The 121,896-nt window shown below is 44.5% G+C and overlaps 3 protein-coding genes and 1 long non-coding RNA gene across 6 annotated transcripts; 2 read left to right on the top strand and 2 right to left on the bottom strand.

Annotated features, from left to right (window-relative positions):
• The first annotated feature begins 3,115 nt into the window (after window positions 1–3,115).
• On the top strand, window positions 3,116–52,044 carry GRHL3 (grainyhead like transcription factor 3). The gene is made up of 16 exons (XM_079987735.1): window positions 3,116–3,280; window positions 20,226–20,412; window positions 21,770–21,831; window positions 23,065–23,401; window positions 25,036–25,115; window positions 25,834–25,987; window positions 26,830–26,941; window positions 27,496–27,590; window positions 29,975–30,133; window positions 34,552–34,630; window positions 37,101–37,234; window positions 38,759–38,796; window positions 39,610–39,698; window positions 40,912–40,997; window positions 42,358–42,422; window positions 51,100–52,044. Exons 1-16 carry the CDS (start codon window positions 3,264–3,266, stop codon window positions 51,212–51,214), a joined length of 1,809 nt encoding a protein of 602 aa, XP_079843861.1. The 5' UTR covers window positions 3,116–3,263; the 3' UTR covers window positions 51,215–52,044.
• Window positions 52,045–53,995: 1,951 nt separating this feature from the next.
• Window positions 53,996–82,924, bottom strand: STPG1 (sperm tail PG-rich repeat containing 1). Its single transcript, XM_079987789.1, has 9 exons — window positions 82,814–82,924; window positions 81,826–81,960; window positions 79,981–80,084; window positions 74,022–74,123; window positions 70,482–70,655; window positions 68,101–68,212; window positions 64,598–64,769; window positions 60,990–61,180; window positions 53,996–54,384 (listed from the first exon to the last, which is right to left on the bottom strand). The coding sequence occupies exons 2-9, from the start codon at window positions 81,899–81,901 to the stop codon at window positions 54,308–54,310; spliced, it is 1,008 nt and encodes a 335-aa protein (XP_079843915.1). The 5' UTR covers window positions 81,902–81,960; window positions 82,814–82,924; the 3' UTR covers window positions 53,996–54,307.
• LOC307222507 lies at window positions 67,863–68,094 on the bottom strand. The gene is made up of 2 exons (XR_013841790.1): window positions 67,950–68,094; window positions 67,863–67,907 (listed from the first exon to the last, which is right to left on the bottom strand). It is a non-coding gene; the product is annotated as an uncharacterized lncRNA (long non-coding RNA).
• Window positions 82,925–84,133: 1,209 nt separating the features above from the next.
• Window positions 84,134–112,456, top strand: NIPAL3 (NIPA like domain containing 3). Of its 3 annotated transcripts, XM_079985190.1 has the most exons (13): window positions 84,134–84,516; window positions 84,881–85,079; window positions 86,918–87,184; window positions 91,562–91,630; window positions 91,746–91,917; window positions 93,012–93,071; window positions 99,491–99,636; window positions 101,091–101,187; window positions 102,533–102,668; window positions 104,270–104,358; window positions 105,100–105,163; window positions 106,226–106,320; window positions 107,746–112,456. In XM_079985190.1, the coding sequence occupies exons 3-13, from the start codon at window positions 87,092–87,094 to the stop codon at window positions 107,943–107,945; spliced, it is 1,221 nt and encodes a 406-aa protein (XP_079841316.1). In that variant the 5' UTR covers window positions 84,134–84,516; window positions 84,881–85,079; window positions 86,918–87,091; the 3' UTR covers window positions 107,946–112,456. The 3 variants fall into 3 exon arrangements, with proteins under 3 accessions (XP_079841316.1, XP_079841315.1, XP_079841317.1); XM_079985189.1 differs by lacking the exon at window positions 84,881–85,079; XM_079985191.1 differs by lacking the exon at window positions 84,881–85,079 and having other exon boundaries at window positions 84,136–84,516; window positions 99,515–99,636.
• Window positions 112,457–121,896: the final 9,440 nt, after the last annotated feature.

The following is a 121,896-nucleotide window of genomic DNA, read 5'->3' as shown; positions in this document are numbered from 1 at the left end:
TTAATTTTTTAGGTGGCACATTTCTGCATATGTGGCACCTCCTGCTTAATATGTGTGTATGACAGGGGGGGATGCCTCTTCTGAGACAATGCTTTTCTAAGATGAGCATTTAAGAAGTAGCAAAGTAAAAACAATTAGCATTTATGCAAAAAAGAGATTGTCTAATTAAACAGCAATTACGAGCCCTCAGGTGGTGCAATGGGTCAGTGAGTCTGGCTGTTAACTGGAAGGTTGGTGGTTTGAGCCCACCCAGGGAGGAGTGTGGGCAGGATCCCTGCATTGCAGGGGATTGGACTAGATGACCCTTGAGATCCCTTCCAACTCTACAGTTCAGTTCTGTGTCTTAAATCTGAGGTTCCCCGCCCTTAATCTACCTGATTAAGGCTGCAAATCTTAACTCGCTTACTGAATTTATTGGGACTTACTGCTGAATAAGTATGTGCATCATAAAGGACTGCATTGCACAGAGAACAGCTCTATTTATATTTTGTTTTGTTTAAAACTTTTGTTGTACCCAACCTTATCTCTACCAAGCCTTCAAGGCAGCTAACAAAGCTAAAACAGAGCCACAAACAATGAAATGACAGCAGCAGCCACAACAACCTTGAAAAAACCAATCCAAACATAAATTTGAATGTGAAGAAACAATATGTAATCAGATAGCTGTAAGGGAAATAATAATATTAATAATAATAACCTGCTAAATGCTCAGGGAAATAAAACAGTTTTGACTTCTTGCCCCACAGATGGAAGATTAGTCACAAAATAAATGTTCCGCAATTTCTGTGCCACCAGAGTGTGCCACAATCCCTGATCGCCGGCCTAATTTCTGCAAGCAAGGAGACCTAGAGGAGGACACCCTACAATGATATTAAGATTCTAGATTCTGGACTATTTTGAGTTGTATATAACAGAAGTGCATAGACTTTTCCACTAAAAAGCACGGCAGATTCATTTCCATTGGGTGTGCCAGGAAACAGGATAAAAGCACAGGGATGATGTCCGGAAGGAAATCTTCTGAAACATTTCCTTTGAACTGGTGACACCAATAACCACATGTGGGTTCAATAACTGGAAAGTGCTGTTACTTAAGAGCAGTGATGTCAAGTCTCTTTTTATTAAGGGGTGTTCAGGCTGTCCCACTGAAAACTCTCTTTGCTTGTAGAAACCTATCACTACCTTGTGCTGATTTGTGGGCCTGAAATGGAAATGGCTTTAGCCTCTTCGGCCAGATTGTCCTAAACGCCACAGCTTGGAGCAGCAGGTTACTCCTGGGAAATGGATGGCTGACCTCTGGGAAAGAAAGCCATCAAAATATAGACTCAATGTACATATGGTGGCAACTCGGACCAGGATAACTTGTCTTGTGTCCTGAAAGGTGGGATCTAAAGAATCGTGAGAAATGAATGATGTGGCATTGCACATGCCCCGAGTCTCTTTTTAACAGCCCTCAGCCATTTCACTTGGTAGTGTATCAGCGCAGCACAGTGCCTGCCAAGGCTAATAAACTCTGCGGTGTGATCATGGACGCTCAAGTCAAAGAACCTGGTTTGAAGAAAGCCATGGAGCATGGCACAGGATTTGCTGCCTACCATCATGTTTACATTAGGAAGAGGAAGGAAGAGGAGGAGGTGGACAACAGCACATATGCTGCAATCCTAGCCCCACTTTCCCAGGAGTAAGCCCCATTTAATTCAGTGGGACTTACTTCTGAGTAGACATGGTGAGGAGTGCAGTTAAAAGACACTTCGTGGGGAGGAAAGAATTGGCACATGCATTGTATGCAGAAGGCTCCAAGTTCAATTCCTGGCATGCCTAAGGTCAGGGGTAGGCAACCTAAGGCCCGGGGGCCGGATGCGGCCCAATTGTCTTCTCAATTCGGCCCGTGGACAGTCTGGGAATCAGTGTGTTTTTACATGAGTAGAATGTGTCCTTTTATTTAAAATGCATCTGTGGGGCATAGGAATTCATTCATATTTTTTTTCAGAATATAGTCTGGCCCGCTACAAGGTCTGAGGGATGCCACCGGCTGAAAAAGGTTGCTGACCCCTGCCTAAGGTGGTCTGGGAAAGATTCCTGGTTGGAAAGTCTGGTGATGTGCTGTTGGGCAGTTTAAACCATAGGGAACTAGATGGATCAATGGTCTGGCTCAGTTGGTGGCATCTTCTGATGTCTCCCCTGAAAGGTGACAATGATAACATCTCAAAGTGATCTGCCTTGATCACTTTGTAAGGCAGCCTCCCCCAACCTGGTGCCTCTCCCTATGTTTTGGACCATGGCTTCCCTCAGCCCCAGCCCCAGCCAGCTGCGAGCTGAGCGTGCATACACAAGAGAGAATTTCATTCTGTGCAGCTTCTCTGAACGAAGTACTTTAAGGGTGGGAAAACTTGACTTTAGTAAACGACAAAAGGCAACAGGCTTTTTGACTCCTTTGGCATCGCCTTTATTTGAAAAATGTATGCATTTGTTTATATATTGTATGTCAGTTTGAAAAGCAACCAACAAGTTTAATAACAACAACAATAACAATAATAATATGTCCACCAGTACAGATTAGTTGACAATGTGCATGAAAAATGGACCAGGATTTATTTATTTTTAGCCATTAACTTTTTAAATTAAGTTATCAAGAAGTGTTGGTACAGATTGACAGATGTAAAGCATTTCACTGAATCACTATAAGAAGACAACAAAACAACATCACACATATTGTCCTACATATTCATGATTTTTTGTTCCTCGCAGAGAAAAGACCCCCCTCCCCTCTCTTCCAAGAGTAACAGGTGGACAGCCTCACCCTTTCACTGTCTAAAAATCCAAAATTCCTGACAATGAACACAAACCCAAAAGATTTCATAAGAGAATCCACACCACTTTTTGGGGGGGGGGGTCTTCCATCGTTTTGCCCTCCAGGAATTTTCCTTATTCTTTTGCCTCCTCACTCATTCCCCCCCCCCGCAATAAAAAGGTAGCTCCTTGTCTTAGCAACTGGCTGCTCGGTTTGCAAAGGGTTAACCCTTGCACCTGCTGAGGTGTACCTGTCTTCTGGCACCTGTCTCCTCCGGCCAATCAGAAGCAAGCCTCGAGAGACCTTACCTGTCAGCAGAATGCCTGCACCACACATAAACCTCTAACTTGAATCCAACTCTTCACTTTCCAGGTGATGTCTCTGTTTAGAAGACGGCATTAGTAGAGGTTAAAAGAGGTGGAAAAATATCTGAAGATCTTACTGTTGGCGAGGGAGTGGAAAACGTTGGGGGAACATGTCTAATGAGATCGAGTAAGTTAATTGCTTTTTATTACTTTGAGCGATCGCGGATTTCAGCGGAGACAGATTTTAAGGCTTCCCACTTGTGCTTATGATTTAAGGTTGCCACTTCTCCAATGAAAGTTCTTTAAGAAAGAGCTGGGGAATTCAGTCTTTCCGCCTTCTTGCCTAGAATTCTCTGATGTCCTCCTTAATAACAGCAAACCTTTAGGCTGTGTGATGCTTTACTGCGCTGTTTATTTATTTCTAAAAAGAAGAAAAGTCGGTATTTTCTGGGTAAAATCCAGCCGAAACTGAACCCTTTTTAAAGAAACTTGTGCGGTGGTGGGTGGCAGCCAAGGGAGTGTGCTTGACTTCCGCTCTGAAGTAAACTGAAAGTATTTAACTTCGGCTGGATCGTGTCCTAACATTCTAAATTCTGGGGGAGAAATCGCAAGTGAAGGAAGTGTCGCCAGTTTCCTTCGTCTCCCTCCCTCCTCGGGATGTTTAGTGTGCGGTTATTTTCCCAAGGAGAGTTCTTATTGGTGTGTGTCCGCTCTAGGATACGGTTTCCCTTTACCGCGATCTTTCAATGAGGTTTTCCCCTGGATGTGTGTAATTTTCGATAGAGTGATTTCATGGACACAGTGGGATGTGGAAAGTGGTTCTGACTTGAGTGTGTCTCTGCGTGTCCGTGCGCGCAAGGACTGTCTGTAGTTCGTTCCCAAATGTTGATGAAAACACACCTTTGGGGAGAACCTTGTGGCACCTTAAAGACTAGCACGTTTATTAGGCAAGAGCACTACATCAAATGCTTATGGAAAATCGCACTGCCAGAAGTCCAGAATGGAGGGCCACTCCTCTAGGATCATGGCCACTCTAGTTGCAATTATGATTTGTTCTTAACGCTATATTTTATATTGATGTAACTCACCTTGTGACCTTCTAGTGAAGGGTGGGTATTTAAAATTAATCATAATAATGTCATCTGAAGTCAAAGGGAGATGTCCTAGCAGACTTGAAGCTTGCTTGCATATGATTCACCCCTAATTACTTCCTTAGCAGAACTGAGTGATGAAAATTAAGACTTTTTAGTTACAGTCAGACCCAGGAAAGTATTATGTGGGAAATTATTGACGTTTTTCATTGGAAAGTTGAAACCTGGAATATCTGCCTCCTGTACACATACATTTGGCATCATGTTTAATTCCCAGATCTGAATTTCATGATTTCATCATTAATGGATGTGGGAAGATGTGCTCTGAAACAGGGGACACCTATTATGTTCAGCAGAATTCAGTATTGTGCTCTTTTTCAGTATTGTGCTCTTTCAGATGAGGAACATCTGGATATTTTCCTTTGCATGGATAGCTGTTAAACCTAAAAATATGAAAAGCTTTCCTATTGGACTAAAGTTTAGTTGAAGGAATGTGAGAGCTTTCAGGTTGTGCAGTGACTCTTAGCTGGCTACTTTCCATTCAGCCTGACAATAGGCCATATGCAAATCACAACTGATTCCTCTCCCAAAAATGTATTGCTTCAGATAGAGTGTAGCCACCTTCAGGGTTCCGAATTCGCAATGCAAACGCATCTCCTTTCAAACACAGACTCACCTGTGGCCACCAGGGGGTGGGGGACTCGAGGCTATGCCTTCAGATTACTATGGCTGTGTACACATTACTGGTTTGAAGTACAGTTTACGGGGGGGGGGGGGTAATGTTCCAGGAATTGCACCTAAAGCCAAAATCGCACCTAGCCAAAACACATTGGGTTCAATGGCAGGTGGAATTGCCAAAGTCTTTTCCCTGGACACCCCTCCCCCTCTATCTGCCCCCTTTTAAAAAAACATTTCTGGCAAGTGTGCAAAGCTGAATGTGCAAAAGTTAAATGTGCGTAAGTTTCGGGCTTACTGTACAGCTAGGTCTTCTCAGTTTAGATCAAAGCTGGGGGTGGGGGGAGGGATTCATCAAAATGGGATATTTCACAATAAACCACAGGATAGATACAGATTGTGACTGATGTGTGTACATTGCTTCCCAAACCAAGAGTTGGCATGTGCTAGATGTGTACACACAGCCTATATCTTGCACCGACCAGTGGCGTAGCGTGGGGGGTGAAGGGGGGGCCGGCCGCACCAGGCGCAACATCTGGGGGTTAGGGGGCGCAAATCCACGGGTTAGGGGGTGCAAATTACTTGCCTTGCCCCGGGTGCTGACAACCCACGCTACGCCACTGGCACCGACTCTCAGTTCACTAGTAAAAACTTATTGTACTGCTCTTCCCTCCTTGGTACGCATATTTTCTTGAGTTAGCTTATTCATTTGTATTTTGAAAGATGAATGGTGTACCTGATTGCCTGTCTGTCTGTACACACAGTTGCCCTTAGGTTAGGGCTGCTAATTTTCTCTCCTAGAATTGCTCTTGTGTCTTTAATAGCAGCTCATTCTAAACAAGTGGAGTTTTTGCTTCAATTGAGATGAAGTCATGGGAACAGCTTGGTTCATTTAATTTTTTGTGAACAGACTACAATTTATGGCATAGAAGCAGGGCCATGGAACAAGCTGGCAACCCCATTTTAAGGCTCCCGTGTGTCTTCTATTTTAAGAAACAGGCCTTACTCTCCTTTTTAATGGGAGTGACTTCCCCACATACCTGTCATTGGAAGCGCATTGTATTTTATGAGGAAGGTCCCAGGTTGAATCTCTGGCATGTAGGCCTAAAGCTAGGATTGAGAGAAAACTCTATATCTAAAATCTTGGGCAGTTGCTGCCAGTCAGTGTAGACAATACTGTTAGATGGACCAATGGTTTGGCTCAGGAAAATATGGCTTCATGTGCTCTCTCTTATTGCCATTTTAATGACTATTTTATACCATTTTATGTGAACCACCTAGATATTTTTTGATAAGTGGTACATAAATAATGCTATATATTTTAAAATGGCTCTAAGTGTTTTGCATGTGTAATTTCAGCAGCCTTACAGAAAATCTACAATTTTGCCTTTGTTACTACAACATTGGGCAAAAAGATTCCTACATCGCAGTGGGTTGGACTAGATGACCCTCAAGATCCCTTCCAACTCTACAATTCTGTGATTCTATAACTCTCCCCATCTGTGCATGCAAGCTTTCCGCACCTTCTCTGGTCATCTGGTCATGACATGAAGTAGGCTGTTGCCTGCTTGCGTTTCTAGTTTGTGCTAGAAATTGATTTGATCCTGATGCTTTGTTGCTGCTAAGTTCCTATAGCTGGAGGCATCTGTTGCATCTGCCTCTATGGTTCTAAGCAGTAGCTAGAGGGAAGTTTATAGATCAAAGGAACTTTAGCTTGCCTTAATTATGGCACCCGGACCAAATGCAAGTTGCCGGCTGTAAAATACTAGCTTGTGTGCAAGCTGTAAAATGTGTGCATGTGCACTCCAGTGGTATCATAATTGTCATCACTGCTCTTGCAGGATAGTCTGTGTACAAGGCACCTTATAAAGCAGGGCTGGTGGCTCTGGGCCCCTCCAGATGTTGCTGGACTACAACTCCCACCATCCCTGAACTACTAGTCATGTTGGCTGGGACTGAGAGGAGGTGGAGTCCAACAGGAGTCTGGAGGGCCACAGGTTCCTGATTCCTCTTCTAAAACAGCCTAACCAAAAGAGGATCCTGTTCTGAAGAACTGCCAATCAAGCCCATGTAACGAGCAGGTGTTTGGACACTTTCCCTTGTGAAGTCTTTGAATGGTAAAAGTTTGAGAGCCTTTCCTAAAATGGGACATAAGAAGAGTGCTGGATCAGGCCAGTGGCCCACCTAGTCCAGCATCCTGTTCTCACAGTGGCCAACCATTTAGTTGTGGTCTTGGCTTTTATATACAGATATACTGAATGGAAATTCAGACCAAAGAGATTGTGTGAGTCAATGTCCCAGCTGTTTCAGCGCTCCCTCAAAATTAATGGCTTTATTACTCCATCCTCCCTTCTCTTTCAAAGGAAGTTACTCACCTCTTTCTTTTGTGATGCTGAATGCTAATAGTTGGGGGGGGGGTTGGGGGGGAGAGGTGCTGTTTAAAGTATTTTCTGCTTTCTCTCCTGTCTTGAGAATTGTGGCTTCATTTGCTTTGATGCTTTCAGCTAAATGGATACAAGTGAGCCTGTCTGCCACCTCTATTCTGTTTGAACTGTGTGGCTTATGCAGGCATGTGATGGGCAAGCTTATTCCGAATGATTGATCAGGAGGATGATCAATGGCCAGACTTTATATGGGTTGGTTTTGACCTGAAGGCGTGGGCAGCAGAACCTTGGGAGAACTGCAGGTGCCTTCAAAGAGCACCTTCTTTGACAAGAGCAGAAGAGACAATGCCCTCGAGGTCAAAATCATTTGGGGATGGGCTCGGTTCAATAACCATTTCCAGAATAGCCAGGAGGGCTTTGAGGAAGGGATGAGCAAAAGTGAGAAATGAACTCCCTTACCAAAATGGCAGTTCAGCCACAGTGTTCATGTAAATTGCTTGTTCAAAACTTTGGCGCCGGGCTTCTGGGAGGTACAAGTAAATATACAGACCTTGAGGAGGAAAGTGGCAAGAACCCCTGCCTCATACTTTGAAGGAAAGAAATATCAAATTGTTTTTATTTGTATTTTCTTAGGAATATTTTGTGTTATGTAACCCACTTGCAAGTTGTTGTTCTTTTAAAATTCAGCCGCTTATAAACCTTGTTAAACAACTAAATAAGATTATTATTTCGGGGGTAGGAGAGACCCAGAATATGGCTTGACATGGTAGCCCCTGTGCTCAGGCAATAGTTTTCATTGCTGTTACCTTCCCACCCTTCCTCTGAAGCAGGGTTGGGGAACCTGTGGCCCTTCAAATGTGGTCGGACTCCAATTCCTATCAGCTCCCATCAACCTGGCCAATGTCCAAAACATATGGGGTGCCACAGGTTTCCTGTTTCCGCTCTAAAGAAATGTAGGAGGCATTCGTGCTTTCCCTCTTCCTCACAACATCCTTTTGAGGTAGGAGGTTAGGCTGAGGTGGTGACTGGCCCAAAGGACACAACGCTAAGCTTCCTGGGGGTGTTAGCATCTGAACCTGGACCTTCATGCACTTCCTAGTCTAGACACTGCAGCATGCAGAAGAAAGATGAATAGTGTTCAGCGTCCTACTGAGACAAGGGACATAATTTGTGGCTCTTAGGTCTGAAATACAGAACTGAAAGAAAACTTGTGGAGACATGTTTTCTTCCTGGATTTCTTTTCACTAAATGAATGGATTTTGGCACGTGCATATTTAGATGAGCCCTTTTTTTGGAAAACCTACCCAATTAAGACACTCTACGTTGACTTGTGTGAAGTGATGGCAGCCTACACCAGAGGGGGTGGGGAGGCTGTGAATAACCTGTGGCCCTCCAGATGTTTCTGGGCTCCCAACTCCCATAACCCCCAGCCCACATAGTGAATAGTCAGGGGTGATCTGGGCATGGAGCAGGAGGAGGTGGGGGTGAGTGGTGGATCTGCCACCTGAGGCAACTGCTTCACCACATGGGCAAGGAGGCCCTCCCTTTCCCATCGCTCCCAGATGCAGTACTTTTCTATGAAGAAAGTTTACACATTCCGCTGTAATCCAGTGTTGAAAAAAATCCAGTAACGTACACGCGTGTGTGAGCTAGCCCATACTTATTAGGAAAACCAGGGCTGGCTCTGGCTGTCTGTTGTGAATAGTGTGAGAGTTCATGAGAATCTAGATTGTGACAGCAATGGCAAAATGTGGCAGGAGATGCCCCAAAGCTCTTTAAAGCTGCATTCCATTCACTGGAAGGAAAAAAAAAATAGGTTGAAAAATAGCACCTTTGCATGTGATCCAACAATGGGCTGCATTTAAAGTGTAGGACCTCCCACAAAGAATCCTGGGAACTGTAGTTCTGTGAGGGGTAAACTACAGTTCCCATGATTCTATGGGGGAAAGTCATGTGCATTAAACGTGTGGTGTGCACATAGCCTCAGACAAAGCTTTTAACAAGCAGGGCCTTGTCAGCAAGCCAGAAGTGCGTCGAGGCAGCAGGCAGCCCTGAAAGAGTTAACCAAGAGCTGCTCCCTCCTGTGGTTTTGTGGTCGAAACCATGATTGCCAGGAGCAAATTTTTGTCATGCAACAAGGCGTGCTATTAAAATGTTGAGTTATGTTTTTGGTGAATGAAAAGGTTAAAGCCCTTCATTAAAGCAGAGAAGGGCTGGTCCCTGCAGAGAGAGAGAGAGAGAGAGAGAGAGTTCTCTGAATTGGGGGGGCGTGTCAGTGCATATGGTGCTAGGCCAGTGAACCCAATAGCCAATGTCCAGTTCCCATAGGGTCACTTGGGCAGCAGCTGGGGTTGGAATTCCTGCAAAGAATACCCACCTCAGCAAATGGACACACTTTTTACCTTCCAGCAGCACACTTTTTACCTTCTCATAAAATAAGGCATGTTCTGCATAATTTAAGGCAGATAACCTGGATACTGCACACCATAACGTTTCAAAGCGCATCATCCTGGGAGTTGTAGTTTGCTAAGGGTGCTGGGAATTGTAGCTCTTGGAGGGGCAAAGTGCAGTTCCCAAGATTCTTTGGGGAGGAATAATGTGCTTTAAGGGACGCAGGTGGCGCTGTGGGTTAAAGCCTCAGCGCCTAGGGCTTGCCGATCGAAAGGTCGGCGGTTCGAATCCCTGCGGCGGGGTGCGCTCCCGCTGCTCGGTCCCAGCGCCTGCCAACCTAGCAGTTCGAAAGCACCTCCGGGTGCAAGTAGATAAATAGGGACCGCTTACCAGCGGGAAGGTAAACGGCATTTCCGTGTGCGGCTCTGGCTCGCCAGAGCAGCGATGTCACGCTGGCCACGTGACCCGGAAGTGTCTCCGGACAGCGCTGGCCCGTGGCCTCTTAAGTGAGATGGGCGCACAACCCCAGAGTCTGTCAAGACTGGCCCGTACGGGCAGGGGTACCTTTACCTTTACCTTTAATGTGCTTTAAATGTTTGGTGTGAACATAGCCAAAGTGTGGAGCAACCACCCCTTGCTTTGCAAAATTAAATCCCATCATGGGGATTCAAACAAAATAAGAGAGTGAGTGGGTAGGTCACAGAAGACCGATACCAGCCCACCCCATCTCTAAATAATCAAATTTTTGCACTGGGGTAACCGAGATACTTTTTCCGATACCAGTGTTTGTGTTTGTGAGGCACCTTGTGCCCCTTAAAAGCTTAATTTTAAGCAAGCCAAGAGCCAAATCTAATAAAAAGCTTTACAATGTTTTACAAGGATCAAGACTTCATCCAAGCCATAGGTGTGGCTTCTGGAAAAAAGCTTCCCCCCCAGTACCAGGGTTGGAGCGCCCTTTTTAAATCCTGAGAATGTTCCCATGCTTTTAACATCTGTATTCAGACTGAAATTCAGAAGCTGTAGCTTTCCTAATTCAGAGTTCAATGCTTGCAAACGTTTTACAGAACTGAAATGAACTTTTCCACAACTTCAAAACGTTGGCTACATTTTTGGATCGAGGACTGACCTTCTCAATTCCAGACATTTTGAAATATACTTGTAAATTCCCCCTCCTTTTCTCTGTTTGTTTTTTTAAATCCCTAAATCTATCAGCATCCAATTTTGAAGCAGGGGAACCCTTGAAGAATAGGATAAAAATTAAAATTTCTTCAACAAATGCATGCTAAACGAATTTGTTCCCCCCATAAAATTAATTTCAGCTGTAACAATAAATTTTGGTCTGTCATGCAGCCTTACCTGTAACTTAGTTCTGGAATATGTGGAAGAGTTGCCTTTGAGTATGCATAGTGCCCCAGAACCCAGACCTAAATATCTGAGATTTGTAATTCAGAGTTTTATCTTTAGGTCTAAAGGTGTGGAGTTCAAAACGGATTGAGATTCTTAAAGGCATTTGTTTAGTCTTCTCTCTATGTGTGTGTGTTAATTAGTGTACAATTGTGTTTGCCTTGATGTTCCACCAGTAAACTATAAAACAACCACAAAAGACAATGAGAAGCAAGTACAAGGCTGGCTTTTAATAACGCTTTTATTAAAAAGAAAAAAATATTTTCCGGAGCTCCATGAAGTGTGATGCCATCACGTCACACAATCTGGTTTTAGAAGTTATTGCATCCCATGGCACTCGCCTAATAAATGTAAACCACCTGTGACTCTCTTGTTGTCACAGTTTGGAAATTGCACCCTTAGTGCAATCTTATAAAGATTTTCTCAGAAGTGTTCAGTGGGCCTTACTGTCCAATAAGTAGGTTTGGGACTTTTGCCTAAAAGCTGTACTGACTTGCAAAGAGTTTGGTGGTAGAAGAAGAAGAGGATGAGTTTAGATTTGATATCCCGCTTTTTTGCTACCCAAAGGAGTCTCAAAGCGGCTAACATTCTCTTTTCCCTTCCTTCCCCACAACAAACACTCTGTGAGGTGAGTGGGGCTGAGAGACTTCAGAGAAGTATGACTAGCCCAAGGTCACCCAGCAGCTGCATGTGGAGGAGCAGGGAATCGAACCTGGTTCACCAGATTACGAGTCCACTGCTCTTAACCACTACACCACACTGGCTCTGGTAGGGTTCTGGACAGTCTTACTGCAGGCTGCAGGGAAAGGAAGCTCTATTTTTGACTGCCCCACCCTGCATAGACCTTCTTGCATGTGATAAATAAGAGCACCAGGGAGAAGTGGTGCTTCTTTCTGAGTCATGTGTCTAGAACAGGTTAGAAGCTATGGCTCTAAACACTAAAGGGGAACCTGCACCTCCACAGATGTTCCTATATTTGCCACGTATGAAATTGCTGTTGGAGAAATGGATTCTGGTTTTGAAGTGTTTTGATCTGGGCCTTAATTTCAGTCTAGACCTGTAAGTCGGTTTCCTCCAAAGAATCCTTGGAACTGTAAGTTGTTAAGGGTGCTGGGAGTTGTAGCTACAGTTCACACGATTCTTTGGGGGAAGCCATGTGCTTGAAATGCACGTTATGGATGTGACCCTAGTTGAGATGGCTCGTTTGCTTAGATGCAGTGCAGCTTAGTGGATTCCACATATAATGTGGCACCTGTGCCCCTTAAATGCTAGCAGGGAGGGGAGCTGAGTGCCTTCCTTTGGAAATTCTGAGAAGCCTGATGAAAACTGGAGATTATCAGACCTTGAGGACTACTAACCCTAGAGTCAACTCAGGAATGGCAGTGAGTGTGTTCATATGCAGAGTGTACACAACCCACCAAAAAAAGAAAACGAAAAAAGGAAGAGGCGGTCATTCTTCTTCAAATCTTTCCTTCTGTCTTTTAGATGTGTGATGTGCATTCAACTTTAGTGTGCTGCCTGAATCCAGAATCATGACTTAAATTCTTTCCTCCTAAATTACAGTCTGCAACAACTGACCCTGATTCTGGGTTCAGACGACCCACTCGCTTTGCCAAGCCTTGGCTTAGTCATCACACGTCACTGAGCTCAAAAGCTCTTCATATGGTGTCAAAGGGCAGAAGAGTACCAGGCAAGCCTCCTTATTGAGAAGAAGGTCCATGAATGGGGTGCCCATCACTGCAAAGGCCCTTCCCTGGTCACCACCCCCTGCCTGTCTTCTGAAGGGCCTCGGGGGACCACGGCCGTGTCTTGGCTTAATAAAACGTGCTGGCATGTGAGCAGAGTGCACACAGCCTGATAACTCCTGGAAGTGAGTGGGTGTGAGTGAGTGGGTAAGCAAACAAGGAAGGAAATGACCTAGTGCTAAAGCCAAATCTGGAACCATGGTTTGTTGCTCCCTCACAGACCATGACCTGTAAGCCAACAACAAACCATGGTTTCAGACTACCTGGTGTTCGTGAATCATTATGGTGAAACGAACTGCAACCTTGAGTTTAGTGGACATGATGCTAGCTGAGCGATCTTCTTCTTAGTGTGTCAGCAAACACAGTATGCCTTATTAATCCAATAGCCTTGACTTACTGTTCTGTGTGAATGCAGCCATTCCTAACCATGCATGTTTGAGTGGGAGCTAATGCTCTTTCCCTCAGATAGATAGATAGATGATAGATAGATATTCTTAAAAGGAGGTGGGCTTTGTTTTTAACCGTAACTTGGATGGCACAGTGCTTTCTTCCCAAGCAGGGAGAAAGGGCCACCTTGTCTGTGTTGCAAAACTGTGGGTTTTCCCACCCTGACCCCACCCGCTTCAATCTCCCCCTTTTAGTCTGACAGCTACACAAAAGAGAACAAGCTTGTAAAAGAAAGAAGAAGAAAGTTTGTTTAACCACACAGAATTGCCCACAGACAGAGAAGTCAAGGATAGCATGACAAATATTGCAAAGTGAGTGGGTGGGGTAGGAGGGTGGGATACTGCTTAGAGAGGATTTGGGGGCATTTAAAAAAGGGTGAGGTGCTATATCGGGGGTCAGGGGTGCAGGGAACCACAACCTGTCGCAGAGTACCTTCACACTTACATCATTCGGCCCCACAACACACAGACGTGGAGAGTTTTGTTATTCATATTTGGAATTAATGCAGAGAGTTTGCAACTCTGGGCCTCTTGGAAGAACTTTTTTTAAGGTGTGTATGTTGGGGGGGGGACTCCTGCACATCTCATTCTGTATTAACCTTTTGCTGAAAGGTAGTACAGTATATAAATATTCTACATAAATATGAATAATGTAACCAGTGGAAGCTTGTACCTGTTGCGAATGTTTGGACTGGGAGGTAGAGCCAGAGTCCCCAGTGGACTGGTGTTAAGTACGGGGGCAAGCAGACAGGGGCTGGTGGGACAGCACCTCCCTCACCCTAGTGGACCAGCCCAGCCCACACTGAATGTAACAATCTAGAGTACAGCTTAGCTGATCAATAAGGTCACATCACCAGGGATGATGGTGGTGGCCTTTGCAGGGCTGGAGGGATATCAGGAGGAAGCTGACTGGGCAAATAGGGAAAGTGAGGAAAAGATGCTCTATCCTGTGTAAGACCATTAAGTCTCGAGTCTAAAGTTATATACAGATTTGCACAGTGAAGTGTTCCTCACCCCGCTGCCTTTCAAGTTGCTTTCTCAGACCAGAGAAGGGCATGTCTCCACCCAATGCACATTACTCGATTTCCTGTGCTGAACTCCTGTTCAATGAAGCTGCCTGCTGGGCCATGGGCATGGGCTGGAATGTACACACCTGAAGCTGAACTGCAGCTGCTGTTCTCAAATTGGATGGAAGCTGGTTTGAGGGAAGGCAGTATTTCCCCAATAAACTACAGGATATCTATGGATTGTGGCAACGCCATGTGTTCTCTGCTTCAAACACCAGTGGTGAGGATGCACCGGAGCTGGAGTAAAAATGGCAATCTGTACACAGCTTAAATTGCTGAACCACATCGCTGCATCTGCAAGGCACTTGCAAACCTACACATGTCTCCTCTGATCCTGTGCGTGTGTCCTGATCCTGTGTCTAACCTTGTGCGCACCTACCCCCAAAAGTTCAACGGTTCTACGCTCCTGAGAATATGTCATAGCTGGGAGCAAATTGCTTATGCACATTAGTTCATGCTGCAACTGTGGGGAGATGCTGAGCATGCATGCATTGCTTTGTCAGCTTAAGATACAGCGGCAGACCTTGGGGAGCCTAATTAAAAAATAAATAAAGGAGAAGGGAAGTCCAGGCAAGGCTTGGAGAGAGCCCATCCCTGGGCTGAATAGCCCTGCTGCTGATTCTCTGCCCTCCCCCTTACTCCTTTTCATGTGAATATTTTGGATTCAGTCTGGCTGAAGGTTCTTGTCTGAACAGGATTAAGCAGAGTTGATGGTGGTGAAACCTGAGTCATCCTAACGTGTGCTCCTTGGAGACAGTGGGGCGGCACTGAAGGGGAGGGAGGGCTGCGTGAGAAAATTTAAAGACAACGAAACTTCCACTTAAAAAAAACGCATGAAAAAAAACCACCTGTTGGTGTTTTTATGCAGTGGGTGAAACTGATGAGCATTAGTGCCATCATGTCCCGTTGGGAGAGGCTGGTGGGGAAGGGGCAGATTTGTTTGCTCAAGAATGGGGGGACATAAGCTTTTGCTCTTAGGCACTTCGGCTTGGATTTCCCTCCTCCTTTCTTCTGATAGCCATACTTAGGGAAAGGGGAAGCAAAATTCTGGAAAGAATAATAGAAGGGGACCCCAAGGGCCACCTAGTCCAACATTACATTTTTGCTGCCATAGTGAAAGCATAAAAGCAAATAGATTTTTTTCTAAACATATTGCTGAGTATGCACATCAACATGCCTGCTGTGGCCCTATAGTCGCCCCAACTTCTCTTCTTTTCTTACAGGCTTCTGCTCTTCTGCTTTTAAACAACAGCTTCACATGCAGATAAACTCTAGTGATCATTGTCACCTCCAAGTTGTAAATAAAACTTTTTGCAGCCAGAGCTGCTCTGGAAGGCATAGGATAATCCAAGGCTGCAACTGCTGCTGCTGTTTTTCCCAGTCACTTGACAGTGCTTAGTGGTCCTTGTTGATTAGACGCTCAGAAATAGTTAGATGATGCTGGCTGATAACCACGGAGATGGTTTTCTGTTGCCTGTGATGACTTGGTTGCTTGAGCCACCTGGGTTTCTTTGGCCTGGGGCTCTTCGAACTTGTTGCCTCCTAGTACTTCCTGTTGTTGCATACTCTACAGCTGTTTGGCAGTTCTAATGGCCAGGCTATATCCATCATGCATAGCGTAGGTGGGGCAGGCGGGCTGTTTTCTCACTAGATCTCTGCCTGTGCAGGGATGGCGTTAACAATCTGGCCCTCCACATGTTGCTGGACCAGTTCCCATCAGTCCCAGACAGCATGGCCAGTAGTCAGAGATGAGGGGAACTTAAATCCATCCAAGGTCTGGCAAGCCAGAGCTTCTCTGCTCCTGATTCTGGCTGAACCACTGGCATTCCCACCCCCACCGCCAACCCTAGCAAGTTGGTTGTCAGGCTTTATGAAAGGCCATAGGGCCTTTGCCAGCAAGATAATGAACTGATAAGCTAAGCAAGCAGTGAGAGTATCCCTATTCCAAGAAGGCCACATTAGGCCTTAGTGATTCCTGAGGGCCACTGTGGCTGTAATCATTCCAACTGGCTCTCTTTTCCCCCATGAGGTAAATTCATTGCATTGTATCCAAGTAAGTTCCACTCAGAATAAACCTGCTGAAATTTATGGACCTACATTGGACCACATCGGCACTTATACAGTTAAAGCAGCATAACAGCACTTTAAAAAGTCATGGCTTCCCCCAAAGAATCCTGGTTGTCGCTTGTGAATGGTGCTGAGAGCACACCCTCCAACATTTCTCCAATGAAAATAGGGACATCCCATTCTATACTGATAATTTTACTATTTATACGCCACACATCTTCCTGGGTTGCCCCAGCCATTCTGGGCAGCTTCCAACATATATTAAAACATAATAAAACATTAAACATTTTTTAAAAACCTTCCCTATATAGGATTGCCTTCAGACGGCTCGGGGGTCAGATAACTCCATACCCTCCAACATTTCTCCAGTGAAAATAGGAGACATCCTAAGGACATTCTGGGATCAAATCAGAAACTGGGATGGCTTCTCTATATCAGGGACATCCCTGGAAAATGGGGACACCTGTGAGAGTTGTTATGGGATTCCTGTTCCCTTTACAGAGCCACAATTTTCAGAGTTCTTTAGAAAGAGGGATTGATTGTTAAGCCACTTTGACAATTGTGGCTCTTTGAGGGGGATACAAGGTTTCTTCACAATCCTCAGTCCCCTTAACAAACTACAGTTCCCAGGATTCTTTGGGGGAAGCCTTGACTATTTAAAGTGGTGTGATACTGCTTTAAATATAAAGCACAAATGGGGTCTTAGTCATGTACATTGATTTCAAAGGATCTACTCTAAGTAGGGCTAATATTGGAGACAACTCATAGAAAAGAGAAGGAAGGAATTGGATGAGCTCCTTGGAGGGGAAATATGCCTTGAACTAGCGGGAAAATAAATCTCCCCACGTATAGAAGCTCTTTCCTTTGCAGACGTAGCCCAGATCTTAGGGTTTTGCAAACTCTCACAAAAAGGTGGCTCCTGGGCTGGTGGGTGACTCATCCCAGCCAGTGGCATCAAACTAGACTTGCCTTAAAATGCCCGTCCACTGTTCAAGACTGTTATTAGCCAGTAAGTAATAGTTGCTGTTTGATTCTGGGACTGTGGAGTCAACAATGATCTGAGAAAAACTTCTGCCCCTGAGGCGATGGTGCCTCTGAAAAGTGCGCTAGTGCCCAAGGGTGGGGCTTAGCAAGGGTTTATTTGGCTCTGTCCCCTCTGGCAACGGAGCTCTTTATTTGTTCTGATTGTCCTCTTCCCCATTAGCTCCTCTGAAAAGAAAAGCTCCAAGGAGGAGGTTCTCTTCCCCATGTTTATCAGGGGCAGGAGGTGAGGTAAATGTGAGAGCCTCAAGATCTATGGCTATGTAGAGGTTTGAATCTGGGTCTCCCAAACCCAACACTCTATTCACTACTAGACCCTTTAAAGTAGTGGCTTTCCCCAAAGAACACGGGGAATTGTAGTTTGCTAAGGGTGCTGGGAGTTGTTAGGAGACCTCTATTTCCTGCCATTGCTGCCTGACACACTGCACCTCTCTCCTACACAGATACTACAAGGGGTCCTCCTTTACATTTGGGCTGCTTACGCGCTCCCAAAAACACATTCCATAACTTACTTTTTGGGAGCGCTAGAGGCTTAAAAAAAGAAAGAAAGACATCTCAGAGTCCGGGGAACCTGCTGGAGGCACCAGTAAAAGTCTTCATGGGCCCCATGGCACCAGCCACAGGAAGTGAGATGGCAACCCCTGACTATACATCTAGCTACAACATTATTGGGCAGGTGTGCATACACCCCATTGCTGGGACTGCCGACTTCTATCTTCAAATGGACACGCTGCAGAATAATTGGAATGAGCATTTATTTTCAGAATAAAACCAGTTTGTTAGGGGCAAAAAAAATGCAATAGATCTAGACTGTGTGTGGACTATGTGTGTGTGGGGGGGGAACAAGTACTCAAGCTTCCATTGATTCCAGAATAAAATGTGTGTTCACAGCTTTGATGCTGGGTTTCTCCTCACACTTGGTTAGCCCTTCATCAGCTGTTCCACAGGGAACTGAATTTCATTTGTATGTTAAAACATTTCTGTGCAGTCTTTCTGTTCGCAAAGAGACAGCTAGCGCATTTCATCTTCTTGGACAGATTTCAAAGTCTAAGCATGATTGTTGTTCAGAGATGTGTGTTTACTTAATCCCTTCTGATTTTGGAGTTGCCTTGGTCCCATCCCATGCCTTTGGGGTGGGATGTAAATCCCAGAAACCGAAATATCAGCAGAACATTTAGGCAACTAAAGTCAAAAGGGTAACAAGCCCAGATGTGTTGGGTTACTCTGTTCTCATGAATCCCCCTCCCCCGTCCCTGTATTTCATAATATTCCTGAGGAGCTGTTCCAGGGTTTTGTTCATAGTTAATATGATTAATCCTGAAAACGTCATGCTGCGCAATCTATGTAATCATAACTCCAATGCAAATATAGAGGATGCAAATAAGCCTGAGAGGGAGAGAGATTGTCAGAGCTGAGCCATAGGTTATTGAGTGGGAACCAGAAACTAGGGGACAGGACCAGAGGACAAGCCAAGCGTCAACCAAAACCTACCATTGCCCAAGTAAAATCTCAGCCTGAACAGGAAGGGTTGGAGCAGGCGTGGGAAACCTTTCTTAGCCTGAGGGCCACATTCCTTTCTGAGCAACCATCCCAAGGGCCACATATCAGTGGTGGGTGGAGCCAGAGGCAAAGTGGGTGGAGCAACAAATGTAAATGTGATCTTGGTACAGTAGGCTGCTGTTTCCCATCCACACCATACACTTAAAACACATTATTTCCTTCCATAAATCCCGGGAACTGAGCTACAATTCCCAGCACCCATAACAAACTAGAGTTGCCACAATTCTTTGTGGGGTGGGGGGAGCCAGGTGCTTTAAATGGGTGGTGCAGATGCACAGAGAGACAGATCTGGGATGAAAACCCAGTGGAACACTGACTTTTATAATTTTCTATTTTAAAAAAATAATTACACTGTACCCTCCCACACTGTTTGCTTTTCTTTTTAAAAACACTCTCAATTCACAAAATAATCCTCAAAGGGCATAATCTACTGGGACGTTGCCATGACTGGCTTCCAATTGTTTCTGGGCAAATTCAAGGTTTTGGTTTTAGCCTATCCAACCCTATATAGAGTCCAGGATGCCAGAAAGATAGCTTGCTCTCATATGAACTGGTCCACCATTAACCTCTGGGTACCCTAGTCTTTAACGGTTAAGTGGACAGCAACTGGAGAAAGGGCATTACCATCAAGAAGTCCCCAACTGTGAAATATTCTCTGTCAAGAACCTTTGCTTCATTAGCTTCCATGCTGTCAGATTTCTTCCTTGATTTCCCCTGGTTTTTAGTGAACGATATAGTATTGCTGGTCTTGTTGCTGCTCCTCCTGTCGCAGATGGTTTTATTGTTGGCCTACTCTTTTTTTAATTATTGTTATTGTTCTGTTTTGTTTCAAATTGCTTACATTTTTTGTTGTTGTGAAAGATAGGGCAGAAACATGCTAATTGATTCAGGGCTTGGCTCCGGAGCTAGGGCTGGACTCTATGAAAAATATGAAGTAGGAGTAATCATGGGTTTACCTGTTTATAGTAAAAAAACAAGGAACCCGCCCTTCCGTCCAATTTAAACTCAATTAGGGCAGCTCAGAATTATAAAATAAAACGATGACAACACAACAAATTACCATAATCTTTGGCTGGGAAGAAAGACCAAAAACAGGGATAAGAAGTTTCCTCCTTTCACTGATACAATCAGGTTTTTGTCTCTCACCCCCAGCACGTGCAAATGTTTTGCAAAAGGAGAGGAAAATATGAAATTGCACCCTTTTTTAGCTTCCCCAGGAAACATGCTAGAAATAAACCATCTGCTTTGTCTTCCCACCCAGTTTTAGGTCTGTGCGCTTTCTGAAGAATGACGGGGTGGGCTTTCAGAAATACCCCTACGCGAATGAAGACGAGGCATGGAAGAGCTACCTGGAGAACCCTCTGACAGCAGCTACCAAGGCTATGATGAGGGTTAATGGAGATGACGACAGCGTGGCTGCCCTGAGTCTCCTCTATGACTATTACATGGTATGAAAAGCGGCCAGCGTGACTCAAGGCCCCGAAAATGACATTTCCTGCTTTCTTCCCCCACCCACACCTAACCATGTGATGGCTGGGGCTGGTATAGAATCATAGAATTGCAGAACTGGAAGGGAACCCTGAGGATCATCTAGTCCAACCCCTTGCAATGCAGAAATATGCCGCTTTCCCATATGGGGATCGAGCCTGCAACATTGCCGTTGTCAGAACCACACTCTAAGCTACTGAGCTATCCCCATTAGCAGTTGAAGTACAAAACATCTGAAAGGCACCAGCTTGGAGGAAGGCTGGTTTATTGTGCCCCTTTAAGTTCTTCACAGGGAAAAGGCCAGTAAACATGACCAGGTTCCTTCAGGTTGAGTATTCTTGTGATAACTTTGTGGTCCTTACCACGCCCCACCAAGCAGTAACAAAATCACTCTGTTTGGGTCACAGCCACACTATACCTGTAAAGCACATGGCTTAGATCATAGAATTTAGTCCATCTAGTCCAGCCCTCGGCAATGCAGGAATCTCAGGGAAAGCATCCATGACAGATGGCCATCCAACCTCTGCTTAAAAACCTCCAAGGAAGGAGACTCTACCACCTCTCGTGGGAGTCTGTTCCGCTGCCAAACAGCTCTTACTATCAAAGTTTTTCCGAACATTTATAAAAATCTTGGAACTGCAATGTGTTTAGGGTGCCAGAAGTTTTAATTCTGTGAGGGGTAAACTTTTCCTTGCAGAACTACGGCACCACTTTTGTTCCCAGGACAACAGGAAAAGCTCATAGGACCACACTTGGGGTGAAAAGCTGTGCAAAAGTTGCTTAAATAAATGCAAAATTGCAATTCCCAGGGTTCCCTGAGAAGAGGGGATGACTGTTAAAACAGTGTTGATAGGGTCTCTCAGATGCCTGAGTCTCACAGAAGGAAGGAATCCCATTCCACACTTCTGTGTCCACACAGAATAAGCAGACATCTTGTCTGATCATACAGATTTGCTCTGCAACAGAATCACTAATAATCACGTGTTGGCAACACATTTGTTGTTCATTGAGAAAGGATGCTTTTCCTGGCATGGATGTGAGAGGCAGGAGATTATTATTATTATTATTATTATTATTATTATTATTATTTTAATTAATTCATTTAAGAACTGCTTTCTATGAAGCATCTCAGAGCAATTTCACAATATAAAGATATATAAAACAGTCGCCCTGGACCATGGGGGAGGGGACGTACTGACACTAAGGAAATGGGGAAATTAAAGCATAGTTAACCTATTTTGACAGTAACTAACCCAGAAGCGTCTCTCTCCCTACCTGTTATTCAGGGAACATTTCTGGTTTTTGTTAACTTGACAGGTTCCAAAGGAGAAGAGGATCCTTCCATCTGGGACAACGGGGCGCAACGAACTTGGGAAGAGGTGAGAGAGAATCCTGCCCTGGGAGACCTCCAGAGTTTGCAAGTGCAGGGAGTCAGCTTGGCTCGTGACTATCTTTCAGTACTGGCCCAGCAAAGGGTTAAAAACATTAAAAATGGGGGGAGGGGCAAGAGATCCAGAGCCCAAGTTACTATACCTTTAAAGCACACCCCCTCATTTCAAGAATCCTGGGAACTGTAGTTTGCCCTCACCGAGCTATAATTCCCAGCAATCTTAACAAATATAGTTCCCAGAATTCTTTGGGGTGCTTTAAAATGTATGGTTGCATGCACGAAGCCAAAGACTCAGCCTCCGCATGCCTCTGCTACCCACCCAAAGTCCCTCTGAATGTTTTTGAAATGGTATACTGCTTCTGGAAGACATCAAGGCCCTGACTTTGGCATGTCTTAAGGGGGAGTGAATTCCATAGCTGGGGGACAGGAACTAAGAATGCCTCTCTGGACAGCCTTCAAAGATCTGATCGTGGTGCATAGATGTTGTGATTCAAGAGACTGTTCCTGGTTGATCTTACAGGTCTGTGGTAGGTCAGTGTTGAAGGTGGCCATGGGTATTCTGAACCCAGGCTGCCAGCAGCACTTTTAAATGGAGCTGGCGCAGCAGACCCTGGAGCACTGGTTCAAGAAGTGTGGGGCTCCAGAATATGGTTCGGTAGGACCCCCTCCCTCTTCTCAAATCCCCTTTATTCTAGCCTGAGGGGGGGATTGAACTTCACCCATGTCCCCCATGGCAGAGGTAGCAAAGGACAGAGAGAACTAGGAGAGAGAGGCTCACCGTGGCCTTTTTCTGCACTGAACATGAAGGTGATAAGCCTGCTTTTGTTTCAACTGCTTCCAAATCGAGCAATGTACTCCCTTTCATCCTCCTTGGCTTCCGTGCTTTTCAGATAACCCTCCCTGAAATAAGTTAACAGTCGGTTGGCACCTTCCAGTTTAGTCCCTCAATTCCTGGACTCTGTGTACCCCTGAGCTATATGTTTTTACATGCCTATTTCTGAACTGTTGCAGCGGGGTCGTCGTGAAGCGTGGGCACTGCCCAGTCCCACAAGGGCTGGGTGGGGAGCGGTTAGATTTAACTCTTTTCCTTGCTTGGGAATGATGAACTTCCCTTGCCCAAATAGCTGCCTGTGTTCTTTCCTTGTGCCTCAGGGGCAGATGAGTGACCAAATGGTCTTGCATTGCTAAGTATTCTTTTGTCTGGCTCCTCCTCCGCCTCTAGGCACTGCCACGGGATGGAGTACGAACCCGAGATTTCCTCCTTTGAAAACTCCACTCACATCATGAAGCTCCTGGCCGAAAATGTTTCCATGAACCAAGAGTATCTCGATGTGCCCAAGAAGAATGGCTTAGGGATGGAGGGCATCCCCTCTCCTCACAAGCTGCCTGCCTTGCCCCCAGGCACCAGCAAGCTGGAAGCCAGTCCTGAGAACTATATGCTAACCTCGGGGGATGTGTATGACAACAGCTCGCTCAATTCCCTCTTTGACGCGATTCACGTGGCTCCGCCACAACAGAGGTGGCAACCGGACAGCACATTCAAAGAAGACCCTCAGGAGGTCAGTACTGTGCCCAGACATCTGGGCTTTCCAAAACGTTTCTAGAACAAAACTCTGTGGTTCTGCCCATCTCTGGGCAGGATGTGACATGTATGGTATAAATGGGAGCAGCACAAATTGCACTAATTAAGCGAGCAGAGGGAGTGTCCCTTATGTGCCAAGTTAGCCGTCATTGAGATTCAACAGGATGAAGTGACTTGTTTTGTTGGAAGCGCTTCTTAACATTCCCTCCATCAGCCCTTCTGCTTCCTGAAATAATCTTCTCTGCCTGTACGCAGGCTAGCCATGTTGTCGGTTTTCTGTAGCTTATTGCCGAATTTCCACCTCCCTCCCTGCTGCTACATCAGGGCTGACCAATCCACTGGACATATGCAAAGCAAATGGTAGATGAAAGGAGAAGAGGAAGACTTAAGCCATGTACATTCCCAACAACCACTGTCTCTCCCGTTGTCTCCATCTGCCACTAATGAACACTACAGTCACAACTACACCATACATTTAATGCAATATTATACCACTTTAATAGTCATGGCTCCCCGCCTCAAAGAATCCTGGGAGCTATAGTTTGTCAAAGGGTGCTGAGAGTTGTGAGGAGACTCCTCGCATAACTATAATTCCCAGCACCCTTAAGCTTCAGATTCTTCATGGAAGCCATAATTCCTAAAGTGGTAAAAGAGTGCTTTAAATGTACCACAAATATATTGACAATATTGTTGAAAAGTTGGCTAAGGGTGGGTGAAAAGGGATCTGCCATTTAAAGTTGTAGAGTTGAAAGAGTGTCTTTCAAGGGGTGCTTCTGCGGAGCAGTGTATGTGTGCGCGTGCGAATGAAGCCACTTGCTATGTCCCCTTTCACACACGTCAGCTCCTATGGCTCAGATGTTTTGCTTCACATCTAAAGTAGGAAGAGGAAGTGCATTGTAGCTTCCTGTTAATGCCTTACCTGATCAGGAAGTGGTTTGGGATGAGGTTCATAATGCATTCATTTGGCAAAGCATCAACCTTCCCGGAGGTGAGAAATGAGGGATCCGAGAAGGCTATGGGTCATTCTAGGTACAGTACCTATAACCCCTGACTGTTGGCTCTTCTGGCTGGGACCGATGTGAGCTATAGTCCAAAATATCTGGGAGGCACCAGGCTGGGGAAGGCTCTGCTTTATATAATGATCCTTCTCCACTTCCATCAAACCCCTAGAATTTCCTTGCAAGGCTAGTTGAAAAAAATACCACCGAAGAGCTGGATTCTTGAATTCCCTCTCTCCTATTCAGGGCCTGATCCTGTGGCCTTTAGTAGGCTCAGTGGATTAGGAGTAGGGGATGGATTCCAGCAGGGCATGCTAACTTGTTTATTATTATAATTATTTATTAGCCCTGCTTTTTGACAGCAGCCTGGCACAGTTCAGCAGCAGATGAAGCTTTTTCCTAGGACTTTTAGAAAACCTCCACCTGCTAAATTATTACACGTGGATAAAAATGTTGGTGAGGCATACGCCAGTTTTTTAAAAATTCAGAAAAAATGTTTTGCCTTGTTTCCAAATGGACCTGGATGGGCTTTTGAGGTGTTTTTATTTCCTTGGGTGAACTGGAATACAAAAGAATCTATATACAGCTGTCCTGATTTTGTCTCTCCCTGCAGTCATTGATCTTCAATGATATCCTGAAGTCCCAGACAGATGCACCATGTTCAGAGAGTTATTCCGCCAATGATGCCAAGAGGTAACAGCAAAGGCTTTCTCAAATAATATGATCAAAATGTGTTTCGCTGAAGAAATGTTCCTAGTAAATCAAGGTGGAAGTTTAATGAGAGGGTTGTTCTGTCTCATACACACACCTGTTGGGCACTGTCGCTGGTGAGAAGGGAGAATAACTTTGCTTGCTTAATCTGCGTGTTCCATTTTATTTTATTTTATTTTTAAAACGGACCCCCTCCAGTCATCTGCTTTATATATAACAGGACAAACACATGAATAAATACATAGGACTATCCTGCCAGACACCTAGTTTGGCCTTCAGATACTTCTGTCAATTCACCATTCGGGTGAATAAGGCACTGTCCCACCTGCCTACCTTTTTATTTGCACCCTGTCCAGGGACTCATAGAATCATAGAGTTGTAGAGTTGGAAGGGACTTCTGAGGGTCATCTAGTCCAACCCCCTGTGTCTTCCTCCTCCTCAGTCTCAGTGTTGCCCTTGCAAAACTCACCAGGGAGGAAGATGGGGCGGAAAAGAGAATTAGTTGGCTCACCCTGCCATGGCCCCTGGCTCCACTTCCTGTTGGCCTCTCTGCCTTCTGCCCTTACCAGTTCCAATGGTCCCCAGCCCCCACTGGCTTCTTTGTGTGTGTTTTGGTGTGTCTTGCAGAGTAAAATAGTATAAGTGGTTTATTTAATCTCTGCCTTCTTCTTCTCCCTCTTTTTTAATTGCTCCATTTAAGTGACTTTGAATATATGTTGGGATCCCCTAAAGCTATTCACATCAAATCGGGTGACTCACCCATGGCCTACCTCAACAAAGGACAGTTCTACCCAGTCACGCTGCGGACAGCGGCAGAAGCGAAATGTTTACACTTGTCCTCTAATAAAGTGAAGGTAAGTGATGTGCCAAGGAAAGTTCCCAGCAATATATGATGTGGAACAGCTGAAACATTGGTTATGTTCCCTGAACAGGGGACATTGGTTATGTTCCCTGAACAGGGCTCTTAAGGCAGCCCTGTTCAGGGAAGTTTTTAATCTGTGATATTTTAGTGTATTTTTGGTTTTTATGGAAGCCGCCCAGAGTGGCTGGGGAGACCCAGCCAGATGGGCGGGGTACAAATAATAAATTATTATTATTATTATTATTATTGAGGTGGTTCCCCCCCAGTTTTCTAAAGCCAGAGATATTACAGCCAATCGCTATGGAGGTTTCAGAAATTATAGCATATGCTTTAAATCAGAGGTCAGGGAAGTGCTGAGGGCTGCATTACCCAAGTGGAACTCACTAAACCCCGCACAAGAATGTGAATAATATTGATGCACAGATGAACTGCAAACCTTTCCTGACAGTTATTCAAAACCTCAAACGTCAAAATGCAGTTGCATCCTGACAATTGCAATAATGCAGTTGCAAAATGCATGGGTGCCGTTTCCATATTTCCAAGGTACACCGAGCTTTCTCTTTGCTTGGACATTTTGCTTTGGTTTTTCCTGCTATAGGTCCTGAAAAGGAAAGGAGTGGCAGTTGCATACATTACACAACAGCAAAGTCCCTTTCCCTATCAGCTGCTCCCCACTGTGTGGGAGGGGATGCATACCAGCCCATGGGCTGGAACTCCTGTACTAAAGTGTTTCCCCAAGCTGGATTTGATTTTGCAAATGAATACAAAAGTTAATACTATATATACTATTATATATTGAACAGTGATCCAATTGGCTTTTCCCCTTTCTCCCAGAGTGTTGTGATGGTGGTTTTTGACAATGAAAAAATTCCAGTGGAGCAGCTCAAGTTCTGGAAGCACTGGCATTCACGTCAACCTACAGCTAAACAGAGAGTCATCGATGTCGGTAAGGAATAGAGATGCTTTCAGATTTCTTGTCTAGGAGGGAAAGGAAACAGATACAGTGAAAAAAACCCTCCCTCTTTTATTTCCAAGTGAATGCAGTCCTTATTAGCACTTAGGGTATTAAATTGAACTGGTCACTGCTCTGATTTATAAGAATAAGAATTTATTATTTCTACCCCACCCAGTGTTTACAGGGTTTTCATCATAAAGATTCCTAGGATAAAGGGGTGGCCTTGTGTGTGTACATAGAAAATCATGAATAGCTTTCAGCTACCCAGTTTTAATACCAGACTTCTGCATCCCTTGAAAGCTCTGGAAAGTTGCATGAGACACAGGGGTCTGCCACCAGAAGGAAAAATCAGCAATTATCTTCCTGGCCCTGGCCTCCACCTATAGATCTGGATCTTCACTTAGAATCCAGAAGGAGTTTAGGAGTGGTTTCCGGTAGCCTTGAAGGGTGGGGCATATCACACGTCTTTAAGAGTATGGTTGTTACTTAATTCAAAAGTTATAATTGGGCAATTGAAGAGTAACTGCATGTTTCATGCCTTCCAGCTGACTGTAAAGAGAATTTCAATACTGTGCAGCATATTGAGGAGGTGGCTTACAACGCCTTGTCCTTCGTCTGGAACATTGCTGAAGAAGCAAAGGTATGATCAGGCCTGTGCAAATCACATGGTCCCCCCTGTACCGCAAACCTACCTCCATTTCATACCTGTAGTTTAGCCACATCTGGAGGGCCACATGTTCCCCATTCCTGCTTTGGCATTCCAACATTAAACTGTGCTTCGAACTCACAGTCACTTTTCATCAGCGCCCTTTCAGCTAGGTTTGCTAACTCCTCTGCACACATGGAGACTTCAGTTTGTACCCTTGTGTCTTTTATGGTTTGTTCTGCTATCAACTCCAGTCAAACAGGCATTGCAGGGTTTGAAGTGCTACGGAAACCTGTGAACAGACACTGAGTTGAGACAGGTCTGCACACAATAAGCAGGGGTGCCTCTGTTGTGCTACCTTCAGCTCTCTTTCGCGGGGGGACGACACTCTATTTGTCTTCAAAGGTGAAACTGGGGGCCCCTCCAGACTAGTGTTTTATTGCTGGTATCATCTGCAGCGTGTTCTGCCTTGACACAACAGTAGTGCATCAGTGGTGGATTTGTCCAGCTTCGCTTTGTTATGTGTTGCTTCCCCAAGGGGCTGTAACACTACAAAAGTGGGACAAAAATGAACCAGAACATTCATGGTATGAAAAGTTGCAGGATTTCAGCAATAAACTACAGGACATGCGCTGATCAGAAACAAAGCAGTATGTCCGCCCCAAATCTTTTGCATGTGCAAATAATACTGAAAGCCCGATTGGATATAACCACCGCAATATCAACATGAGCACAAACCATTATGAACCCACAATAAAAGGGATGTCTGGAGGGATTTGGCTTGTCTAAAGCTTTCATAAGAGTTCCTGCCCGAACTGAGATTTAAACCAGTCACATGTCCTGCTATGTTCGTAGTTCTTTTAAGCACTACACCAGCAGCTGACACTAAACTGTTAGCTGGGCTATAGGGGGGAAGTTTCCTGCCACAACTCTGAGACTATAAACTGTCATTTATTAGCCTGCAGATTAATAAGGCTCTGCAAGTTGTACTTTCCCATAAACCCAGACCAGATATTCAAGGTAGCTTTATGTTGCAATAGGGAATAAGGCCTCAACATACCCACAACAGACATGAACCGTGGTCTGTTGGTGCAAGCCAATCTTGGGTTTGCAATCCCAGGAAAACAGCAAAACCAGGAAGTGGACTCTGTTTAGCTTGGTAGGTCACAGGTAGTGCTGGCTTGCAACAGAGTTATCATGCGCAGGACAGATTGTGCAAGAAAAAGGCTAGATGAATTTGCAGAGTGTACTCTACTCCAAAGTAAGTTCCACTGAGTTAAATGTGGCTTACTCCCAAGTAAGTGGGCATAGAATTGCAGTCATAGGATATCCTGAATTTAATAGGGCTTCTGAGTAGACATGCATAGTAATCCTGCTGTTTAGTGACTCTGAAACCTGATCAGTTGGTAGGTTTTTTTGCTCTGAAATTTCATTGGGTCACCTTTCTTTTTAGCCTAAAGGTAGCCATGGTCTTAAAAAAAACAAAAACCTAAAAACTGAGAGGTTATAAGCCATCTTCAAAGCATCTTCTTCTGCTTCACTTTCCCTCCATGGAAATATTCCAAGCATGTGATAGTCATCTGGGGCACTTAGGTTAGATGTAACTTACCAGAAACCTTGTTCCCCTTTCTGCCCAGGGGGTTGTTGAAGGCTGAGGCTTCAGAGACATAAAATACATAGGAGTTGCTGTTGAAGGCCTTTTCCTGCATCTGCCACCTGTCTCTGAATCTACCAGCCTCTAAATAATGGAGCCAGGCTCATTATTTTCTATTTGCAAGGTTTAAGGTAAAGGTAAAGGTACCCCTGCCCATACGGGCCAGTCTTGACAGACTCTGGGGTTGTGCGCCCATCTCACTTAAGAGGCCAGGGGCCAGCGCTGTCCGGAGACACTTCCGGGTCACGTGGCCAGCGTGACATCGCTGCTCTGGCGTGCCAGAGTCGCACACGGAAACGCCGTTTACCTTCCCGCTGGTAAGCGGTCCCTATTTATCTACTTGCACCCGGAGGTGCTTTCGAACTGCTAGGTTGGCAGGTGCTGGGACCGAGCAGCGGGAGCGCACCCCGCCGCAGGGATTCGAACCGCCGACCTTTCGATCGGCAAGTCCTAGGCGCTGAGGCTTTAACCCACAGCGCCACCTGCGTCCCTATTTGCAAGGTTTAGCTGTGCTTAAATTTGGACCAGAAAATCGTCAGCAGCGGCACCCCAGGGTTGCATCCTACCATCCCTACTTGGAGATGGGCAGGGGTTGAATCAGGTGCCTTCTGCATGCAAAGCAGATGTCCAACCATTGAGCTACAAACTTCTTGGATTTTGCTGTATCTTTCAGAGCAGTGCTTTGACTGCCACTGCATCCTGACTCTGTCCATTCTTCCTGCAGGTGTTTATCGGCGTGAACTGCTTGAGCACAGATTTCTCCTCCCAGAAAGGCGTCAAGGGAGTCCCTTTGAACCTCCAGATAGACACTTATGACTACAGTACTGGGACGAACCGGCTTATTCACCGAGCTGTCTGCCAGATCAAAATATTCTGTGATAAGGTAGAGTGAAGCCTTTGGGAAAGAGGTCATGATGCGAAGGACTTCCAAAAGACGTGTGTCTGAGTGATGAGAATAAGGGGTCAGAGAGTCAATGAGGTGTGGTGGTAAGAGCATTAAACTAGGGCAGGCATCCCCAAACTCAGCCCTCCAGATATTTTGGGACTACAATTCCCATCATCCCTGACCACTGGTCCTGTTAACCAGGGATGATGGGAGTTGTAGTCCCAAAAAATTTCTGGAGGGCCAAGTTTGGGGATGCCTGAACTAGGGCTTGGGAGACCCAGGTTCAAATTTCCTCACACTGGATAGCCTTGGGCCAGTCACTTTCTCTCAGAGCTTTTGTGAGGCTCAAACAGGAAGGAGATAGCCTTGTATGTCATCTTGTACTCCCTGTGATTGAGGCAGGATATAAATGTAAGCAGTGCTTTTTTCTGGGAGGACGCAGGGGTACCCCTAAACATTTTGTGAATCCAAGTTTGGCCTCATTGAGGGGCAGTATTTCAATAAGAGTAGGAAAATGAGAGTACCCTTAAACCTTTTTTTAGAAAAAAAAAGCACTGAATGTAAGAAAGAAAGAAATAAGCTTCTTAAACAAAGACATGGCCTTTTAAGAGCAGCTTTGCAAGAGCTGAACTGCTAGCTGAAGAACTTGGCTCTGATGAAAGCTTTTAAACGTGAATAACGTAAACTGTGCAAGAGTTCACCTGTAAATCGGTCAAGACTGGAATTCACTGGTGAGCCTCCAGTTTTTAAATGCTAGGAGGCAGCATATAATAAAAATGTTCTAGGAGCTTAATCTGATTCACTACTAGCCCAGAGGTGACATTCCACGTTCTGGATCCTTTCACTGAGGGCCAAACTAGATGTGAGGTTAGTCGTGTGGGTGCAATTGGGACGAAGGCTTACAAAAGAAGAAGTTAATATCGCCTGCAGGGAGGCCAAGCCGCAGGACTGCAGAAGGTGGGGAGACTCTCGACACTTACTGTGCTGCTGTGATTCTGGCAATAATAACTCTTCTGAAGCTGCTACATCACAAGGGAAGCCTCCATTCTGCGAACATTCTTTTAAATGTGCATGTTAATTGCATGCACACACATATGTGCTACACATGTTCATACTGTTAACATCACATCTAGACTGGCCGTCAGACCAGTTCAGCTAGATTCTTTCCTCACTAGTTGAACTTTCCAAAATTTGAAGTGAGAAATATGTGCAGGCCTGCATTCTGCATTTTTGGCCCCAGTTATAGGCTGGGACCCAAACAAGTACTTTGGGTTTCTCAAAGGCTTTTTTATTTTTTTGAACAGCAATTTGACATACACAATCCTGACCTCTTCCAAAAGTCCTTTCATTTAAAAAAATGGCTTGCCATGTGGGATGAAGGGACTGTTGCTTGAGAACTACGACCCCAAAGACTCCCTGGGAACACATATCTGCTTGTGGAATTACAGCATCTCCTATAATTTTACCTTCCCCTGTTTGAAACGGCTTCATGGATTACAATCTTCTTTCTCTTTGGAGATAATGGTTCACAATGTCTCTCTCCAAACTCCAAAATGCCTGTTAATTGCCGTCACAAAATAATGCCACATCTAGTTTGCCCCTAAGATAAATGCTTCCATTTAAATGGCAAGCTTGTATTTTAAATGGAAAGAGTGCTCTGCCTCTGCTCTTGCTTATGCAGGCTGCCATGCACATATATTACACACACATATTCCAGCATTGCTCTCCCCCCTGCCCAGCTCAGGGTAACTGAGAAATGGAACCAAGGATGCCCAGAGAAGGGGCTTCTTTGGTTCTCTGAAAGCATCCTGTTGTGTTCTGCGGCACACAGTCAATGGGCTGCAATTTGGAACACAATGTTTGGAGCAGGGGTGGGGAAGGTGGAGAAACCTGGCTTCTCTCCCTAGCCATAAATCACTAGGGGCAGGCAGGTATAATCTAGGGAGGACAGATGCAAAAGAGGGCAGGGCCCCTGCACCTTTAATACTTACATCTGCTGAAATCACCTGGATTTTTAAATAGTTGCTTTAAGCTGTCGTCTTTTTGCATCTGGCTATCCTAGGCAGGGTGGATTTGATTTAAATCAAATCGATCTAAATCACGATTTAAATCACTAGTCAGTAAGACTTGATTTAATTTTTTTTTTTTTTTATAGAAAGACTCATTCTTGCTGGTATAATCTTAATATTCACAACCAGGTGAAGGTTTCATTTTTTGGAATAATAAATTTTCAGAGTAGTTTTTACAGTTATAACAAAAATTTCTGATTTGGTTATACTATTAGAAATACATAGAGAGGTAATTATGAACTTATTGTAAGTTTTAATAAGTTAATTGTTTATATTTGGACAACTTTTCTGCTGCACTTTAATGGAAGGAGAAAAATAATCATTTCCTTAATAACAATTTAAACAATCTATTTAGCTGAAACAGTAACATTATAGCATATGTATCCATGTTTGTTAACTGGTGTGGTTAAACAATTAAAAAACAACAACTTTAGACTGAGTTTTAGCACACATGAAAAACTTAAAACAAATCCTTCTTTCCTGATGAATAGCCTTTGGACTATAGTGTAACTTAAATAGAAAACTATATTCAGAAAGATTTTTCCTCCAAAAGCATTTTATTTTAAAAATCCGATTTAAATTTTAAAAATCTGATTTAAATTTTAAAAAAATGATTATTATTATTTTTTTAAAAAACTACATTGATTTTTATCTACCCTGACCTTAGGTAAATCTCTGAGACGAAGGTGTTCCTTTATGAGTGTACCCATTTACCCACAGGGGGGGCTTCCTTTTGAGACCAGTAGGGCAGAAGATAGGGAGCAGGTAGAGGCAGAGCCAACTACTGTACTTCTGGTTTTGTCCCTGTGCTTTTCCTGAGACTAAGGAGGAAGAAGCAGTACTATCACTTAGATTGGTTGCAAGAAGACGGGCAGGTGCAGGCAGACTGTGTTTGGTGGGGCAATGCTTTGGTTCCCCTAACGGAGCCTCCTCAGCTGCCATTTTCACTGGAAGCAACACCTGCCTCTCCCCCTGAAACTAGGCAGCGTTGCCTTTGCAAACAAGGATCTCACCTGGAGGTGCAGTGTGTCTGGTGCACAGGCTCCTGAGCAGAGCCATAGCTAGGTGATCTTGCGCCCCTGGCAGAACCGCCCAGATTGCGCCCCCTAGCCATGGACAAATTAGCTCTTCTTTCCGCCTCTCCTCCAGCCAGTTTTGTGCCCCCTCGCTGCGTCCCTGCTCCTGAGATGGCGCAATCTCCTCCCAAGTGACAGTATTATTAATACCACGAATGCTCAGGAGGCATGTTGTCAGAGCTGCCTCTAGGTCCCAGCTCACAGAGGACCAACGCTAGGCTGTCGTAATGTACAAAAGTCTTTATTGAAGTTCAATTTCCATTTCAAAGCCGCAGCGTGCAGCCCTACATCTTAAACCCTAGATCAGCGAAGTCCCGTCTGAGTCTCCTCCCCTCTGACACCAGTTTAAGATCCTAGCCCTGCTCCACCTTTTCCGCTGCTCTCTTCTCTTCTGGGTCCTCCTGCCCGCTTGGGCATTGCCCTTTCTGGACTCTTCCGACGCTGAGTCGCTTAGCTCCTCCCCCTGTCTCCTGCGGGCTTTAGGACCCGGTTCCCAATCCTCATTCTCTGCTGTCCCGCGCTCCTGTACATTTGAACTTGCCTCTCGCGCCAACCCAGTGACCTTTCTCCTAACCGTTACACTACTTCGGTCACTGCTTCCCTCTTCCGGGATACTGGCCGGATCTGACCTCCCCTCCGTTGTCCGACTTTCTGATGGAGGCGTGGTCAGCCCTGCCTCATCTTCTCTCCCTGGTGGGGAATGCACTGGCCCCGATCCTTGGGACTCTTCCCCCCCACTCTGCTCTGGTGGGGAAGCTGGTCCTGATTTCCAACTACTGCTCTGGGAGTCCCTGCTGCCCCCTTGCTCCTGGGGCGTTCCCCTTGGAACCCCCTACCCCTGGCCACTGGTGCCCCCTTCTGTGAATCTTCCGATTCGCTGGAGAGGCTCATGGAATCCCTCGGTCCACTGTTCTCTTCTCCTACGCTCCCCTCGGATTCTTCCCCTTCGCTCTCCATCTCCTCTCTTCCCTGTGCCTCTGCTCCTGAGCCCCTGACACATGTGTTTCACAGCGACATACAGGCAACCACCGTTTTAGACGCATCAGATATGTGCGCGGCCGTGCGTGCGTTGCACCAAATCCAGACGTGACCTAAAACCATCACAAAAGCGTCACTGAAAAGGGTGTTTGCAGGCTTTCTGGAGGTGCTTCAAATAGATGCGATTTCACTTAAACGTGTGGCGCCTTGGAACGTGAGCCCCCACAGTAAATTGGGTGTTGCCTGTGCTGGTAAGTTTTCGGCTTCTCATCTCTTTCAACTTCCCTTGCAGGGAGCAGAGAGGAAAATGCGGGACGATGAGCGCAAGCAGTTCAGGAGGAAGGGAAAATGCCTGGACGCCAATAACAATGGTGAGTGAGTGGAAGGGGGCGAGGAAGCTGGTGTGGGCCCTGTATATATAAACGCTGCCTTCAGGGGAGGGTGTGTGAGGTCATGTGCTGCTGGCAGAGTGCGCTTCGAATGCATGGTGCGCAGGATGGCCCAGGGAGTGAGATGCCTGGTGATTAGGACCCTCAGCAACAGATAACCCACTTCCCTCTGCTTGCCAGAGAGGCCTCTGCTGCAACAGTCCCTTGCCTTGGGGGGGTTGCAAAGAGGAAGAAGGCAAGGGCAATCTAGCCTTAGTCCCTGACCGGAGAAGGATCAAGGGCTGCAGGGAAATTGCTCTGTCTTCATCCCAGCAAAGAGCAGCTGGTGGGGTCAGCTCAGCCTGGCCCTAACTGGATTTCAAGGGTTGTTTTTACAAATGCACCTCTTTCATTTTTATTTATTTATTTACTCATGGGATCCTTATGCCCTGACACGTGCCCTCTGGGAAGCTTACAAAACAGTTCCACGTTCAAAACAGAATTAACAGCATGTCAAATAAAAACAGCAATAAAAACTACAGAAAGGTGGAAGAAGAGCAAACGAGTGTGGCAAGATAAAAATAGCAGCTAAAACCAGTGATTGAGATCCTTAAAATACTACTAAAAGCTCCCGGCGGACTTTGCCTGGCGCCTAAAAATTAGCAACGAACGTGCCTGATGAACATGCCTCAAGTTGAGAGTTTTGCAATTTGGGCACCGCTGGAGAGAGGCTGTGGCTCAGTCGGAGAGCATCTGCATTGCACGTAAAAGGACACGGATTTGATCCCTGTCATCCCAAAGTAGGGTTGGGGAAGACCCCTCCTTTGAAACCTGGATAGCCGCTGGCAGTAGGTGTCAATAGTATGCAGCCTAGGACTGTGTCTGATCCACTGGCTCAACTATGATGAGCCATTGGTCTGACACAGTCAGAGGCTGCATTCATACATTTAATGTGCATTTTAAGTACTTGGCTTCCTCCAGAGAATCTTGGGAACTGCAGTTTACTACTGAGAGAGCTACACTTCTAGCACCCTTCACAAACTTCAATTCCCATGATTCTTTTTTTTTTGGGGGGGGGGTATTTTGAATGTTATTCAGATGTGCTGTGTGTATGGAGCCAAAGACAGCTTCCAAAAGTGGGGGACCAATGAGAAGAAGATCTCAGTTGAATGAGATATCTCTTCATTTTGGCACTGTCAAGCTGATCCCTATCCTCTGGCTTCCACTCTCCCGCTCCACTCCCTTTCTCTTATAAGTCTAGTCTCTGAGATTGTAAGCTCGAAGGCAGGGCAGGTGTCTTCATTTTGATTTGTGTGTGGCACCTAATTACTGTAGGCGCTCTAGAGGTTATTATTATTAATAATAAGGTGAGACAGAAACTCTTATGCTCTATTCTGGACTTTTTTTATGTTCTTCAGACACATCTAATCATTCTTGTCTGAAAATTAGATCATGAAAATTACAGAAACTTGCTTTCCAGAAACAGTGTCCAGGCCACCTCTCAGTTAAATAGTTCCCCAAAGGCTTTTTCTATTATTATTTCAGAAAGCTCAGTGTGTGTGTGTGCTGATTGATCAGATTGTATTAGTGTTGCATGAAGTCTGAAACTTCTACTTTGGGTCTTTGTTTTGGCTTTGTTTTTTGTCTGTTTCTATTGATGGAATTTGGTCTTTTCCATTTGAATTCCCTCCCCGCTCCAACCTCATTGGTTTTTAAAAAACAATTCTCAGCCACCTTGTGGGATGTTTTTTGGGCAGAGAGTAAGGGTTGGTCAATGAGTCAATTTGGATTTCTTTCAGCTTCTCATTTTTCTATTCTTAACTCCAGTTCTCTACCTTTCCACATCATTTTTTTTCAAGGCCTCCTGAAAATTCACTGGCAAATTTCTCTGAATATGTGGATTTTTTGCAAAGCAATATTCCCTACCATAATTCTTTCTTGTATGTTGTCTTCACCAATATTACACATTTTTATACAAACTTCACCCCAATTATATGCATTTCTGTGCACATTAGTTTACTATAGAGAACTGCATTGCAAAATTCGGATAAGTGCAGATTTTGAAGGATGAGGATGCTGCAGTTTGAGTATTTCCTTCGCTACTTAGCTGCTTTTAACCAAAGGGAAAGACATTGGGAGGGTGTTCATAGGCCCGCTCTGTCTTGCCCAGTCTTCCTCAACCATGTGCCTTCCAGACATTTTGGCCGGGGCTGACTAGTGTGTGTTCCAAAGCATCTGGAAGGCAAAAGATTGGGGAAGGCTGATCTTGTCCTAATCTTGCAAACTGAGGCATTCATTATTTAGAATTATAGAATTGTAGAGTTGGAGGGACCCTGAGGGTCATCAAGTCATGCAATGCAGGAATGTCAGCTAAAGCACCCATGGCTTGGATGAGTCTCCGCCACTCCCCTCCTTGATGAGTCTCTATAGCAACAAACAGGGTGGAAAACTAAATTTCTCTTCTTCCTTCCAGGTCTGAAAAGCTGTTTGGTTTCAGGCTTCCGAGGCAACGAAATCACGTATCTCAAGCCACAGGCTGACTTGGAAACCCAGCCCGTCCTGTTTATTCCAAACGTCCACTTTTCAAACCTTCAGAGGTGTGGAACGGTAAGTCCCCCTTACCATAGCCAGCCCATCCATGAGACACCAAGGAGAAGTGGCTGTGGCACTCTGGGTTCTGGAGAAATCTTATGAGAGCCATGTGAGGCCTCCACGTGATCTCATGGGGCTCTCACGTGTTCTTGAGCTGTTATTACACAATTGTGCTGGAACCAGGAAGTCGCAGCCATGTGACCCTGGTAAGCAGGACCAGCGTGGGCAGGGCAGCACCTTCCTGTTTCACCTCAGGCAGCAAAATGGGACAGGCTGCCCCTGCCCCTTACAGCTCCCACTGCATGTTGCCTTCAAATACCTCTTAAGGCAGTAAAGCATCCTGCTGCTACAGGAATGGAAGGAAGCCACCATTAACGATGCCATTATCTTAATTTATTTTAGGCATCGAGACTCAATTTTGGTTTATTTCAAAGGAACCTTTCAACTGCAAGAGTAGGGATTTTGGGAGAAGAGGCATGCTGTTTTAATTGGGGACGGGGAACCTGCGACCCTTCAAACGTTGGATTCCAGCTCCAAACACCCCTGGCCATTGGCCAATGTTGGCTGGGGCTAATGGGAGTTGGAGTCCCTCAACACCTGGAAGGCCACAGATTCCCAGCCTTGGTTTAAACGCTGCACTGTAAATTTTGTGTGAAGCAAAAAAGAGATACGGGAGTGCAAGGCATAGCATCAAGAAAGTGACTGATTAAGGGCAGTTCTACCCCCCCCCCCGACTTTTGTTCTTTTTTAAAAGAAGAAGTAGTATTTCCCCTCTCCCTGGAAATCCTGGGAACTTAACTGTGTAATAGAGCTCCATGACAGAACTTGTCATGTCCTGAAAATGCAATTCCCAGCATTCTGTGGGGGAAGCCATAAATGATAAACTGGTTTAAAACGAAACCTAAGTTTGTAGTGTAGATATCTGCTCACTGTCTGTCTAGGGATACCTAGCAAGGAAAGTGCAGGCTTTGAGGAGGAATTTAAAAGTCTAAATGGATTCATATAAAGATGTGAGGAGATTAGAGAGCAGGAGTGCAGAGTGTCTGGCCACAGAAGCACAATTTAAGCAGGGGAGGGAGAGGATTGAAAGGTCGACTCTCAGATAGGTTCATGATTAAATTACAAAAGCAGGGTGCTGTGGGACTGTTCTATTTTCTGGATGTTGTTCTTAAACCTCACTGTAACCATAACAACATTATGAATACAAAGTCAGTCCCCCCCCCCCCGCTTTTTAAGCCAAGGAATCAGTACCTTGGTCATGCATATCTAATAAGTACACCCCATTTATCTTTTTAATTATCACATAAGCTGGTATTCAATGCTAGTCCTACTCAGAGTAGACCCACTGAAGTTAATAGATGGGACTAACTTAGATTCATTACTTTCAGGGGATCTACTCTGAGTAGGACTTGGGTGAATGCAACCCATAGTCTGAAGCAGATTTCCTTCTGAGAGGCCACAGTGCTTTTGCCCCCAAAAGTCTGGGGCATTTTTAATCTCAAAGGACTAAAGTGTCTCTCTTTACTTTTTTTCCAACAGGCATTACCCACCGCTGGTGTTCCACATGACTCTAGCAGGTACAAGATATGCATTCATCCCCCCCTTTGGCTCACATGTCCAAAATATTCTTGCATAATTAGACAGCCCATTGGCCCTATTCCCACTTCCCATTTTGATTTTATTTCTATCCCATCTTTCTCTGGGAGTCTTGTCAAGGCCACATAAGTAGGCCTCTGATCCAGGCACTGACCAAACCCAGGAAGTTTGCTGTATCAGCTGCTTTCAGCCCTGCAAAGTTGATGTCTACCAGATCTTGAGGTCCCTAATGGAATAAATGCAGGATACATAAAAGTGGTGAAATATAATGTTGGTAGGACATTATCTGGAGTGAGAATCCCATTGAAACCAAATGAACAGGAGCTGTGCTGAAGTGCTGTGAGACTGAGGGCGAGGATATATATGCTGGGTTGTGTCCAAAGAAGTTGTACTCAAAGTAGACCCATTGAAATGGATGAACCTAAGTTAGTAATGTTAATTAACTTCAGTAGGTCTACTCTGAGCAGGACTTGTACCATGAACTCTGCCACAACCTAGCCTTCCACAAGAAAATGGTTGGAGATGCAGGAAGGATGCTCAGCATCATCAGTGTCCTTACCTGTTGGGCAACATGAGGAATTGGATTTGGGGTGGCAGAGAAGGAGATCAGAGGGACCCTCTCCATGGGGCACAATCCACTGGGACATTTTCTGCATTGGCCTTGTGGAAATGAATGAAAGCTGTGTTTTTGTTTTTGTTCTTTAACAATGCATCAGTACTGACATTTGAACCACTTGTTTCTGAATGTTGGTGCCCATCCTGGAATCTTCTGAACTTTCATTTTCCTCACTAAGGTTGCCTTTAAAGAGGAGCTGCCCTTCATTTCCTGATGAATTTGACCCTTTAGCTTCAAAGCAAGCCAAAGAGGAAGACCCTCAACGAGGTAATATTGCTATCGGAGACTACGCACACACATACCCCCACACCAAGCTATAGATAGACAAAGAAACAACAACCTCAGGTGGAACAGATGAGGAAAGAGCCTTGTGGGCTTACAAAATGTGAGGGAATAAACAGCAAGTGCCCATGAAAAATGGTGCTGAAGGCAAGGCAAGGCCCAGAAAGGAGATCTCAACTTGAGGATCTTATCATGGGACAACTTGGTGGGGTGAAGGACAACTAACTGGCACCTCCAAAGTCTCAGCAGACTGAGAAGAGGAGCTCTATTTTTAATATAGCTGTACACACATTGCCATTTACCGTATTTTTCCATGTATAACACGCGCCCGTGTATAAGACGACCCCCACAGTTGTTGAGCATTTTTTGAAGGGTTGCCAAAAAACGCTCGCCAAAGCCACCAATCATTCGCCAGCAGCCGCCAATCACCCGTCCAATTGCCATAGCAGTAGCCACTCGCCAGCAGGCATTGCTTCACCCACCAATCACCCGCCTAATTGCCGCTAAGAATCTCATTTTCTCGTGGCTGCAACCAATCACCCGTCCCCCATCTGTACTATCTGTGTATGGAGAAACATTGTCTGACTCCAGCATGCTCCCAACACTGGTGTTTGAAGCTGGGTATAAATGACATTACCAACAATCCGTATCTATCCTGTAGTTTATTGAGAAATACTGCTGCTTGATGCGATTTCCCTCAAACCAGCTTCTATCCAGTTTGAAAGCCTAAGCTGCATTAACTGAGGTGTGTACATTTGAGACAGCTGTTGTACCTGCGCAGATGACAACACATGCACAGATAACAGCTGCACAGAATAGGAGCTGGGGGGGGGGGAGTTGCAAGTGTGGGGAAACCAATTGGGTAAACATGCATTGGGTGAAGGCATCCATACCGATTCTCTGGTGCGTAAAGTACCATATAAATGCAACTTAAAACACAGTGTGTGGAACGGGGAGACAACCTCACTGCGTTTTAAGCCAGTAATGTGTACATGGCCCTAATTTCATAAGAAACGAGAGTATAGATATACCGTAAATTGTGGCTACCACTGTGTGTACATCGCATCCAGAAACAGTGGCGAGAGTGCACTGGGTGCAGAGTGAACAGGAGTATATATGTAGCCTCTGTGTGGTAAGAAATGACCAACTCTTGAAGGCTGAGCCCACACGTGACACCTGTCTGTTTCATACATTTCAGTCTTGCTCTATGTACGAAGAGAATCAGAGGAGGTTTTTGATGCTCTCATGCTGAAGACGCCAGACCTCAAAGGCCTAAGGAATGCTGTAAGTTTTCCCCCCATCTCTCCCCCCTCCCGCCCCCGTCATCTCTGCTACATAAAATTTACTAGGCTACCTAATGAAATAAATACTTTGGGGGGAGTTGTTGCATTTATATCCCGCAAAGAGCTGTGACTTATTTCCTGCAAAGAGCTCAAGGTGGCATAAATGGTTCTCCCCCTTGCCCATTTTACCGCTTCAACAATCTTGTGAGGTGGGTTAGGCTGAGAGACAGTGACAGGCCCAAGGTCACCCAGTGAGCTTCATGGCTGAGTGGGGATTCTGAACCTTAGTCTCCTAGATCCTAATCCAACATTTTAAACCCCTACACTACATGACATGCAGGGCCTTCTTCTGCAGAATCTCCATTGGAAGAGCTAAGAGCTACTTTAAGGTCCCAGCAGGCCCAGTGAGGCTTGTGCAGAAGATTTTGTGTTGCTCAATATAAGAAGGGTGTAATGAGGCTTTTCTGCCTTGATCAGTCAAAGGTCGTGGGCCAGCACTGATGCCAGTAGTGTAGTGCAATCACTTTTGGGGTGTTATATTTGAATGCATATTGCATATTGGATTACAATATGCCTGTTCTGACCTTGACCAGTATTTACACAATGCAGAAAGTCACAGCTAACTACAGCCCCCTGCCAAGTGTATCTTTTTGTTGATGTTGTTTTAATGTTGGTGACTTTCATATTTCGCACTGTTAAATGCCCCTTCTCCAATCAGTTTCCCAGGTGGAGAAAGTTTTTCTGGTCAGGCTTTTCTCCTCTGCACCTCACTTCCTTTCCCTTGGGCTGGCTGGAAACTCTCTCCCACCTCCCCCTCCCCACTTCTCAGTGTTTGCAGAGCACACAATGCGAAGCATATTTCTGTGATGTCTATCAGCACCATTCCTGATAACCCCAGCTCTTCTTTGCTGAGGTGGGGAATAAAGCAAACAATCGCCTGAAATTATCTGATAGCCATTTTTTATGGCTGCGCTTGTGTGTGTGTGTGTGTGTGTGTGTGTGTGTGTTGGTTTTGCACACTTTTACATTGGAAAAAAGCAAACAGCACTTTGGGGGGGAAATGTCAATTTACAGAACCGCCTTTGGGAAAGCGTCAGAAAAGGGATTGCAGGAGAGAGGCTTGGGCTGCTCCCAAATAATTATTTTAATTTTAATCTTATCCTCAGATTTATATACTGCTTTGCTACCCAAGCTATTGAAACGGTGTACAGTACAATAAAATAAAAATACAAAAGATTGCAAGCTCAGTAGGTCAGGGATCCCAGCATTGCCTGTAGTGGTTCCCTTTATTGCTAGAACATTATCCACTGGGGGGATGCCTCTGGCAACAGTATTGACAGAATATTATTTTTCTCTTCCAGATTTCAGAAAAATACGGTCTGCCTGAAGAAAGCATCTATAAAGTCTATAAAAAATGCAAGCGAGGGTAAGTAATGGCCATCCATGTTTACTCTGTGTGGTTTGCTCCACTCTGTGACTTTCTGCACTGTAACATAGACAATAGGTGCTGTACTAGAAAACAGGCAAGACAATTTCAGCATGGGAGTAGTCCTTGAGTATGCAGGCTTTAGAAACCAACAGAACTCCTTACCAGCCTTCAGCGCTGTTGTGCTACTGGTTCTGAGGAAGAGTTCTGTGCACCTCCATGAAGAACATAAGTCAGTGCTGGATCAGACTAATGACCTATCTAAATCCAGGACCCAGATTCCCACAGTGGCTAACACATGCAGGTAACTGCTAGCTCCTGCTGCTGTTCCATGGTAACTAGCATTCATCCTCTAGGTATCAAAGAGCCATCATGATAACTATAGCTGTAACTATAGTACAGCAGGCTTTTGTCCCTAGAGAAATATTATCCAATAAAGGTCAGGGCTGTTTTGAGCATGGTGGCAGGTGGTGCTTTTGTCCATGACCAAAACCTGATAGATGATCACTGGCTGTTTTTTAGTTGGGGGCAGATGTGCAAGACCCGTCTTTTATCTGTATAGTTGTGTTCTTCGAATTTCATTGGTTATAGCCACCTGTCAGGAATGCTTCCATTGTGATCCCTGCCTTGCAGGGGGTTGGGCTGGATGATCCTTGGGGTCCCTTCCAACTCTACAATTCTATGATTTCTGCATTTGTTTTAATTGATTTTGATGAAAGTCACTTTGGGTCACTTTTGTGAGGAGAGTGACTAAGAATATCACCATTTAGGGAGGGAAGTAATTTTGGCCCAGATCAGATTGCCTAAAGCAAGGTTGGGGATATATTATTATTATTATTATTATTATTATTATTATTATTATTATTATTATCATCATCCTGTCTTTCCCCAAAAACTGGGACTCAATGTGGCTTATAAAAACTAAAACAAACACAGATAAAACACAGAAAGCTAAAAACATATAAAAGATAATAGTTTCAATGTAATTCACTGTAATAGAATTAAAACAATGTAAAGCAAATCTATAAAATCTAGTAAACAAAGTGAGTAGAAACAACACAACACAGTGTGAATGAAAGCCCTTTCCTTAAAAGCGACTGCTTCCCAAAGCCCTGCAGGAATAACAGTGGGAGAACAATAAGGGGAGAGCCAGTCTAGCTTCTCTAGGAAGATAGTTTCAAAGTATGGGAGTGGCCACCAAAAAAGGTCTTCTTCCACATTCCCACCATGTTGCCACTCTGGCCCTCAGTACTCTTCCCCAGGCCAAGCCCTCAGAAGCCCTGCCCAACACCTTCCTAGAGTGCTTTTGCCTGGCTGAGAAGTATCATGGAACTGGGATATAATGCCTCTTGCTTGCCTGGATGGAGAAATGGGTGGTGGTGGGTAGAAACTACTGGCTTTTGCATAGCTGGTATGTAGCCTAGGGTCAGAGGTAAGAGTGACATCTGCTGCCCCACCCACTTTGACTCTTGCCCTACCCACTTTTTGTTCTGCCCATGGTTGGCCAACAAATGAATGCTGCCCTCAGGCTGAAATAGGTTCCTGATCCTTGGGAGCTCTTGGAAAAAGCCAGATGCAGAAGGTCTGCCCATGTCTGTGGGGCGTACAAGGCCTAGCAATCCTGTTGGCTTCTCAGTACTATGGCCAGATTATCCTGTGGAAAAGGAATTACCAAGAAGTGTGTGTATATGTACACAAGTGGAATAACCTGGCTAATTTGTTGGGTATTTTGTTATCTCCCAAGGTAGTTGCCTGAGGTCTCAACAGGTTTAGCTTATCTCAATCACCAGGGCACCAGTGTTTGTTTCTCAAAGCTAGCAGGGTCAGAGTAACCCTCTGATTCCTAGTGGCAGATGACACTGGAACAATGCAGTCTTGGATGGAAAGTGTGTGTCTGTGTGTGATCCCACCAGGGTGACTAATTTTGGTGCAGATACAGCACTTAGTTGTTTTAGATGCTATCACCCAAGTCGGAGCACCTGAAGCTCAAATTCAATGGACGTTGCCTGCAGTCAGGGACATTAAACTCTGTGAGACCTAATACTGTGACTTTTTGGCTAAAACAGAAAACCATGAGCCAAATGTGGGGGCGAAATGAGGCTAATCTTCACCCAGGTCGAAGATCCAATTTGGCGCACACAGGCTGGCAGCCCCAATGGCTCCCCTCCAGAGGTTTCGCCTGGGGCAAAAAACCTGGCTAGCCCCCACATAGCTATAGCTCTGCCAAACAGCTGGCCTATACTTTGTTACAGTCATCACTAGGCTCAATGCCTCCACAATGAGTTTGCATATAATTTGAGCACCTCTTGCCTTTTAATTTGGGGGTGCCGGATACCCCACTTCACCTCAACTTGTAGCTACCAGCAGAGATGGAACAATTAGCTTAATCAATGTGACCTTGTGGGAGGTGCGAGGACTGCCTTGCCTTGCGCCCCAGCTTTCAGCCTTCAAGCCCCATCGGAGGATTTGGGGCACTGTAGTTTACCCCTCACGAAGTTACCATTCCCAGCAAGCCTTAACAAACAACAATGTCAGCTTAATCAAACAACGTTGGATTTCTGGATGTTAACTGTGAACCCTGGTTTTGATGTATCAATTACTCGGTTTGTGGGCAGGGCAGGGAGAGAGCTACAAAATGTAGGCGTCACCCTACAAAGTCCTACAAAAATAATAATAATATTATATACAAAATATACAAAAAGATTACACAACCTTACAGATGGTTTGGAGGCTATCCCAGATTTTTTGGGGTTCATAGTTAATGAAGCCAACAGTATTGATAACTTATGATGGGGTGGAGGAATACACTTTGAATGTGATTTAAAGGTATAGCTGTGTATGCAGCCTCAGGTAACCTCAGATTTCTGTTTGGGGCCTAGCAATCTCTACCTACCTCTTCCCCCCAGGCTGAACAATAGAGCAGCTTCCCTGCTGGGCTTAAGGATCTTTCGCATTCCACCTTGCCATTTGAGTCTGGGAGAAGACAAAAGAAATAGACCAGGGGGAGGGGGCTAGACTGTTGCTGATCTTTTTTTGCTCTTGCCCACCTGCCCCATGTTGTAAGACAAGGAGCAAGTTTAGCATGTTTGTCATGGTGTGGCTGACCCTTCCTTCCCCTTTCTCCTAATCTTGTTGTGTCTGGAAAACTGCAGCTCTTTCTAGCCCATGGTAGGGACAGGAGAGTTCTGTTGCTGTTGCCCCTTGGGGTTTTGTAGGAAAAATAGCTTTGTTATTTTTGCATGGTGCTGCACTGAATGATTCCTCATGGCACCAGACCCTGGTTTCCAGAGAAGTAGATTCTATGTTCCTCGGTTGCAGCAAAAACAACAGTCTTAAAGTCTATTTTTATTATTATTGTATATATTTTGATGGGCAATATGTGTAAAATCTTTGTGCACTGGAGTCCACTTCATCAGATGTATGGAGTACACACATACACAGGGAGAGAGGGAGGGGGAGTTAGTTGTGAAGTAGTCAGGGGGGAAATGTAAGAAATTCAGAGTGATCACTGTTTTAAAACTTACTTCTATATAAAATTATTACCGAGACCATTCACAGTGCTGTGTTGATGATGGTATGTACACACCATACATTTCAAGCACATACACATATACACACAAATCCTGGGAACTGCAGTTTACTCTTTAAAGAATTACAGTTCCTCATACCTGTAACAAACCATAGCTCCAATGATTCTTTGGGGAGAGGATGTTACTTGATGTAAATGTTTTAATTGTTATAATGCTTGTGGGATTGCTGGACTGGGCACCTTTGGAAGGAAGGACAGGATATAAAATTAATAAATAAAAGTGAACATTTAGTGAACATTCATCCTGATTAGACAGTGTTGCATCCAGCAAGTGTAATCCCACACTTTCCTGTGCATTTTCAGGAAATGGTTTGGTTATACAAGAAATTCCAGTTAATTTAATCCTGAAAATAGTGACCGTCTGAAAGCACCCTCTGAGTGACATCAGCTTTCCCAAATCTCGAGCAGAGGTTTTATTGGCCCTGTGGTCCGATACCCTTCTTAGTGGAGATGCCAGGGATTGAGCCTGAAACACTGTACCATCTGAAATAGTACAATCCAATAAGGACTGTATCATGCATCATTTCTGCCTCGGTTGTCTTGGATGAGCCTATACCTCATGAGGAAATAACAGAGTTCCTAGCTTTATGTTTGCCTCCTAATACTAATGCAGACATTTGTGCGTGCAAGTAGCCTTACTCTGCATTCTTGAAGACAGAACGTCTTTCCTCACCTGCTGATTATCCTTTCTTGGCTGGTCCCTCCACATCAGTTAATGGGCAAACATGTGTTTGTGAAATCACATGTTTGTTGGAATTAGGTGAAGTTCCAAGCGTAGAGCCCAAAGAGAGGTTTGAGTTTTCCTCTTAGCAATTCTGTGCTCTGAACAGAAATGAGCAAGCTCAGCAAACACAACAGAGACTGGTGTTAAAGGTCTTTCACTTACAAACAAGCTCATTATCCAAATTGCTGTGCAATTAACTGAATGCAAAGTCACAAGCTTATAAATGAAACCACCAAACCCTGACCTGGTCAGCAGCAAACTGAAATGGAAAAAGACCAGCACTCTTGCATGATATCCCTGGACAACCAACTGCAGCTTTGTGTCAGCAGGAAGGTTCAGTACTTCCAACTTGCCCTTGAAAAATCTGCTGCCCCCAACATCATATCTTCATGAAATGACTCCTCCCTTGCTCTAATAATCCCAATCAAGGAAGAGCTAATATGGCATAATAGCTCATAATGGGTTGGCAAGTCCTTGGTCCAAGTGGCCAGAACCTGGGAAGTTACTGATGACAAGAGACTCAGGTTGCATACACAGCACACATGCAAAGCACATTGGCCTGGCTCACAGATAATGCTAAGCCATTGTTAGTTTAGGCAAAGTTTGATGTGTTTAAGCATCTGGAAACTAGCTCAGCAGACTAACCATGGCTTATTTCCTGGCAACAAACCATGATGTGAAGCCATAGTTCATTGATGACACGTGGCTTGTTTTAACTATGGTTTGGTAGCCTGTCTGAAGCCAGCAGCCTTGTTTAACCATGGTGTGTTTGGCTGCCCCTTTACCAAGCTACAGAGGCATGAAGCAGGAACATCTTGAAAGCAACTCAAGCTTTGTAGAAATGAGCCATGGCTTGTTTGCTCACCTGTGAGATGGCTCATGGTTTGTTGAACAAACCTTGGCTAAACCAAACCAAAACTTAGCGCTATGTTAGAAAGGCCACTTTTTAATATTGTATCGTTCCTTCCCACTTAAGCTTCAGTTGATTATAATCACTGTCATTCATCACATTGGCATTTTGGATGGTGAGCTGGTGTGTGGGTGTGTCAATCACCCCACCTTATCCTCCCAGCAACCCTGTGAGGTAGGTTAGGCAAACACAGCTGGCCCAAATTCATTCGAAGAGTTTCATGACTGAGCAGAGATTAAAACTTGGGCCTCCAACACCCTGCCCCTTGCTTCAGATTGGCTCCCAACCAGTGGAAGTTTGCTGCCGTTGTTCCCACAGTTGTTGCCGCATTACATCAAGCTTGGACCTGGATTGATAATGGTGCTAGAAGGGAAGCTACTGTAGCCCCTTTAAAAAAAGCACCTGTATGAGCTGGGCGAGGGAAGCCTTTCATCCTGTCAAAGGAGGGTTATCTGACTGACGTGGGTCGGCTTCATCTGCAGAGCAGGCAAAGAGGCCCTCCAGTTTTGGAGGGGCAGGTTTTAATTCCATGGGAATGAGCTAGCTGAGGTTTTCCAGAGTGGCTTCTGAAAGAAGCAGCTGTGTCTCTGAACCGCCCCAGGTCCTCCGCAAACCGCAGCCCTTCTCCCCCTGCCTGACAGGTGAGGAACATCTCCTCCATTGCCAAACTTTCTCTCCTCTGTTTCCTTGAAGGCCTCCTTGTGAATGAGATACAATCGAGTATCCCAGGTTCTCCCCCGCACCTCCCAATCAATGCTTGGCAGATGAGCTCATTGCTTTCGTTGGACCCAGTCCAGGGCTTGGGCTGAAAAGAGAGGCAAAGCGGCAGAGCTGCCGAGCACTAGAGGGTGTGCCTGATGCAGCCCACAGCTGAGCAGGGCTTTGGAGAAGGGAAAGGAGGCCCTCGGTAGGTTGTGGGTGGTGATGAGAGCATCAGGCTAGAGAGAGAATAAGGCCAACGTACATAACTCACCAAGCATGACTAATCGGCCACAATTGTGGCCTGCCAGTTGTTTGAAAAAACAAGAAAACTGGTAAGGCACCTGTAACAGGAAAAGAAGTGGCTCATTTACTCAGTTGAGACTACTTAAAATGTGTTCCTGAAGGCAGCTAGATGTTGGAGGGTTCCAGATGGACACAAGATAGGAGTTCTTCACACAGCACAGAATTAAACTATGGGATTTTCTCCCTGAAGAGGTAGTGATGGCCGCTAACTTGGATGACTTTAAAAGATGGTTAGGCAAATTATGGAGGACAAGGCTATATGTTCTGCCTCCACTGTCAAGAGGCAATATACCCCAAAATACAAGTTGCTGGCGGCTGCAGGTGAGAAGAATGCTGCTGTGCTCAGGTTCTGCATGTTAAGGCTTCCCATGGGCTGGTCACTGTAAGAACAAGAAGCTGGACTACGTGGGCCTTTGGCATGATCCAGCAGATCCTTCTTATGATTATTCCAAAACAGGCTGGGGCTGCCTGCTGGGCTGCTATATGTGGCTGGCAGGCCAGTGGTGGGTGGAGCCCCTTGAGACCAGTAGGGTAGAAGACAGTGGACCCAAACAGTAAATGAAGCCAGAGCCAATGGCAGGTGGTGCTGACTAATTCTTGTCTCCCCCGCCCTTCTGTGTTGAGTTCTTGCGGTCAGTGTAGCCTTTATAGGAGGAAGAAGCCAGCAACCAATGCAGCCCTGGGGACTGGTTATACCTAAGGAGGTAGACAGGTGAGGGCTGGCCAAGGGCATGCTGAGCTTGGTGGGGCAGTAGCACATCAACCCTAATAGATCAGCCTCCACTGGGCCTGGCAAACTGCATCAGACCTAATGGGTAGTAAGCTGTACAAGTCTGGGATGAACACCAGTTCAGGAAGTATTTTAAAGTGCTCTCCAGTGTGATACTTTGGTGTGGCTGGCTAGATGCTACTCTTTGCTGTGCCAGACAAGGAACACAGACACCAGGTGGCTTATGGGAGCCAGGTATGAGCGCAGAACACACCTGATTCTCAGACCATTCCACCTGGAAGCTCCCTCTTTTGTAGCACGTAACCCAGACATCTTTCCTCAGGGGAGAGATTTTGTGCTTTGGAAACAGCAAAAGCGGTAAAATTTATTAGGGGTCGTTATGTATAAGCTTTTAATGTTAAATGAAGAGAGTCTCCAGGGTTTGTTTTTTGTTTTTGTTTTTTCTAAAAAACCAAAACCACCAGGTACAACATGAGATAACCCTTAATTCTTCCGCAGTTACTTGTCCATATAAAATGCCTCTCTCTGTGCACTACAAGGAGAGAGAGAACTGGTTGCAGTTGAGAAATGTAAAATATGACAATAATCTATCCAGTTCCGACTTTATGGGCCTGGGATTTTCCCCCTTGTATCTGAGGCTGGCTGACATTCCTTGAATTGTAGCTTGAAGTTGCACAGGGCTGCCAATTTGATTGGAGCAAAGGTCCTGGGGCTCTGTGGATAAGTGCATAGCCCTCTCCCCTCCCATACTATATGTGCAGGGGGACTGTACTCTCACCACCAGCACTGCACAGAGTAGCTGGGATGGGTATGGGTTAAATGGGAGAAAATAGCACAAGGGGAAAGGTTAAACACTCCACCTCTAAGCACTGGTGCTAGCTACAATCAGATTCAAAGCCCACCACGGTCTCTTCCCATTTCAATAAAAAATAAAGCCAAGAGATCAATTATCAGATCTCCTTTATAATGCTGGTTAGGCAGTAAATGGGTTTTAAGCCCCAAAGTCCATAAATCAAACTTTCATTCATGAAATTATCATTGGTCTTAAACAAGATACTTGTGTACTTAGAAAACATTGTACAACTGGCTTTTATTTTGTGCTTTATTATTATATGATTAAGTGATTTGATGTACTGTGCTTGTCACAGACATACCAATGAGAAAGCTCAACAAGAACTTTATATAGTCACACACACACCCCAAGAATCCTGGGAACTGTAGTTTACCTGTCACACAGCTGCAATCCCTGGCACCCTCGAAAGACTACAGTTCTCAGGATTCTTTGGGCGAAGAACTATGCTTTAAATGTGCAGTGTGGATGTGATTAATGGCTTCTCCAACCAGAACAGAGCAGAAAGTGGAAGCAAGTCACTCCACTATCCATATTGTAGTTAAAGAGCATTTGTCATTTGATTGGATACAAGCAAGTGTATATATATCATTGGAGAGGCCATCCTCTTCACCCCCTGCCCTCAACAGATGGTTAGTTAAGCTTGCCCTAGAGGGTGGGGTGGGAATTCATTTCTCCTTTCAAAATGGCAGTCAGCCCCTAAGAGAGAAGTACTATGGCTCTCCGCCAAAGAACATTGTTTTGATCTTATAGTGCAATTCCCCACCTCAGAAAATTACAGGGTTTCCCCATCTTTGAGGGACTTCCGATGGGGAGCTGTTGAAGGATTGGTTGTTGAGCTGAGCCTCTCTGTTCTGCTTCTTTTCCAGAATCCTGGTGAATATGGACAACAACATAATTCAACACTACAGTAACCACATGGCCTTTTTACTTGACGTAGTTGAAGCAGAGGACAAGTTCCAGGTGACCCTCAAGGAGCTCTAAGGACTCAAAAAGGCTACACTTCTGCTGGGAAGCCGCTTGTGAAGCTGAGTTCAATCTACCAGCAAACCACCCCATAGTCAAACCATTGGCTCAAAGCATTTAGCTTGAACACCCTCCCTTTTGGAGGGAGGGAGCAAGAGAGAGAGACAGAACCAAGGCTCCACATGTGAAGATTGCTTTGAAGATCCATTCTCAGTGTGAATGTGGAACTTCTGTCCGTTGAGGAGTTGTTGCTGTTGTTGTTGTTTTATACTTTATTTTTATTATGATCCTCTGCCAGGCAATCAATACTGAGCTTTTTTACTTTTCCGCACTTAGGGAAGCACCAACTTCTTTCAGGCAGGGGAATGACCCGTTGCCTGTCTTGGCCTCTCTGAACTGCCAAACTAGCAAACAAGAGACTGTCACAATTGCATATGGATATTACCAAATATGCCTACACACAAGCACACACATAACCTTACATTTTCTCACTGCCTTAATACTTGCCCTTATAACCCTGGATGTAAATACCTGCAAGAGAAGTACCTGGCCAGAGTGACTGTTTTATACATTTCTGATTCCATTTGTTATTTTATAAATATATATATAATAATTATAATAATAATATCTATCTCTCTTTCTGTGTGTATATGTATAAATAGTATCTTGTTTTATACTGAACTTGACAATGGAGGAAGGTAGAGCATTTCAAAACCAGGCTGCTTCATAATTCCCCAGGGTTGTTGTCTTTGTTTGTTTTGTTTTTTTCTGTTCATTTTTGTAAAAAAAAAGTAAAAAAAAAGTGTATGTTATTATTATGGTAATAAAGATTCAAAGACTGAAAGCAAGCTTGGGACAGTGTAAGTATTGAATAGGGATGGGTTTTTCATTTCTTCAGGAGCATTTTGGAAGTGGGGCAACAAGGAGACTTTGGCTGCTGAGTCTTGCTTCCAGCAAAAATGCAGCTTTGATAACATTCCATAGACTGATAATGTGCCTAAGCCAGGCCTCTCTTAGGAAGCAGCTTCTGTCCTTTGCAGAAACAGAAGTTGCACCAAGCTGGAGGTGATAGGAGGAGAGCTTCTCAAGGGAGAAGGCTGGTAAAGGCGGTAGATTCATCTGGGCCAGTAGTTCACCAGAATGGCTGGGGAATTAATAAAAACATTATTATTATTATTATTATTATTATTATTATTATTATTATCAAGGGGAAATGGATTAATTAAAATGGGTTGGGACTTTAAAGCCCCCTTGTATGCACCCAGCATCATAAGTGACAGGGGCTTAGCTGATACTGGGGTATTTTGTGAACATGGTTGACCCCTGTAAATCATTGCCCCATTGGCTTGATGAAGGGCTTTAACCAGATACCTTGTTCATTGAATTGAATTGGCTTTGGGACACAGTCCTGCAGCCAAATCTGACTGGCTGCTGTGTGTTATGTCACTGCATTTATTATGTCGGCCAGGATTGGTTGGAATCACTCAGGAAAGGATGCCAGTGGGGTGTGGGTGTGTGGGTGTGCCTAAACTGCAAAAGAGAGATAACAATGGCAGGAAAGGCAAACGAACAAAACCCTTACAATCCCACTCTCACTCCACTTTTGACGGGAAATATACTCAAGCATACAAAGACAAGTTTTCTCTGCCATACCTGGAGATGTCAGGGATTAATATGGGGCCATTTTGCATGCATGACATGTTCATCCTCAAATGTTTCTAAGGGTGTGGCTACTTTCCCTCCCATTGCAAGACCCCATCTGGAAATCAACCTCTAGCACCCAGAACAAGCCTCATGCACTAAATAAACAAGTCAGACACACACAACTCCTCCTCCTTGCAGTGCTGCTATCTGACCCAAATCAGGGCCGTACTGCTGCTATTTGCTAAAATTTAGAGGCATGACATCCGATTGTGGATCTGTGTTGTCCTATCTAATTATTTAAAAGTAGGTGGTGTAGGTCACCCACTCATGGCAATCTTTTGTTTCTTGGGAATTACTTGTCAACTGGAAAATCCAGTCCACCATTGGGTGGGTAAGGGGAATGAGAGAGCAGGAAACATTATTTGTTGTTGTGGCGGTGGCAACCTTAGGCCCATCCTTCACTATGCAAAAGGTTGTGGGAAAGCTGAGAAGGACTGAGCACACAAACTGCGCTGTCCCCAGTGCAGGATCAGCGCAAAGCTCAGAGCACATTGGATGGCTTCTACCAAGAGGCAGCAGTGTGTGTGTGACTGCTGCAGAGTAATGGTTGTGGGAAGGGTACCTGTGTTGTTTAGATCATTTGGGGCTACGCTGCTGGTTTAAAGAGAGTGGGAGAGTAGGAGGAAGTGACCGCCAGGCAGGAGACTTGGAAGTCGGCAGACGGCCATTGGCAGTGGAAGCCCTAAGTGACAAGTCAATGGGTAGTGGCAAGAAGAGAGAAAAAGAGAGGTGGGGCAAATTACCCGTTGCTAGTGAACAACCCTACAGGGTTGGCGCTGCTACAGGGTGTCCCCGTTCAGCACATGGCTCCTCCTTGGATTTGTCTAATTTCTCTCTAAAGCCAGTAAAGCCCGCAGCCATCATGTGCTAGTGAATTCCATTTCTGAAACACTAAGAAGCAGTTTCTTTCCTCTGTCTTGAATCGACAGCTAATAAATCTCACTAGGTGAGCCCAAGCTCTGTTACTTCTCTGTTCACCTTCACTGCACCATGCATATCATTTTAAAAAAAGCCCCTCTATCACCTCCTCTCAACAGCCCCCATCTCCAATATTTTATTCCCAATGAGATGGTGAGAAAGTAGGAGCCAGGCAGGTCAGGCTTCTTAATTTTTATAAATAAATATTGGCATGAACAATCCACTGTCCACCAAAAGCCAACAATGAAACAACTTCCATTCTCTATATCCAAAACTCATCTTCTGTCATGTTTGCGAAACAGGAGAGACTCAGGGCCCACTCCCCCCGCCCCAGGAAATACAGGATTTCAAACAGGTGGGTATCATGTATTGTTTACAGGCAAGTGAATGCAAAATTCATTTGTTCTTTTTTAAAACAAAACAAAACAGAGAAATGCAGCACTTGCAAATAAGAGCGCTTGGCAAACCGACACTGTGGGATCCTCTGCTTTACAATACTGGCACCCATTTATTGGTGGTGTTGTAGATGAAGGATTGCTTTTGTGGTACGGGGATGTTGTATGCCCCTAGAAGGAGAAACAGACATAAAAGATGTCAGGTTGACTCTCAGGACTCAGAAGGTGGGTTTTGCAGCTTTTACGTTTTTGCATGAAGTTCACTCTTGTACAGTGCTACCTCAGGTTACATGCACTTCAGGTTACATACGCTTCAGGTTACAGACTCCGCTAACCCAGAAATAGTGCTTCAGGTTAAGAACTTTGCTTCAGGATAAGAATAGAAATTGTGCAGCGGCGGCGCAGCGGCAGAGGGAGGCCCCATTAGCTAAAGTGATGCTTCAGGTTAAGAACAGTTTCAGGTTAAGAACGGACCTCCGGAACGAATTAAGTATTTAACTCGAGGTACCACTGTACTACCACACATACCCAGCTAGGTGAGTCTTATTCTTACCTTTCCTTGCAAATCCAAACAAATATTTTGCTAGGTTGAGCAGATGCCAGGGGGGCCAAGGCTCCTGGGCCTTCTTCAATAGGTAGCACAGAAGAAGAAATACAGCTAGGTGTTGGGTTGCCAACTCCCCCCCCCCCCCCGGTGGGGCTCCTGTGCCATTGACCCGATGCCTGTGCATGTCAGGATGAGCTTTGTCTGCTGAATTCCTGCCTTCTATGCCGTTCAAAGCACAGGAGCCCCGCCAGAGCTAGCAGCCCCCACTGCAAGCGCAAATAAGGATTAGAATCATCTGCTTTGCTAACTAACCTGGCTCCTATTCTTTTAATAGCAGCCTGGCTCACAGACATTTAGCAGATGAATCTTTCCCAGCTTGTTCATCTCTATATCAGGGATATGTCCATGGTGCATTGTGTGGGTGCAATGGTATACAGTTGTACCTTGGTTCACAAATGCCTTGCAATTCGAACATTTTGGCTCCCGAACGCTGCAAACCCAGAAGTGAGTGTTCTGGTTTGCGAACGTTCTTTGGAACCCAAACATCCAACGCAGCTTCCGTGGCTTCCAAATGTTTTGGAAGTGGAATGGACTTCCGGAATGGATTCCGTTCAACTTCCGAGGTACCACTGTACTTGAGGATACACACAACCCTGTCTCTGTCCCTGCCCCCGCTCACTGCCCCTTTTGTCAGGACAGGACCAGGGTGTTTACCACTTCCCCCCTTGAAAAGTACATAGACCTGAAGGAGGAACTTGGAAGAGTGACTCCTCCTTCCCCCTTTCAGCTCTATGTGATTTTCTACATTGGCACCTGAGCAGCTGAATAGAAAGGGGGATGACTGAGAGAGTAGCAGAAAAAAGGGAGAGAGAAAATGAGTGACTGGGAGGGAGAAGTAAAACAGGTCCTCTTGAAATGGCATAATTTTTCATGTATATTCTCACCACCAAACCAGAATCAAATTGCAGATCACAACTCCTCCTATTGACTGAAGTGTGGAAAAAAACATTGATCCAGCATTTTCCACTGCTGCCAAGGTGCAAAAACACTAATCTGAGACAGTTCTGAGGGGAAAGGCGGGCAATAAATAAATAAATAAATAAATAATCTGTCCTCTTATCTTTTGGGCTAAGTGAAAGTAGCCACCCTAATGGAGAGGCAAGTAATGGGCTGGGAGCCTAGGTATGCTTCAGAATGTATAACTCTGACTTTTGGCCTTGGAGCACTTCTGCCAGCCAGAGTAGACAGTACTGGGCTGGAGGGACATAAGTCTGATTAAATGCAATGTTAATTTAAAGTTTCTTCTTTTCTGCCTGTTTTACTGCTTCCTGTTCAATGTGACTGGGAGAGTAGTGGTTAATTAGGTTCTAATTACATGGGGAAGTGGCTTTCATTACTGGTTTCTCTGAATTGTTTTCTGTTTTTTATAGTGAAATGGCAATATTTCACAACAAAAGAAAAGTGGGAAAATAATGAAAGGAAATAGCTATTAAAAACCCTTTGCACTGCAGAAAGATGCTGGCTAATTAAAGGGCAAATTAATCACTGATCTTCCAGCAACAATGAACAAAACAAGATAGAAACCACTAGGAGGAAGCTTTTAATTAAAAGCACAGTAGACCTTAAAAGCCTCAATAGCCAGTTCACAAAGGTTGGTATGGTGCTGCAATTTTTAAACTGCTATATACCTGTACAAGCCAAGTATGGAAAAGAACAGGGGGTCAACACAGAAAACAATGGCATGCAACTATTTTACAATGTTGTCTGGATTCTCTGCACAAAGTGATTCAACAAAAGATGGTGATTCCAGAGCAAAGAGCTAGCGTGGAAGCAACCCAGATTGGAAGAACGGGAGTTTTATCCTTTGCATCTTGTTACCTATGAAAGAACTCGTGGGCTGCAGTTCTGATAATGCATGGGAATACTTTTTCTGCTTTGACAGTTCAACTACTCAGTAGAGGTACAAATCCTACCAATGAATCATTATTACTTTCTGTAAATAATGGGTAAAATTGCTATTGTCTACGTTTCAAGCTCTACATTAATCTGTCAGAGGGGCTTAGGTTCATATTTCTTGTATTGCTTACTTACTCCAATAAGCCCCAGTCACTGACGGAAAGATAATGTTACAACTCATGGGCTGTAACTGTCATGGACTGCAGTGAGGTTTCTGTCACCCTCTATTGTGTTGAGCATTTTGCCCCATGAGATGGTCTGCTCACACATTCAGAATTCTCTGGAGGTTTTTTAATGGAAAAGAGGAGGTTGGCTTTTAAGAGACTCTTCACACTAGCACCTGCTAACAATGCAAAGCAGAAGGCTGATTTACAGCTGTTCATCCAAACAACACTTTAATAAAGCACAACAATCCCTCTGAAAGGTATTTAATTTTGATTTTACACTTATATCCTACATTTCCTGCAAGGAGCTCAATACAGCATATATGGTTCTTGTGGGAGATTGCAGTCAAACATATTAATGCAGGACTGCTAGTTAGTATATGAAGGAGTTAAGGACAGCAGAGTTGCATTGCTAGATAGACTCAGTTATGTATAGCCTTTCTACTTCCTTTCTCTCAGCTGCATATAACCAATGAAACAGGATGTGTGTAAGCTTGCTCCTGAGCTTACAGCATGTATTTGGAATGAAATTCTGTATTTTCCACCCAAAAATATGTTGCCTTTATTATCCTTGCTGCTTCATGGAACAATGCATGACTGACACCTTGAATCTGTAAGTAAATTATTTTAAACTTACTTAGCAGTGTGGGGATCTACTGTTTGTAGGAGGGGTAGAAAGAGGTCAGCCACAGTGTGCAGCTGAACAGGGTAAAGAGGGTTTAACAACCTATTTGCTATATTGATGCTTAATTTTGTGATCTTAATACTCTGCTACTGGGGATCTGTGTGTAAAAGCCGCACATTTTGAATCCAGGCACCCAGCCATTTCTTTTTGTTGTTCACCCGCACACGTCAGTTCAGAGGGGTTCACATATTTCATTTTCCTCACACATCGTTCTCTCCCTCCCACAGCACCACAACAACAACCACACAACAACTATGTGAGATAGGTTAGACTGACTGGCCCAAAGTCACCCACTGAGTTTCATGGCTAGTCTGACACTCTAACTACCACACTACACTGCTAACATGATGCTCACACACAAAGCAAAACAGAAAAAGGGTAAGTGGAGAAGCCAGCTGTTGAAAAGGAAGGAAATACTTTCTAGTTAATGTTGTTGCTTTCTATTTTCACAGATAAACTTTAGTGCACCAATGAAAAAAGAAAATCATGTTTTTTCTAAAATATAACCTACCTTCCTACCTTTCTAAGCCTGCCCATATTTTCGGGACACAGGACCTCAATAAAGATTAAGACATTCCTTCCCAAATTAAATTTACAGCACATACTGTACTAGGTTTTATTGTTGACTTTTTATTGCCATTTGTTGCAATCACCTCAACACAGGAAGTTAGCCTGGGTTATCCTGTATTTTAACACTTGCTGGATCCAGAGGTTAGAAGGAAATAACCTATGGCCTCCCAAACTCTTAAGAGTGTGTGTGTGTGTGTGTGTGTGTTGAGGGGGTGTTGGTTAGTATTTTATTCTAAAAAGGCTTAAAAGGCTGTCGCCTGCCTTGAACTTCTGTTGTCAGGGCAGGTTAGAAATCTCAAAGAATTTTTTTTTTTTTTAAAAAGCCCTAAAACAAATAAATATGAATATAGTTTTGGGACAGATGACAAGATGCAAAGCTAACTATTAAAGTCACTTCCCAGCTGGGCAAGTCAACCATTACAGGGCTTAAGAATCAGCACTTGTCATCCTCCTTTCCTTTCTGACGCACTGTCCGCCCTTTCTATCTCATCACAAGAATTTTTAAAAGATGCCATTAATTTAAGAACAACCAAGTAAACCCTGTGGCAAGACAAGGAGCTGAATGATGGTTTCCCAAAGATGATTCGTTACGCAACTCCTGGAAGCTGGTGTTTTTGTTTTGTTCTTTTGTTCCATCATAGGCTATTACATCTGGTGACGTACAGATGGCAATTACTTGCTTATAAAGAGGGGGGGGGGCACTGGACTGAACCTCCTGCAAGCTGGAGTCAAAATAGCAGAGTCCCAGGCTGCATATGCACGATCTATTTAAAGCTCTTGACTGCCCTCTAAAGAACTGTGGAAATAGTAGTCTGTTACGGGTGCTGGGAATTGTAGGTCTGTGTGTGGGAACTACAGTTCCTAGGATTCTTTTGAGCAGAAGGGGAACCATGTGATTTAAATGTAGTCGAGAGAGAGAGAGACAGACAGACAGACAGACAGACAGACAGACAGAGACAGAGAGATTCTTTCAGACAAAGATTCTCACAAGAAATCTCTTTGAAGGAAAGGAACATAAGATCCCAGTGCCCCTGAGGAAGATTTTAATTGAAACAGGCTGGGCTGTTTTCATTATTTTCATTCAGCAAGCATAATCCTCCCAGTTCACTACCGTTGGATTCTTGTGGTTTCCATTTTCTTAGGCTACCCAACCCCCTTATTTCTCACTTGTTCCCAGCTCTGGCCAATGCACTTAGCTTTTCAGAGCAAGAACTTCCCCTCATTCCAAACGGAAGATTGCCTCCTCCCGCCCCACTTTTTAAAGGATGAAGATCTACACACACTCCCAGAATCCCTTGCAATATACGAAGGATCCAATCGCTGAATGACACCATATGCAGCAAAGCGGTAAAGGATTCGGGGCTTTGTTTGGGAATGCTTGAAGCATTTTGGTGCTGAGGTGCAAAATCCAAACAGCACCCCCTGAGACTCACATGAACAATGGAGCGCTATCTGCCTTGGACGATGGAGGGAGGACATAGCTGTCAGTGGATATTTGGCTACAATGGCTTTGTTCTAACTGTTGGAGGGAGTAAGCCTCTGAAGGCCAGTTGCTTGGAATCACACAAAGGGAGAGTGCTGTTGCTCTCAGCTCCTCCCACAGGTATCTGACTGAGCACTGTGAGAACAGGATGCTGGACTAGTTGGGCCTTTGGCCTGATCCAGCAGCCAGTCTCTTCTTATGCTCTTAACCTGCACAAGCCCCACTGAAATGAACGGACGAGGGCAAGAGTCTGATGGATTGTGCCTCTGTGGTCTGATCTGTCATGCAACCCCATGGGTCAGGGGACATCCCCAAATTGGCCACCTATGGGAGCTCCCTATGCATCGCAAGGAAGTCAGCCTCTGGGTTGTATCCAACATTAGCCATTCTCAGAGCAGACCCATTGAAATTATGACTAAAACATGCCCATTACTTTCAGTGTTGTATGCTGGATGCAACTATCTGTTTTGCAAAATGTCCATTGCTGAGGACAAAACAAGACATTAGTAATCTATGGTCACTTTCGGATTATATCTATTATTATTTTTTAGTATTCATCCTGGGGTTTGTTTTTTGCACAAAGCTTGTGGGAAGGTTACACAGTGTCAGCTATTTATCAAGTATTAATTCTGATTTGTTTGAGAAGTTAGACAATGTTGTGCCAAGCGACTTTCTGGTGCATTTGCCTGTCATAAAGTAAAGGGTTTTGTTGTGCAAGAGAGACAATTAAACTTTAATTGAGCACCCTGAATTTGCCAGTATGTGACTGAATCCCACCTGAAAATAGCAACAGCCTGGAATCTCCCTTCCTGCCTGCATTTGACGTAACACCCCACCAAGTTTTGATATTGGAAACACAAGGGGTGGGGCTTAGAAGCTTCTGCTTCTGGATTGTGGCACACAACAGTTTGCTGTTTTATCCCAGCCCATTGTAACATCTGAATGCGGCTGCTGTATGCTAAGCTTGGACTTGTGGAGCACCAGTATAAAAACATGCTTGCTCAGTACGAAACCCAGGGTGCCCAGTAATAGTTACTCTTTTGAGCAAGTGAGGTGAGGACGGCAGTCTTATTAAAGCATCAGCAGCCTCATGCCTGCTGCTGCTCAGGAATTCTACGGAACTTCCAAATCAGTGCAGTTTTGAAATCAGTGGTTAAAATCAGTCCATCATCTTGATTTAAAATGGCATCCAAAGTTAGAAAGAAACCTGCTCCTTGTTTTCAAGAACGATTATGCAAAATTTGGTTACGATTAAAGGTGTCCAAATGCACAGCAAACTGACACAAAACAGCTTTCCAAAATATAGTTATACATTATAATTATTGTTAAATGAAGAAGCACAACACCTTTTTGCAGCAACAACATGCTTACCTGGGCCAGGTATGTCTTCGTGGGATTTATCACCTGCCCAACGGCCTGTGTTTGAGACGAAGACGGCACTGGAGATATAATGCTTGGAAGGACTCTCATAGTCTACTATTTCATACTGGCCAGGCCCAGGTGCAGGGGGCGTTTTGGGGCGAGGGGCAGCTGGGGCTGAGAAGTTCAAGCCATACTTTCGCCTGTAAGAAAGAATCGTAGACGCTGTCCAAACTGATTTTGGCTTTGAATTCAGCTAGGCCTTCCCATTCAGCCTGCAAGGCCAGTTTGGCCAAGGCACACCCCGCTCCATCCCCAAATTCATATACGACATCAGGTGCAGGGTAGGTAAAAGTGCATCTGGGCCAAAAAGGGGTTTGCAAACCCTGGTGATCAGCTGATTGGCGGTACCTACAAAGTCCTGTGCACCCCACTTTGCAAGCACCGACAACCAGCTGATTGTCAGGATTTGTAGAGTGCTGTGCTGTGCATAGACAAAAGCAGAACACCTGGCATTGTTGTGACATCATCTGGTTGACAGATGGATGGCTCGACTCACCTATCAAACATGGCCCGCTGGTGGGGCGGGGAGCAGTTAGGGGAGATAAGGATCAGTGCCCCACCCTTGCTCTCAACTGAGGAACCTCTAAATTGAGGAACCTTGGGTTTCTCCAGTGTACAGGGAATCCTTCCCATCTTTGTTATGACTTGCTACAACTGTAGCAGCCGAATTGTTTATAAGTACAGAGCAGCCGTTCCTTATTTCTTTTCTTTTGTTTATTAAGGGGTTTGACATGTCTGCCTGGTACATGGGCTCATTTCACCATTCATGTCAAGAGCCATTCACTGTGAGGTGGCCAGAGAGCGAAGGGCTTCTGACTGTGTCTGAAGCAAGAAGGAAGAAGGAAGTGGGAGGGTTAGGCCAGACTCTCCAGCCTTCTTCAGGCTTTCTTAAGTAGTTTCTACAGAGTGAATGTGTGGCCATTCATACTGCGCCCTCCACTCCCAACCTTCCCACACTGTGCAAAAAGATGTGAAACGGGGGAGGCTGGTCCATAAGGGCAAATGGGCCACTGTCCCACCAACCCCACTCTGCCCGCAGCCAGCCCCCTATGTGCCTACTTATAACTGTTTGTCAGCTTCCCCCCTAGTCTCCCTATTGCCCCTTGTAGCCCTCAGCAGGGAAGAGGGTAAGCTGGCTCTGTCTGCCATTGGCTCTTGCTCCCCCTACTGTTGGGCTCCTTGCCTCCCACCCTAGCAGTGCCAATGGCCAGCCATCATCCCTGGCGTGAGTTGCAAGCGCCTTCAGCTGAATGCTGTACTCCTGTGAATCAGAAAACACAGTGAAATTCAGGGTTTCCAGTCATAGCAAGGACTGCCGGCACATTCTAATCAATCTTCTGACAGTCCCCCATTATACAGCCCCCTCTGCAGACGTTCCAGCTCAAGGAGGAGGACTGGAGAGGCTGGAGCAAGTAGCCCTGCATCCCTCCGCAGGTAAGAATTTAAACACCCAAAGAAGGGTAATGGGCTCATTTTGATCAATGGCTCCCGACAAATAATTGTATGTGATCCCAAACATGGTGGTGCGGTGGTGTTCCACCTTGTCACCTTCCCTAAAGGATGCCCCAGCTTTTCATATTCTGTGTGCCATCGAACCTCTGTACCTTAAAGAGTTTGGGGGCTGCGTCTGAGAATATGCTGGAAAAAGCTCATTAAAATCTAAGGGTGCTCATCTGGAACAAACTGGTGCTGTAGTCAGTGGCTCTGCACCAGCTGTAGCTCTGGCCTTGGACACATTAATCACCTTGACATAAATGGGAGTTGGATTGGCCTCTAAATGCTGATAGTTCTGGTATTTTCTGCCAGCGTAGATGGATGTTCTTTGCCCGTCAGGTTTGATTTACTTCTTCCCTAGTCACGGAGGTTTATTGCACACTACCCAGCACCAGCTCCCCCTCCCTTTTCCTCCACAAAGCCTGCATTAAAATGGCATGAGATGTAGTAAAGATACCCCCTGACCGTGTGCAGAGAGCTCCAGGCTTGCACGGGGATGGGGGAAGGGGAAGATATGAGCAGTAATGGGCAAGAATTTAAGGGGTAGATCTTAATCTTATCTCCAACAAACTAACTTTGCTGTTTACAGGATGGTCACCATAAAATTGACTTAGTTGAGTAACTGACTGATAGAGTTACCAGACCTTGGGGCAGGTATGGGGGAGGAAGGACTGTGTATGCAGGGAAAAGTGGGGAGCTTCCTACATATTATTAAACAGAAGGCTGAAATGAATTGCCGAACTTAATTGGTGAATGCAAAATTCAGGCTAGGGCTTCCAAAAGATGTCTCCACAATCCTTTTGCTCCTTTGGTCCAGAAACAGTTGCAGCAGTAATAGAGAAGGTACTTCTGCAAGTGTGCAGAATGCCCTTCCAGGAAGAGCCACCATCAAGCCAACACCTCTGGGTTTAGGGCTTCCTGGGTGGTGCCCGGTCCAAAGGGGCCCAGCCCCAATGCAGTCCATTTCACCTCTTCCAGTTATTAAATTGAACTGGTGCAACTCCAACAACTGCTGTTTACCATAGAGATGAGGTATAGAGCAACACTCTTCTTATCTGCTCCACTGAGCGCAACAGCCAATCACAGCTTTCAGTTTAATACCAGACACTCAGGCTATGTGTGGCTGTAGTCTCTCTGGGTCTCTTTAGCTTTGTTTGTTTGTTTGTTTGTTCAATTTATATTCTGCCCTTTCTCCTTAAGGAGTCCAGGTGGCAAACTGCCAAACACACACACACACACACACACACACACACAACAATAGAACAATCCAAACACCCAGAAACAATCCCAATGTACATGCAGACTGGGGAAGATCTCTGTTTTGCAAAGGTTGTTGAAAAAGAAAGGTCTTGAGTAGGCGCCAAAAGGACAACAGAGCCGGCACCTTTCAAATATTCAAGGGGAGGGAACTCCAAAGGGGTGGTGTCATAACACTAAAAGCCTGACTGACACATCTCTCTTATTTGAGAATTAAGCAGAGATGATGAGTGACGACTGGCTCATAAATGGGCTGATGTGAGGATAAAAGAAGCAGGGAAGAACCTTTAGATGTGCTGGCTGCCCTGAGAACAGGTGGGCTAAAACAGCTTAAACAAATGAATTCACAACAGAAAAGGCAGGTCCCTATGCTACCTAGCCTTGTATTGAGTTAGATCATGAGCCCGCTTAGCTTAGTACTGGCTGGCGTTGGTTCTAGGTTTCAGACAAGGGCATTTCTCAGCTGCAGATGCCAGAGATTGAACCCTGGAACTTCTGCATGCAAAGCATGGGCTCTACCGCTGAGGAACAGCCCTTCCTCACCCTAAATCACTTATGAAGGCTTGCAAGCTGCATTGCTTCTTAAGGCAATAAACAACCCAAATGACTTTCCCCTGCTCCACCATACAGTCTGATGAAGAGAGCCCCTGCTTCTTAAGCAAGTTGGGGCTTGGAATTGTCTATTGGTATTTCTTCTTCTTTTCCTTCTTTATCATTTCTGATCACAAGCACATCTTCCCTACTTAAGAAGGGAGTTGGGTGACTCAAAACAAATTCCTTTTAAAGTGCAGTTGCTCAGAACTCACAGGCCGGGGAACTTCCTGGATGGCGTGACTGGGATGCCAGCTGGCTGCTGATAGGCTGCTGGCCCCGGGCTCAGCGTCTCCGTCTTGGTTTCGCGACTTGTTTTGGATCTGAAGCAGGACACCAGCACCGTAGGTGCCTGTCGTATGAAGGAATCCTTTACTCGGTAATGACCTAGATTTTTAAAAGAAAGGAAGGAATTTGAAAAGGCCGACACCCAAACTAAGGCTGAACACGCAACATACATTTAAACCACATTAAAAATGCATTCCTAATCAGGAATTCTGGGAACTATAGTTTGTTAAAGGAGATGGGAATTGCAGCTCTGTGGGCTAAACTACAGTTCCCAGAATTCTTTTGGGGAGGGGGAAATTGCACATTAAATGAATGTTATGTACACAACCGAGTCTTACATTTTAGCTGCAGTGGAATGAAATTGGTGCATGAGAGTCTGTTACTTGGAACAAGAGAGGAATGAAATGAATGAAAGGAGAGGAGGAATTACCGTATTTTTCGCTCTATAAGACACACTTTTTCCCTCCTAAAAAGTAAGGGGAAATGTGTGTGCATCTTATGGAGCGAATGCAGGCTGCGCAGCTATCCCAGAAGCCAGAACAACAAGAGGGATCGCTGCGCAGCAATCCCTCTTGCTGTTCTGGCTTCTGGGATTCAAAATATTTTTTTTTCTTGTTTTCCTCCTCCAAAAACTAGGTGCGTCTTATGGTCTGGTGCGTCTTATAGAGTGAGAAATACGGTAGTTCCTCCCTCCCCTTTGGAATAGAAAATACAGTGGTACCTTGGGATACAAACATTTCGGGTTACAGACTCCGCTAACCCGGAAGTAGTACCTTGGGTTAAGAACTTTACCTCAGGATGAGAACAGAAATCGCATGGTGGCGGCACAGCGGCAGCAGGAGGCCCCATTAGCTAAAGTGGTACCTCAGGTTAAGAATGGTTTCAAGTTAAGAACGGACCTCCGGAACTAATTAAGTTCGTAACCAGAGGTACCACTGTACTGCCAATCCTGCCCTTCAGAAGCAGGAGAGCATGTCTGTCTTATTCAGAGCACTATTTCAGTTCATAAGAGCCTGGTGGATCAGGCCTATGGCCCATCCTGTTCTCACAGTGACCACCCAGATTCCTGTAGGAAACTGGCTAGCAGGACCTGAGTCCATAAGCACACCCCACACCGCATGGCTTACAGCAACTGGTATTCGAAAGCATTACTGCCTCCAGCCGGGGCTAGTAGCCACTGAGAGCCTTCTCCTCCTTGAAATTATCCGATTCTCTTTTAAAGTTGGTGGCTATCACTGCCTCCTTTGGAAGCAAGTTCCATAGTTTAACTATCACTGTGAAAGAAGCACTTCCTTTTATCTTTCTCAAATCTTCCAACATTCAGCTTCATTAAGATATCCACAAATTCTAGTATTATGACCGTGTGGGCAGGCGGGGACTTTTCTCTATCTGCTTTCTTCATGCTATGCATAATTCTATATACTCCTATCATGTCGCCTCTTGTTTTCTCAAATAAAATGCCTTAAATGTAGGGGTTCCCTCACACTTGATCCGGAAGCTGCAGTTAGTGCAGACTGCTGCAGCACAATTGCTGGCAGGACTGAGGCCTTGTCAGCATGGTACACCTGTGCTCAGAGATCTGCACTTGGGTGCTGATTTGCTACTGAGTCAAGTTCAAGGCATAACTATTGGTATATAAGGCTCATATACGAGATTATTTTACCTAAAAGACCACCTTACCCCACATATGCCCACTCGGCTGCTTCAACTGGCAGAATTGGCACTGCTACAGGTGCCACATAATACCTGTTCCTCATTTGTAAATACTCAGTCATTTGGGCAGCAGCTACGCTTTGAAACTCCCTGCCTATTGTTATCAAGCAGGGGTCTTCGATGTATTGTTTTCGGTGCCTGCTAAAAACATTCTTGTTTAGACAAGCCTACCCAGGTGCTTTATTAGGGACGCAGGTGGCGCTGTGGGTTAAAGCCTCAGTGCCTAGGACTTGCTGATCGAAAGGTCGGCGGTTCGAATCCCTGCGGCGGGGTGCGCTCCTGCTGCTCGGTCCCAGCGCCTGCCAACCTAGCAGTTCGAAAGCACCTCCGGGTGCAAGTAGATAAATAGGGACCGCTTACCAGCGGGAAGGTAAACGGCGTTTCCGTGTGCGACTCTGGCTCTGGCCAGAGCAGCGATGTCACGCTGGCCACATGACCCGGAAGTGTCTCCGGACAGCGCTGGCCCCCGGCCTCTTGAGTGAGATGGGCGCACAACCCCAGAGTCTGTCAAGACTGGCCCGTACGGGCAGGGGTACCTTTACCTTTACCTTACCCAGGTGCTTAGAAAGTTGGTGTGAATTTCGACCTTAGTATTTTAACTACTGTAAATTTTTCTCAATAATTTTATTGTTATCTTTTTGCAAGCCACTTTGAGGGGTTGTTTTATAATCAAGTGGTGTATATATTTTACAAAACGAAACTAAATAAAGGAGTTTCTCCAACCCCTTGATCATTTTGATTGCCCTTTCCGGAAGCTCAGGTTTGTAAATAGACTGCACAGTAAAAATTACCTCCAGGCTTTCTAGTAGGAAAACATTTGCAAAGTGGAAGAAAGTCGTTTCTTCCCACCCATCCCTTTTAAGGTCACTGATATGTCACAAATGATGTGTGAACAGGTGAGCAAGTAATATCTTTTTGTAAAATCTGGGCATATACACCTGGAAAGCTGGCAATGGGGAACAACTTTGCTTCTTCCTATCACTAAGCATTTGATTTATAATAATAATAATAATAATAATAATAATAATAATAATAATAATAATAATTTATTACTTATACCCCACCCATCTGGCTGGGCCTCCCCAGCCACTCTGGGTGGCTCCCAACATAATATTAAAAACATTATAAAACATCAAACATTAAAACTTCCCTAAACAGGGCTGCCTTCAGATGTCCTCTAAATGTCAAATAGTTGTTTATTTCCTTGACGTCTGATGGGAGGGAGGGCGTTCCACAGGGCGGGTGCCACTACCGAGAAGGCCCTCTGCCTTTTGGTGCTATAATTTTTTTTAAGTTCTTTTGAAAGGACAAAATGCCATGACTGCATGCACTGTAAGGGGGAGAGGTCTGAATTACTGGCTGTGAGCGTTGAGGATCATAAATTGAGAAGCGATGTGGCAAGGCATGATTGTCAGACAGAGAGGCTTTTATTCACAAAAGGTGAAGTGAAAAGGAGAAGAAAGCTGGACACTCAGAAGGTATTGTAGATTGTTTTAATTTGTTTCACTGAAGGGCATTGTTTTTCTTTATTTTATTTTTAATTTACTGCACTGGGTGGCATCTTACTTTATCTTACTTTATCTTGGGTCCTGCCCACATCTGGCCCTGCCTACTCCCACATTTGGCCCCGCCCACCATTAGGATGGTGGCCCTTGGGAGGTTGACCATATTTGAATTTGGCCTTTGGGTCAAAAGAGGCTCCCCCAGCCCAGCTTACAGGGAGAAGGCACATGCTCCTTGCTACCGATTGCCAGTGCTCGTTTTGTTTTGGATGAAAACACTGACATGGCACCAGTGTTGCGGCTTTTGTTGCTGAGGTCCACCGAGACCTGCGGATGAAAGTAAGGGTTTTGCAATGAACTCACTTTCCAGCAGTCACTTTAGTTAAAAACAAACCAACACCCAAATAAATACTGGTGTTTAAGTCTGCCTACTTTCAACACAAGGACATTTGCGATGCAGTCACCAAGCCTAAACTATTCCAGCACATGGGTCAAATGTGGCTTGTGAATGGTGCATGAATGATGCTACTCTAAAGTACATTTCAGAAGCCACCTGGCCTAGCAAGTGATTACCCACCTGTGATGAAATACCGTATTTTTTGCTCTATAAGACTCACTTTTTCCCTCCTAAAAAGTAAGGGGAAATGTGTGTGCATCTTAAGGAGCGAATGCAGGCTGCACAGCTATCGCTGAAGCCAGAACAGCAAGAGGGATTGCTGCTTTCGTTGCGCAGTGATCCCTCTTGCTGTTCTGGCTTCTGAGATTCAAAATCTTTTTTTTTCTTGTTTTCCTCCTCCAAAAACTAGGTGCGTCTTATGGTCTGGTGCGTCTTATAGAGCAAAAAATACGGTACTTATCTCTTTAGCACATGCTGATAGAAATGGCTCCTGTAAATACAACTCAATTGTAAAATCAGTTGTTTTACAGTATTCTGGAACAGAATCAAGCATATAACAGCAGCAGCAGCAACAATAACAACAGACATTATTTTTATTGTTTTTAGAGTTTTGTTGAAATTCTTTTCTTGCTTTAAAAAATTGGGTTTAGTGTTTGATCCCATTTTAATCTTGTATACTATTTTAGCAGCCTCTGGCCATGAAGCAGTTTATAAACCCACTAAAATAAATGAAGAGATGAATAAATATTTGTGAAATTAGCCTGCTGTGCAGACAGTAAACTTGGGCCCTTGGTTTCTTTCCATCAGCCTCCCTTCCCCGTGGCCATAAATTATTCAGCCTGTCTGCCTTGTGAATGGATCATTTCCTGTTTGGCTTCTCCAAATGCCGTGCATTATCTCATGGGTTAGTGTAAATCACGGGTTAGCGATTAACTCAGGAACGTTCTTCTCAGGAGAAGTCCTATTTAAACTGTATTAAATACAACCTAATGTTCTTATTTGGGTGTGGATGACAGACTGTAATAGTGATCTGCAAAGTAGGGGGCAAAAGGAAAATGTGCTTGGTGTTAACTCCCTGTACGCTGACGAAGTAATGCTACTACTAGTCAGACAATTGCCTAAGAGTTTCACAGGGCACATAAAGGCCAACCAAGCATTTGCTTCTCTTTTTATTTATGACATTTATATCCCACCTTTCCACCAAGGTGGTGTACATACCGTATTTTCCAGCGTATAAGACGACTGGGCGTATAAGACGACCCCCCAACTTTTCCAGTTAAAATATAGAGTTTGGGATATCCTCGCCGTATAAGACTACCCCTCTTCCAACGCACACCAAATAAAAATTAAAAAAAACCAGTCTCCAGTCCAGCTCAGAAATCCGCTCCACTTTCCAGTGGCCGGGGGCTTCTGGGGCCAATTTTCAAGCGTATTTCTGCTTCATCTAGAGAGCCTGGTGTCCTCTGATTTAATCTGCTGTCGTTTTATCCTTTGGTGGGGAGTTGCTGCAGGAGCTGTTGCTGTAGCCGGCGAATAAGACGACCCCTGACTTTTGAGAAGATTTTCTTGGGTTAAAAAGTAGTCTTATACGCCAGAAAATACAGTAGTTCTTCCCTCTCCTCTCCTCTCCATTTTATTCTCACAATAACACTGTGAAGCTGAAAGAGAGTGACTGGCTCAAGGTCACCTAGTGAGCTTCACAGCTAAGTGGGGATTAGATCTCTGGTCTCCCAGGTCCTAGTCCAAGTTGTTTTAAAACAACTGCTGCTCTTTATTTTTTATTTTGTGGCTACTGATGCAAATCCCACAGCAAGGTTCATCTGAATATTCTTGGGTCCATGCAATTATTTTTTTGTGAAAGATCACTGGTCAGAACAAATGAACGGATTTTGAAGGAAACGTGTGAATAATCAGTGGGAGAAAAGCATCAGGGCAAAACAAGAAATACTCTTCAATATCTTTTCCTATTTTGCCAGGTGGAATATATGAAACTGTGGTATTCTAAATTAGACTATTGGTACATTCAGCTTAGTATTGCCTGTACTGGCTGGCAGCTTTACCTGTCGATGCCAGGGATCAAACCTGGGGCCTTCCATCACTGAACTATGACCGTTCCCCATTAGCTGCAGCCCTACCCATTAAAAAATGTATTAATCTGTACTGCTGACCTCCCCTTTTCCAATCTCTAGATCATCTTACATTATATTGGTTGGGGGCTGGAGTGGATCTTTTTGAAATCTTCCTGGCAATTGGTTGCTGAAACATACTGGAATACCCCAGGCTAAAGTCTCGCTTGGAAATCAGGGTAGGTGGGAGGTTGTAGGCATTTGCAGCAGGATAGTTGTGGATTCTCTGGCGAGCAATGCGTGTATCCTGGAAAGGAAAGAAATGGAATTTGGTTTACACTGTTGATAATCCTGGGGGGGGGGGAGTGAGATGGGATGACTTGGGAACGTAGAGATGGTCTTTAAACAGCCATATCATTCAGATTTTTCAGGAATTAGATGCTGTTGAGTTTGCAACCTGCTCTGAAAATATTGTTGACATGCATAAAGCTCTTTGAGAAGAAGTTGTTGAAAATGGTATATAAATATCAGAAGCAAATGAACACTAGAAAGCCAGCCATTCTAGGAGCCAGCTGCCATCTTGGAAATACAGTGGTACTTCAGGTTACAGACGCTTCAGGTTACAAACGCTTCAGGTTACAGACTCCGCTAACCCAGAAATAGTACCTCAGGTTAAGAACTTTGCTTCAGGATGAGAACAGAAATCGTGTGGCGGCATCAGGAGGCCCCATTAGCTAAAGTGGTACCTCAGGTTAAGAACAGTTTCAGGTTAAGAACAGACCTCCAGAACGAATTAAGTTCTTAACCCAAGGTACCACTGTATGGTGGTCATGAAAGACCATCTGCTGTGGTGAAAAACATCCTAGATAGGTGGTTTTTGAAGGTGACATCTTCTTGCCTGAAAAGGTGTCATTACCTCCACATTGCCAAACCCATCTGTATTTTATATGAAGTTCACTCCAAATGAAATCAATATTTGATAAATTAAATTTGTAAAAGCTTAACTATCCTTTAGGAAAAGCTTTAGAGCTCAGTTCTATTCAATATAGCCCATAAATCCCATTGATTCTCAGCCTGGAATCTCTACCACCCAATCTTTCACTGCTGCCACCATTTTCTCCCACGTCTTCCCATTTCAATCATAAACCAGAGGGAGAGAGGAAGGGAAGGATCCAAAAGAGAGTCTTGGTATTAATCTGTCTCTTTCTTGAATTGCCCAAGATACACCCTTGAAGTGCTTGGGGGTTTTCTGCAGCTCCCCAGTCACAGATTGGCTATCCTTGGCCTACACCCATTAATCACCAGATTGGCATCTTAACAAGAAATTCCCACCCAGTTAGGGCCAACTCCTATGCTTCTATCTGATGTAGTATAATAATCAGAGACTGATTTCTCTCATCATTTTCACGTAGTCACTTTTTCTTAGGAGCATGAGTAATAATGTCCTATTTGGGTGACAGCTTATATTTACCACATCTGTGTCAAAGATTGAACATATCATCTCTGTGGTGAGGTAAATGTGAGTTGTCATCGCATTCATAAGAATATTAACCATGTTAAACTGAGGTAAAGTGCTCTCAAAATGTAAACAAAATGACATACTGAATGGGTTTAAAGCATGAGGTACAAGCTGGGGAAGTCGCTCATTTATATCATACCACAGTCCCTCACGTGTAGTATGTCACAGAGCCGTCTTTCCCATAGGGTTTAGTGGTGCGTTGCGCCAGGGCGCCGGCCTCTCAGGGGTGCCCCAGTGAGCGGGAGCTGCAGGGCTTTGCCAGCGGCTTCCCCTTCCCCTGCACACCCGCCAGCTGCGCCCCATCAACCATATGGCTGGCGGGCATAAAGCTTGCCTCCCAAGCCTCCGCAGGAGGAGAGAGATCCCTGCAGAGGCTTAGGATGGAAGCTGCGCCCCACCAACTATATGGCTGGCGGACACGCAGCTTCCTTCCCAAGCCTCTGCGGGGATTGCGCTCCTGCAGCGGCATGGGGGAGGGTTGCGTCCCCCCCCCCCATGGCTGGCAGTACGCAGCTTTCCCCCCCCCTCCACTATCCGTGGTAATTTGGGGACGCTGGGCAGATATTTGCATCCCGGCGCCGCATCTGCTAACGACGGTCCTGGGGATACAGGCCTTCTTCACAGGCTTATTGTAAGGCTTGTTGAGATAATAAAAATGCACAACCGCACTCTCCCCACCTGGGATTCCCAGCAACTGGCATTCAGTGTCATAATGCCTCTGACAATGTGCCTATCTGTGCCCAAGACTCTCTCCACAATGAGAATGGGGAAGTAAGTTCACAATATATAATTTTATTCAAAAACTTGAAAACCAGCTCTGAGAGTCATCAGCTTTAACGTGAGGAACAGCAATTTTTAAAAAAACCACGCAAAAATATACATTTTATAAATGAAACAAAGCAGGAAAGTACTGTGCAGCAACCAGTAAAATACACAAAGCCAGAAAGTGTAGGGCTTTATGATACATTTAAATGGGCCAGAGTCAACACCAGGCATCCCCAAACTTGGGCCTCCAGATGTTTTGGGACTACAATTCCCACCATCCCTGGCCACTGGTCCTGTTAGCTAGGGATGGTGGGAGTTGTAGTCCCAAAACATCTGGAGGGCCAAGTTTCAGGATGCCTGGTCAACACTACGGTTGAGAAGGTCTGTTGTGAATTGGCCATCATCTGAATAGATAATGGATTTGCAAAGTATTTCCAGTGCTGGATCTTAGTGATTGAGGAAAGGCATATATGGAAAAAGACCTCAGGCATCCCAGGCATAGGCCACAAAAGACTTTAAAGGTAAGCACCAGCAACTTGAATTTAGCTTGTAAGCAAACAACTGATGAATGAAGATCATGCAAAATTGGTGTTATATGTTCCCTGCTGGGCTAATATCATAAAGCAATCTGGTTGCTGTATTCTGAACCAACTGCAGTTTCTGCTGCAATGGATTGATAGATAGCTCTTTTCATTTACTGTTGTTGCCACAACAGAAGTAGACATTGTTTATTTATTTGAGGCCATTATACCACTTAATTAGTGGCATTTCTAAGCAGTGTATATAAAAATAAACCAGAGAATAAAATAAGAACTTGTCATAAAACCAAACATTGCGTTTAAATAGCTTCCAGTAGTTCTGAGCCACTCACCTGAGCCATGTGGGGGCCACCTACATAGACTTTATGGGATTTTGACCTTAGTGAATACACATGGCCCCCCAAATCAACCCTGCCTATGGCCAAAGTGTTCGGGGTTTGAGAATGAGTGTTGTCTGTGCAAGTAAGTATACATATTTGATCTCTCAGAGGCAGTTGTCCAACAGAGGAGGAACAAACACCTACCTAAACACACTCTGCTGAATGAATTATGTCCCATTAATTTCTAAAGAATTTGCTTCCAAGGGTAAACTGGAGGATGGAATCCATGTTTAATTACAGCAATCTCTGGGTGGATGACTTAATGTTTATCAGGCTATCGCAGGTCTATTCCTGACAACAGTAAACTCGTCATTATTACTATAGCTCATAAACAGTATAGAAAAGGAAAACTAAGGTGTGTGAGCATTTTAAAAGCTTCACTGGCAGTAAGACTGACAATGGCTTCAAAGAACTTCTCGACGCTGGCCTTTTTTTTCTTCCCGTCGTTCATAAATATGTATAAACCTTACCAAGGAAAGGAAAAAACAGGTTCCTTTCCGGGACTGGGAGACATTGTTGAGAAGTGTTGATTGATCGATTACATCATAGAATCCTGGACCTGGATTTTCATTCTGGGAAGGAACACAGTGCATAATCATGACAGGGCAGAGTCTGCTGCAACAGGGTTTATTTTTGCCAGTGCTCAGGAAATTGTTTATTTGTTTAGAAAAGAAATATTAACTGCTTAACCAAAATAGTATTTCATATAAAATAATGTAAAACAGTATACAGCAGAGGTTTTCAACTGTTTTGAGTACATGGCTCCCTTGACCAACTACATTCTTTCTGCGGCACCCCTGTGGGACTCAGGAGCCCAGTTATGTCACCTGTTGCCTGCAGAGCCGGCAGCCTCTCATCCTTTTGTGAACACTCTCCCTTGTGGAGAGTTCCCTCAGCCTCTCTCCTCTCCACTCTCCTTGGGAGTTCTCTGGGCAGCCGCCCCTGGTCTCTGAGCTGAGAGGTGCCTCCTCACACTGCCCCACAGGGAAAGGTTACTAGATTTTTTTCAATGAATTCGGAGACACTTTTCAACTTCAATGGATTTTGTATGGGGACTGATTTGTAAATCTGGGGACTGTCCCCGGGAAACAGGGACGTCTGGTAACCTTACCACAGGGGCCTGGGACTTGTCTGTCCAGCCAAGGGCTAGTGGACTGGATGGCTGGGCTCCGTCATCTGCTTGCTTGCTTGCTTACTCTGAAGCCACATCAGCTCCTGGCAACCAGCACCCCATGTCAGCCCCAGAGTCACTATTTGCCTGCAGAGCTAGTAGCCAGGGCTGCTGCAACAAACAGCTGTGCAAGCCTTTGGGAGGCAGAGATGCAAGAGAGCATCAGAGGAGGGAAGAAAAGAAGGACAGAGGCCAGCGTTGCCCGCTGCGCCCCTCACCATCATTCAAGGCACCCCAGGGTGCCATGGCACACTGGTTGAAAACCACTGGTATACAGATAAAACCAGCAAATGCTTAAAACAAATATGTTTTAAGCCTTGGTGATTGATGAAATTAGGGCAGAAGTACTAGAGCAATTGCCAAGATGGGCAAGTCTAGTGGACCTTCAACTTTGCAGGGTTCTGCAGGCATTCTGAAAAACCATAGAATATGGCGTCTGGTATTTTTTAAGAATCTGTGTTCACACATGACATTCACCGAGTGTATACTCTGTGTACCTGTGAAAACAAATAGTTGGGCTGAAGGGTAGGCAGTAGCAGCAGCCCCTTCTCTGAGGTTTTTTACAGTCAAACAGTATATAAATTTCATGGCGTAATAAATAAATAACAAATAGACGTTTCTTCTGAGCCGCCAGCTTTCCCTTCTCTGTTGCCATGTGGCCTCTTCTGGGCCCCCTAATCTGGCTTGCTGCCTCAGGTGTGGTAGAGGATCACTAGTGTTAAAAGTAAGATTTGGCTGCCCATCTAGTTGGCTTCTGGCAGTGGAACTGGGACAGGAGGCCACCATGTCCTTTGCCTCAAGCAACATGTTTTGGGTCTGCCGTGAAGAAGCTGTCTTCTCCAAGATGGTGCCTGCTTTCATACATAAGAGATAAAAGAGATATGACAGGCTCCTGCTACCTGCACTTTCCAGAAAACAGCTGAGGGCATTTTTCTTCTGACGAGGTTTCCCAGGTCTCTTTTATTTTACATGTAGGTACTGTTTCTTTGTGTTTACATGTTTAATTTTTATTATTATACATTATTGTACATTACCTTGAAACAGTTGTATAAAGGGCGATAAATAAATCAACAACAATAATAATAATCAGGACATAATTTGAAGACAAATGAGGCTTTTAACCATAGGTCAACGCGCCAAATACATGCTGGTTTAATCCACTGCTTTAAGTCAGTTAACTGGTGGATATTTCTTGAATCAGGCCCTACTTAGGAATCTGACGTGCACGTAGTGTCAAAGTGAGGGCATGCATTGTTCCTCCACGCAGCAGTGGAGGGAATATGTGCGACATGTGTGTCACCTCATGGGTGGAGAAGCACACAATGGCATTATAATGTGGATTCAGCACTTACCCTCCCATATGCTAAGCCTCTCAAATGTTTTGCTGGTTTTTGTCAATTGTCACTGTACACTAAGAAGCCTCTTCTTTGCTTGTTTCAAAATCAAAATAATCTCATTTTAATGGGGAGTCTCAAGTTGCATGGCAAAACGGGTTGAAAATGGAGGATTAAGTTTCCCTGGTGTCTGCTCAGCAACATAGAGAGACCTGGGGAGCTCAAATCTATTGCATGTCTAATCCCACCTGTACATCTGATTTGGCCTGAATTATTTCAGCATGTGGGCAGAGTGTATTATTTCAAAGTGCCGCACCCCTCCCTGACTCAACTCTCCTTCCAGAACGACTTTTCTTTCATTCCAGAAGTGAGTACTGGGTGGTTTTTTTTCTATTTATAGAATGAAATAAAACAAAAATGAGCCCGCTGTCTTAAGATGCCACTTTCAATATGCAATGGATGACAAACAGGGCTTTGTTAGAAGCTGAGTTTATCCCCTGATAGGCCAGAGCTGGTGGTTTTGGGGTCAAGCAAGACAGTGAAGTTGTCAAGCAGAGACTTAAAGTGCAGTGGGATTTTTTTTCTGCGGGACATATTCTGAGCTTCTGCACTGGGCCACTTTAGCATGCCATCCGTCAATCACCTGACATCACCACGACATCAGGTAATCCATTTTGCCTTTGCAGAGAACCCTGAGTTCAATCCGCACTGCAGAGGAAGATCCCAACCAATTAAAGTAGGCCTTGAAGTTGGCTCCAACCACCTGTTAAGTCCAACCCCCACTTGAATCAGCTACAATCTAGGCATTTAAAGGCTCCTTGTTATTCCTTTTGCAGCCATAAACTTATTTGCGCCACACCTCTGGGGCAGGTGAGCGTTGTTCAGGGAGAATGGCCTTGCAGGCCAAATTAGGCCCCCTACTGGAACTAATATTAAAAGGTAAAGGGACCCCTGACCGTTAAGTCCAGTTGCGGACGACTCTGGGGATGCGGCGCTCATCTCGCTTTATTGGCCAAGGGAGCTGGCGCACAGCTTCCGGGTCATGTGGCCAGCATGACTAAGCTGCTTCTGGCGAACCAGAGGCAGCGCACAGAAACACCGTTTACCTCCCCGCCGGATTGGTATCTATTTATCTACTTGCACTTTGACATGCTTTTGAACTGCTAGGTTGGCAGGAGCTGGGACCAAGCAACGGGAGCGCACCCTGTCACGGGAATTTGAACCACCGACCTTCTGATCGGCAAGCCCTAGGCTCTGTAGTTTAGACCTCAGCGCCACCCGTGTCCCTGGGACTAATATTAGTTTGGAACAATTAAGTAAGGGCTTGAAATGAACCTACTCAGACTCTTAGATCATCATCTGATGCCCTTCTCTGGGTCCCTTCTTTGAGGGCAGGTTGAAGGGTGATGGCAAGGGAGAGGGCCTTTTTGATTGTGGCTCACCGCCTGTGGAACACTCTCCCCAGTGAGGCTCCTTCTATCTGGCTCCCTCACTGACGTCTTTTTGGCGTCAGTAAAAGTGTACCTTTCAGGTTTTTAATGAACTGGGATGATGAAGGGTTTTGGTTTTTTTTAAGTTAGGGTGCTTGCCAAGCTCCTTGTTGCTATGGAGTGGGATGTTTGTATGATGATGATGTATGTAAGTGAAGGTAGGTATCAGTGTTGCAAGAGGCTTAGCAAGGGCAGCAGGTCAGGCAGAGAGATGCCGTGGCATCTTCTCATCAGTTCAGCATCTATAGCCCAACACAGTGAAGCACATCCAGCTGCTGTTGCTTATCTCTGTGGGACTGCTCTGGGTCACAGCCACAGTGGGGTGGAGATGCCTGGCCCCTTCAAGGGCACAGCTCTCCAGGAGCTCATCACGGCTCAGCAAGCCTTAGGACACACTTCCTGGTTTGCCTGCACAATGTTTATTCAGAGGTTATAATACAGTGTCTACTCTTTATTGAGCATTCATTCTGATTTGTATGTTGGGAGGTTATATGACAATGAGCATTCATCCTGATTTGCTTGTGGGATGCTTATAAATATACCCGTTAATCTTTGTTCATCCCACACTTTCCAGTGCATTTATAGTTCACTTCCCAAACCACAAATAGTCCTGGGTTTGTTTGCTTTTTAGTAGATTTGTTATACTACAGTGCCAGAGTGTTTTAATCCACATTAAGTGCACAAATCCAAATTTACATTATACGCTTGAATCCCTCCTGGAAAATAGCGACAGTCTGGAGGCACCCATAGTTTGTCATGCAAACTAACCCACTGACTTTCCTTGCTCACCCAATTCCCCCTGCCCCGCAGCAATAAGTCTACTCCATGCTTTCCAGCAGCTACTGACTTTTCTACACAACTTTGGCTTTCTTGCAAAAGTCCCCAAAAAGGGTGGGATGCATGCAACACTCCCCCTTACATGTGAAGAAGCAAATGTTCTCTAGGGATAATCAAGAGTATGCCAAACCCTTTGTATTCCTTGTGGCTTGGCTCATTGCCTGCTGGAGTTACTGTATGAAGGGGGAAATTCTCAGGAAGAGAAAGGAGCATACTGTGAAGACGGTTCAAGCGTTGTCCCTTCTGGCTTCTACTCTGAGAATTTAACAACAGGTTGGCTTGCCAGTGGCATGGAAAATAAATTTGCACAGATGAGATGCTTGTTATATATTGGCGATTGGAAGGGAGGTCTGAGAGGAAGCATAGTTCTTGATGGGGAAGGGAGAAAAGGGAAAAACTGAGAGCTGTTTGGGTCCCTGGCAATAGCTGGAGGAAGATTGTGCAGGACCCAGGAGGAAAGGGAGAGGGTCTGTTGCTAACACCAGCAGTTGACCACCAGCAGTTGACAACAGGCCCCATGTTGCACATTGTGGATACTGGATCTCCCAGTCAGGGGATTAATATTGCAAACAAGCTATTCAGATATTGCAGACAGGTTCTTGGAAACATTTCTTTCCCAAACCTTTTCAGATTTTCCACAGAAAGGATAAATCTATTTTAAATTGTGGGCAGGGAGAGGGAGATAAAAAAAACCCTAACATTTTGATGCTGATGTTGTGTGGACACTGCCAAAAATTTCATGCATGACATTAGTAATACCGATCCTACAATAAACACCTGCCTGGAAGCATGCTTAGCCCCAAGATGGGCCAATAAGAACCGTGATGGCATGAGATGTGACTTTTTTTTTTAAGGTAAATCTCTATGGGAACAGTGGTGTGAAAATGTGCATTTCCAAAAAGCAAACGGGCTAAAAGGTGTCATTTGCACACTTACTCCATACTATATATTGTTTTTCCTTGAACCAAAGTGCCCCTGAAGAATTTAGCACTCCCCATCTAAAGACTGGACCATACAGGCAGGGGTACCTTTAACTTTACCTTTTTATCTATGAAGTTCTGCTTCCGCCTACTGGTCAAAGTGGGTCATAACAGAGAAACGCAAATTTCCCTTTTCAGTGTTGCCCCCAAGGCCTTTACATAGGATCATTTCATCTCCCAGGACCCTGTATGTTGTGAGTTTCTATATCACAGATGTTCCAGGCTTATTTTTTGTCCTGTTTTCGTTGCACTCAGCCATTAAGCTCACTATGTGGCCTTGGATCAGTCACTGTCTCTCGCCTTTACCTACTTCACAGGGTTAATGTGAGGATAAACAAAGGAGAGGGAGAACCATGTATGACTCCTTGAGTTCTTTGGAAGAAATATAGAATATAGATGGAATGATAAATAGATGGTATAGTAGGGTTGCCATATTTCAAAAAGTTGTTTCCGACAGCCGGGAAATTCCAGACATATGGCAACCCTATAGTATAGGTAGGCCTAGAGACACCATGTGGCTTACATGGGATGGTGCATTTGAACCCAGATGAACTCCCTGGTTCTGCCCTACTAAGAGAAAAACAGGTGAACAGACTTAGTAAAATATGGTTTCTCACCTCAGGATACTGAAATCTCTTGGTCTGAGAGTTAAAGCCTTTTCGTTCGGAATTGGAGATCACTGTGGTTTGGAATTTGAAAGGAATGGAACAACAGCTCAGGCCTAGAAAAAGAAGTCAGTAAAAAAATCATGCAACACAAATGGAGAGAGGAATAGTGACTAGAGACAGTTGATAGTAATAGAAAAGGAACCATCAAAAATGCCTTTACAAGTGTGGCATACTTTCTTGAAGATTCCTGCTCCTGCCTGGTCCTTTGGCCCCAACATCTGAGGCCCCAGCGGCTTTCAAATAAAAGAAGTGGAAACTCTAAATGTTATGTACTGAAGTTCTCACCCTGGGCCAGCAGGGGGATACTGCAGATAGTTATGCAAATGAAGGATGGAAAGTGACTTCAGTGATTGGATAGTTTTAGAAAGTTGTTACAGTAACGTGGTACTGGAGCTCTATATAAGCAGGCTGACTGAGGCCTTCAGTTCAGTTCTGTCCTGGCCTGTGAATAAACAAGAGCTATTTGAAGAATCGCTGTGTCGTCTGATATGTTCACCCACAACTTAACACTAAACACCAACAGCAGGTAAAGCATAAAGACTCTTGTGCCATGTTGCATCCCTATGTCCAGTCACCACCATGCCTGGTCCTCCATTCAGTAAAGGATGGTGGATGGAAGCCACTCAAGCAAGGATGCAGTGGCGTAGCGTGGGGGGTGCAGGGGGGGCCGGCCGCACCAGGCGGGCACAACATCTGGGGGGGGGGCGCGCTCGCCGCCTCCAGAGTCGCCGAAGAGCCTCGGGCGCACGCTGTAGCAGAGCCCCATGTCTCGCGGAACCGACGAGCTGTGCGCGCGTCCGGGCTGAAGGCGTCCGGCAGGCAGCGGCTCTCAGCGCTCGCTGAGGTCCCTGCGCACCAGGGCCGCGGAGGGCGCGCCAGGCAGCCCCTCCTCACAGCCCCGCCGCTGCTGCTGCTGCAGCTGCTGGGCCATGTTGCATTTTCCTCGCCTCTCTGCCCTCCTCCTCCGGGCAAGCGGCGTCGTTTGGGTGGCAGTGCCAGCGGCAACTTGCCTCAGATCACCTGACACGGACCCGCCGCCGTGGCTACCTTACCGTAAATACCCCAGCCCAGGCAGCAGCAAGAAGAAGCTGGCAGCGGTGGCAGGTTAGGGGCTAGGGGTGCAAATTACTTGCCTTGCCCCGGGTTAGGGGGCACAAATTACTTGCCTTGCCCCGGGTGCTGACAACCCACGCTACGCCGCTGCAAGGATGGAGAGCCTGTTTCAGCCCCAGGGCCACATGCTACTGGTAGGCACTTCCAGTGGCAAAAGCAGACAGAGCAATGGATATAAATATTATATTTGTACAGAGACTCACACACCCCTCCCTGTCCCCCATTCAGGCAAGCAAGAGGCATAATGAGTTCAAGGACTCACTCCAGCCAGGCTGGAGCACTCAGAGCATGAAGCAGGGCCAATGAGGAATGTGACGTGTGAAGTAGGGGTGTGGCCTGTGGGTGTAGGTGTGGCCTATGAGTAGGGGTGTGGCCTGTGGAGAGTTCTGAGGGCCAGGTAGAGAGGACTGGAGGGCCACATTTGATCACCAGGCCTGAGATTCTCTACCTCTGCCAAAGAACGTCTTTCAAGATTGCAACTCCCCTTCCTGATTCATACCATCACACCTTCAGAAGATATCTGAGGTCAGCCCTGTATAGGGAAGCTTTTTAATGTGTAATGCTTTATTATGTTTTTCTGTATGTTGGAAGCTGCCCAGAGTGGCTGGGGCAACCCAGTCAGATGGGTGGGGTACAAATAAAATCATCATCATCATTCATGGTTCAGACTCCATCCAATACCTTTAGCCTCAAGTACAGGGGAGATAGCCTTTTTGCTTTTTCTATTCAGTTGATACGTATCAAAGATATTGTCCATGTCACACCACTACTGCAAGCTAAGTGACTTCCCTTCTCATCAGCTTTGCCATCTTGTTTCTGAAACATTAACATATAAATTTGAATCAAGAAGATTTTTCTAGGCATTAAAAGCTAAATAATATGACATAACCAAAAGAGAATTTGTGGTACTTACAGATAAAGAGTTGCAACACTGGTTACATGACTGATCAATTATTGTTAATTAAGAAAAATATTGGTACTATTGATAGCCTATCCCCCATGAATTTGTCGAATAATCTTTTAAAGCTATCTAAGATGGTGGCCATCACTTATCACGCTTGGGAGCGAATTCCATGCTTTTACTTTGTGAAGATCTTTCATTTGTCAGTCCTGAATCCATGGGTGGCGCATGTGGTTCTCCCCCTCCTCATTTGATCCTCACAACAATTTTTTGAAGCTGAGAGGCAGTGACTGGCCCAAAATCACCTAGTGAGCCTCACGGCAAGCGTTGATTTGAATCCCTGGCCTCCCAGGTCCTAGTCTGACACTCTAACCACTATGCCACACTGGCTTTCAACAGACAAAAACACTCAAGGTAGTGCAAAGCAAGGCCAGCAAGGGATGTGACTGAGGAGGGAGTGTGGCCTGGGCAGAGACCTGAAGGCCAGGTAGAGAGCCTTGGAGGGCCACATGTGGCCCCCCAGGCCTGGGTTTCCCTGGCTCTGGGCTGTACCCTCTGACACATCTAGCCCACAATACTTCCAGGCCACAGCAACAAGGAGGTTACTGTTTTGTGTGACACCCAACCAGATCCAACAGCTTGGAATGTAACTTGTTATGCGGTGGCACAATAAATACATTTTTTACTTTTTAAAAAGCCCTAATGCATCATCTGCATGGACTGGCTCATTCCTAAAGACAAAGCAGGTTGGGACCTGTTACTCCTTACCTGGCTGGCTCTCAGGGGAGAATCCTGGGGAAGTTTACACTCTGTTGCCTAGGCAACCGGAGAGCCCAGTCTGTTTTTCTCCTCCAGTCGTTTTGCCTGTCACTTTTGGTGGCTTAAAAGTATGCCAATCACAGATAGGTTCTCTGAAGCTGCCTTTTCTTCCAGAAGCTGAATGGAAACCAAGCGTGAACCAATGACGCACGAGCACTTTGACTGCATCCGCCTTTGCTTAAGGTGGTTGAGGAAGCTTCGCAGCATCTTTTAAAAATATGTCTTTCCAAGTGCAAAACGCAGAGGTTAAATGCTTAGAGCTCTGCCTGGCTGCCGTTTTAAATTTAACTCTTCTCGCTTCTGACTGGTGCTATCATGTTTCTTGCCTCAGTTTGTTGCTGGTTGTGGGGGGAGTTTACCCCAACTTCTGCCCCAGAACTGAGTCATTGCCTAGTTGGAACAGAACTCGTAATAGTAAAATCATCTCAGGTCCCGCCATGGCTGAGCTTTCCTCTCTCTGCCTGCCTACAGGGTGATCTAGCATCAGCTGCCCTGAGGGAAGGATCCTTATGTGCATTTATTATTATCACATTGTTTTTCAAGGTTTTTAAGTGATTGAATATTACTTGTTATATTTATCACAGTGTGTGATAAAACTCACTTTACTTATTTTATTTTGTAAGATGTATATACGCCTTGATTGTTTAAAAATAATCCAAACACTCAGATAAGTTTAATATTTCTGTTCACTGCAGCATCCTGCTACTGATTATGCTACTTGAACAAAGGGATTTCAAAGGGAGACTCAGATGTGAATGTGCTTGATTACAATTCACCTAGAAGTTCAGTTCCATAATTTGGGTCAGAATAGAGGCATTGGTTTCCTCTCCCATTGTAGGTGAATGAACCCAGCATTACCAATCTGATTTTCTTTTATCATTGATGTTGTGAAGGTACACTGTGCTTAGTTTTTGTACATTAAATTCCTAACTGGATATAGCTGTCAACTGCGAACACATCATCTTGTGTCGTGCCATAATGCATATTTTATTTTATTTCACCTGAAGCTTACACCGCACAACACAATACTCATTTGTTGTGTTTTGCTGCAGAAGACTAAACACGCATATACCACTCTATGGAAATTGTGAAAAGCTTCTTAGTTGAGTTTTGCTGCATTGGGCTGGTTCCTCAAAAGTAATAATACTGCATTTATGAATCACTTTCTACAAAAAAAATATATATTCTCAGAGCGATTTACAAATACATAAAATACCAAATAGCTTGTCAGTGGTTTAAAACCAAATACATGAAATAAAAAAATAGAACAAAAGAATGCTTTGAGATGGGACGCCTGCGAGTGGGGAGGCAAACGACTCAAGGATTGTTGTTGTTGTTCCCAACGGTGGCCACTAGGGGCCTCCTCACAAACAAGAACGTACAGTACTGCACACTTCAAGCAAGCTTAACCGGTCGCTTTAAGAATGCCGTATTACACAAGCCAATGGCTTGCCTCATCAGGGTTTCCTGTGTGTGTGAGTGGCAGTGTCCAGATCAAATAGGGTGCTTGTTTTTTGAGGAGCGAAGCCCCGCCCTGCGTTCCAAGCGCTCCATCAGCTGCGGGGAAAGAAACATTCCGAGGGATTTGGGGGCTCTGCTTTCTGGCTGCGAAGGCTAGATAACACATACGCCCACCTCGGGACGAAGACAAGGTGAGTGTTTCGGGGTGCTTTGGTAAAGGGAAATGGGGTTTTGGAATGGATTTAGAAATGAATGCACTTGAAATCATTTGTTTTTCCTGGATGTTTGCAGTCTTACTTAATAATTCAGTCGTGCTTTCACTGTTAATGCTACTATAAAAAGCAAACAAACAAATGAATTTATAGATAATCAAAGTGATCTTTTGTTTATTTATTAGTAGCATTCAAGCTTTTGAGAAACGGAGAAGTTAAAATGTGACTTTTCATTAACCAGGAAGTAAGAGGGAGGAAAACTTGCTTTTAATTCCACCTGCTTATTCTCCCTCTTTTATTCCCTTTTATTCGGTCCTTTTTTCTTTCTTTCTTTTTTGAGAAGTTGACATATCCTGAATGTTCACATAAAGGCCAATTCCACAGGGACAAGCGATGTTAAGTCTATCACGGTGGAAAGCCATCCAGAGTATCTTGTGGTGCCTTTTGAAAGACGAAACGATTGATTGTGGCTTTCATGAGCTGGAGGCCCAGCACGCTCACTTCATGCAATGCATTAAGTGGTCAGTCCAGTAAGTGCGCAGGTATACGTAATATATCTGCCATTAAATACAAGGCAGGGGGCAGGAGAAGGAAAACGTATTTTTATGTAGACTGGGGCTAAAACACCCAACAGTGTAAAACAGTAGAACTATGTGAGTTGCCATGCTGCACAAAAATGTGACCCAGTCACAGGTATGTATATGAATAAATATAGAGTGCTATTAATTAATCCTTGTGTTTCAAAAGTTTGGCACTAGAATTGCATGGACACCATACATGTAAAGCCACCCCCCCCCCAAAAAAAATCCTGAGAACTGTAATTTGTTAAAGGTGTTGGGAGTTGTAACTCTGTGAGTTCCCAAGAATCTTGGGGTGGTAGAGGGTGGGATGTGCTTTAAAAATGTACAGTGCATACACAGCCAAGTTGAGCATTTAGTGTTGCTGGTCCCATAAGTGTGGAACACTCTTCCAGCGATCATCCTTAAGACGTCACTTGAATACTTTTTTTGCGCTGACAGGCCTGTTGGGTTGTTTAAACTTTTTAAAGATGTGCCTTTCACTTTCACGATTCCTCTGCATTTTTACGGTATTTTGTGCTTTTTGCACTTGTAAATTTTGTTGTACAGTGCCCTGATACTTTATATGAGGAGCAGCCCATAAATATGTTTAATAAGAATTGTTCTGAAAAGAGTTTGTGATACAGATCACTGATTTGCTTTCCCTGCACCCCATAACAGAAGAGTTGCTGTGAAAGCGGGGGCGGGAGAGAGGATTATATTTGGTATATTACTTAGTGCGTTATATTTATCTGAATGTGAACTTGGATTAATGCCTAAATCAGTTATTTGCTCTACAGAGATTAGTGAACTTTAGAATTCAGAACTGGGGATAGACTGTAGGCAAGGAATTCTGCCACGTTGGTGTTTGAAGTAGGGGGATCATATTGAGAAACCGGCTGCCAATTGCAAATAATAGACAAGTTGTAAGTCACCTTGGAGCATTCCCTGTTTGCTAAATACAAGTAAAATAAACATGCTAAATTAGATCACTCCCTAGGGCTTGTGGGAAGGATCTGTGGTTCTTCAGATACTGTTGGAACTCAAACTCCCATCACCCATATTCATGGGCAATGTTGGCTGAGGCTGATGTGAGTTGGAGTACTAACAATATCTGAAGAACCACAGGTCCGTTCCCCCCACCCCCGGGCATAAGGAATTTTTTCTCTTCCCTCCACCATCTGCTCCACAAGGTATGGGGAACCCCAGAACAAATTCAGAAGTGTGCAAAGGGGATGAAGAGGAAGGGAAATTTCCATTGCACAAGCAGAATGTCCTTACATGAACTGGACAGTGTTGTTGGGTGAAACCCATAGGAAGCTGCCTTATACCGAATTGGACCATTATTGGAATTGGCTTGCCTTTAGATTTTTACATGGGAATAAGCGTCACTGAAATCGACAGTGTTTGCTTCTGACGAACATAAGAAACTGCCTTATTCCGAGTCTGACCAACGGTCTGTCTAGTTCAGTATTGTCCACACTGACCAGCAACCGCTCTCCAGGGTTACAAAAGGGAATATTCCTAGTGCTGCCTGAATCTGTTGGGAATTCAACCTGGGACCTTCTGCACCTATGCAGTTTCCTCAGGTGTAATATGTGCTGTGTTCTGTGCCAGCTACAGCTTCCAGCGGAGTCTCAAGGGGAGCCCTGTACGAAGTGCAGCATGTTCATGGCTTCTATGCTACATCGGTGCTCTCTTACCAGTGACCAGGAAACAGAAACTTTTCAGAGACATCTGGTCATCAGTGTGTCTCTTTCTGGAGTAAACTTTGCCCTCTTCCCGCCCCCCCCCCCCCCCTATATTTTTTTGTTTCTGTGCAGGAAGCAGAGCAACAACGGACAAGATACCTGGTCGTACCCCATCATGGCTCCCCTGTAGCGGCAAAATGCTGAGGAGAAAGATGGATCCAGTTGCTCCCTGGTTGGTTTAAAGCACTGCTATAGTTATAACTAAGCAAGAAGCAAACTGGAAAAGGAATGCATAAGTAAACCAAAATGGAGAGAGCAAATGGCCCTGGTCTACAGCTCCAGCCGCTTGCAACATTGTCTGTACCGCGGCTGGCTCATGAGGATTCCTTCTCTTACAAGGTAAAGTTATTTTCCATCCTAGATTATAATCGAGGTTGCTGCAGGACAAAGGTGCAAGTAAAGAGACTTGTTTTGTTTTGAAAGAAGTAATGAGTGTGAGTTGCTGGACATTTACAATGAAACCCAGCCTCCAGTTTTCTCAAGGTTTTTTGAGAAAGATCATAATATTTACCAAAATATCTACCAAATAGTTTATTTGTTCAATAAGCCAAAGGTTTTCAGGCTGGCAAAAGCACAAAAAGTTTAACACCCTCACAGCTATTTATTTCAATTTCTATCCATTTATTAAATGGATATTTAATATTTAAAAGAAAGGAGGATGAGAGGAAAGTCAGTGTGAAGGAAGCGAAAAATAATCATGTCAAAGGTATCTTTTTTGGAGATGCCACCAACGGTATGTGAGGCGTTCTGATAAAGCAATGCTCCAGCTGTTATTAACCCGATTTGGTCCTCTTTTTTCTCTTTTATTGAAGGATATCTTAATGCCATCATCATCACAGAAGGTGTTTGTGGAGGGGATATATTAACTGAAAATGTCTGTGAGAACAGGACAAGCCTGCTGAGAGGTTTAGAAAGTTAGTAGGCATTTTAATTTGTTTTAGTCTGTTTTACTGCAGTTTTAACCATCTGTAAGGATTCTAGATAGGTTGGTCCTTTGACCTGACCGCCAGAGCTCTTAATTACTGTATTTTTTCATGTATAAGATGCCCCCATGTATAAGACTATTTGGGGGGACTCCAAATTAAGAAAGCACCCCTCAGCACTACCTATGTATAAGACGAGCCGCAATTTTAAACCTACCGTAATTTTTTGGTAGAAAACAACAACAATCTAGTCTTATACGTGGAAAAATATGGTATGTTCCTCCTCTAAGCAGCTCAGAGTGACAAACAAGCTTCTCTCTGCCATTTTATCCTCACAACAACCCTGTTTTGTAGGTTCCTCTTGTCCTCCAAGGGCAATCCAGGGAGCTTCAAGGCTAAATGGAGATTTGAACCTGGGTCTCCCTGGACTTAGCACTCTTAACCACCACACCACTTCAGTTCTTTCCATGAAGAAGGTTCCTAAATTGGTCTCAGTTAAGCTGTGCTTTTAAATTTTTAATTTAGTGTTTTTAAAATGATGTGGTGAATGCCTACCTGGGGTTAGTTTCTGCTTTGGCACTGCTGCCCTACATTCGAGAGCTGCCTGGAAATGAGCAGAAGGATCAGGGCAGGGAGGGAAGAAGTTTCCTCTGCATTACCTGCAAAATCAAGCTGGGTAAGAAACCAGCAGAATGTGCTATACTTATATTTATGGAAGCCAGAGTAAGTTGCTGCTTTGGCTGCTGCTGTTGTCATTCCATTCTTGGGTCTTAGGGGGAAGCCCTCAGGCCTGTTCATCAGCTCAGTTGATAGCTCAGTTGGTTAGAGTGTGGTTCTGATAATGCCAGGGTTGCAGGTTCAGTTCCCATATGGGACAGCTGCATATTCCTCTATTGCAAGGTTCTGGACTAGATGACCCTCAGGGCCCCTTCCAAATCTATGATTCTATGTTCTATGCTGCACCACAGTTTTGATGTGCAGTGCATGAACATGATAATGATGGTGATGATGAATTCTTCTTATTATATTTTTATATCCCGCCTTTCTCCAAAGTTGGGATCCAAGGCAACTTCCAACACTTAAAAACATCATTGTAAAAAGTTACAGTATTTAAAAATGGAGATTTTGCAAAGAAAGCTCAACAAATTTGCACAAAAAAGCTCAACAATCCTATGTAAATTTGGGCTGAGTACACACTATACATTTAAAACACACCAGAAAAAAAGAAACCTGGGTTTATTTGACTTGTTAAGGGTGCTGCAATTTGTAGCTCTGTTGCGGTTAGTTCCCAGGATTTGGGGCAGGAGAAAGTCATCAATTCAAATGTATGGTGTGTACACAGCCTTAGATTCATTTTTTAAGGTCCTAAATGTAATAGTACCTGGTTTAGCATGTGACATCTGAGTATCTTTTAGTTACACACATAGCCTAAATAAATATACATAGGTTTTGTGTTTACACACGTGGTTATATGCTTCCTAGGGATAGTCACATTTTTAAAAAACCCTTAATCACATCTTTGAAAGAGCACAGCTTGAAGGGTATTGTATTGTTACTAATTAACTTTTCTGAAACAATGCACAGGATTTTTTCCCATGGGGAAAAAACATCACAGAGAAATTTCTACCTGATATAACTGTTGGAGGGGAAGCTGTGACTTGGGGTGACATGAGAAAGGGGGGGCAGCCGAGCTTTGTGCCTGCTCCACAGTGTCCTAAGCCAGACAAAAGCACATGACAGTGTATGGATATTCCCTTAATGTACTACTGACAAACAATACGAAGTAATTTAGCATTCCAGTGTTGCATGCTCCTGTTCCCTGCAGTGCTGTCCAGTATGCTTCACCAGTCTCTGGTCTAAGCCCCCCTTGTAAGAACATAAGAAGACCCTGCTGGATCAGGCCAGTGGCCCACCTAGTCCAGCCTCCTGTTCTTAAAGTGGCCACCTGAGTGCCTTTGGACTCTCCCCTCTGTTGTTTCTAGCAATTGGTAAGCAGAGGCTTGCTGCCTACAAGAGTGGAGGTAGACCACATCCATCAGGGTTAGTAGCCCTGGATATCTTTCTCCATGTCTAATCCCTTTTTTAAAGCCACTCGAGTTGGTGGCTACCTCTTGTGGGAATGAATTCCATAATGATACACTTTGTGAAGAAGATATACATTTATTTTGTCCAATATACATTTATTTTGTCCATCCTGAATCTTCCGGTATGCAGCTTCATTTGATGTATCCACGAGTTCTAGTCTTAAAGGTAAAGGTACCCCTACGTTAGGTCCAGTCGCGGACGACTCTGGGGTTGTGCGCTCATCTTGCTCTATAGGCCAAGGAAGCCGGCGTTTGTCCACAGACAGCTTTCCGGGTCATGTGGCCAGCATGACTAAGCCGCTTCTGGTGAACCAGAGCAGTGCATGGAAACACCGTTTACCTTCCCGTCGGAGCGGTACCTATTTATCTGCTTGCATTTGACGTGCTTTTGAACTGCTAGGTGGGCAGGAGCAGGGACAGAACAACGGGCACTCACCCCCGTCATGGGGATTCTAACTGCCAACCCTCCGATCGGCAAGCCCTAGGCTCTGTGGTTTGGACCACAGCTTTTACCATGCCATGCCTAATTTTATACAGTTCTGTCATATCTCCTCTTATTCGCCTTTCCTCCAAGCTACAAAGCCCAAAAGGCTGCAACCTTTCTCACAGGGAAGTCGCTCCATCCCCTTTATCATTTTGGTTGCCCTGCTCCGAACCTTTTCCAACTACAGTGGTACCTCGGGTTACATACACTTCAGGTTACATATGCTTCAGGTTACAGACTCCGCTAACCCAGAAATAGTACCTCGGGTTAAGAACTTTGCTCCAGGATGAGAACAGAAATCCTCCTCCGGCGGCAGCAGGAGGCCCCATTAGCTTAAGTGGTGCTTCAGGTTAAGAACAGTTTCAGGTTAAGAATGGACCTTTGGAACGAATTAAGTACTTAACCCGAGGTACCACTGTATACAATATATCATTTTTGAGGCACCCACTATGGAGTACACTTGGTGTACACTGTTGAATTGTGTAACTGACTGAATTGTCAGGTCTTCAAAATAATTTCAAGTTAAAGGTTTGTATTAGTTTGAATAGAACATTTAAACCACACTAAGGCTGCTGTCTGCTTAAAACAGCATAATCCTCTTCATGTCTACTCAGCGTTAAGTCCTATGGAGTCCAGTGGGGCTTACTCCCAGGTAAGGGGTACAGAATTTCAGCCTAACTGTGCAGTCCTAAGATTGGCCCACAGGAAAACTGAAGGCAGTTCATTTGCCGTATCTACCACCTTGCTGGACTCTGGCCCGCACGATGGAAGTGAAGACTGGTCTTGTGCTTCTTTCCCTTTAGCCAACGAGAGGGAAATAGAAAGGATTGAGCTAAATAAAAAGAAGCGAAAGGGATTGGGCTAAATGGCTGCAGAACTAGTGTAATTTATTGTCCAGCTCAGGGGGAAAGGGATTGTGGGAAGGACTAGTAGGTAGGAGAGAACCCGTTGCTGCGATGGGTGGCTGAATTTGCTGCCCTTTGGCACAGTGTTGTGATGATGCTGTAAGCCACCTTGGCAGAATTTGAATTGGTTTGACTATTTACATTGAAACTGCCCTAAGGCTGCAGACTGATAGCTACTTATGTCACAGACATATACACGTCAACTCGGAAGAAAGTCCCATGTTATCAAGCCTTATACATACTTGGCCAATCAAGCATGTTTTCTGCATGTGCAGGTGGGGTGGAAAGCTAATACCTGCATATATCCTTTTTTCTTGCAGGAAAACCTGATTGGTGCCCTGCTGGCTATTTTTGGACACCTCGTTATCAGCATCGCACTCAACCTCCAGGTGAGCAGTGGGGGAAACAAAAGCAAAAGGATTCCAGAGCAAACCTCAGCAGCAAAATAATAATAATAATAATGCTGCTGTGACTTCTTGTTGCCTTTCCCCCTTCTCTCTTTAGAAATATAGCCATATCCGGCTGGTGGGTTGCAAAGACCACCGGGCCTACTTCAAGACCAAGACATGGTGGTGCGGCCTGTTCCTGCTGTTCCTGGGGGAGCTGGGGGTCTTCTCTGCCTATGCCTTTGCGCCCCTTTCCCTGATTGTGCCACTTGGTGCCGTGTCTGTTATAGGTAAACGTATCTTCACACACGTTTGTCTTATTTAAGAAGCTTATAGGGGAAGGGGAAGGGGGACACAGAAGGCAGAGTGTGGCTTTCTTCTTAAATATGGATACATACATATGTGTGTGACTTAGTGTTTAATCCTTGCCATTTTTCTATGTGCTCCAACTGATGGGTCTGTTTTTAGCGCTGTGAGTTAAACCACAGAGCCTAGGACTTGCTGATCAGAAGGTTGGCGGTTCGAATCCCCGTGACGGGGTGAGCCCCCATTGCATGGTCCCTGCTCCTGCCAACCTAGCAGTTCGAAAGCACGTCAAAGTGCAAGTAGATAAATAGGTACCGATCCGGCGGGAAGGTAAACGGCATTTCCGTGCGCTGCTCTAGTTCGCCAGAAGCAGCTTAGTCGTGCTGGCCACATGACCTGGAATCTGTATGCAGGCTCCGTTGGCCACTAAAGTGTGATGAGCTCCGCAACCCCAGAGTCATCCGCGACTGGACCTAATGGTCAGGGGTCCCTTTGCCTTTACCTTTATATTATATTTGTTATGTTTTTATTTTGTGGTTATATTTGTTTTATAGCTATCTATATATAGATAGAGGGACGCAGGTGGCGCTGTGGGTTAAAGCCTCAGCGCCTAGGGCTTGCCGATCGAAAGGTCGGCGGTTCGAATCCCTGCGGCGGGGTGCGCTCCCGCTGCTCGGTCCCAGCGCCTGCCAACCTAGCAGTTCGAAAGCACCCCCGGGTGCAAGTAGATAAATAGGGACCGCTTACCAGCGGGAAGGTAAACGGCGTTTCCGTGTGCGGCTCTGGCTCGCCAGAGCAGCGATGTCACGCTGGCCACGTGACCCGGAAGTGTCTCCGGACAGCGCTGGCCCCCGGCCTCTTGAGTGAGATGGGCGCACCAACCCCAGAGTCTGTCAAGACTGGCCCGTACGGGCAGGGGTACCTTTACCTTATATATAGATAGAGTTTATATTCTGTTTACTGGTGGCTTTGCAAGCTGCCTTTGCAAGGGTTTGCACCCTAAAAGGGAAGCTATATAAGTACTTTACTCTCCCTCGTGTTAGTAACATCCTTCACCTGTCATTATTTTCTCACCTAGCAAGTGCAATCATTGGAATCATATTCATTAAGGAAAAATGGAAGCCGAAAGACTTTTTGAGTAAGTTCTGGATTTTAAAATACCTTTTTAGCTCCGTCGTAGAATGTGGCTTTCTGTTGCTGCTTTTCCTTTGCTGCCTCCTCACTCTCTTCTGCATGTGTGTACATGTTGATGAGAATTGGATCCTGGCACTCAGTCCTGGAAGCTCCTGTTGTTCTTGCAAATTGCTTTTTTCTTCTTTCTTGGCTGCTAATTTGTTAGGAACGACCTTGTGAGGGCAGGCTAGCTTTTCATTGTTTCTGAGATGCAGAGCTTAAATTTGTGAGTGTTGCTAGCCCAGCTGCCTGCATATAGTAGTTCTGTGGTACACTGAGAGCCTGAATAAGAGGAAAGGGGGAGTTTGTAGACACTTCTTTGCCTGGAGGTTTGTCTCCCTTCTGATCAGGGGCTGTGCACAAGCTGGTGGAAGGGAGCCTGACTGGAGCCAGCTGCGGTAGCTAGGGTGGCACAACCTTGAAAAGATGGGCATTGAAGATCATGTGGCCATTAAATAAAATAGCAATAAGTTACATTAAGGTGTCCCCTCACCCTTTCTCAGCTCTAATTAAACTGGGTGGGTGTTTAAGGTGCATGATGAAATATAGGTCTCTGTGTATGCAGAGGCTTAGAGGGGGCAGAAGGCCAGGCAAGGGGACACTTGGACCATCTAGTGGGTTCTGTGCCAGCAGCCCAACACAGTAAAGCAAATTCAGTCAATGAATACTGCTGGCCAGCCTTACAGGATCGGGAAGAGACAGGAATATATAAAACTGAACATAAGCAATTTTTGCATAACAGGTTCTAAGCAGGATCAGTTTGAGAAGTGAGAATGTCAGGCACGGCTGGCAGTATTCTTAAATGTTCAGAACCATTCTTATCTAGCTTATATATATATATCTATTCCTCTCTCTCTGTCGCTTTATATATACCACTAGCAATCAATAGATCTCAGTGGTTTGCATTTTATAAAATCCAAGTGCCTAGGTATACAATAAACACAATCTCAACCATTCTTAAGAAAGAAGAAAATCAAGGTATATAGATATTATGCTGTGGCTGGGACGGGACGACATGGGACTGAGGGGGCAACTCCCATCTCTTGCGGGGGTGCAATTAGTGCCAGCACCGTCCGTTAAGAGTTTGGGTGTAATCTTCGATACCTCCCTCTCCATGGAGGCGCAGATTGCAGCTACAACAAAGGCGGCATTTTTTCATCTCCGCCAAGCTAAGCAGTTGGCTCCTTATCTCTCTCGCCCTGACCTAGCCACTGTGATCCACGCGACGGTCACCTCCAGACTGGATTATTGTAACTCGCTCTACGTGGGGCTGCCCTTGAGACTGACCCAGAGACTCCAGCGGGTGCAGAATGCCGCAGCGAGACTCCTTACGGGGTCTTCGCTTAGAGATCACATTCATCCGGTGCTATACCAGCTGCACTGGCTCCCGGTGGAGTACAGGATCAGGTTTAAGGTGCTGGTTTTAACCTTCAAAGCCCTATACGGCCTAGGGCCCTCGTACCTACGGGACCGCCTCTCCTGGTATGCCCCACAGAGGAACTTACGATCTTCAAATAAAAACACCTTGAGGGTCCCAGGCCTCAGAGAGGTTAGGCTGGCCTCAACTAGAGACAGGGCTTTTTCGGCTGCGGCTCCAACCTGGTGGAACGCTCTGTCACAAGAGACAAGGGCCCTGCAGGACTTGACATCTTTCCGCAGGGCCTGCAAGACAGAGCTGTTCCACCTGGCATTTGGTCAGGGCGCAGCCTGACCCCCTCCTCTGGCAATCTTTACAAAGCTTTAGTTTATGGTTGCCATCAATTTTGATTTTAATTCATTTTTATAATGTTTTATAATGTCATACTGTTTTAATGTTGTTAGCCGCCCTGAGCCCGGCTTCGGCTGGGGAGGGCGGGATATAAATAAAATTTATTATTATTATTATTATTATTATTATTATGTTTTGTATTTATCACAATAATCATAGCCATTTAAAATTCAAAGAAATAGAAAAGTGTGAGTGCACATATATATAAATGTCAGAATTGCTATGCAAAGCAAACTCTCAATATCCATATATCTATAATCGTAGTTGTTATAAAATTGTTATAAAATTCTGAAAAACAAATTGTGTGTGTGTGTGTGTGTGTGTGTGTAGTTGTTAAACAAAAATCAAGCTCTCAATAATATTCAACCATCTCACAATCTCATTCTCACTCCCTTACAAATAACCATTACACATTTATTTATTTCAACCATTTATATATCTTGTATTTTTATCTTGTGAACTTCCCTGATGAAGGGTAGTATATAAATCTAAATAATAATAATAATAATAATAATAATAAACTATTTAAAACCAGGTTTTTCTTTCATAAATCCCTTCCACACACCAGCCAGTAATAATCAAACTCACCAGTCATCAATAACATGGACTAGTCCTCTAATAAATAAGAAGTTGGGAATAGAATTCATTAATTCAAACTCAAAGAAAAAAAGAGGGGTAGTAATCTATGCGAAGGAGAAACTAGAACCCAAACAAATTTGCAAGGATGAGGATGGAAGAGTTTTAGGAATTCAAATTAACTACCAGGGAGAGAAAATAAACGTGGTAACAGTCTATGACCCAAACTCAAATAGAATGGAGTTCTTTAAAAAACTGGAACAATCTTTATTAGAGCTAGACAACAATAAACTGGTCTTACTCGGAGATTTAAATGTGGTTCCGACGCCAGAACTAGATAGAAGTACAAGAAAAAAGAACATAAATCAAGGGAAACTACCGAAATCGTTTAATGATCTGGAAGAAAATCTGGACCTAATAGATATATGGAGATACAAAAACCCTACAATGAAACAATTTACCCATTTCTCTGAACCACATCAGAGCTGGAGCAGGCTGGATCAGATATGGATCTCAAGAGAACTAATAATAAGAACGGAGAAATGCGAAATTCTACCCAGAACCTTATCGGATCATAGCCCAATAACATTACAATTAAAGTGGAAGATCCAAGGGCTGTACAGATGGAGAATGAATGACTACCTACTTGAAAAAGAAGAAGTGATCGAAAAAGCTAAAATTACCATTAAAGACTGTTTTGACTTAAACATTAACAAAGGGACAGGCATAGACACAGTATGGGATGCTAGCAAGGCTGTGTTAAGAGGCCTCCTGATACAACAAAATACCCAAAGAAAAAAGGCTAAAGAGAAAAAAAAAGAAGAATTAATCCATCAATTGAAAGAATGCGAAAAAAATATGATAAAAAACCCAAATGACGATGGCTATAAGCAACAATATAAAACGCTCCAAACAGAATACTCGATATTAATAAGCCAAGAGGTGGAATAGGGAATAAAGTTAATGAAACAAAGGTCCTTCGAATCGGCAAATAAAATTGGAAAGTTTCTGGCGTGGCAACTGAGAAAAAGAAGAAAATTTAGTACCATCAATAAAATAAAAGTTGAAGAACAAGTCCTGGAAGACCCCAATGAAATAAAAAAGAACTTCCTTAAATTCTATGAGAACCTATACAAAAGAGAAGAAGAAGATTTAACGGGCATCGCAAAATATCTAGAAGAAAATAGTCCCAAAAATATATCAGAAGAGGAAAGAACCGCCTTAAATAAACCCATAAAAATAGAGGAGATCCGAGAGGCAATCAAGAGGATGAAACTGGGGAAAGCCCCAGGCCCAGACGGGTTATCTGCCAAGTATTACAAGGTCCTAGAGGAACACTTAACACCAGTACTATGTGACGTAATCAACGAGATACTAAGAGGAGGAAAAATGCCAGCATCCTGGAAAGAAGCCTATATCACGTTGATCCCGAAACCAGATTCAGACAAACTTAACATCAAGAATTATAGACCGATTTCATTACTAAATAACGACTACAAGATCTTCGCAGATATAATGGCACACAGACTTAAAAAGTGTTTAACTAATCTCATCCATATTGACCAGGCCGGTTTCCTTCCCAACAGACAAATAAAAGATAACATTAGACATACAATAGACATCATTGAATATTTAGAATGTCATAATGAAATTCCCGCTGCTTTAATGTTCGTCGATGCCGAGAAGGCTTTCGACAATGTTTCCTGGGGTTTTCTGATAAAGTGCCTGGAAAGATCAGGGATAGATGGCACATTCCTGCAAGGAGTTAGAGCAATCTACACACAACAAAGAGCTAGATTAATTATCAACAATACCCTGACAGAACAGTTTGAAATAGCAAAAGGCACTCGACAGCGGTGCCCTCTGTCACCGCTGTTGTTTATCATGGTTTTAGAGATAATCACAAACAAGATAAGAAAAACCCCAGAGATCCGTGGCATAAAAATAGGAGCGAAAGAATATAAACTGAAAACATATGCAGACGATCTTATGCTGTCATTGGAAGAACCAAAAGAGAGCGTCGGCAGAGTGTTAAAGCTACTAGAGGAATTTGGAAAATTATCCGGATTTAAATTGAACAGAGCAAAGACCAAAATAATGACCAAAAATATGGAAGAAGAAACCAAAAACGATCTTGAAAGTCAAACTGGAATTAAAATAACTAAAAAAGTAAAATACCTTGGAATCTGGTTAACTATGAAAAATATAAATCTGATTGAAAATAATTATAAGAAAACATGGAAAGAAATAATGAAGGACTTGGATACATGGAATAGAATACATCTCTCGTGGTTGGGGAGAATGGCGGCGATTAAAATGAGCTTACTACCTAAATTACTCTTCCTATTTCAGAATATACCGATAATTAGAGGAACCTCAATATTCAAAGAATGGCAGAGATTACTTTCTAAATTCATTTGGCAGGGAAAGAGACCAAGAATCAGATTTAAATTGCTCACAGACCAAAGAGATAGGGGTGGCCTTGCGGTTCCAAACTTGAGGTTATATTACGAAGCTGCATGTCTTTGTTGGGTAAAAGACTGGATTGTCATCAAAAACAAAAAATTGTTAGATCTAGAGGGGTTTAATCTAAGATTCGGTTGGCATGCCTATTTATGGCGAGACAAGGGAAGGGTTCATAAAGGTTTTTCTAACCACATTTTCAGAGGGCCACTGCTGGAAGTGTGGGAAAGGAATAAAAAACTGTTGGAGCAGAAAACGCCCTGGTGGTTATCACCATTAGACATTTTAACAATTAAAAAATTAAATATAGAGGGGGAAAGATGGACATATGAAGATTTACTAACCAAAACAGAATCCGGGTGGAGGATTAGACCTTATGAAGAAATAAAAAGCAAGCTGACTGCCTGGATTCAACACCATCAAATTAATTCAATGTGGAGGGAAGATAATAAGATCGGAATAAATGACAAGAAATCTAGATTTCAGATTGAAATAATAGAAAGTAAAACAAAATTATTATCAAAATGTACAACCAGTTGCTTGAGTGGGACACCAAGGACGAGGAAGTAAAGGAAGTGATGGTGAAGTGGGCGATAGACCTAGGGTACAACATAGAGTTTGACAAATGGAAGGCATTGTGGTGTAAAGATATGAATTTTTCAGCATGCACGACACTAAAGGAAAACATGTATAAGATGATGTACAGATGGTACATAACGCCGGTAAAACTACATAAAATGTATAGAACGGGCGATAAACTGTGTTGGAAATGTAAGAGCAAGGAGGGCGAATTCATTCATATGTGGTGGACGTGCGAGATTCTCAAAAAAATTTGGGAATCCATCTATAATGAATTAAAAAAAATTCTTAAATACACGTTTGTTAAAAAACCCGAAGCCTTCCTGCTGGGGATAATTGGTAAGGATATCAAAGAAGAAGATAGAACCTTTTTTCAATATGCAACGGTGGCCGCCAGAACCCTCATAGCACAGTACTGGAAAACACCAAAAATCCCAACACTAAAGGAGTGGCAACTTAAATTATCCGATTATTTGGAGCTGGCTAAATTGACACAGAAAATAAGAAATCAAAGAAGTGCAAAATTTAACAATGAATGGGATAAATTTAGGATATAAATGGAAATAGAGACACGGGGAAAATTAAAATGTTGATCAGAAACACATATGTACTTATAGAAATCACAGTAGGCATGAGATAACGCTTACTACGTAAAAAGTTTTATTAAGGAATAGACACAGCAGATAGATAAACAAAATAATAATTTCCGAAATCGAGATAAAGGGAAGTCGATCAATGTCATCAAAGTTGTATGTATTTCATGTTTTTTTTGTTTTTTTTCCTCTTTTTCTCTTTTTTCTTTTTCATTTTGTCTTTTGTATGTTTGTGAAATATATTTATGTCAAAATTTAATAAAAAATTATAAAAAAATAATAATAATAACATGGACTAGTCCATGACTCCTCCCATTGTCCTTGTCTTGTGTATGTCGTCCAAACAGCCACAGGCCTCTGAACTAACCCACTAACACAGCTTCTCCTCCCTTCCTCCTGCCAAAGGGCGCTATGTTTTGTCCTTTGTAGGCTGTGGCTTGGCTATTGTCGGGACATACCTGCTGATAACCTTCGGGCCTAACAGTCATGAGACCATGACAGGAGAGAACATCACTAAGCACTTGGTCAGCTGGCCGTTTCTCTTGTATATGGTAAGGAGGCCAGTCTTAGAGTGACACTATCTGGGGTGCTTTGCCTACATCCAATAATCTGCTTGCCTAGTTTGGGGTTTTAAGGAAAAACGTTGCCCATGGGCTTTTTTTTTTTTTAAGAGGGAAACCCATGCAGGTTTGGATATAGGAAAGGGGGTATGGGTCTCCTAACAGTTGCCCACACTTTCTGAAACTGGTGTCCTTAAAATTTGGAGAATCAAAGACCCTTTACTGGCAATGACTTGAAAGATTTTATTTCCCTAGGTTTTTATCCTACACTAGCAAGCTGTCTCTGAGCTGAGGCCCAAAGGGTGTGTCATCCCAACCTCTTCCACTCCATTTTCACAGCTGGAACATCATAAGATGCCCATGTGGTTCCCTCTAGATACAGTTGGACATCAACTTCCACCAGCCCCTACCAGCATGGCCACTGGTCAGGAGTTCTGGGAGTTGTAGTCTAGCAACATTTGGAAAGCATACCACATTTGCTGCTTCTTAAGCAGAGGAATGTGGGTTGAGGTGGGGACAGAGATCCCCTGCAACAGTGTAGAGGAGGGTGGAAAGAACAGCATATTGGGACTGGATGCTGGAGACAAATGGCAGGTCGCTTTGTTGCTATCCTAGGTGAATTAAGAGCTCCATCATGCACCTGCTTGTGAGCTTCTCATTGTTGCTTGAAACAGGATGCCAGGCCAGATGAAACTTGGCTCTGGTCCATCAGGGCTCCCTTTACATTCGTAAAGACTGAAAATGGCAGAGCATGTGCCTGGGAAGAGCTAAATCCCAGGGAGGGCATATTCACATTGCATAAGGCTACCACCTTGCTAAAGAAGCAGGTCTGAGGTCTGGTTGGATGCATGACCAACTGGGAAGCACATATACGCTGCCTCAGGTTCCATAACAGAAGAAAGGTGGGATATAAATGGAAGAGGACAAAATGCATACCTTTGTGCTATGTAAAACACTGTAACTTTCTATGTGCCAAAATATATTAAAAAATTGTCCAGTAGCACCTAAGAGACCAAGTAAGTTTGTTCTTGGTATAAGCTTTCATGTGCATGTACACTTCTTCAGATACCAACCGCTTTGGTATCTGAAGAAGTGTGCATGCACATGAAAGCTTACACCAAGGACAAACTTAGTTGGTCTCTAAGGTGCTACTGGACTATATATATATATATATATATATATATATATATATATATATTTCAACTGCATCAGACCAACACAGCTACCTACCTGTTTCTGTGTGCCGTCAGGGTAGGATGGAAATTGGAGGGGAAAAACAAAATTCCCAGGTTGCTGCGAAATGAAGCAGCTGTTGCCCATTCTTTTTCCATTTCCCAAATGGAGTCGCCTCTCCAGTTCTTACAAAAATAAAGTGTGTGTTGACTTGTTTGTTTTTAAAGCCCATATTTATTTCTGCATGGTCTTTTTCTTCTTCTTTCTCTTAGCTGGTAGAGATCATCATTTTCTGCCTGCTGTTGTATTTCTACAAAGAGAGGAAAGCTAACTATATTGTGGTGATTCTGCTGTTGGCAGCACTCCTGGGTAAGCTTCACGCATGTGCTATGTTCACACAACATTGAAGTTTCAAGCCCTCGGCTTAATCTTCCAACCACTGTGTCTGTTGAGTCAGAGTAGGCCTGTGGTTAGTTGGCTGCCTAGCTTGTTTGTCAAAACTTTTACACCACCCTTTTTCCTAATGGGTCCCAGGGTAAGGTGCACATATTACCAAAAACAAAACAATGCCCGCTGCCCATATCAGAGTTGAAATTCATGAATTATGAAAGCAGGCCTAATGCAGCATAGTTCTGTGTATTTTTATTCCAGTATCCTTGCTGTTGTAAAGCAAACAAACAAAAAACAGCCTTTGTTTGTTTGTTTGTTTGTTTGTTTGTTTGTTTGTTTGTTTGTTTGTTTAGAGACCCTTATCTCCCCCCCCCAATAGCTACAATTGTCAGAGCTGCTTTCACAGTTGGTCCTTCTTGGTGAACTCTGGGAATTGTAGCTCTGTGAGGGGAATAGAGGTCTCTTAACAACTCTCAGCACCCTTAACAAACTACACTTCCCAGGATTCTCTGGGGGAAGTCATGCCAGTTTAAATTGATATGGCACTGCTTTAAATGCATAGTGCAGATGGAACTGTAGTCAAATGATGGAATTTGCTCTCACAGGAGATAGGGATAGCCACCAACTTGAATGGCTTTAAAAGAGGACTAGACTCATTCACGGAGGACAAGGACTATCTTTGACCTCTACTGCCAGAGCCCTTATGCCTCTGAGTACCAGTTGCTGGGAATGGCAAGTGGGGAGAGTACAGTTGTGCTCAGGTCCTGCTTTCAGGCTTCCCAAGAGCGTACAAGGACCCCTGGAATGTTAAGTCCAGTCAAAGGTGACTGGGGGGTGTGACGCTCATCTCGCTTTCAGGCTCAGGGAGCCAGCGTTTGTCCACAGACAGCTTTCCAGCTCATGTGGCCAGCATGACTAAACTGCTTCTGGTACAGTGGTACACTGTGACAGAAGCCAGAGCACATGGAAACGCTGTTTACCTTCCCACCACAGCAGTACCTATTTATCTACTTGCACTGGTGCGCTTTTGAACTGCTAGGTTGGCAGAGCAACGGGAGCTCACCCTGTCGCACCACTGACCTTCTGACCAGCAAGCTCAAGAGGCTCAGTGGTTTAGACCACAGCGCCACCTGTGTCCCTCTGGCTGGCCACTGTGAGAACAGGATGCTGGCCTAGATGGGTCACTGGCCTCATCCAGCAGGACTCTAATGTTCCTGTTGGTGGGACTTGTGGAACTCATTACCATGGGACATTTTGCTTCCTGTGACTGTCATTTTCCTTGTTCTCTAGTGATGGGAGAGTTGTTGTCTTAAATATGTTTTAGGTTCTATGACAGTCATCACGGTGAAGGCAGTGGCAGGCATGGTGGTGGTTTCGATACGAGGGAACCTCCAGCTGGGCTACCCCATTTTCTACATCATGGTGGTTTGCATGGTGGCAACAGCATCCTTTCAGGCAACGTAAGTGGCTCGGAGCTTCCTTCCTCTCCCTTTTTCTAAGAGCAACCTTATTTTCCAGCTGTAGCATACAACTGAATGTCAGCATAATTGAAATTTAATTAAAATGAATAATACATTAAAGAGCAGCCCCAGGGGGGAAAGCTAGGTAATTGTATTGTTCGTTGTTATTACTGGCAGTGGGCCTTTTAGTAGCTGTTAGCTGCTTTTCCTCTTCTGCAAAGTACCTTGTGACATTTTAAGGATACATTTGAGGAACGCCTTCCCGTTGCTTACAGTCAATGTGCTGCAGTGCAGAAAAATTGCCCTTTTGGGTCAGACCAAACAACCATCCATTCTGACACTCTGGCTGCCGAGAGTGACCAACTAGACAGCCAACCACCGTCATCATTTCTTAGCATCTGGTGATCTAAGATATGCTGCCCCAGGACGTCGAGGTTTTGTTCTTAGCTACCAAGGCATAGATAGCTAATTTTTAGCTTACCAAGACTGATCTCTCCATAGCTGTCAACTTTTCCCTTTTCTTCCGAGGAATCCTATTTGGAATAAGGGAATTTCCCTTAAAAAAGGGAAACATTGACAGCTATGGATCTCTCTGTGTCTGTTAAGAAAAGAAAAAGCATTTGAGGATGGGTTAGTGCAGACTGAAGGGGAAAGCAATCAAGGGGGAGAACTATAGAGCAGCGTTGAGGAGTCTTCAGCCCTCCAGATGTTGGACTCCAACTCCCATCAACCCCAGCCAGTATCGTCAGTGGTCAGGGATGATGGGAGCTGTAGTCTAGCAACATTTGAACACATTCCTCAAACCCTGCTGTAGAAGGAAAACTTTATAGGCTAGTAATCTGGAGCTTTGACAAACTGCAGGAGGCAGTGGAAGACAGAAGTGCCTGGTGTGCTCTGGTCCATGGGGTCACGAAGAGTCGGACACGACTAAACAACAACAATCTGGAGCTAAAGTGTGCCAGAAGAAAAAGAAGAAAACATTTTAATTTATTGTTATTATTACCCACCCTTCATTCTGTAACTGATGTGGAATAGTTCATAAAGTTTTCAGATGTATACAGTGTCTGCTTTAATGGAGAATAAAAGGAATCAACGATTGTTATGATTAGGTCAGCCTCTTTTGAGCTGTATGTATAAATAAAATATTAGCTGGATGCCTAACCATAGACACCTGGATTCAAATCCCCACTCGGCTGTAAAATGCCCTGGGTGATTATCTGAACCTAATGTAAATTACAAGATATAAGGGTGGTGGTGAAGCACATGTCTTCCACTCTGAGCTCCTTGGCGGGTGGTGGTGCAAACATGTAATAACAAATGGAGACTTGGTGATGACCACTGGCTTAGATAGCTTTTTAAAAGAAACTGGACAGAAGAATGCAATATAAAATCATATTGATGGCTGTTTTAGCCATAGCTGATAAATGGAACTCCCAGCTTCAGAGGCAGTATACCTCTGCATACTAGTTGCTAGGGTTCTTACCTATCAGTCTGGCCCCCTGCTTTTGTTATATTTAAATACTTAATGTTTTTAACAACACACTCCTTAAACTGATTGATTGCATGCCTGTTTAATTCCTAATTCTACTTCTTGATCGTAGGTTTTTAACACAAGCAACACAGCTGTACGATGCATCACAGATTGCCAGCATAGGATACATCTTGTCCACTGCAATAGCAATTACTGCAGGTAAAAGAAATAAGGGGAAATAACCTAAACTGGTGGCTGGAGCAGGTCCACAAATTTCTGTGGCCAGAGATGGGCTCCTAAGAAAATAATGGCTGGTGGGAGTTGCTGTCCAAAACATCTGGAGGGCACGAGGTTGGCAAAGGCTGGATTACAGCATATCATAGTTTCACTGGGAAGGGCCGTAGCTCAATGGGTAGAGCACGCAGAAGGTCCAAATTCGATCCCCAGCATCTACAGGTAGAGCTGAGAGAGACCCCGTTGAAGCCCTGGAGATCTGCTGCCAGTGAGCGGAAACAGTACTGAGCCAGATGGAGCCAAAGGTCTGACTCTGTGTATAATGCAGCTTCCTATGTGCCACTTAGGTTCATGCCCAGAGTGTAGTTTGCATTCAGAAGCTCATTCTTGTAAGGAGATAATGTTTTATGTGACACATTCAGTATACGTTCTGAAAACAAGCCAAGGATCTCTGTCTCATGGAACTGATTCTAAAGTTTGCCAGTAGGGAAGGGAAGGGATAAACAAGGGTAATAAGGGATGACATGCCAGGAGCGAAGGTATAACTCTGCCTTTGGCCAACTGTTGCCCTTCAGGTCTTTGGAACTACTACAACTCCCAGCTGCTTCCCATGCGTAATATAAAATGAAATAACAGATGAGTAGCTTTTGTCTAGCAATTGGCAACAAATTTGTGTTTGAAGATGCTGTATGTCATGTTTCCATTTCCCCCTGCCTCCTGGGTCAGGTGCGACCTTCTACTTGGACTTCATTGGAGAAGACATACTTCATATATGCATGTTTGCCTTGGGGTAAGTTTACAGTATTGATTTAGGGGTAGTGCGGTGTGCTATTATTTTGGGAACTTTTGCTTCATCATTGCATTTTACATAATCTGGGCGGGGCAGATAGGAATTCCCAATTCTTAGCACCTCAAACCCTTAGTAGCTGCCTTAGTTCAGACTTTGCTGTCCTGGTGCCCTCCGGACTTTTTGGACTACAACTCCCATGAGCCCCAGCTATCACACATGTAATGTGACATTATTAAAGACCAGCAGGCTGTCAGTTCTCACAATCCAGAGAGTGTTTTCTTTTATGGGCAGTCTCTCTCCATCTCAAGGCAGAAGGGACTTCTCTTTCTCTCTATTACCTCCTGACCCAAACCATTCTGTCCCGTCTTGGCAGATGTTATAAGCCAAGAAAGGCAGAGCAAGCAGGTGGTAAGCCACATTTCTTCCTTGCACTTTGTCTCCATCCTGGCCAGGCAGGCCTTGGCATTTAAGCTAATCCTGAAAAGAAACCTGGGTTAATGGTGCTCTGGGCTCCTTTCACTAGTTCTGCCATAGACAAAGTGGTGTCCAAGTTGCTATGTATACAAGCAATTTTATGGTGGTGGTGGTGGTGAAGATTTTTATTTTTATTTTTACCCCACCCATTCTCCCAAAGTTGCCCAGGGCAGCAAACAATAAAGTAGTAATACAATTTAAAATAAAGTGAAAACATTTTAAAATATCAAGATCGAAAAACGTTTAAAAACAGTAACATATAGCCAATAATTGCAAGGTTTCGTCCTCAAAGCAGGCTGCAGAATTACGATCTCGTTGCAGGAACTCGTTTTATTTTAGTGCAGTCTACAAATAGCGCTTGCATAGCACAATGCTACACCAGTGAGCTCTTTTCTAGAACTGTTTACAGTATTGCTTTGCCTCATGAACTGCATTGGTCAGTAGGAAAACAGCTTTTTCAGCCTTTTAAAGAAATAACCGGCTAACATGAGATCAAGTTGTTGTTTAAATTCCTTTGGTGCCAGCTTCTTTGCTCCTTCTGTTATTTCACAAAGCAATTGTATTTTCTTATTCCCCCCACCCACCCAGGTGCCTCATTGCATTTTTAGGCGTCTTCTTGATCACTAGAAACAAGAGGAAATCAATCTTTTTCGAACCGTACATCTCCATGGATGCTATGCCAAGTAAGGCCAAAAAAAATAAAAACTTTCTTTTCATGAGCAAGTTAATAGTGACACATTTTTTAAAATGTCATCTGCCTGTCTGGCCCCAGCTGCATTACATATTTAAAGCAGTATTCTATCACTTTCAATAGCCATGGCTTCCCTTCAAAAATCCCCAGAACTGGTTTTATTGGGTCTGTTTTCTGGACAATTATCAATCAATCATTTTGCTTGTATGCCGCCTTTCCAAAGTTAAAGTTATGCTCGAGTCGGCTTACAACATATAAAAAATCATGTAATTACAGACATAACAAAAGTAGTCAAACAATATGCAAAACATCAAAAAGAACACGACCAGATTGAACAATTTCCACGTAAATCATACAATCAAAAATAAAGATACAAAAAAAAGCAACAACAGCAACAGCCCCCAAACAATACCCTCTCCCCCAAATAATACCCCAGTCCAATATTCTATTCAGTAGCCTCAGCTTTTGTAGCTGGAGTCAGCCAGCCAGCCAGAGCCTTGCCCTCTCTCTCCTAATGGTGTCCCTCTTGGTGGTGACTGAGCCATCCAATTTGCCTAGAATAGGTCTGCGTAACCTGTGGTTCTCCATTTGCTGTGGACTCTAACTCCCACCAGCCCCACCAGCATGGCCAGTGGTCAGGGATGATAGGAGTTGGAGTCCAACATCATCTTGGCTGGCCACAGCTCAGCCACCCCTGGCCTAGGAAGAGGGTTTTCACTTCTCAGTTGTTTGTGGTCTTGACATTTACTATTACTTATTAAGTAACAACTTACAATAAATTGGAGAGGAATATCTGCTTATTTTAATTCTTTCACAATTCTTTACAAGTCCTTTACCAACTGCCTCTGACTCTTCTATGTGTTTTGAAGCAAAGTTTCCTCCTTAACCTCTCTGGTGTCCTTTGACATAAGTAACAGCCATAGAATGATTATAGAGACACTTGTTGGGAGTTGCCTCACGTAAATCAGGGATTGAGAAGCTTTGGCCCTTCAGATGTTACCGAACTCCAGCTCCCATCATCCCCAGCCACCATGGCCAAAAATCAATGGATGGTGGGAATTCTAGCCCAACAATATCTGGAGGGTCACAGGTTCCCCAACCCTTCCGTAAATGAAGCCCTTTATTTATTATTTGGTGTCTTATTATGCAAAAGATCCCAAGTTCAATTCCTGTCAGTTGCCAAGTGAAAAGGACCTTGGGTGGTAAGGCTGGAAAAGATGTCAACCTGAGGCCCTGGACAGCCGCTGCTGGTCAGAGAATGTGGCACTAGGCTTGACAGAACAGTGTTCTGATTTAATCTAAACCAGCTTCATATGTTTATGTGCATAAGTGGGAAAGAAAGCAGTTTATAGTCCCTCACCCCCTCAAAAAAAGCCCCTTTCAAATGATGTATTTTCCCTCCCCTTCTTGTCTGTAGGCATGCAGAATTTGCATGACAATGGAACGGCAGTTCAGCCTGAGCTCAAAACGTCATTTTCCTATGGTGCCCTGGAGAACAACGACGCCATCTCTGAGATCTACGCACCTGCTACGTTGCCGATAGTGCAGGAGCAACATGGTTCGAGGGGGTCATCTGTGCCTCCCTACCGGGTCATGGAGCATGACAAAGGGGAGTGAAAGCCCTTGTAAGGGACTGGCATAATGCCTCCAAGCGTGGTCCTCTTATTTATTCATCCCTTCTTCTTTTTAAGCACCGCTAAGTCAAAGGAAAAAAAGTCAGTTTATTTATGGATTAAGTGTGTATGGAATGACAACCTTAAAGACTGAACTGTATTAAGAGTCCCCTACCCGTGTAATACAAAAGCTAAGTTGATTGTGATTGTTGCAGGACGCAAGCAGCTGCTTCGGCCTCGCTAAGCTAAACTGTGACAGTATGTATAGCTATGTCAAAAGGAACTCAGGATATTCTGATGGCTGTAATATTGCTAGTCAAACAGCAGGAACTAAAGGGTGAGTTTAGACTCTGTTTGCCTGATAAAATTCCCTTTATGATCACATAACATGACTCAGTATGTGGGTTGTACGGTCTCAAGCAGAGCTTTGGGTTTGTGCGCCTTCCCCACCACATATGGATGGTTGTATCCAGCTTAAGTTTTACTCAGCATGGACTCATTGAACTTAATAGACCAAAGTTGTCCATTTATTTCAGTTCTTCCACTCTGAGTATCACTAGCATTGGATACAACCCAGAATATTTTTAATATGAACCAAAGCTTACATGTGTCAATTCCTGTTTTAATTAGACCTGCTCATGCTACCTGCCTGCTGCCTTGTACCTTAAGGAGAAAACTAGCCAAACATTTGAAGATGTCAGATAAGATTGAGACTCTCAACAGCAACAGCCCACAAACACACAGCATGCAACTGGCTTCCTGCCATTTACCTTGCAGGACAGCAATTTAGACCTTCCCTACAAATGTGTAATTTCAGTTGTGTCGATTCAAATTGTGGGTCAGAGATTGCATTTTGAATGCTCCCCTTGTGTGGGGGGAGGGGCTCATTCCTGCCTGTAGAAAAGTTAGCTCAGCACAAACGTTAGCTCAAGTTTCCCATCAGTGGGCTGGGGATGGAAACTTGCTCATTGTGTTGCTATTGTGTACATGGTTTGTTTGCTTTTTTATTATTTGCAGAAAGTATTTACATGGGGCTTCATTCCAAAATGGCAGAAATAAAATCTAAGTACTAACTCGCCTCCTTTCCCCCCCTCCCCCGTCCAAGTTACAGGTTGCTATTGCTTTCTGGACCCTTCATACATCAAAGCTCCATGGCCCTGATCCAGAAAAAGTTATTTGCACTTGGTCCTATAGTAATGAATGGGTTAAGTTAATCGCCATCTTAAAGCATTATGAAAATGGATTTGTGTGTGAGTGCGTGTATGAGCCACTTTGAATAAATTTGCAGAAACTCCAGGACCCCACACTAACTTGGCAGTAGTTAATTCTAGATCCAGGAATGGAGAACCTGTGGTCCTCCACATGTTGGTGGACTTGAACATCAGCCTCAACCAGTGTGACCAGGGATGGTGTGAGTTTTAGTCCAGCAACATCTGGAGGACCACAGGTTCTTTACTTCTGTTCTAAATCAAGATGGGGCCTTATTAGTGATCTTTTTTGTTCCCTCCATCTTTGCCTGCAGGCTTATTCATGATAACTCCCCATCCCATTGTTCATCACCTGAGTTGGGATATAGTATACAACTTCCACTGATTTTAGCTTTGGAGGAGATGTATGCTGTGAATCACTGACTGAGTCAGTGACTGAGGTTGACTGTTTCTGTTGCTCATACCATAATGCTGCCTTTTAGGTTTTTGTCTGTCAACTCTGGGTCTTTTTGTGATAGGAATGCATCCAAAGGAGTAAACCAGAATGTCTTAGATTTAGGTCTGGAACCAGAAACCAGTTGGACACTTGTTTCAGCATTCAAGCAACTTCAGGAATGCTGGTTGTTTTTATCTCTCTCTGCCTTTTAGGCTGTTTTAATATATTCACTTTTAAAAATATGTGATCTGCATGAAAACAAACCCATCACGTAAAAAATGGTTGATGCTAACCATGGGGTGTTTAATCTTTGCACATTTGCTTTAAACTTTTCAGTTAAGTCTGGAGGTAGGGAACCAGCTTTTTATCTGCAGCATGCTTTGCATTTTCCATGATGCACTGTACACTTCAGGCAGAATGGCATTATTATTAGACTAATAATTCAGGGACATAAATCTTATTGAGTAATTGGTGAATGCTGACCTGGCACCACCATCTTGGGGGAACCCCCATAAGGTGTGCTTCATTCATTTTTCTACTATGCAAAATGTTTTGCTCATTAAAAGAGCTACGTAGCAGAGGAGGTGAGGTAGTGTAGGGGACGAATGGGCCTTTTAATTTCCTTATTGCCTTTCCATTATAAATGAAAGGGGTTGTTTTCCAATTGTACAAGCATGCTGGAGACCTCTGTGTGATTTAACCACAAAATGACATCTGTGTTCTCAAAACTGCCTGGTCTAACCACAGGGCACTGAACCTCTGTTATTTATTGTTTGGGTTCAAGCTCCAAGCAGAGGATTATGACCCTCACTGTTGGTTGGTTACACTTGATGCTTTTTTAATGGTTTCTTAAGTGTTAATTTATTGAATAGGAACTATTTACTTTTTTTTTAGCTCTGGGAAGAGAGAGTGCCTTTTTAGAACAGGAAAACCTCTAAGCCAAAAATAGACATGACAGACAGACACACACACACATCCCGACACACATGTACTTAAAAGCAACTGTGGGGGCCTTCACTTTTATTTAAAGCAGTGGCCAATCAAGTATAAAAGTGTGTTTAATCCTTTCAATCCTGCACCATTGCCTGCATCTCCCCCCCTCTCCAAGCAACCACTAATAGGAACTAGAGGATAGGATTTTGAATAAAGACAACACTGCAGGGTGAAAAGGTTAGTGCACCTCTCTCCCGCGGTGCTGCTGTTCTGATCAAAAGGGGTTTGTTTTTTATATTGTTGTGGAAAAATAGGCACATGTTGTATTTGAATCAGGACACAGCCTGGGGCTCCTTTATTTCAAGCATGCAAGGAGAAGCAGCCTGACGCCAGAGTGTTACAAGCTGCTCTGCCCCAAGCAGAGAATCCCAAGCTTATATAGAAAAAAACAGACTAGCATGCTTCTTTATCTCATAGTACAATGTGTTTTCAAAACAAGCCCAAAACATATTCATCAACATAAGCAATACCCTTTTGGTTACAGAACAGCCTGCATGTTCTCAGAACCTCATTTTCTTCGCCACCCCTCTCATCCTGTCACATAAACAGGTGTCCTGACCAAAGTTTAGGCCTGGCCATCACGCACACCCATTACTATGCTGAAGTCTGCTTCTGGGCCTGTTTTGGGGAAGGAGCAGCATCTCACTAGACCAGGTATAGGGAACTTGGCCCTCCAGGTGTTGCTGAACTACAGCTTCCATCAGCCCCAGCCTGCATGGCCAATGGTCAGGGATGATTATGCACTAGACCATAATTCTTTTTTTCAGGACAGTTCCCTGAAACAAAAGTTCCTTTCAAACACATCACTGGCAGCAGGGTGAAATAGCCATCTTAGAGGCTTAGGTCTTGACAGGCTGACTTCACCTCCACACTCTTCTGGTTAGTAAATGTTGTTTTCCACAGTACAAAGAGATACCTCTTGTCTTTTGTCGTGGAGGCTTTTCAGCCCGGGTGTGGCTTTTTCAGTGCATGTGCGGAAGCATCATACAGTTCAGTGGTAGAGCATCTGTTTTGCATGCCTCACCAAGTAGGACTACGAGAGACTTCTGTCTGAAATCCTACCAGTCAGTGTTGGCAATACTGAGCTAGATGGGCCAATGGTCTGACTTAGTCTAAGGTGGCTTCCTATATGCCAATGTAGGATGCTTCATTGCTATAATGCTGAAAATACTAAGGCGTCGTGTAGTGTCACTGGAAACCAACCAATTCTATGGGTAGAAGATCCATGGTCAGCGGAACACTGTATCTGTAAAAGAAGATAGATAACTTCAGGCTCCTGAGGCAAGAGGGTGACATTATTTGAAAGGCCTCTTTTGGTGCTTTGGATTTCTCCGTGGTTCCAAGTTCTCAAACACAGGAGTCAGGTAGTATTTAAACCCCTATCTATGCTGGACAGCACTTTGGTCTGGTCAGCATTAGAGGTCCGGATGGTTTCCCTTGTATGCTGTCCCTCATGCCCCTGCCCTGTTTGTCTAAATGAGCAGAAGAGAAGCCCATCACACATAGCCAGACCTCTCCTTGGGCACAGCTCCAATATCCCCAGTAGAGAACAGTGGCTGACTGTCAAATCCATCAATGGTGTCTACTCTGGATTAGGCAAAGAGCTTCTATTAGCTTGGATTGTTTAGGAATATCTAAGCTAGGCTTGCTGGCTGGGTCTGATAGGAGTTGCAATCTAAAACATCTGGAGGTCACCAGGTTGGATAAGGTTGATCTACATCAGATTTTATTTTCAGGATTGTGGCTTCACTGTATAGCTCTTTTATCATTCTTAATTCTACACCATCAAATCTGATGTTGGCTGGATGTACTGTCAATGTTTTCACAATAGTGCTGTGTAAATAAACTGAGCTTTATGGTAAACCGAAAGTAAGACAACAGCATCTTTTGCCTTTTTTGTGTTATTAACTGTTTTTAATTATTTTATGTGTGAATCACCTTGTGACAGTGGTTTAGAATGTAGTTAATAAATCAACTATAACAGCAGCAACGTACTGCTGGTGAGGGGGGGTTACCTCTGGAGATATCTGCATGAGGGAATTGACAGGAATTGTTAGGCATCCCCTTCTCTCACCACCGGCTCCTTTTGCAATTACTGCCCTTTTCATTCACAGTGTCTTGGCAACCACAGGTTTGGTAACTTGCATTTGCTAAGGTAATATGTTGTTCAGTCCTTCTAGGATGAAATTAAAATGTAATTTTAGGTTGGCGGGGGGGGAATGCAAGCTGAGTTGCAGCCCACGTATGTTAATAAGAAAAGGTTAATGACTTCACAAGAGGCTTGGCCTGTGCACGCTTGACAAGAGGAAACCTTTTAAACGAAAGCCTGCATAATGTCCACCTTCCTGGTCTTTGAAATAATAAAAATTTGAAGCCTTCCAACTAATATATTTATGTAATCAGGTTGATCGTTCGCTCAGTGTGCTGCCAGTGAAGCGCTTGCCAACATAATTAACACTGGCCATATGGATTTTATTCCAGGGAAGTAAACAGAAACTAGACCTGAGAACATTTTTTCATTCATTGTATCTGGGCACTGAATTACCAGTCATGGGGGGGGGGAGAGCAACGGAAGCCATCTGTCCCTAAATAGGAGGGCACTTGGTTAATGATGGTAGAAAGCTTGATGTATATGGAAAAATACAGGGATTAAGGAAAAAATTGTTGCTGTTTGAAATCTAGGCAAACCTGCCATTTGAATGAATAAGAGCATGTCATTCAGAGGAATTGAGAGATGCGGCTGAGGTGCTAGACGGGTTTGGGGGCAATGATGGGCTGGATGTGAACCAGCAAATTGAAACTGAATCCTGAAGACAGGTGTTATGTGTTTCAAGTTATCAAGTCCACAAGGTGGGAAGACAGCCTGCTCTATTTGGGGTTAAAGTCCCTTGGAGGCAGCAGTTCATTACTTGGGGGTAACCCAAGATCCAATGCTTTTATTTGTGGTCCAGGTGGCCTCAGTGGCTAGGAGTGTCTACATCCAACTGTGGCTAGTTTGCCAGCTGCAGCCTCTTTTGGACATACCCTCCAACACCCAAATTAAGATGCTCCTTTTTTTGTTCTGAGCTCTTGTGCATGCACAAGAGTGTGAGACCAAAAAAGAAGCAGCTTGCGCTCTGGTGCGAGCCAGCTAACTCTTGATAGTTCTTCCATCCTCAGAAGTTCAGGGTGGCGCTGGCCCAATGTTCTCCCCAGATAGGTGTGCTTGGTACTTTTGCTATAGAGCTTTTGGCAAATGCTGAAAAGCACACCTCTCTACCCCAGCACTTAAGATGTTTGTTTTCAGAGTCTGCCCTGTTCCTGTGACTGTAATCTGTTTTACCTGTTTTTCATTCTGAATTGTTGTAACCTGCCCTGGGACCCGCTGGTGTCATTATTATTTATTAATTTTTTAAAACTCTGAATGTCCTGGGGCCCAAATGCTACCAATATTTGCCAACTTTCGTACAGGGAACATCTGAAAATGAAATAAGTGAATAGTCTCTAACTTTTTTATTTTCCGCCAGAATTGAAGCAATTTGCAGATATGGGTGCCCTGTCTGAGGGGATGAAGCCTGCCAAATTTCAGGATGATAAGTGCAGTGATTCTCCTGCATGAACAGTCATTACCATTTTGGAGTGGGTAAAATGGAAATCTCTTAACCTCCTCTTGTAGGCAATCAGTCTGAAAATTGGTGCCCCTGGGAAAGTAACAATAGGCTGGCAATGCACAGCATAACTAAAAGCTTTATATAAGGGACAAACAGGCCAAGTTGACTGGAGGAAAGAACCAGATGAGGAGGAGGAGGAGGGAATAAGATCAGCAGGGGATACCCTTCTCATGGTCCCACAAAGGAGTGTTTCCCGTTGTGTAGTGACCCAGGAAAGTGCCTGCTCTGTGGTAGCACCTAGATTGTGGAACTCCCTTCTCCTGGAGATGCATCAGTCATCTTTGGTACTAACCTTTCATCTCCAACACAAGATTCAGCCAAGCTTCTGGGAAACTTGTCTAGAGATGCTAATTTTGCAGGCATGCTAGTTTTGCCAGTTTGGGTTGCTTTGAAATGTGGGTGTTGGGCAGGATTAGGTAGTGCAGCCTGCACTACTCCACCCAAGCCACTTCCTCAACACAACCGTGTTCTTGTGTGTGCAGCTATGTTGCAGGATTACTGTGAGAAGAATGAACAAGGATAATATTTTATATGTCTGAAGAGGTGTTACTAGCTCGTCTCATAGTAGCAACAGCTAAAGAAGAAGCTTGTTTGCTGCAGCAAAAATAAAGCATCCTGTGGTACCTCACTGAGCAATTATTGTTGTGTCAGTTTCAGCGGCGTAGCATGGGTTGTCAGCACCCGGGGCAAGGCAAGTAATTTGCGCCCCCTAACCCGGGGCAAGGCAAGTAATTTGCGCCCCCTAACCCAGGGCAAGGCAAGTAATTTGCGCCCCTAACCCCTAACCTGCCGCCGCTGCCAGCTTCTTCTTGCTGCTGCCTGGGCTGGGGTATTTACGGTAAGGTAGCCACGGCGGCAGCGGCAGATCCGTGTCAGGTGATCTGAGGCGAGTTGCCGCTGGCACTGCCGCCCAAACGACACCGCTTGCCCGGAGGAGTAGGGCAGAGAGGCGAGGAAAATGCAACATGGCCCAGCAGCTGCAGCAGCGGGGCTGTGAGGAGGGGCTGCCTGGCGCGCCCTCGGCGGCCCTGACGCGCGGGGACCGCGGCGAGCGCTGAGAGCTGGTGCCTGCCAGACGCCTTCAGCCCGGATGCGCGCACAGCTCGTCGGTTCCGCGAGACATGGGGCTCTGCTACAGCCTGCGCCCGAGGCTCTTCGGTGACTCCGGAGGCGGCGAGCGCGCCCCCCCCCCCCAGATGTTGCGCTCGGTGCGGCCAGCCCCCCCCTGCACCCCGCACGCTACGCCACTGGTCAGTTTTTATAGGCACTAGACCTAGTTCTCAGAGTGGCCAACCAGTTGCTTCTTGGAAACCTGCAAACAGGACCCAAGTTCAAGAGCACTCTCCCCTCCTGCAGTTTCCAGCATTGGGTATTCAGAAGGATTCTGCCTCCCACGGTGGAGGCACAGCATAGCCATCATGGCTAGTAGCCACTGGTAGCCTTCTCTGCCATGAATTTGTCCAATCCTCTTTTAAAGCCATCAAAATTGAAGGCCTTCACTGCAGCAAAGCTGTTGCTGCCATGTTGAACTCCAGCTAAGGGTGGCCAAACCAAAGAGCACTACATGCGTTATCTGGGCTAGAACACATTCTTCTGATGAATGTTTTATCAATTTTATCAATTTCCATGTGTGCTCCAGAGTAGCAGCAGCAAAGCAGGAGCTGTTTTCAATAAGAAATATACTTCTGGCCCACTGTATGCCCCAGCTTCCTGTAGCTATGCCTGTAGTAAGGAAGATTTGTCGGGAGTAAGGACATTCTGTTGTTATTTATTAAATTTCTATACAGCCCTTCATCCAAGGATCACAGGGCAGCTCACAATATAAAAACACCAAAATACGTAACTTGGTAACAAATAAACCAATAGCCCTGCTCTCGCAAACATGTTTAAAAGGTCATAGAATGTCAATTTGGGGGCCAGGTTGCTCACTGGGGCAAGACCATTTGAAGATATTACACAGATCTTAACTCAACTGCAATGGCTGCCAATGTTTCTGGGCTTAATTCAAAGTGCTGGTTTTGACCTGTAAATATAAAGCCTTAAATGGCTCAGGACTGAAGTACCTCAAGGGCTGTCTGTCTCCATATGAACCTATCCAGACACAGGATCATGGTCTGTGGCCCTCCTTCTTGTGCTTCCCCCACAAGAAGTTTGGAGGGTGGCAACGGGAGAGTGGGTCTTTTCTCTTGGCAGAAAACTTCCCTCTTCAACCAGGCCTTGGGCTGATTAACATGCAATATCCTTTTAGATGTGTTGTGTGGTGGTGGTGGTGTTACTGGTTTGTTTTTTGGCAGAAGTTAGGCTGCAGTGAGGAGCAGGGATACTGCATCATCCTTATTCCACTCCCTGCAACCAGAAAAGAGGGTTGCAGGGTACGGGGGGGGGAGGGAAAGTTCCTTGCTGGTTTTCATTAAGTGACGATGCTAAGGTAACACCGTGTGTGTCCTTCTGTGAATTGCTATTTCGAGATAATGCGCCTTATTAGCGCCATTAAGTATAAGTGAAAAATGAACGTGTGAAAGTGGGTCTCATGTTGTGCATTGGGAGTCGGGAGGGAGGTCTCTACTCTGGACCAGTTGAACCCCACTGAGGCATACCCTCCTCCACTCTACCTCCCTCACTGAGGGGAAGGAAGAAAGAGTTGCTGAAGGGGAAATAAAATCCCGCCTTTTCTGCTCCACCCCGTGACCTAGGCTACCAACCACAGAGAAGACTGGGAGGGGGGGTTCTCTCATAAGGAAGGGGCGATGAACGCGCGTCTCCCACCCGTTCCTTCCCCGCCCGTGCCCTCAACTTCTCCTCTATCCGGGTCACTCACTCAAGTCAAGTGGGAGAGAGAGACGCGCATGCCCGAGAAGAAAACTGGTAAGCGCGTCCTCGAGAGCTGCGCACGGACGCGGCGGCGCGCTCTCTGTCGAAGGAAGAGCAGCAGCAGCAGCAGCATCGAAGAGGGAGGGGCTCTCTGGGCGCTTTCCGAGGCGCTGCCGATCCGCAGGCTGGTCGTGCCTGGCTGGCCCTGAGCTCGCCTTCCTCTTTGGCGGGGCGGGGCGGGGCGGAGGGGCGCCTGAGAGGAGCAGGGAGGCGCCGGTGGCCGCGGCTCTGATCCCGACGTGGGGAGACGGTGAGTGAGGACGGAGGGAACCCGGGAGCCCATTCTGCCCTCGCTTTTTCCTCTCCCCCCACCACACCCCGGGTCCTTTTGCCCTTTCCCCCTTGCCATAAGCTCCCCGCCCCCCATGCCGGGTGTGGCTTCCTTGTCCTTCGCTGCCCTCGCCACACTTGGTCGTTGCCGCCCTCCTCTCGCCTGCTTCCCCTGCATCTAACCCCGGTCTCCTGCTCTCCTTTCTTACCCTCGATTGTCCAAGAATGCCTCCCCCAATTATTGCAAGCTAGCCCACCCCCCTGTGCCCCATTTCTGTGGACCCTCTTCCTCCCCCCTCCCCCACCTCGACCGGTCCTTATCGACCCCTGTGAGCGGTTCGTTATCAACATCGTTTCTTCTTCCTCCTCTTTTATTTTTTAATTTAATGCGCGCGTCGTCACGCAGTTGGAACCTCCATGGACAGAGGCAGTGTATCTTTCACTACTACATGGTGGGGGCAGACGACAGGGAGGAGGAGGAGGCTGCTATCTCCTGCTTTCATGCCCTGCTTGTGGGTTTTCCCGAAGGCACCTCTCTTGGTCACTGATGGAAATAGGAAGCTGGAATAGGTGGACATCTGATGTGGTCCATCTTAGCAAGGTAGTCTTCTTATTACCATCACCTGCTCAAGAGACTGTTGTGTCTGTCCTCCTTCTCTGCTTCCTGTTCAACCTCGGAAGGGCATTGTGTCCTAAGCCCTTCTTTTTGTCAATTCTTAGTACCTCTTCCCAGTGCTGGTGGCTCCCTTTTCTGCCCCCTTCATATCAAACCCCTTGAATCCTCTACTATTCCATTCCAGAGGAGATGTTGGCCTGCCCCTGACTGCCCCCACCCCCCCACCTATGTGGGCAGCTGTGCCCTTCTGCCACCCCCCAACTCAAGAATCTACTGTCACCACCCCTTTTTTCCTTTTGCTGTCTGCAAGGGGGTGATGCCTTCACCTATTCCCTACTGTTGCCTCTCAACAGCACCTGCCTCTGTCCTCTCCCCCTTACTGCCTCCTACAAATATGTTACCAATGCTCCCCTTCGCCAGCTCCAGAACCAATTATTTTTCTTTCTCATTTTTCTCCTCTGCGTTGGCCTTGCTCCTTTTTAATGTGCGTTTTCTGGCCTTACTCCTGCCAGGCATTTCTTATCCTGATTATTTCCCCTGCTTCTAAAGCAACTTGTTGCCTTGCCTGTTTGCACACATCTATTATTCCTGTCCCCCCATCTCTTCTCACCAACCTTTCTATCCCCTTTCTGTTACATGTGCATCATTGCTGCTCATTATTGCTTCTTTCTGCCCTTCTCCATTGCCAAGCCAGTCATTCCTTTCTTCCAGTTGTCCACCTTCCTTTTCATTTTTTTTATTGTGCTCTTTACACCATTTAGTCCTGTCATATTGATACTTCATTTACCACTGGTCACTATTATCTATGTTTCTTGTTGGCTTAGCCCTTATTTCTTGTACTTTCTCCCCTGTTCCATAAAGGCACTATGTGTGCCTCCGGTGTGATGGGAAACTGGTTTCTCCAGCACATGAATGAGCCATGGCAAGTATTGGGTTTACCCACTCCCCTCTCCTGTTTGTGTGCTAGAAGAGGGGATTAGAAGCATCTGTGGCCAGTTTTAAACTCGCTCTGATGCCCTGTGATGTCCAATCTCAGGGCTCATCCACACTAATTTGCCTCCATACTTTCTAGGCACAGGTCCACGTTTTTCCGGTCTGTGTCTGAGCACATTTTTTTTGCCCCACCACTTCCCCTGCAAAAACCTGCTCTTTAATGTTCTCTGTAATCTGTAGAAAACCCTAATTGCTGTTTGTTCCAATTCAGCATTAAAGAGCGGATTTTCCCGAGGAAAGTGATGGGGCAAAATAAAAAACAAAAAAAACCCCAAACCACCACACTCAGACACAGACCAGTAAAGGACAGGGCAGACAGTAGGTGTGGATGAGCCCTCAGAGTTGTGGCTTGTTTAGTGACATCAAGCCAGGATCATATTGTGGTTCCAGATTGTTGCTTGTTCTGAAACCATAGTTAAAGCAAACCACAGTTTTAAACTGGCAGCAGATATTTCTAATTTCTTTCTGGCATTCTCACTGCTGCTTATTCATAGACTGAGAAACCAAGGTTCCCCATTACTTCTGATAGAATGATAATTCACTCTCCTCATCCAAAGAAGAGGAGGAAGAGATGGTGCTTGTGGTGGTAATGGATGGGGTGGGGAGGATAATGTTTCCATTAGGGAAGAGGTGGAGTTCTTGACTTGTTTCAATTAGAATGTATAATTTCCTCATTGATTGATGTGGATGGGTTTGTCAGCACAACGAAGTATGTCATAGGCACAGACACGCAGGTTAAAGGAACCCGTGGGTTCATTCCCTGTGTCCTCCATGTGGATCCAAAAGGTAAATGTTTGCCTTAAAGTGGAAATGGAAAATAATCTTTAACATCAAGCTACTTGCATTCATATACCAACGTATCTGTCCTTTGCAGTTTGGGTAAGCTTTCATTTTGTAGCATAGGAATTAACTTTGGAAATATTTTTCTATTTTTCTGCTTCATCAGTTTACAGATTTCGCCTTCCCAAGTCATGAACATCAGAGTTTTAAGCGGTGGTAGATTAAAAGCAGAATTCTCTGCAATGTGATTTGGAAATATGCCCTACTGTGTTCAGAGGGGATTGTTCCTGTGTGTTTAGGATTGCAGCCTAAGTTTCAAACCGCTTCAGTTACTAAGTGTTTGCCTTCATCCCCACCATTACTTTTTATAAAATCCTCTTTTTGCTTTAATTCTAGCAATGCAAATAAAAGATGCTCAGTAAAAATGTTTGACAATTTATTTTCTTACCCTAAAAATACTTTTTCTGTTCTTTTCTGTCAGCATCTTCTGTAGAACAACAGATTCAGTTTTACAAATTTCCTTATGTAAAACATACATTCTTCAGAGAAATGGTACACTGTAGTGTTACAGAAGGAAATAAATATAATTTTACCACATTACATCATAGATTATGAAAACTCACTTGCTCATGCGTTGTTTGGGTAAAAAATGTTTTGCCTTTTCTAGAAGACCGTTATAGCTTAAAATTAAATGTGGACATGTGCACTGTTTTCTCAGTCAAAGATTTAAATTGTTTTTCTGTGAAATTTTAAAATAAATAATAGAATGAATATCTTTCCATATAAGCCTAATAACAGCTCATTAAAGTTCCTCTTTCTTTGTTGTTGATATTATTATTTTTTGTTGTTTTTCCCAAGAAGTGTCCCAAAGCAACTTGCAAACTGACACAAACATTAAAACCAAGTATAAAAACCAGAATAAAATGTAAAACACACACACAGGCAGGTATAACTCAACCCGCTCCACCAAAAGATGAGTAAGAAAGTGGCCACAAACCATGTTATATTGATGGTGTAGACTGCTAAATAATAAGGGATATTAAATACCACAGCAGTGTTTGCTTTTAGTGCTTGAATACACACACACAGGTTCTGTGTGCCTTTTTGCTTTTAAAATCTCTCTACTGAGAAATAGTAAATCAGGTCGTTAAGCAAAACTTTTGTATTTCATACCTGGTTTTGATTTTTAAAACTTAAAAGTACAATGAACCATTTGATTTCAGAACTCCTTTGTGTATATTATTACTTTTTCTGTTGATGCAGTTTCACACAGTTTTCACAACCAGTCCTCAACTCAAAGCAGTTCCATCAGTTTTTAGTTCTTCATTGCAAAAAGATTACGGGCAATCTTTAAATGCATAAAATTCCAACCTCTTCAGTCTATTAGTCATTTTGTTATATTATAAGAACAAAAAGTTCATGAGCCATTTTGTACCCAGTCATGGGTTGTGGTTCTCTTTAAGAACCTTGCAATTGTCAGTCTATTGTTATCTGTTTGTAAATGGAAAAACTGAAACAGAGGTCATTTAAGGTTACTTATGTCATCTCAGTTCAGCAGCCCATAAAGCTTGAAGCTAGTGTTCTGTTCTGGACTGTAGCTGTAACCTCCTTTTCATCGGATAACACAATGTATTTTGCTGCATTGTAGGTTTCTTTGTAGATCAGCATTTCTTTCTGTTGAAGGTCTTTTTACTAAAAATGTCACTTTGCAATCCTTCTTGTAAAGACAGAGTGTTACAGAAAGCAGAAAATGCTGCTCTTTAATCATAGCCTGATCCTTTAAGCAAATTATTTCAGTTTGTGTTCCCTTCTTTATCAGTGCCCCTCCCCTCTGAGTTTAAGGAAGATGCAATGCTGAATCGGGTTTCTAGAATTCTGTACTAAATTTCTCAGTTAACAGTTGGACCACCCCCACCCAAACATTATGTGCTTAACATAAAAAAACTAATATGCAGTAACTATTTTGGCTGCAGAGTCCTGCTTCTTGAGCACTAAATGTTCATGCAAAGTTAGCCTCTAAGCAGAAAGAACACCAAGATTTTTTTTTAAAAAAAACCTACTGTAGTTAAATGGTATATATAATTGGTTTAAATATAATGGTTTAAAGAAAGTTCCTCATTGCTCTGCTTTCCTACTCA

The sequence above is a fragment of the Podarcis cretensis genome, assembly GCF_951804945.1.
Source record: "Podarcis cretensis genome assembly, chromosome: 8".
Lineage (NCBI taxonomy): Eukaryota > Metazoa > Chordata > Lepidosauria > Squamata > Lacertidae > Podarcis > Podarcis cretensis.
The sequence above is the reverse complement of the archived record's forward strand: the minus strand, read 5'-3'. Positions and strand labels throughout refer to the sequence as shown.

Bases quoted from the DNA above. Each gene is read 5' to 3' on its own strand.
- GRHL3 (XM_079987735.1), top strand. The intron at 20,413-21,769 runs GTATGAAAAGCG...TTAACTTGACAG, and splicing joins TCCTCTATGACTATTACATG to GTTCCAAAGGAGAAGAGGAT. The intron at 42,423-51,099 runs GTAAGTAATGGC...CTTCTTTTCCAG, and splicing joins TATAAAAAATGCAAGCGAGG to AATCCTGGTGAATATGGACA.
- STPG1 (XM_079987789.1), bottom strand. From the start codon at position 81,901: ATGGACAATATCTTTGATACGTATCAACTGAATAGAAAAAGCAAAAAG. The intron at 68,213-70,481 runs GTAAGATGATCT...TTTCATCCGCAG, and splicing joins CAGCCCCCAACCAATATAAT to GTCTCGGTGGACCTCAGCAA. The intron at 64,770-68,100 runs GTAAGCTGGGCT...TTAAAAATCTAG, and splicing joins GGAGCATGTGCCTTCTCCCT to GTCATTACCGAGTAAAGGAT.
- NIPAL3 (XM_079985189.1), top strand. From the start codon at position 87,092: ATGGAGAGAGCAAATGGCCCTGGTCTACAGCTCCAGCCGCTTGCAACA. The intron at 91,918-93,011 runs GTAAACGTATCT...TTTCTCACCTAG, and splicing joins TGGTGCCGTGTCTGTTATAG to CAAGTGCAATCATTGGAATC. The intron at 93,072-99,490 runs GTAAGTTCTGGA...CTCCTGCCAAAG, and splicing joins GAAGCCGAAAGACTTTTTGA to GGCGCTATGTTTTGTCCTTT.